We start from the raw sequence: 144,179 nt of genomic DNA, 5'->3' as shown, positions 1-144,179 counted from the left end.
CAAGTTTCGCAAGACGCCGCCGCGCCGCGCCCGTCAAACCACTACGGCCGAGCACTTACGCCACCATGTTTCAATACTGCCAAGGCACATATAATTTATATATCGGTGGCTATAAATTTATCATTAAATAATACAAACTTTCTGGAATGGCTATTTTAATACAGAATATTAGATGAATTCGTCTAGGTATAGTCCAAACTCTTTTAGGCTATACTTTAGCTGAGGCATGGTCTAAACCAGTGCTCCGCAACCTTTTCTCACCCATGGCACACTAAAGGTATTACCAGAATTCCGCGGCACACCACAGGAAAAACAATTTATACATTAAAATATGGACCCCACATGCTGAAGCGGGCCCCCTACCTATCGCTAAGGTTAAATACAGTGTGATAAAAGTACGTAGTGTTTTTAAAATAGTGTTCGAGGTAAAATTAATGATATTCATTGTATGTTTAACTATTTTTTGTATTTATTAATACAAACACTCCCCAATAGGATACTTAATATTAGTATCAGTGCAGTAATATAGCGCCACAGGCGACTTTTTTTAACCATTAGAGAAAATTTGTAATTTTTGTTTATCTCACTTATCTGGTTGATCTGCCACGCCCCCTCTGAGCCTGGCCCCCCAGACTAGAGCTCTGACGAAAGAGAAACCCGAAGTTCTTATCACCCGTCAAGTATGACTGCTTATCATTTTTAATTATAGCTTGAGTTGAAAAAAGTTGCTCACATAGGTATATGTCTTATAAAATGGGAGCTGAACTGCGATTGCCTTGTCGGAAATCCGAGGATATTCTTTATTAACCGAAATCCAGAAAATACCCAATGGAACATCGGCGAAATTCATTTTAGCGTCACGTCGTTCCTCAATTCAACAAAATTCCTCACGAATATAATTATAGTGCTTCTATAGAATTTCCGACATTGGTTGCAAAAGGGTTTCGAATCCAGTCGTATTGATTGTATGAAAGTAATGATGAAATTTATTTTGCAGCAAAGTTATAAGTTTTTGGGCCGGACCCAAAATTCATTGCTTGTTTTCAATGGTTGTGAATTTATTTAATATCCCTATGGTAGTGAAGCATATCAATATATTTTCATTCTGTCCTTGCATTTTTTTTAATAATTTTATTCAGGTGCTCAAATATATTACCAGCCATGCACGCAAATTTGGCCATTAAGTAAGTATTGTATAATATACAAAATTATTTGCATTTTTGCACAATGCACAATGCGCCGCGGCACACCTAGCATCGTCTCGCGGCACACCGGTTGCGGAGCACTGGTCTAAACCGATCGTGACTACGCAACGCACAGATGTGCACACGACACGTGACGAACAAAACATAATTTGTCATAAAAATTCAACATGCGTCCATTTAATGTTATGTTTATTGTTATTTAAGTAATAATAATAATATATTCATTGACATGTTTTGTTTTTCAAGTAAATAGGTAACGTTTTTTAGTCATCTTCACACGATTTAAGAATTAATTCCTCCGACGCCATCACAAAACAAATTGACGTGAGAACAGGTCGACTATCGCTCTCCGACTGGCAACGCATGCAAAATTACGTCACACCTATTGCTGAAAATTATTTGCCGTTTCACTGAAGTATGCTCTTAACCACAATTTACTACATTTTTAGCTAATTTACAATGTATTTATACTGGAATAAATTATTTAAGTAAAATGCATTTTATTATGATGGAAAGAAATAACACAGGTACCTATATTATGTACAAGTTTGTTTATAGTAACTATGCAACATTAAAAATATCGTGACTCGCTTTATTTTCTGACATAATGCATTTGTAAAAACTACTTATATATTAAAACGTTTTTATTAAGTCGTATTCTTGTTTGTCCGGTGGTTTTTTATCCAGTAAAAATCTTGCAATCGATTTTTAACTAACTTCCCGGCTAGCTAGACATTTGAAACTTTTAGAATAATATATCAGGACACGATGCCAATACATTCTTTTAATACCTTTAGCCATCTTTAAGCAAAATTTAATTCATTTTCAGTTAATTCTGTTTTGTATGGTAAGTTATTTAAAAAAAAATCGTAAAAAGTAAAAGAATATTATTGGTTGCTAAGGGGGTGGTCCTAGCAACTAAATTATTAATATATACGTACGTTCCTATGGAAATCAAAATGAAATGTCAAAATGACATTTCAGTATTCTATATTTGTTTATTTTTTATTTACTTCTTATTGAGCATATCGAGCATAATAATTCATCAGAAAATTTAAAAACGTTGTAGATATATAAAAGTTATTTTTATCTTGTAATTATTTTTCATTTAATTTGTTAGGAATTTAAACATTCACATATTATATACTTTGGATTTTTTACACAATTAGGTAACGTAAAAAAGATAATAGTAATATAGCTACTATATTATTTATTCGACTATCATGTATCATTCTGAGAAATACTAAAATGAAAATATTTCATGATATAAAATATGCGAGTAAATAAATGTTGATTCTTTTTTAATCTGTTTGTTTTAATGGAAACTTTTATGTTCCCTGCTGTGCCGAAAAGATATAATAATAAGATAATGTTTGTATTTTTCTATTATTTCGATTAATGATAGCATAATAAAAGAAATTCTTTCGTCGTTAACTCATTACAGGGCTGAAAAGCTAACATCATTTACTTAAGGGAACATCTAAATGATGGATGTTGCCTTCAGACATCTTACATTACGAATAATTGATGCTCTTTTTGAATGAGCGAATTTTCTTTTTTCTTCTTTATGACTTTCATTTTTTTCTCTCTATCCTCGCTACGTTTTTTGACCGATCTGATCTCATCAAGTTTTTCAATTTCAAATCCGTGACGAAAATTCAATTTTTCACTGAACCTTATATCAAGTAAGTCATAGAAATATAAAAGCTCTCTGGCCAATCTTTGTTAAACTTTTGGCTTCTTTTAAAGGCATATAAACAAAAAAGCTTTTAACCTTTATATTTACGTTAGTTAATATTATCAATTCAACATTTTATTTTCAACGCATTATTTTAATTAGCTTTACTAACCAGTGTACATTTTTTCTACTTTTTATAATAAGTTTCATACTAGTTTTTACACTAGAAATAATTGTTAGCCATTTTATCCACATATCAGACTACATATCAGCAAATCTTTATTTAAATACACATTCAAATGTAAATTGTGAGTTTATACATTACTATTATCACACACAATCACTACGAGATATTAATATTAAAACTAAAATACAATATTTCATTAAAAAAAACATAGTGGGAAGTATTTTATAATAATTAATCTCGTATCATTAGTCAAATATATATGTGAAACGTTTGCAATTTAAATATTTATGGGGCAGTTGTTTCATTTGAAAAAAAAATACTTTGTTTATATTTTGACTATTTTGAATTCTGAGGTATCTTTGTTTATGGTGTATTTTATATATTTACTAAATCCGTGTCCAGAAGTAAGGTTTAGCTGGTAATTCTTATTACCTAAAAACTAATGAATAAAATTATTATTGAAAATTCACATAAAAAGTATTCAAGTAGGTTCAACGGTCACATTGATATATTACAAGATGATGAAATTGTTGCTTTGACTCAACATTTAACGTAAAATATTTTCTAATTTAGGCAGTTTAAAGCTTTTCTATGCCCCACACTCGTATCGAATGTTTTATAAATGTTCGCACCCCCTACCCTATAATCATATATTCTAAACTACTAATAAATCTTTTTTTTTAAATTTTGAAATACATACAGTACTGCGGGTGAATAAATTGCAGAAAATTATTTTTTATACGCTAATTAATGATTCCTTGATTTAAAAAAACAATAGTCAAAAATAACGCATTTGGATAAGCATAGCTCAATTGGTTAAAGCATATTGGCGCGATACCAGCAGATATACGGGTTAAAATCCCGTCAGGCGTCGTATTTTTTACAAATGTAATTTTTTCTAGTAGGTAAATATTTGAGGTGTTTTCAAGTTATGTATCTTCAATTTATAGAATGTTACATTTTCAAATCGTGCGAATTATTCGTTTAATAAAAGTGGTTTATTTAAAAAGTATATTAAAACTTGTTCTCATGACAACATGTAGACGTGTCACACTCTTTGAAGCAGTGTCGTCCCTAGACAAAATGCCGCCCCTAGGCAGCGTCAAAATGCCACCCCATTATACAGTATTTTTTATTATCCTTTCATGACTTCAATATCTAAGATATACAATATTATTAACTATAAGTACCACAAAATTTAATTTAAATGTCATCTCTACTTCAAATATTCCGAGTCCACTGTTTCAAATACATTTAAAAATACACCTGACAACTTTCAAAACTCGCGAATGACTGGCAAAAATTATGGATAAATTAATTAGGTACCTAAGTATGCACCTACCTATAATTCAAATATAATTCGTAAATCTGCACGTGTCATTGCTGGCCATCAAGGAGTGATGTCTAAAGACAACGGAAGTAAACTAGACATCCCGAACCCGACGAAAAAAATACATTCCTGTTAAACCGTTTATGCTGATTAATAGGTACATTTTGTTTACTGCCAGTGAACTGAATTTTTTAATGGAAAGATATTTCCGATATTATTAAGTTTAGGTACCTATTCCTATATATATATATATATAGTTATTGATTCTCCTCGATTTGCCGCCCTTTGAGTAACTGCCGCCCCCAAACAAAGCTCAATTTGCCTACCCCCACGGGACGTCATTGCTTTGAAATCCCACTACACCCAGATTGGGAATTCCAGCTCTAATCGATGTTGAGGCTGCCAGGGTAGGTACAAAGTAGTTATTTAGGAACAAAGAAAAGCGATTTTGGTAGGTTAACACATTCTAAAATGATGAGTTAATAATGCAACACGTATTTTAATATGCACTGGGATAGTATGTGCACCATTTTAGTATGCTAATAAGTAATTCACGATACGTCTTTCTGCCACATGCGCCCTTATATACGTGATATGCTGGCGTAACGCGCCTCTGCTGACTTATTCACATCTCCGATGATAATAATTGCCTTGATAAATCAACTCAACCGGTTATATTGTTGGTTGGGCACTATATTTACATATATATTACAAACTTTTCTTTCAACGGCAAAATTAGCGATTTTTTTAAATAGATAAAACTTATAATATCCACATAATATAATAAAGGATATAAAGAGAATATCAGATAAATATAATATACGGAGAATTTAATAATACTTTTCGGATTGGAGGTATTTCCTAGATGTTATTGAAAATATTTTTCTTTAGAGACGGAGCTTAAATATATGAAAAGAATCTGAAAATACTACTGATAATTAAATTACCTGCTGGTCATTTAGCATTATAGATTCATTTATATGAAACACATTTATGTAAAAGTCTCAGCTCTGAATTACACTGTAATAAAAGCGCCTTGAATATTAATATCACAAGCGTAAAAGAGTTTAATACTCTCTTTTCTGTCGTTCCCTCAAGTCTGAGGATTTTAACCACTCTGAAATGCAGTAATCTTTAGGGTGATTAAAACTCTCCACCCTCACGGTCCTCTACTTCTCTCAGGGAAGATTGAAGGCTACCCCCAGTAAGTTCTTTCACTTGATCACCAAAATACGCCGATGCTCTTCCTTTTCTTCGTCTTCCCCGAACGTTAGCCGAAACCACCAGTCTCTCCAGAGTATCTGTTTCACGCCGAATAATGTGTATAAACAACTGTATAATGTGTCTCAGATATATTTTCGAGAGCATTTCTATTATCTGGAGTCTCTGCTTAATTGACTGGTCTTCGAACGGATTGGACTCTCCGAGAAATATGAATTTTTCAGCGCCTACATCACATTTTAAGACATTGATTGCTTTTTACCTACAATGAGTCATTATTTAGAAAATTTAGATGAACAATCACAAAAACATGAAAACAATAGAAACGATGTACACACATATATTATTTTAATGAAAAATAAAACGCAATACGTATATAATAATAATACCACTTAGTTTAATAATAATCAGGTCTGGTTTCATCCGCTTCAAAGGGGTATCATCAATTTGTTAGTTATTCAGGAAGAAAATGATTATCAAATTAACTGGTCTTAGTTCTATTATAATAGATTTTTGGGTTACCACCGCGGTTTCTTTTTCTTTTCTCGACGTTTCGGGCTCGTAGCAGTGGCCATTCTCAAAAGATATTGTATTGAATAATTATACCGTAAGGTGTATAAATGCAAACATTATCTACTTATTATTTTTGATTTTAATTAATACAATACATTTACACCAATAATTGATAGTTAATACCATAAAATATTCACATATTATTACTTAAAAGAACATGTGTCACAAACATTCTGGCTTTATCTAAGTATAAATGTTTTTATTCAACCTTAAATAAAAATGGCTATATTTTCTGAAACGTCAAAAATTTAGAAAGGTTCTGTAATTCACAAAGGTGGTACAAAGTCATGCATGAATAATTAATTTAAATTCGGATTCTAATAGGTGGTGTTCGTTTTCTGTTTCAACTTCCCGTTGTTATTTTTTCCGAGAAACATTTAAATTTCTCAAAATTCTCATTGAAGATTTTCCGAAATTTCTGAAAATGATTTTCTAGAGATTCTATGATCATTTCTCGAGAGTTCTCGAGACCTGATGTCTAAATTATAACCTCTACACGTGTCGTTGGCGCTATTCCTACAATGACTTCTCCGTGGCATTTTTTAACATATTTGATATTTTTTAATATATTTTTGATAGTTTTCCACGATGGCCGTACGGCTTAAGCATCGGCCTATAGCGTCATGAGAACCAGGTTCAAATCCTGGGTCTGGCAAGTACACATATTATCTTTCAATTTGTGTATGAGTCAGAGTATGGACATAACAGGTTCAGCAATTAGCGGACATCCATTTCTCGTAAAAACAAAATCTCTTAATATAAACCTCCACTACATGGAGGCTCATTTATTATGATTCTATTAGGATCGGACATGGTCGAAAGACGAAAAAAAATAAAGCTAATTTATTAAAACTCACTCTGTATGTTATTCCTATAATGCTCGTTTTGGCTTAATTAATTCAAGACACATTGATAAAATACATGAAATATATTTAATTAAATGTATAACAATATTTGAATACTTACTACATTTGTTCCATTCGTACGTATACCGTGGTCGAACTACAAAAATATGAACTTTAAAAATAAAATAAAAGTCACAAAAACCGAAGCATTTTTCTTATTTGTTATTTTTAGGTAAGTATATATTTCATATTTTTAAGGGATGTGAAAATACTTTTCCTTTTGAGAACCGCAGTGAAACATATTTGACGGAAAGGTCCAAAATATAATCAGATGAGTGGACAGTTGCCATTTTGTGGGGTAGAAAAGATTTCACGTTCATATGAAGCTTGATCGCAGCATTTGCCAGATGGGATTTTCAACATTTGCTATTCAAAAAAAAAAACACTTACATAAGTTTGAAGATGATATAACTTCAGCGTATTTTTTTAATTAAATATTTTTTCAATATGGCTAGTAGTGGTCGAATGACAGAATTTCTGTTTCTAAAGTCATGGATTGTGAGCTCTAATCTCGCATGTTGCCAATGCAACTGTTGTTTTTTCAATGTGTGTTTGGATTAAGATTATAGTCTCAATATATTAAGCGAAAGACTAATGCTCACTTCTTAAAAAAAACTACTATTAAACGTCTTCGGAAAACTTTCAAGTTTCACACCATTGTAGATTCGATTATTAAAAATATACCTACATATAAAAATATTTGACACTACATATTGCATATTATGTATAAGGCACACTGTAAGTCTTGATAATATGTTTAGGTACTGTCATTTCCCTCCATTTTCGAAAGTGAAAACACGCTGTCACTTTGTTTCTTCGTATTGATTTTCGTCTGGATTCAGGACTTGGAGGTGGATAAATAACACACCGAAATCGTGGTGGAAACGGCGAGGTTTATTAACGTTAAAATCTACCAATAGTAACATTTTTATACAAATTCTTTTCAATTTAATTTCGGCGGATAGCGAGGATAATACTGCTTACTGCGTTGCTGTCAAAAATGCTTCTGTCGCGCTAAAACAAACGGCCGCTTACGAACCGGTACAAATGCGGCGTTGCCCTTCGTATTTTTTTATCGGCATTCAAACAATGTTGCCGGTCAGATATTTAACATTATTTAATTATTTTCGCAATCAACCCTTACTATTTGTTGGTTTGGTACCGATTAGGGCCTCTCCAGATTCACAGAGACATCCCCAAATGAGGGCCATTTAGGAATATAACAGTACCTACATATTAACATGAAGATAGACAATGTCATAAAAAAATAATGGCAAGTTATTGAATATTAGTTTATTATTTCGACACATTTGGACAAACCAAAAGTATTGACCTGATTTTGCGCTGGTATACCTCTGCTCTATTCAAGCTTTAAACGTTATTATAAAATGAAAATATTATTCCACCACCTCTTTTATCGCCCGTTGTAGGCAGCGAATATAATAATATTATGTGCTGGTAAAATAGTGTTTCAATAGTACGGTTGATAATAATGGTAGTAAATCTGAAATTGAAAAACAATGTTCCCTCATAGTTGTCTTGTAAGTATTTTTTTAATAACAAAATATATTACTTGCATCGTATTAACTAACAATTCTTAATGAAAAGACATTGTATTATTTAAAAAAAAACACAATATGTGGTACTTTGTTAATTGGCTTGACAATCCGATGTGGATCTTGGCCGCCTCACGAAGAGGTTTCGTAACTTATTTTTGTTTTACGATAAGTGAATGTTAGACATTTACTAAACCTGTTAAGTACATGCTGTAAATCCAAACACACATTGAAAACATAACACGTAATTTTGACTCTCCCAAGATTCAAGTCCTACGGACGATGTAAGTAGTTATTCCGTAATATAATATTGATCGGGACTAGCTTTACACGCTATAATGGAACAATTTCAACATAATAATATTATAATGTACAATCGTACAGTTCTGTTGTGTTTGAGCATAACCTGTTATCTGCAAACTGTTGAATTTACAGGAGAGAAATTTTAAACTTTGAATTGCCCACATAAATCTCTGTTAATTTTTTGTTTAACATTGAGAAAACATTTAAAAATAAATAACTGAAGAAGAATATGACCACAATTAGATTGTCAATTATTTCACTAATTAGTAAAATAATGTCACTTATCAGTGATCAAACTATGATAAGGTCTTTGATCATGTTTTGACCAATCTAAATACTGTATTTGTTCAGATATCATCATGTTATTACTAAATGGAATAATATACTATAGTTACCCAATTTTTACTCTTAACATAAAATTACCAAAAAATCAGTTATCAGGTTATGGCCAAATACACCGAGTTTATTTATGCCAACTAATTTAAAGACAAAGTTACTTACTTATTGGTGATATGAACAATAACTAATCGTCAGCATTATTAAATAATTTAGAATATTATATTTTATTTTAATTAATAACAAATGCTGTTAGAGTAATTAACATAATTTAAGTTATAGTAATAGTTAAACACATTATAAAAATACTATTTTCTTTGAAACCAATCGTCGTATTACTGTATTACGACTATTAAATGATACGTTATTTGATTGGTAATACATAATATATATTTTATAAGTAAATGTTGTCTTAACTCTATCTAACACGATGTATTATGTATATAAACATATAAGTATATTTATATATATATTATAGTGTGTGCTTGTAAAACCCTTTGTTTATCACATAAGACTAATACCATTTATTCCACATTTAGATCCATTAAATTTTCACATAGACCCTTTGCAAAATAATAAAAAGAACAGACAAAGACGAGACTTTTTAGACGCATCGCATACATTTTTGAGACACGCACTAAAACGTGGAGCTAATGGATCGTTAGATGGGGTTTTGCCAGCGCATTGGTCCGACTATAGACATCTTAACAGGGTCGGATTCAATTTACCAGGTGAGGGGGCTGCCATTATCTGTACAGATATAGTGTATATTTTTTTTGCTGGATGAATTTGGTAAATTAATAGATTGGTACTAAGAAAATACAGGGAATTTTATTGTTTTAGAATACATAATATATATATGTATTGGTTGAGCCAATTGTGGTAGCCGTCATTCCTTATTTTCCCACCTACCTCATATCCTTATTTATTATTGTCGCAAGACCAGGGCGACCAGCAGTTATGGGTCATGAGATGGCCGTGAATGCGAATAACATTCAGTTAGCTCGAGTGACATCAATAATGCCGGCTTGTTATAGCTTAGAAATCGCTAACCACAAAGTGACTCAAAATGTAAACGGTTTGAGCAAACGTCACATTTATCATCCACCTTGAACTTGTCATCATCATTTATTACCAAAAACACAAGTGAAACCATGGTAGTGACATTCTGAACCGTCCGTTTACTAGTGCGTGAGTGCAAGAACACCGAACCGGCTCCAACACGCGCCAGCCCTCTCAACATAAAAGGTCAGTGTCTGGCATCCTATGTAAACCCCCCATTGATCCCTAATCCACCGGCATCTTCAAATTACAGTCCACTGCTAAAAGCGCGACCACATTATAATTCGTATCTAGACATTTCGCCACATGGACAAACTGACAAGATTTATCAAAAAAATATTACCTACTACAGTAGACATTAAAATAAATTTATTATCCCTATAAAAGTAGAAATCAGTAATTGTATATTGGCCAATAAATATTTTCACCCACAATTAACGTTTAATAATACGAATTGTAATAACTCATTACACATTTAAATGAGTCACACTAGTGTGCCTAGTTTTTTTTATAAGTAAACGTCAAACTCTCTGCGCGGTGTTGTTCATATTTTTTTCCGGCAGGTTCGACACTATCGTTCTACTGTGCATGCGCAAACGTCTTGTGGAATGCAATTATCGCATGAAAATTCAGAAGCCGCTAAACTTGTTTGATCGAAAAAAAGATCTATGGTATATTTGCGTGGTGAAGGAAGACGCCTTATTTCGTGGTTAAAGTATCTTGGAAATTGGTTCGAGTGCAGCTCGATCGAAAATTAAAAGATAATGAGTGAAAAGTTGTATTTTTTGTGGCCTACTTTATTAGGGCCTGTGGGTCTATTCTATGCTTATCGACCGCTAAAGTGATAAAGTGAAAAATATTATCAAACTTAGGGTAGGTTTGTATCAAAATATTAGCACTTATTGTAACAATTACACGAAGCCGGTTTTTATTGTTGCAATAAGTGCTATATTTTAACAGCACCTATCTTGCTGCTGTTAAAATATCGCACTTATTGCAACAATAAAAACCGGCTTCGTGTAATTGTTACAATAAGTGCTAATATTTTGATACAAACCTACCCAAGTTTGATACTATTTATCAATTTAGTGTTCGATAAGTATAGAATAGACCCACTGGTATAATAAATATGCGATCAAAGCAATTAAGTATTAATTTTTATGAACAGTTTTTTTGTTGTTCACGATTTTTTAAAAATACTGTTTAATCTAACTTTTAATAAACATAGAGCTTTCTGCAAAGAGTAATTATATTTAAAGCTAATATATTTAAATAATAAGTTGTAAAATAATAATTTATATTGATATAATACTAGTGTGTTATTACCTAATATTATATAGTTAATAGTTAATATATAGTTATATAGTTAATAGGTAATATTATATAGTTGCCTATGAAAAGTACCGAATTTAAGTTTTCGCACGTTTTTTACACGTGGAAGACGATAACATTTTTTAGAAACGGTTTTTGGTTTACATAATAAATTATGAGATAGAATTGTTAATTTTATACATTCTAGTAATAATCATAATGCTACAACCAACACATGCTACAACAAATCGTAATTTTGGGCTAGATTTTAGTCAATATCATTCAAAATTGATTACTGAAAGTAATGATTTTTAGAATGAGATATGACTCTGAAAACTGATATTCGCTAACATTTAGACCAGTATTTTTCAAACTGTGTGCCGGGTGAGGTTTTTGGTATACCATGAAAGAAAAAGTCATACTACAGCGATGGTTCTCAAAGGAAAAATCGCCTGCACGTTTTATAATATGTTTGCGATTAGGATTTTTTAAATCTTTAATCTCTCGCAGTTTAATTGCTTTTCAAGCGTAGATGATTGATCCTTCAAACAATTTGAAAAACAAAATATCAAAATACAGAAAACCTTTCTGAATTTTTCTTTACTTGATCATAAAAATACCATCAATACGTTTGTAATGGCGGTACATACTTAACAATAAAAGTGTAAGAAAATTTAATATACCTATCTACTGGAAAAACAATCCACAACAGTGCACAAAGTCTCATTTTCTGGGCAAGAGTTGTCAGCATTTAAGATATCGGTTTACAGTCATTATTCTCGATTGGCTACAATAGCCATTGAATCTCTGTTACTATTTCGATCATCGAACCTTTGCGAATTATGTACTTATCTCAACGCCCATGGAAACGAATTTAAAAAAAATGGTAACGTTACGTTTTTATATAATTCTTTCTCAAAATCAATTGCGTATTTCTCAATAAAAAAAATCATTATTTATATTACCTACAGTACAATATTTTTTTATTATTATCTATAATAATTATATTATAAGTGAACACACATAATTTGAAAACACCTCAAATATATACCCACTAGAAAAAATTACATTTGAAAAAAATACGATGCTCGACGAGATATGAACCCGTATATCCACTGGGTATCGCGCCAATATGCTTTAACCAATTAATCTACGAGCTTAATACCTAATTGCAATAATTTAAACTAGTAGGTCTTACATGAAATGCTTATCAAATTGCGTTATTATTGAGTATCGGTTTTTGCGTTTTAAATCAAAGAATATTAATTACTTTAATTACTAACCGACATCCGACTCTTGTCTAATATTTAGTTATAGGTACGTTAACTTGCTAAGAATTTTTAATAAACCATTTCTTTTATTCAACGAATAATTCACAAGCTTGGGTATAAGTGGGTATAATATATCTGAGGTGTTTTCAAGTTATGTATGTAAAATATATGGAATGTTACATTTTCAAATCTTGTGAATTATTCGTTGAATAAAAGAAATGGTTTATATTATAAGTATTTTTTTATTAATATTAATAAAGTATTATTTATTTTCTGGAGGTTTTTTTTATTTAAATAAATTTCCATTCCCCAAAATGCCGTCAGATAAAAGAGTTTGGCAGATACTGACTCCGACCAAGAAAAGTAGATGTAGCTATACCCAATAATTGAACAAATCTCGACGTATGTTGATTATCATCATGAAAGACAATCAAAAATGAATTAAGTACAACTATATTTGATACTTTCACAGATGTTTATAATGTTAATATATATGTCACCATAATAAATATGATTTTAGTCTTTTCTCACCGACAATTTAAGCTCTCCATTCTAAAGAGATAACATATTGAAATGTACATTAAAATAGGATCAGCTTATATCATTTGGTGTACTTCCTTTTTAATTTTTACTATATCTATATGTAAAAATAAATAAAATTTGAATTTGAATTCAAAATAAATAACATGGTGGTCGTAGAATTAACAAAAAACTGTGTTTTAAACCATGGTATTATTGTAATTCCCGTAATAGACACGCTAAGATTGGCGTTCATATTTATAATAAACATTAAGAATTTATAAAACAATGCCTACCTATACTCATCCTCACGCAGGTGGAATAGGTTAACATCCGAAGTGATTTGGTTGAACAGAGTTATTGCCCTACCAATTGGAATTACCAATGGCAGTTTAGTTCCACACCTTGGGAGTACGAACAACTGATGCTCCCGATTTCTAAAATGGTTATCAGGGACACACAGGTCAATACTACCAAGAATCGCAGAGTTCTCATTTTCAACCCGGTAAATTTGAAAAAAAATACGTGGCCAAATATAAATAATATCGTCGAGCTACAGTATGTCAGCATACCTAAAAGAATGCCAGTTCGATAAGGCCACGGATAGTTTCCATACAACTTCAAGTAAAGGAGTCTTTTGAACTCACTCCACCATGACGTCGTATTTCAACTGTTGCGGGACCCAAACAATCGACCCACTCTCAAGTCGACTTCTAACTAAAGAGTTATAGAGAATTTTGAATACCGTAGTATTCCTGTTTCGGGTTATAAACTCATCTTTGAAACAACGTGTTCAGTCTATACGAGTCTTCGCACCCTCAATACATTGACAAGAATAATAATAATGTTTTTATTACTCGTTGATATTGTGTTTTCTTATATTCATGTTTATGCGCCACGTTCACGGATTTGAATTCAGAGTGAAACCGTAGTTAGGTATGTATATTTTTAATAGCCACTATTTATTACATTTCAGCCAGTTTAAAGGTAATTTTACTAACTTTATGATCTAAACAAAGTTATTAAACGTGAATCCTTTTTGTGGAGCTTTCTTCTTTCAGGCTAATAAGATATGAAAAGCACTTTGTACATGAATAAATTATTAAGTTAATAAATATTCACAAGCTGCCCGTCTTATGCTAATTTCCAACAATGTTAATGAAAAATCGTGTTATACGAATGCTGAATTTTTATTCTCTTTTTAACAAAATTTAATGAAAAACAGTGAGCTGAAAAGACGCAATTTAAAATATATTATGCATACATAGGTACTTATCTACACTTTACATCTGATTTAAAAGTTAAAAATATTATCGATATTGTTTTTTTAATTAAATTTCTAACGGTTGGAGTATTTATACTTCATTATGTTAGAGTAATTATATCGGAAAATTACGATATCGTAACTAAAAAAAGATTGGTAATGTATCTCTTAGCTAGAAAGATGATTTCTTATAAGGATGTCTGTGTGTGTGTGAAGATTTATCGTAGAACTAAGCTTTGTGCAAAAGGGTAGGTACCCAAATAGTTTTTTTAAGTCTTCCATTACACAAATAGTATGTTAACGTTTTAATTAATTAATAGTACCAGTGATTAAATGTATAAACCCTCAGAATAAAAAAGAATTAACAATTTATTAGGGTGGTAAAGTAATAAATAACGCGGAAAGACCAGAAAAAAAATAGTAAGCGATGTGATATCAGTTACGAAGGATGGAGGGAGGCTATTAAATTTATGACATACATAGTGCACATCAGACTTTGCCAGTCAAACAAACGTATTTGTTTTTATTGAACTAAGACTACAATATGTGAATAGTGTTTGTTAGTTTTCAAAATTCAATTAAACACTGCCTAATCCAAGCCATGGTAGATAATAGCCAAAACGCCATTAAACTATACATAATTTTAGATATTTTTTTATCAATTATGGTTCGATATAATGAATTTTAAAAAAAAACTAATCTACACTATCTGTATGTATTCTTAATTCAACGAAAACAAATAAGTAGCTTTCACTGAAAAATATGCACTATTTTTGGCGGATCGACCAAAGTAAACCTAAACTATTATAGTACTGTTTAGGTAGGTTTTAGTTTAATTTAAAAAAAACTAACCAGCACCATCTGCAAATTGTATTCTTAGTTCAATCAAAACAAATAAGTACGACTGACAAAGTTTAGTGTATACTATTTATGTCGAATCTTAACAGCCTACATCCATCCCTTAAATTAGTATCAAACTAAGTGTGTTTGTTCGGGTTTGACCGTAAATGAAGTACCTCATATCAATTACTTACCACTTCACCATTTCATATCGAAATTATATAGAGTTTTCTACCATTTACCATTAAGTGCCATAAGTATTAGTGTAAAATTACGCAGATTCTAGCATATGCGTTAGCTTAAAAGAACAATGCTTTAAATACACAAATACAGGTCTGCAATAATAAACATTAAAAATTTGTTTGTTGAGTTTATTTTTCAAAACATCGACTGTTTGATTACGAAAGAATGACAGTTTATAAACATCGTTTTTGATGTTTCTATTAACAAGTCAATAATCAGCTTGGATCAATCCTCTGTTCGATTAATATTTCTATAAGCTGATTCCATTCCTATCGGAAATGGGCATTATGGTGTCACGTACTTACACTTTAACTCAGCGGTCTCTAGGTCTGCCTTTAGGCCATTTTTAGTTTATTATGTATCATTAAATAAATACATTTTTGTCCGGCAATTTTCTCTTTTTCAACTTGTATGTTCTGTTTATTTATATTAACGATTTTTAGTATAGCGAATACCCTTGTGTATTCCGTAATGCTTCTATAAAATTATCAATAAGTCTTCAACATTGGCATAATAAATCTCACGGTATCGTGGCGGGTTACAATATAAATATTTTATAGAAACTTCAATAAAGGTGTACAGAATACTTCATCATCAAACAAGTGTACACCGTAAGTAGGAACAACAGCCGCGAAACGAAAGTTTGTTACATAAATTTATTTATTTGCTCGTTTTCTTGTTAGCGCGTCATAAAGGATTATTTCTTATATATGTCTTGCTGGTATCATTAAATAAGACATTGTAATAAAAGCGGCTCAAAAGCTTCCTTCGGATACAGAACGAAGAAAACAAGCATTTCGAAAGCAGTACAATACTTACTTACCGTGGCTTACAACAGTTGCGTATCATCATATTATTTATAAAGAAAGGTTAATAATAGTGCGTTTAATGTTAGTTACTGTATTTTACATGCATTTTGAAATGATTATATTTGGGGTAGAAAATGCATGTAGAAGGTTGTAGATATATACTGAGGAGTCTCGTAGATGGTCAATCAAACAAACGATACCATCATCTAGGATTCAAACATAGTTGTGGGTTTCAGGTACGGTGGATGGGGAAATCGATATTTGGTGGTTGCTCCGATGGATGGAGGTGCGAGTTTTATTGGCAGCGTAAGCAGTCGGTACAAGAATATGTTACAATAGTTATGTTACAATACTTATGATTCTGTTCTGAGGTCCGAATCTCGATAGAATGAGATGTTGTACGGATCGATACAGAAACTAAGATACTAACAGACCGGGAACTTATATTCGAGTGACATATCCAATGAATTATGATCCGCTATTTATTGAAGTACTCACAATCAAAATAATATTTAGGAAAAAATTATTATAATTAAGTCAGCTACTATATGGAGTTTGCTTCATCGGATATAGCTGACTATGTAGAAAATGGATATCGCGGAAATAATAATTGCAGCAAGCTATTAAACTGAGTTTACCATAATTGGACACTAGTAGAAATGGATATTTATTATCGCTGATCAATATGCTGATATGGATTGAGTTGTTTATTCCCATATATAGTTATAAACATTTTATTCTCTGACATTCAGGGTTTTAAAACAATGGTATTATTGTTACCCGGAACGCCTCCAATAATCTCTGTCGCTTATTAGATTTCTTGCATCTTCCCAGAGCCATGTTAGCTTTCCATCGTTTCGCAGTATTCCTACACTATGTGGATGGTATTTAGAAGACTTCCGGGATGACTGAATCAGGTTGGTTTGGAAAAATGTAGAAAATTTTTAGTTATACTAGGTTTCACCTTTCAAGAAGAAGGTTTCATCATGTTTATACATAACCATACCTCAAGAGTATTTAAAACAGCAACTGCGTTACCTTTTTGGATTTGTATGTATGGGGATAAACAACTCAATCCGTGTCAGCATATTGAACGGCGATATTAAATATATTCATTTCCCGTAGTATTCAATTATTGTAAACTCAGTAAATAGCTTACTGCAGATAATTTCCGCGATATCCGTTTTTCACATAGTCAGTATATCCGATGACGCAAACTCCAGATGGTAGCTGACTCAATTATATTAATAATTATTTCCTAAATATTATTTTCAACATATTAATTTGATTGTGAGTACGTTAATAAATAGTGGGTCATAATTCATTGGACATGTCACTCGAATATAAGTTCCCGGTCTGTTAGTACCTCAGTCTCTGAATCATTCCGTACAACATCTCATTCTACCGAGATCGGATCTCGGCACAGTTTAAGTATTAAAACATAACTCGTGTAAGATACTCTTGTACCAACGGTTTACGCTGCAAATAAAACTCGCTCCTCCATCCATCGGAGCAATCACCAAATCTTAACTTCTCAACTCTCTTCCTGTCAACTTCTTCATCCACCACACCATGACTTATACAGTGATGACTCCCAAATATGCTTATTCGCTATCTCATATGTTCAGTTGATTGAAACTCACCTGTTTTATCAGATTTAACAATCACTAGAATTTGAATTAAAATAATATTAAAGACGCTCAACCGATAGTATTAATTGTATTGTTTGATACACTTTGTATTTTATATAGATATAAGTTACGTAACGTAGCGTTGGAGTAGACCCTTTTTTGAGTTGCGCCGCTCCGGGACCTAATACTTGCTCCAGCTCCGCTCCAGGGTCTGTTTCGCTCCGGGTTAAAAGTTTTAATAGGTGTTATATGTATACAAATGCTAAAATTTTAAAATAAGTAGTTTTGAAATAAAGTTTATTATTCATACTTTTCATTATTAATTCTATTAAACAAGATTCCGACAGCAAATCGTTTTTCATTATCTGCCTCTTCTGTCAAAAAAGTGAGGTTATTTATCATTCGGCAGTGTTGCCGTATTTCAAATAATTCCAGTGTTGCAAAGTGTCAAATATCATATTTTCATCGGATTATAGGACGAAAATTTAATAATAAAAAAACATCCGTAGGAGTGGTGCACTACAAATTTTTGGTGCTCCAGCTCCGCTTCTGCTCCGGGTAAAACCCCATTGCTCCACTGCACCGTGCTCCTGCTTTGAGCTCCACTCCAACGCTCTGGTTACGAATGTAAAATTGTAAAAATAATATTAAGGTGTGTTGAATTAATTTGCAGCAATGACTTTGCGGTAACGATTTCCCCAAAATTTAACATAATAATATTACCATCTTATTCTGAAATTCTATCACATAGAGCTAAGATCTTCTTACTTCTAAAGAAGCACGAAACATGCGAGAAGGAGAGAACATTAGATTTTTAATAAAAACAAAAATGTTGTGAACATGCTTCATGCTTGGAAAAAATTATACTAGAGCCGTGTTATGATGTCATCTCCTTTCACAAACTTATGTACAGCCTGCAGAAATTTCTCGGAGAATATTCTATGTCGGGAATATTATCCTAAAATATTGTAATAATAAAAACCAGGAGAAGATCCGAGTCACATCTTTTTAAAAATGTGTAAACATACATAATATTTGCAGTTCTAATAATACGATCTTTTATATTATCACGCATACTTCAATGAAAATTAGTTGTGTTTATTACTTAATATTCTCTATAATAGATTTATAAAATTATGTTAATTCAATAATAATGCTTAATCGCTTCAACTATCAACATATAATACGGACTTCTCGACTATGATAGTATATTATCATACTTAAGGATCGGTTAGTAGCAATTATCTCAAACAAACTGCTATTTATATTCAATATTATATGAATCCTAATATGGTTATTTGTCTTATCTTGTTCTCTGAATACTTGGTTATTTCGGTTTCTATAGTAACATCTATCAATATAAAATATAACTAACTATTTCAATCGAACTTATCATATAACATTTTAGTTATAATGATCAGCCGATATCCAACCATTCAATCACGCAGTTCACAAATAACTTTGTTTGGTTGATAATTGCGTAAATAGAAAAACTGTAATTTAATACATTTTATTGATTATTCACATTATTTTTAATAACACGTTTTTTTATTATCTAAAAACGTTAAAAAAAGACATAAAAAATAAACTTACCATTAAAAAAAATCTCAATAAAATATTATTTTATTGAAAATTCCAATTTATTAGTACATCGTATTTCACGAAGATTTTTATCATAAAAATTAAATTTTGGTGATAGTTTCGCGGATTTTTTAAATAAGAAAACCCTAAATTTGGTAAATGTGCCGCAGCTGCCGTCAAGAAATTTTAAAACTTTCTTTTTAGACCAAACCAAACCTAACCTAACTTAACTTAACATAACCTTACCTAATCTTATCTACCCCAACCTAATATAATCTTATTTTGTGATAATGATGCATCAAATGTATGAAAATTTCAAATTTTAAATTCACAATTATTGGATTGAAAAGGCTATGTGCCGACAAAAAAAGGTATTTATTATAATTGTCTACATGGAATAAACTGTTTTCGTAAAAAAAAAACCATAAAAGCTCATGACGGCATCTGCGGCACAATTACCCTAAATTTATATAGGAAATAAAAATGTGAGCAACTTCTTTTATTTATATCGATTAATGCTTTTTAAATGAGAATAATCGGTTTAATGTATTAAATGACAATATTTTTATTCATTCGCAGAGCCCATTACTATGGCTGTCTATAGTTAGACCGTGACACTTAACTGTAACTAGAACACACTTGTAATGAAATTTTGTAAAATGTTTGTAAAAAAGATTATTGTTGCATATTGATTTAAATGGTAATAATTTGAAAGACCAATCGACTTAGTGATAACGGCCTAAGTCTATTGGCATCCAACAGGGGGGCAAATTGCACTACTTTGAAAAACTCTAATTTAGATCACTCCATAGTTATTTATTCTACAAAGTTTAGCAAGTGTAAGTTGAAAGTTAGAAAAATAATGACTTACTTAGATGAAAAAAAAGTATTGTGTAAAATTTTCAAAACAATAATATGTCTTTGTCAGCTGCTCATTGTAAAGGTTACTTTCGATCAATTAACCGCTTTTTGTACAAAATGATTTAACGCACGCGTTTTGTGTTTAGTAGCAACAGAAAAAAAGTCTACCAAAGCGATACTTACTGCCAATTATTTATCCGTATTTATAATGTTTGTTGTTCCCATTTTCATTCTTTTTCTTCACATTTGAGATAAATTGCCAATTTTCCGAACAATTTATATGCACATACATCCAGCGCAGACGCAAAAAATACGCGAACCGAAAAAAAACGAACGCTGTGCGCGCCCCAAAAAAAGGCGGTTGGTCGTATTTATATTTTCTCCATGAAAAAACATTTGGCGAAAAACAAGCTATGAAATTTCAGATGAACGCCTCGGTGGCTCGCAGAAACCTGTTTATGTAAAATTCAATAGATTATGATTTATGGGGGAACCATTCGAAGATGTTCCGACCATTTTTACTGCAATTTGAATGTTTTAAAGGAAATATAAAATCGAGGAGGATTTTTTCAAATAAAAAAAAAACAAACAATCTATGGCATACATCGTAAAGGGGTGTAAAATGGCAGATAAAGTATCCTGCAATAAATTGAATTGCTATATGTACCTACATACATCTGTATAATGTTTATGATTCAAATATGCATTGAAAATCTTTTATATTCTTGCTTTGTGATATTTAAGCTTTTATGACAAATACACTGTTTGTTATTGGAGAACATTCTATCAAATATGTAGGTATATAGTGATGTCATTCTAGGTTTTTAAAAATGACTCGCAGTATAATTAAAATATATTTTTTAGAAAGATAGTAGTTTTTCATTCATATTTGAGAGGTTATTTTATACTCCATCATAAATAAAATATGAAAAGTTTGTATCAAAATATTGTCTGATTACTTATACCGTAATAATAAAAAAAACTTCTGATATATTTTATATTTTGATTCATTTCAAAGTTAAATCTATAATAATGATACAATTATTATTGCAGTATTATGACAATATAATAAATTTGACATAGAATCGGTCAAGTTCCTTTCATTCTTAGCATTTCCGGAAACATAAACTTTGGATGTATTTTTTTTTCACACATTTGCTTGCAATAATTGTAATTACAAAATTATAAAAATATGACTTTCAAAATCTATGCTTGCTCTCAAAAATGAAAGAAGAGCTATTAATAATGTTATTTGTGTTGACGCAATTGTGTATAAAAAATTAAATGACTGCGCTGGATCATCAACGTATAAAGATTACTGGGTTTGTTTACAGTAAAAGATTTAAAGATGTTCGGCCAAAATAATATGAATGAAATGGTTAAATAATATGAAGGAGGTGAAGAGCCTTCTCGTTTAGAGTCAAGAATAGTGATTGAAATATGTACGCAATGCTTTATCTATAAAATGGAAGGCTTCCAAAATGAAGTTCTGTAAAGATCAAACTTTCAACACACATCTTGCTTTAGAATGTGACAGCTTTATTCGATGGAATCATTACATCATATTAGAAACTGGGTTGCAAAACACTGGTAAATTTTAACAAACGGATCGTTCGAACTGTCTGAATAATACCATTGGGTATGCAATATTGTCAGTTCAATTTGATTTTTTCACGTCGAATAAAAAAAATATTTAATGGGAGATTTAATGAGAATTTTTATTGACATTTTTTATGTCATAATATACTCGTAGGTTAGGCGGTTTCCGATCAATATTCCTGCAAGTTGAAATCATGACAATCAAAATATTGTAGGTATGTATTAGGCTTGTTTTTGGCTAGTTTATGTTATATTTAGTGTCTTATCCCCGCAATATTTCACGTATATGTCGCTTGTTATACGGTTAATTCAAGAACTCCATACACAAAGTTTCGCACCAAAACTTAGCTGGACTTTTCTATAGATGTCATTATCAAAATGTTTATTATTTTGATTAAAAATAAATAATTTAACGACGTGTTTTGTGAGATTGTTAAATCACATGCCACGGAACACAAATTGAGACTTTCGTATCAACGAAATCAAAAAAATTGTTGCTTAAAATGTATATCAAATAAAAATGATGAATGTATCCTATAGGCAGATTATTCAATTTCTATAAAACAAAAAAAGTAATTTTTTGTAGAATTTTTGTAATTACCTTATATTATTATCTATATTTAACGCATAACATAAACTATATGAAAATGAGTAAGAGAGAGCGAGGCAGGGATAGTAGGTATTAAAAATACACGTTTAAACACAAATTCGAAATTTAAAAAATCGGAGGAATCATTTACATTTACATTTAATTGGGTCGTGAGAAAAAACCAAATGATACTCTCACATTAGTTTGATATAATATTATGGTTATAGTGCGGTAATAGCATATCGAATGATTATAACAGGTATGGGCATACACGATGTCAATGAAAGCCATATTCTGGATTTTCAAATATATAAAGAGCCACACCATAGTCACATTTAGAAAGGAAAACTCGCAAAAATACAAGTATAATGGGGAAAGAAAATACCTATATTTTTATCAAGAGATATTAGGAGCTGCACTTAACCCAACGAAGACCCGCATTTTCCCACTTCTGGTTTAGATTATCCGTAAATTATTGTGTTATCCAAATCTAATTTAAAGGTAATTATTATAGGTATAGGGTTCTGTCACTTACCGTAACCTTTGACAATATACACGATCAATCAAAAAATAAAAACGTTATGGATGAGGAAGAACCATCAGCTAAGTGTCGTCGCTTGGCACATGAACGAGTTTATTGCTAGTGTGCTCGGAAAAGTTAGGGAACTCTACAAAGATTCCGCCAGGCTAATGCAGCAGCTCACAGACAAATAATTGAATCTTAAACACAAGAGCAAAGACAGTAAGACAGAACATATAAGTAAACGTATGAGAAAAAAAGAGACAGGGAAAAGACGTATGAGAATGTTGACAAGTGGCACTGCCACCTGGTAATATTTGTTAGTAAATATTTTAAAAGTACTAATAAAATATTTAACAATATTCTAAAATAAGATATTTATATAATTATATTATAAAGTAAATTATTTTCGATTTTTTTACACTCCTCATTAATTATAAGTCTAAACCAGGGGAGGGCAAACTGCGGCCCGCCGGGTATTTTTTTGCGGCCCGCCATCATTAATTGACTTCTGATTACGAATAACTTTTTTTATATTTTTTTAAAAAATATTGACAATAGATTAAAATTTGAAGAATTTGTTGTTTCGTTAATGTATTATCTCAGTACGTCTTCCTTGCGTCTGGTCTCACACTATGTAACCACTATTTTCTATGTTGAACATCGTGACACATTTAAATACTTTTAATTCTGCGTTGCAAGGAAAAAAATTATATGCCCACGATATGGTGAAGAGTTTGAATGGATTTCAATTAAAACTCAAGTTGTTCCTTCGACAAATATCGAATAAGAACGTGGACTACTTTCCAACTTTGAAGTTGCTGAATATACCAGAATATAAATTTGATGAATATGGTAAAATTATTAAAGCTCTGAATGACGATTTTTTACAAAGATTTGGTGACTTCCGAAAAACTGAGACAAGTTTAGCAACAGTACGCGATCCATTTTCAATAGATATTGATAGTGTACTGACAGAGCTACAACTTGAGATTATTTGTCTGCAGTGTGACACTGATTTAAGAGAATTGCATCGTCGTGAAGATATATCCAAATTTTACAATGCCCTTAATTCAGACAAATTCAAACAACTTAAAGATTACGTAAGAAAAATGTTCGTTGTTTTTGGATCAACCTATATATGTGAACAAACATTTTCGATCATGATCCTCAATAAAAATTCTTTACGATCAAATATCTCTGATACCCATTTACAAGCAGTTTTTAAAATATCAACCACAAAATTAACACCTGAATTTGAAAAAATGTACAACACTTTCATTCTTCTCATTAATTTTTTTGTAATGTTTATTTTTCGTGATAATAAATAGTGTATATCTAAAAATGGTATTTTACTTGCGGCCCGCCGCTCATTTTGAATTCTTGAATTTGGCCCTCCATCCAAAAAGTTTGCCCGCTCCTGGTCTAAACTATTTGAATTCTTCTTCTTTTTTTGACCATGTCTGATCGTAATAACATCATCATATGGTCATTGTATTAACATATATTCTTATTTATAGGAGAAAATGATGTTAGTTACTTGCTCAACCTATTAAGTCCATAGTCTATACGCCAAACAAAAATTAAAAAAACAATATGACATGTATTTTGCCAGATCCAGGATTCGAACCTGGAACCCACGACATTATAAACCGATGCGTAAGCCACTCGACCATCGTTATAACTATTTGATAGTTTTTAAAAATATATCGTATGCTTATTCGTTGCTGCTTCACTATGATAATTAAATTACTAAAAAACAGTATGTATGTACATTAAAAAAGTCACACATTACAAACCAAGTATAATTTATGTTTATGGATGGTCTCATATGCTACTGACATGTCAGTTTTAATATTGCAATTCTGTATATACGTGGATTTTTAGTAATATGAATAAAAATTTTGAACAGTAAAAAGAAAAATGGTAAGTAATTTACTATTTTGCGATAAGTATGTCGATACTTTCTCATTTTACATTACAATGATTACATACTTTCAAGTTCTTATCGGGAAAATTTATTATGTAGACATGACAGGCCATTAAAGCGTTGAAAATAATTAAAAATAAAAAGTATTGTTCCGTAGAAAGTGTTTCTGCGTAAATAGTGTTTTAACAGCCATTTGGCACGCGAAAATAAAAAAAATCAAGTGTTTAAAATAAAATTGTACTATTTTAGATGTAAACGTCAACTTTTTGTGGACAATAAATTAAGTAGGTACACTACACTTTTTTTGGTAAGTCACATAGCGATATATTGTTTTAAGGCTATCTACTACACATGGAGAGCTGAACATACAACTAGACCAAGTAAAGAAAGTAAGATATTAAGCTTTGAACGTTTTTATCTACCATCAATTAATTAATATATTTTTTTGAAAAGTTTCTGACTAAGCATAATAAAATAAACACTAATCAATGCAGTATTGCGTTTTCCAAAATATTACGATTTTCAAGATAATAAAGTTTAAAAAAACATGTTTTATGTGTAAGAATACATATAGACCAAGTCACATATTATTAAGTATATTATTTTGAAAAATCTTTTTATTTTAAGATCTACTCATGGAAAGTTTTTATTTCAAAAGAAATTAATAACTTTCAAAGTATAAAATAAAAGAAAAAATTGTTTGCGGGTCATTGTCGTACTACTTTATTCAAATATATAGAAAATAAATTATTACATAATATCAATATTTTTGAAGAAGTATTTAAAAAGTCACAGGACCGAGAGAGTTGGAAGAAGCTTGGGGAGGCCTTCATCCAGCAGAGGATTGACCCCGGCTAATGATGATGATTTAAAAAGTAGCTATAAACTTTAGTTAAAAAAAAAGCCAATATAGCTCATCGTCTACTTGTATTTACAATAAATATTAACAAATGTGCGTGGTTTAAGTGTATTCTCATGATAACTTGAGTAATATTTGGACATAGTCGATTTTTTTCGAAATACCTCTCAATATGCACATTTTGGTATATAGCTCAATTTCATACAAAAGTGAACTTGGTCTACTTGTATTTTTAGCCCTCCATTATCTAAAGATACGTAATCCCACGCTGACGCAAATGTATTACATGTTATTATCATGTCAAATTAAATAATAATTTTCGGTACAATCTAAACGATGGCCGAGCGGCTTACGCATCGGCTAATAGTGTTGTGGATCCCAGGTTCAAATCTTGTGTCTGGCAACTACACAATATATTGTTTTTCAATTTGTGTTTGGAGTCAGAGTATGGATCTGCTAGATTGAACAAATAGCTAATTCTCGTAAAAACAAAAATCTGTTGATACAAAACCTCCACTCTTTGGAGGGCCATGCGATCATATTTGGATTTGACATAGTCTAATTAATAATAATAATAATAATAAGTATAATCATATCGTAGTTTTTATCGTTGTTTTGGTATTAGGATGAATATTGATTTGAATATTTTTTTTCTGGTCAACATAAAGTTGTCAATTATTTTCACCTTTATTTATAATCAATCCCAATATATAAAAAAAAATGACGCAAAGTTAGTATTTTGCCTATAAGCTGCAAGAAATTATTCCTACCCAACGTCATCGTAAATTAGATAGTCCGAAAAAATGGCAATAAATTTAATACTAAACGTATAATGTCATAGATATTATGTAGTACATACCTATATTATTATAACGATATTTTTCAATGTAATATTTAAAATTTTTATTTCTAAATGGTGGCGTTTATAAAACCTTGTGTACATATTTATTAATAAAAGAAAATTCGGAAAACTATTTAACTACTCTTCATAGAAATATCTCTGTCTTCATATTCTTTAAAAATACTTCAATCTAGAGCAGTGATGGCGAAACTATGGCACGCGAGATGATTTTGCATGGCACGAGTACATTCTATTTGGTAGAGAAAAAAAAATAGAAAAATATAGAAAAAAAGAAATCTTAATGTTTTCAGGTAACCAGAAAAAAATTGATAATAAATGTCAATGTCAGTGTAGCCAACAAATTGTGTTATCATATTATGAGATTATATTTCTAATTGGTTACAATAATTATCAGACCCAGCTAAGTTCACCGTAGTAACACCTGGTCAGTGAAGAAAAGTGCATTCATTTTATTTTATTTAATATGGCTAGTGGAAATAAAAAAAAACAAAAATTATCAATCAAGCAGCAGACTTTCAAAGTTGGTGGATTGAGGAGTATTGTAGCAGGATTATCGTAGTTGTATGCAAATTAAGAACGAACAAAAATAATTATTTATTGATCGGGAAATTAAAAATGAAAATATTTAATCAACAAACCTAATGAAATTTTTCGGCAATCATTCAAATATGTTGTCTTATTCAAAATATTCAAACAGCTGCTTGTTATTTTGCTACAGACATAATCGTTAAAATGCTAAGCCGTGCAGTGTTGGGAAATATGTGAAAAAAGCGTGGTTAAAATGGTATCTTTGAAAAATTTGAAAATAAGGGAAAAAATATTCAATGAATAAAATATATGCATAAGGCTAGAAACACGGTGAAAGATAGAATCTCAAGAACTCTCTTGGTTGTAATTTTACATTTTTTTTATAGAATTTTTAAAAACTATTCCCTATGAAAAACTGCTCGGCACGTCAGACAGCCGAAAATTTGGAAAATTTTGACATGCCCATGTAAAAAGGTTCGCTAACCCTGATCTAGAGCAATCTTTGCTTCAGACATTATTAATTTACTCGTTTACTTGATCTGTTTGACATACGCCTTCGCAATTTCCTCTCTTCGATGCCATTAAAAATCAGTTTTATCTCCAGGCCACTCGGATCTTTTTTCACTATGTGACAAAAAAAACAAAGTACTCCTGCAGTTGCTTGAGTGACGCTATTTGATCTCAAACTCTTCAAGTATAGATTTACGTAACCGTTCATAGAATAGGTATGGATCATACCCCGCTAGCATCACGACTCTAAAGCGCGATCAAATTGAGGTGCATGTCGCCTACATGTCGCCTACTGTCGCGGTGACAAATTTAGTCTATGGTTTCGTCATTTTGCAGAATATTTTGAACGATCACGATCTCTGTAAATTCGCTAAATAATGACACTGATGAAGAGTGCCAACTCTAATATATTAGTATTTTTAATTAACATTAATTATTTCTGTTTTTTTCAATTAATTTTAACAGTTTCTATGTTTGCGTACGTTAAAATTAGGTACTTGCGACATGAGATCCATAGATAATATTTTGAACAGAACCCAACCTGACCATAAATAATAGACAACATTCTTATAGAAAATACATAGTGCCAACCGCTAAAAACAAAAAAAACGTGATTTTCACATGACAGTCGAAAAGTGTAGGCATGCAGAAGATGATAAAAACGACGTTCATTGAGTCATGCAGGTATCGATGCAGTACAGTTCACCGTGAGGTGACCTCATTGTTGTTCTGGTGATTTCGGCAGATTTTGCTAACTGATAATGTTCGTTTAAAGGTTCAAAATGTGCTACGGGATGGGAGCATCAGTCTGATAATATTTTAAACACCAAAAAATGGCATTACACACCTTTTTCCCGTAGCGGCAGCTTACTGTGACGTCACGTGATAGTAGGCGACATACACCTCAATTTCATCAGAACCTAACGCGTCGATTTTCTCTTCTAAAAGTCCAGGTTGAGTGAAACGACTCATGGTATGATTCGACATTGCAGTTATTCCTCTAATTTTATTTTCGCAACTACCAGAGCCATCAAATATTTAAACCTAAGTGATATATGAAAAATCTCTCAATCATTCCAAATGGTTTAGTCTACCAGTGAAGATAATCTTGTCAGTTCGATCGATAAGCATTAACTTCATTTTAGATTCGTTAATGCTAAGACCCAATTTGGCGCTTTTTCTTTTTCAAACCGCTCAAGGAGATCGCACATATTATCAATTTCGCTAGTTGCTGTTAGCGTAGTATCATTCGCATACCGGATGTTAGAGATTTTATTGCCTCCAATCATGAAGCCTCTTTTCCGGTTATCTACGCAAATATACCCTCCTTTTAATATAATCATATTTTCTTTTATTTATCATGGTTTATACATTAAAAAAATGGTCAAACAATACTGCAATATTTACGTTTTACTAAAGCTTACCATTAAAATGAATACAAATTATTGAGCATACATAATTTTGAAAACACTCATGAGAAAATAATATATAGTCAATAGAAAAAATCTTTTTTGAAAAAAAGTAAGACATTCGCCAGGATCGAACCTGCGTCTCTTGAAATTCGCGCCCTATGCATTACTACTATGCTACGATTGCCATGCTCAATTGCGACAAACTTTAACTATTGGCCTTTAATACCTGCTCATAAGCGCTCTCAAAAAATTTAGTTACAGTAGGCGATCGATTTTTGTATTCTAAATTAAAATATTTATTACTTTTAATTAATAACCGACGTCACGGATCACAATATTTTCTGCTTTAACTTACTTGAACTTGACAACAATTTTAAGAAAAAATTTCTTTGCTGAATAAAAAAAAACAAAATATATAATAAATTATTCATATAACACACTACCCATTGAAATAAGGGCAATGATTTAAGTTACCCCATCTCCACCCGTCGTGTATGTGCAGTCATGATTATTTGTGCTCGGCTGCCTTCCATTACGCAATAAATGTGTCTGAATGAAAATATTTTAGTACCACACTTCCTTATCCCGAGACAAAACTGCACATGATGTATATGACGAACATGCACTTCGGTGCTTTAAACAAATTAAGAAAATAATAAAAATATATCTTGACTTGCTCTGCCGTCATTTAGTGGCACAAAGTATTCCCTGTATCCATGTACTGAAACTCTGACGAAATAGAAAATTCAGGAGTTAAAAGTGATGAATCTAAAAAGGGATCGGCATTATTTTATTCTCAAACACAGCAAACTTTTCAAATGTCTTAGAGTTGACCTTGGTGGCGTGGAGAATTTTTGGTCCCGTGTATAGACGAACCCTGGACAACAACTCCGCTCTGTTGGATCCCATCAGTGGGGAGTCCCAGAGAACTTGTTCAGCCTCTTGATGGTCGTTACCGCATGCTCATTCCGACCCATGTTTTATAAAACGTAAGCCGTGAAAGCTTGGCTACGAAGTCATTTAGGACTGTCAGGAACTGGTTTACCCAATATGTTGGTCTTAATCGTCTCATCTGAAGCTTGGAGGACACATCTGGAAAAAATAAATGTTTGATGCCCTTTAGTGATGTCCGACCACCTCAACTGCCATTTATCAAGTGCTATCTTGTAGTGTAGTGTGCTGACAGTATGCTGTGATAAAAAAGGCGACACTTTCATGAATACAATAGTCAATATTGTTGCTCCTTTCTAGGTTATCTCAAAAACATGAATTCCATATCCGGTAAGTTTCAAAAAGAGCGATGAAAAAATTAGTTTGAGATTTCTCTATTCTGTATTTATACATGGTCAAGTTTAGTTCAAGGTAGAATCTTTACGCTTCACTTGATACAGAGGTTTTTGTGAAAAATGGTTATTTTATATTAAGTTTATATGATAAATAGTTAATAATACTGTTTCATAATATTTCGTCTACATATTCATCACTTGACAGATTATATTTTGGAAAATTTATAAGGTAGAAAAACCCCACAGAGGCCTTGTTCAGATTATCTTTTGAAACATGAAAATTTTCCTTTTATATTCTGTGAAAAAATGTTTCGTAAAAATATGCGAGAAATTTTGATATCTTGTAGTAAAATAATTAATAATATTACGGTGTCTTACGTGATTTTACTTGAATCAAGATTCATAACAATACAATTTGACATAATAATTATCTGAAAACTTATGTTTACGTACAAATACTGCATTATATAAAATAACAATCAGAAAATATTAGTACAATATAATTTAAAATAATATTTAAAATTTTCTCTCACTTATAAATTAATACTTGAATACAGTATTGGTGACGGATTTGACACTTGCGACTTTTTAAAATTGATGGGTTGGTTTATTTCGAAGCAGAGTAAAAATCCTATGAGTTCTTAATCATAATTATTATAGCAACTAAGAATGCATTTCTCATAGAAAAAAAGTTATACACGCTATATGAAAGGGTTTATCTCAAGGAAGTCAGCCATCCCCTTGTAAAATCTCAAAGCTCCTCCTAATTATAAACAGACCCATAATTTATTTTTTAATTACAATAGAAGATTTTTGTTCATCTTAAACAATTTTTCGTGAAGAAAAAAAGTAGATACCTACTCAAAATAATAAAATATATTATTAATACTACAAATACTACAAAACTTAAATTCATTAGAACTAAAACATATATCGTCACCTTACTATTAAAACCCGTTAATTCTGTTTGAGAAGAATGTTGAGGGGAACGAAAAAACGTAATAAAAACAATATTTCAAATATATCGCTAATCGATAAATCTACACTGGTTGTGAAATACGAGGTTTTAATTCCATGTTTGAAACCAGGAGACCTACGAGTTTTTAAAATTTGTCAATAAATGGACAGCATACTAGTTTAGAGAACCAATGTTTTGATATGATGTAAAATGTTGTTTTGTTTAAATTTTGTCGAAAAAACGTAATTTCTCCGTAATATCGGACGTACGAGGTTTTAATAGTTATAATTTAATATATAAAAATCAATATTTGTTTGTTTGTTCGTATTTTATGCGCTGCCATACCGTTCATCCGATTGCGATAAAACTTTGTGAACTTATTGCTTGCTCTTGCGCAAAGAGTATAGGTTATATCTTATATATAAAAATGAATGTCTGTCTGTCTGTTTGTCTGTCCTGTATGCGTTCATATACCATTCATCCGATTGCGATGAAATTTTGGTCAGTTGTTGTTCGCACACCCGCGAAGGTTTCTAAATTAGTATTATATAAAATACAAAGTTTTTTGTTTGTTTGTTCCATCTAATTTTGATTTTTTTTACTACATATTAATAACATTAATAACGTTTTCATATTTTGGATTCGATTTTAATTTAGTGTTCTTTTGTTTGACCTTTACTCATATTAGAATTATTTTCATGTTGCCATATTGTATTACACAGATATTTTAATATTAAAAAAATAATTACCTCTTATTATTTTTTAAATATCTAAGATAAATATAACCACGAAGCGACCCTGTGCGAAGCCGGTTACTTCAGCTAGTTCAAAATAAAATCAAACTAAAAAAATGTCTAAATTGGACACCCTCTTCAAATTCATATTTTGATCATAATCACGGTGGGCCTGCATGTTGAGCAAATATAATTATTCAGTTATTAAAAAGATGTAATAGAATATAAATAAAATTAGAGCTTTCATGCTTACATACTGTAGTTTAACAATTAGAAGAGATCGGTTATTAAACATTTAAAATTGTGGAATGAAAGATATTATTTTTTAATCTAAAGAAAGGTAAAGATGAGAAATAATTATACTCTCTTAAAGCTACCAGTTCTGCTTCTTTCAATAATTTTATCTTGGCTTTCGAGTTCACTTCAACTAAGATAAACTAAGTTGAACCTTTAATGAATGCTGTAAGAATATGTAGTTACTAAGTAAAGCAGCTAAAAAAGTTTCCCGTACCCACTTGTTTCAAAGCTTCAGTGCAATTCAGTCATTTAAAATAATTAGCGTACCGTTTACTATAGTCTGAATATAGGTACTATTAACTTTCAGGGTGAGTGCTCTAGCCTTTACACTGCCGATTCGTTTATGGTTCATGTGAACTATTTTTAATGACTACGTTTTATCTGAGGTACTTCAAATTTCGCCAGTCAAAAAGCAACTGGATTCATAATCAATTATTAAGGTATATTACATTAATAATTTAATTACAAACGGCATCCGGCGCCGTCCAAGTTTTATATTGACGTTTATATATGCATATATATTGAAGAATTTACACAACCCAAAATAAGTATTTGATTATACAGGTAATAATTATACTTTATTTTAAATTATATTATTTTATTTCTTAGTCAATTAATCTTGCATTCTAGTAGTTACAAAACGGAGTATACATAATTAAATGAGGGTAAGTTTAGGTAGACATTGTTTTATAAATTTTAATGTAGGATTTACTTAGCTGATCGTTGTACTTCCTTTTAATTATATAATATTATTGTATATACTTACATATTTATTTTTTTATTTTGAATACTGGTTATTATTATTACTGTGAACTCATTATTACTATGAACTTATTATTACTATGAATTTATTATTAATATTACTTATTATTATAAACTTAAACCTTTTTAATCTTCACTTAATACGAGGGTGGGTCAATAATTCCTTAGAAAAAAGCATTAAAACAGTTTTTATTTTTGTATTTTTTTTTATTTCTCAACATAATCTTCTTGGAGCTCAATACCCTTGGTAAGACGTTTCTCAATTTTTTTTAAACCGTCAGAAAAATAAGTTTTCGGAAGGTCCTCAAAATAAGCATTTGTCCGATCGATGACTTCTTCATTTGAAAAAAAACGTTGTCCACTTAGCCATTTTTTTAAGTTTGGGAAAAGGAAAAAGTCACTGGGGGCTAAATCTGGCGAATACGGTGGGTGGTCGACCAATTCGAACTTCAATTCTTCAATTTTAGCCATTGATCGTAAACATGTGTGAACACGGGCATTGTCCTGATGAAAGAGGATTTTTTTCCTGTTTAAATGAGGCCGTTTTTCTTCAATTTTGTTTTTTAGCTGGTCCAATAAAGATGCATAATAATCCCCTGTTATTGTTTTTCCTTTTTCCAAATAGTGAACGAAAATAATTTCACGTGCATCCCAAAATACAGTAGCCATAACCTTACCAGCTGATTTTACGGTTTTCGCCTTCTTTGGACATGGTTTGCCTTCGCAATCCACTGCTTTGACTGTTCTTTCGTCTCGGGAGTATAGTGGTGTATCCATGTTTCATCTACAGTCACAAAGCGACGAAAAAATTCATCCGGATTGCGTTGCATAAGCGACAACAGGGCTTTAGAGGCCACCAACCTATTGCGTTTATTGTCGACTGTGAGCAAACGCGGCACCCATCTTGCAGAAATATTTTTCATGCCCAATTTGTCATGTAAAATAGAAATGACGCTACCTTTTGAGATCCCTGTAACCTCAATTATCTCACTCAACTTTAATCTTCGGTCACTTAACACCATATCGTGGATTTTATTGATCATTTCTGGTGTAGTCACCTCTACAGGACGTCCTGAGCGTGGTTCATCCTTTGTTGATGTACGACCACGTTTAAATTCATTTAACCAGTTATAAATAGTTGCAAGTGAAGGAGCAGATATGCCGTGAACTAAATCCAACTCATTTTTTATTTCCTTTGCTGTTAACCCTTTTATATTAAAATGTTTAATAACAGCTCTAAACTCAATTTTCTCCATTTTTGTAAACAAGCAATTTTTTTTTACGAAAATAAAAAACAACAACCCGACCAATCTGATTGAAACTTTGCAGCATACTGAATCGGTAGTGCCGCTGCATAAAAACAAACCGCTTACAGTACTAGTCGCGCCACCTGTCGGCTTTTCTAAGGACTTATTGACCCACCCTCGTATGTTAATGAATAAAATTGAAATTGAATTCAATTGAACACGCATATATAGTATATTGTTGTTGTCTCTCTGTTTCGGATATTTTGAACTATTTTCATGTTCCCACTATAAAGTATTTAATAAAAAAATCCCTATTTAAACTTAATAGTATTTTGTAATAATAGTGTTTATTGAAATTGTAAATATATATAATTAGTTTGTGTTATTTTACGAAAAAGTTTTAATTCTACTGTCTGTGAGTTCAAGGGTACTAGTGCAAAATTTGTATACTTATTTAGGTACGTATTGTACCCTCTTTTGAAAAAAGGAGCTTACAAAATTAAATCCTGTTTTGGTTCCAAGTGAAAAATCAATGTCAAAGATCGCATTTTGTGCTTTGTTATTTTGAATATATTTTTTTACTATAAAATAGTTATTATTGTATTTTATCTCTTTTGATATTGTATTACTTATGTTATTTTTGGTATATAAATATATTATGGATTTTTTAAATACTTCTTTTGTAAATGTTCTTATATGTGTATAAATGTATAATCTGTTTAAGTCTACCAATTTTTAATATATTAAATGTAACATAATATAATACTTAAATCTCATTTTTTTAGAAACCCGGTGTTCACCCGGTACTATTTTCCTAAATCTAAAATGCACCCTTAACCACAATAAGGTTAAGAGCCCCTGCTGAATAACTTATACTTTTTATTTAACATTTATTTATAATTATTGATTATTATTTGACCTACCTAACTATTAGTAGTTTAATATAAACTTTAAATCTTTTGGGTATTATTTGAAATAATTTGTAAAAAGAATCATTTTAATTAGGGATAAGACATAATATATATTATAATAATTGTATTATATTGCTTCTCCCATAACCCATATTTATTTTTATCACTTAAATTTGTAAGTTAATTAACATTTTTATTTTTAAACGAATCATATCAACCTCTTCAGTATAAAAATTGTATTGATAGAATATGTTTTTATGAGGAATAGTAGCTGTCTGATTAATTTATTAGATTCTTACTTTGGACTTAACACACATTGACAGAATAATATGTATTATTTACTAAGTTTCTTATAGACAGACGTTTTACTAACTAAATTACTATAAGGGTAAAAGTAGATTCTTGTTTTTTTTGATAATATAAGAAATATCGTTAAAACTTTTCCCCCTAACCTTATTTTGATACGCAGTTAAATTATCGTCAAATTTATGTGAGAGAAAAAATGATAAAAGATTCAAAAGAAATATTGATTTCCATGTTCCATTAACCTCACGAAAAGTCCTTGGGAGTTTTCCCGTTCATTCTCTATTATTTAGGACCGGGTTAACTCACACGCGAGTTACGACCTACGAGGGTGGTACTTGAGCAGAAACTCGAAAAGAAAATACGACACTAAGTGTTCACTAAGACAGAAATGAGTCGGAAAAGTCGCCTGTCCCCTCCGCCAAAGAAAAGCCAACCTAACATAGTGTCTGAGAAGTGAGATGAATGCGCATTAGCCTGACTGGGAGCGTTCTGCTGATAAGATTGCCTACAACCTACATCCGAGGCGTTATCTTGCATTTAACTTAATAAGCTTTGCAGAAACTACCCCAGTGTGTAGACTTACACGCAGAAAGAGAAAGTGTCAGTTGAGACATTCTGTAAGCTTTTCTCGGAGCGATAAATTGTAATGCAAGTCCTTTTTACAAGTAAAGAGATCAACATTGAAGAAGGTCATATTATCCACTAAGTATTACCTCTAATCTGTTGAATCTAGATTAGTCATTAATATTGTATATAAAAATGCTTGAAATGATAATTAACTCCGTGACAGATCGTCGCTATAGGATTGGTTTCCCGAATATCCGTTTTTGTCGAAATCGACCTTTTAATGCAGAATGTTTTTTTTTATCTAATTGAACTAGAACCATCCCTTTCTTTAAATTACTTTGTGATGGTAACAAATACATCATTCATATGCTGTAAAAATAACAATTTAAATATCTCCATGTATTTAAATATAGGATTATGAAATTCGCTTTTCGTCTCCTGAACATTTGGTCTATTCGGGAAACCAATACTACAGCGACGAGATGTCATAGTATTTTTTCCATCGGACTCTGTTTTTGCGTTTAGGACACCTTAGATCATATGCTAGATATAATTATATGAATCGCAACTCACATATTCCAAAAATCGACTACCAGAGCACTATTTTTTGTGATTAAAAGAAAAATATTCAACTCCCTTGAGTATTAAGTGAGTGAGTCGACGAGACTTCACAATACACCCAGGGCTCGAAATGGAACGGAACGCACCGGAGCGCTGTTCCGGCTCGTAAAATTTGTAAAATTATCGCTCCGTCATGTGGAAAAAATATTTTGACCGTCTGAGCTAGATAGGCCATAGAATAGAAAATTTGACACACTTATTTTTATAAAATACACATACGAATACATAAGAATACAGAAGAATATAACAATACATAAGAATCACAAATTATAATTTCAAAACGTTCGTAACATTATATAAAAATACACGTCAAATAATTATATTTATTTAAACGAAATTGGCATTGAAGAAGACTCATTCCAAAAATCATAATAAACAACCTATATGAAAGAACACCGAGTGAAAATTCACAAGTTTATAAAAATTTGAAATGTATCAGAATCCAAAGCGATTTGGTATTCAATAGAGGTATTGAAACCCAAAAATCTACTACGATAATGAAAGATTAGTTTTGCGAATTGGCAGAACAATCAGCAAGTGGTCCACATTTTTAATAACAGTCAGATACACACATGTCAATTGGTATCAATAATAATGGTAGAGTTCCTATTTACATGTTTCCACTGGCTCTCCGAACCCTGAACATCTCACGAAGAGGTTTCTTTACAGATTTTTTTTTCAGAAGCGTAATAAGATGCAAAGATATTGATTGTATGCCTCTCTTAAACAGCAAGCTTGTATCTTTTCATATAAAAGTTATTTAGAATTATATCAACAGTTAATTTGATATTTTTTCCTTCTTCGTGTATTAAATAATATCGCACTTGTTAGCATGTTTTTTATTTGCTGCAATATCATGGTGTAATGTTAATATTTTTATTTAATACATGGACATTGCGAGATTATATATAAATTATAACATAACGGTATATAATAAATAAAATAATAAATAAAGTAATACAAACAATACGTTTATAACGTTCTTTTTTAATTTTACTTTTATATATTTACATAAAATTAATACTATCGACCGACGGTACTTGATGAAATTTGAATTTAAATTCTAATGGATTTAAGTTTTGTACTCTTCTATGACTTACTAGAGAGACTATATTATGGTGTAATATAATAGTATTGGTATAAAACATTTATATGTTTGTGGATTTATGTACGATGGTACGTTTATTATATACCTAATATATATGTGTATTTGGGTATATATGTGGGCTAATTTTTGGATTCGTTGTATATATATATAATAAAAAAGTAGCATGTAAAAATATTTGTTTAACTAATATAACTTTTTTAAAGCCTGACATTTACCAATTATGGATTATTAATACCAATTGTTATTTATAATACTTTGCCACTGTTTTCACAGTATTGACGATTTCACACCTATTGAATGTATTGTGATTAATTATTTTAGAATGATCTATTATTAGAGTTTTGACGATTTATACGCGTATTAATTGAATTCATAGTGAAAATATATGTTTTTTTTTTACAAATAATACTTTAACTATTCATAATTTATTTGTTATTTATTGTGATTCTTGACTTAATCGGTGGATGATAAAAATTTTACCTACTTTATTGTATTAATTTAATATACACGTTAGAATTAACTGTCTGTATACGTTGTTAGCATGTATTTACCTTTGTTGAGTGCACATAGTGCCAAAAAATGTCGAAAAACGAAACCCGGGTCACTAAAAATTACTCAAATGGAATAGTACAAATTTTTAATCCATTATAATTTACATAAGATTCCTTATCTACATACATTTTGCATACAAAAGTAAATTCTCTCTGTAATAAATTATTTACCAACTTATAAATTCACATTTTTACTTACAGTGATTAATGTAAATAAATTACAAAACGTATATGCTTTATTTATTATTTAAATTAAAGATTAAAGGTTCTTTTTAAAGTGAATGTTTATGTACCCGTATATATGATTTTATTTTGTTACAGAAGTCGAAATGCACAGTGATGTCTCAGGGGTATGGAAGTTAATTGAATGATTAGAACAGATGTTCAACATTATCATCTGTATCATCATCATCAGCCTGGATTAATAGACTTCTAGATGAAGACCTCTCTAAGTTGATTACATTCCACTCGGCACTATATGTTACGTTGGCCAAGCACTTTTTCAGAACATAACTAACTATCTTTAGGACGTTTTTTTTCTTTTTGGTTACTACTTTCCCACTAAATTTATCTTGTGATAATATTTAACCGAGCAACATTGGGATAATTAAATTTAATACACCGTTTACCTTTATTTCTCTTTTTATTCAATTACCTACTTCATTTGTGCACTCATGTCCATCATGCACCTTTCCATACCATGCTGTGATACTATAAAATTATGACAAAACTAAAGTAAATGCCCACCATAAATCATAAAATGCAAATCGAGTTTCCAACCCAACACCAAACTTCTTAATATCTTTCCGTCAATCTGTGACAAGTTAATAAATCTTAATGTCGTTTCATTTTTTCTGTATACTCGATATTATGCTTGTACTTACTGGATTGAAAGCATCTGTCAAACTATTATGAGAGTATCATATCGTTTGGTTTATCAGATTTGCGTGTATTTTTTTTCAAATTCCCACTTCTTCCTACAAATTTACATAATATATTTTCTCTCATGTGTTACAGACAGATAGATAAGTCAAAACAAATAATAACATATCTAGTATACCTAATCATTTTCAGTTATTGTCCAATTCGTTGTTTTAATCATTATTGTCAAACGAATTTTGTATCTCAAAATTCTAATTAGATATTTTAAAAGTCTTAATCAGAAATAATTACAAGATAAATAGAACATTTTATAAACAACGTTTTTAAATTTTTTGTTGAATTATTATGCTCAATATGCTCACACTTGTACTTGTATTTATATGAAGTAAATAAAAAAACAAACAAACAAACAAATATAAAAATACTGAATACTGATATGATATGTCATTTTGATTTCCATAGTAACTCACGTATATATTAATAATTTAGTTGCTAGGACCACCTCCTTAGTAACTAATAATAGTGGATTGGATTACGGATTTCTTCCGAAATAACTTTTCATACAAAACAGAATTAACTGGAAATTAATTCAATTCTACTTAAATATGGCTAAAAGTATTAAAAAATGCATTGGCATCGTGTTCTGATAATATATTTTAAAAGTTTCAAATGTCTAGCTAGTCGAGAAGTTGGTTAAAAATCGATTGCAAGATTTGTACCGGACAAATAAAAATACGAGCTAATAAAAACGTTGTAAAATCTACTTTATTTTGATGTTTTTTTTGATTCGGATGAATCGCTTTAGTGGTTTAGTCTCATTTTTACTCGTATAAAAATAACCGAACACGATTCAATTTTAGTATGTAGTGGATTATTTTTAAAGGCTTACATATTCTTAACATAATATACTTATTTATGATAACAATGTACTTAGTCTGGCGACCTTTGTCCCGTAAACCTGAAAATAATTCGGATATCTAGAATAAACATCTTTGTTTGTTTATTTGAAAAAGATCAAGTGTCAAACTGACAGCAAAGAATAATATCTTTTAACTCGAAGCGTCAGTTAGAGAGCTTATCGGACGCTGTCTATGGGGGCAGAAATAATACATCGAATGGTACGTAATGCCCAATCTCTATGATTGATCTCTAAGGTAATGTCAACATTTTATACGTCGATAGACCAATGACAAAAAGATATATTTTCTTTATAAATAGATCCTTCAAATATTTTTTTCTACGACACAGTGAGTGAAATATTATTACATTATTGCGTTATTTATTTTTTTCATATTAGATATAGTTCAAAAATATTCTATTATTAATTATATTTTATTTACTGTTTATTCTCGTTAGAAAAACATCGTTAAGTATTATAAATAAGCAAAATACATTAGTTTTTCTACGAACTTGTATATTATTTGACAGAGTGAATAACTAATTTTATGACAATAAAATGAAAAATTATAAAAGAATATAATCGCAAAAAGTGATGGCAGTTAGTGTCCTCCCTAACATATTATGTAGATTTGTGTGGGCACATAAGGTTATAAGCGAGCGCAGATAAAAAAAATGATTACATATTGCGTTTATTTAATATAAAATTACTGCATAATAACTTAAATAAATAATGTAAAACACAATTTTTGCACATATTATATGCAATACAACGTTACTTAAAATGAAATTGCTCTTGATACACAAGTCAAGGCCGACTAAAGTAGGAAAAGGCACTGAACAGAAATTTACGATTGTTGTGCTATTTATTAATCATCGTCGAATATAATGCGGACAATGTGGTAGGTAATTTTGTTCAAATTAATAATTAATGTATTACTCTTTTACAAAAATTATCATATTCTACAAACAGTTTACTATATTACAATGAAAAAAACAAGCAACAACTAGTACAATGATCCAAATTTTCAACCTCGTACCTTGGCCAGATTATAGCCGAAACGTATGTACGTCCACGATGGCTGAGTCGTTACGCGTCAGAATTGTCAGGTCAGATATGTTTAGATCCATAGTATGGACCTAATATTTTGAGCAAGTAGCTAACTTGTAAAAACAAAAATATTCGTTCTTTGTGGGGGCGCATAAGGTCTTATGATCGAAGATGGTAAAAAATTTATACAAATGTTTAGTTACAAGTATTTCAATTGGAAATATCCATTAGTATGAAATCAGTCTTTAGTATATTACATATAATAAATACACAATTATTGTGGCATAATTAAAAATAAAAAAATAACTCATGTGAAGTATTTTTTTATATCTAATATACACGTCGTTTCGTTATGAATTAACAGTGAAAATGAATTATGTATATATTTTATTACTTATTTGAAATACTTAACTGCAATGTAAACTCAAGTGACAGTCAGTATGTGTAAATGTAAATGAATGACAGAAATAAATTAAAAATATGTATCCGACCTAGTTCAGCAAACAACAAATGTTAACTAGTTTAGATATGTTTTTTGTTGGTTTACCTGCCAGTTCTTTGTAAAATGTAAGTAGAAATGCTATTATACTTTATTTTAATGTATGACAAATACTTAATATATTATATGACAAATTATTTAATTATACTATATCAGTAAAAATGAAATACAGTATATAGGTATAGTTAATACTTAGTTAATTTACAATTATTTATTAATGATAACATAACATAATGAAGACGTATGTCTCCGGTTATATTCACCTAACGAAATCAAACAATGTAAAAAAAGGCAGACAAGAATTGGTGATGTGGTATAGGTCGTTATATTAATGAAATGGCACTGGTAGTAACTTGACAAGTGGACAACTACAGACCCGAATACACATGGGGCACTATACGCTCATACTGCCGTCATGAAGTCGTCAAATTGGGGGATGCTCGTGATAAGTTAAAAATTAGGAACCGATAAAAATGAAAGAAGCTAGGGAAGGTCTTCAGCCAGCACTAAATTAACCCCGGTTGATTATGCTGACGATTGTATTGTTAGATTGTTTATATTAATATTACCAATAAATTCAAAGAACATCGGCCACAAACGATAATATATTTTAATACCTACTACGATATTATTAACAATTGATTGTTTACTTTATGGCTACTGCATTATTAAAGAAATTATTGAATATTGTTAAGAAGAATATACTCCAATCAGTTATATATCATTATTTTTAGTCAGAAAAAGTGATCATACCACAAATTTATTAATTAATTAATAAGGTATTTTTTATCCAGCCAATAATTCACAGGATTTAAGAATTCAACATTCTTTAATGAACATATTTTTTTCTAATATCTACTTATGCTTCTCAGGTTTTTTCCCAATTATGAGCTTATGTACTAATATTATTGTTTATAATGTCGCCATGTAATCTATCCAACTATAGGGATAAACTACTAATCCGTGTCAGCATATTGATTGGCAATATTAAATAATGCACCACAATTATAAATACCTTAATATCCATTTCCCGTAGTGTCCAATTATGGCAAACTCAGTAAATAGCTTACTGTAATTATAATTTCCGTAGTAGTCATTTTTTCACATAGCCAGCCATATCGAAAGACGTAAACTCCATATAGAGTAGCTGACTCAATGATAATAATTATTTCCTAAACATTCTTTTCAAAATATTATTTTGATTATGAGTACGTCAATAAAATAAATAGCGGATCATAATTCATTGGACATGTCACTCGAATATAAGTTCCCGGTATGTTAGTATCTCGGTCTCTGTATCGCTCCGCACTACATCTCACTCTACCGAGACTCGGACCTCGGAACAGTATCATAAGTATTGTAACATAACTACTGTAACATACTCTTGTACCGACTGATTACACTACAAATAAAACTCGCACTTCCATCCATCAGAGCAACCACCAATTCTCGACTTCTTCATCCACAACACTCTGACACCCTTACATCTGTGAAATTGTTCGGTTATAATAAGTTATAACTAAGCGACTTGGTCATATCATGCGGTATCTTCAGAGATATCAATTTCTGCATATTATTATTCAAGCGAAGATCTCTGGTTCAGAATATGAAGAAGAAGAGACTTTGCCAGGTCTTCAGCTGTAAAACACATTATAACCATGACTCGCAATAATTCATCTCCAACAAATGTTAATAATATGACAACAAATAAACAGAAATAAGTTCTTCGTGTTACATAATTTCTACGAATCTCTGAAAATTGTTTCAGTTATTATCTTTCAGTTACACGTCCAAACAGTTTTTAATATTGTTTTTTGTAAAGAGTTTGTGATGGCATTTTCCTGTTTTATAACACTGTCACTGCCTCTTCTTTATTTATTTAGTTTTTCCCTTACGTATTTTTTTGAAACATATATATATCTGAAAAAATACGAAACGAAATTATGTACTCTTCTACTGTTCGGATACACATACCCACAATGGATGGCGTTGAACAAAAAAGAACTATCCCTCAAAAGAACATTATTGAGAGGTCATAAAGTTTTTTTTTCATGACGTTATATTTTTTTTTACTTTTACGTATAACACACGAGCTAACAATGTTATATACTCGTATTATGCAACATGAATAAATATATCTCTGCTACAATTATAATTCTATGATATTATTATTTAATACCTACTGACTATTAAATTTGAATCCCTTTTTTATAAGTAAAAGCAATCTAATAACTAATATTATATGGAAATATAAAAAGCCCATCCATACCGCTTCTTCCAAAAGGATATTTAAAATATTTTAATCTCTAATTTGAAAAATAACATATTAGCAAAAATTTAAAGCTAAAGGGACAACCTGTTATATAATCAATCAAGTTAATTGTATAACAAGCATATTTTTGTAGGCTTCGATTTGATACACCTCGGTTAGCGTAATTATTATAATTAATTCGTATGACTCTTAACGAGGTAGCTTATGGTATAAGACCTCTCATCCGGATAGTGAATTTATTACTTTTTATTACTACTTTTAATTTAGAATACAAAAACCGATCGCCTACCGTAACTCAATTTGGAGAGCGCTTATGAGCAGGTATTAAAAGGCCAATAGTTAAAATGTGTCGCAATAATAATTAAGCACGGCAGTCGTAGCATAGTGGTAATGTACAGCACACGATATCCAAGAGACGCAGGTTTGATTTCTGCCGGGTATCTTACTTTTTTCAAAAAAGATATTTTCTATTGGTTATATTTTCTCATGAGTGTTTTCAGAATTATGTATGTTCAATAATTAGAAAGGTACACTTTTTAATCTTTTTTTCTGACGATTCACAAAATTAGTTGTTTTATAATATTATAATAAATGGTTATTTCTTCTGATTGATTACTTTGAAGGGGGTGCTATATGTGGACTTTCATAATATGTACTTATATATTATAATTACTGAAATGCTTCAACTTATTTTGTAGAATTGGGACTACAATTTTTAAGACAGGTCATCATCATCAGGGGCGCGACAACCCGGTGTGGGTCTTGGTCTCCTCCAACAGCTCCCTCCACCTGTCCTTATCCAGTGCGACCGCTTTCCGATTCGGTATCCCCAGAATACGGCAATCACTGGCAGCTCCATCCAACCAGCGAATCCTTGGCCTGTCTCTTCTTCTACGCCCTATTGGATTACTGGACATCACTCTCTTTGCCGGTTTATTGTCATTCATATGATGCACATGACCTAGCCATCGCAGTTTCTCAATCTTAATTGATTGAATTGCGCTGCAATCTTTGTACAGCCCGTAGAGCTCAGCATTATATCTTCTCCTCCAATTGGTGCCGTCCCTGATCAGTCCATATATACGCGGAGGTTTTTTCTTTTAAAAATGTTCAGGGCTCATTCGTTTCGCAGAGTTAATGTCCAGGTTTCCGATGCGTAAGTTAGCACTGGCTTTACAAGTGTCTTGTAAAGAGTGCTTTTAGTTCGGCGAGATAATATGCGGGACATAAAATGTCTTAACAGGCCAAAGTAGCATTTATTCGCAGACATGATTCTCTTGTTGATTTCTTCTGTAATATCATTATGTCGAGTTACAAGAGAACCAAGGTATATGAAACTGTCGACCGTATCAAACTTGTATGCACCAATATCTAAGTTTAGTGCGCCTTCTCGTGGCGTGACATAGACAGGCATGTATTTAGTTTTTGCCTCGTTTATTTGTAAGCCCATTCTTTTGGCAGAGGCTTCGAGTGCTGTGAATGCCTTTTTCAGCGCCAATTCTGTTATGACAATGATGTCGATATCGTCTTTTAAGACGGGTGAACTGGTAATATTACTTCTCAGCCTTTAGAATTGCTGATTGACAATTAATTTGTTGTAAATTTCACATTGTCATTGCATGCATCCACTTCATAAATTATAAACATGTATAGGTATTTCACTGAGATAAAAACAATTTGATTAGCTATCTAGTGTTGTAGTTCAAAAAGTTAATATGACTTCTAGTTATTGTCAATTTTCTTTATATATACTAGAGTAATATTGCGTCATTATATAGAGCACATAGTGAATATTGTATAAACTATTCTAATCTAAGTGATCTGAAATATACTCAATGGCTGAAATAATGCAATCAAATATCTTATTCTACTTACTATGGTTTTAATAAGTGGTTCTCGTGGTGCAGTGCATAAGGCGTTATCCTCCCATTCAGGAGCTCTGGGTTCGATCCCAGTGAGGACACAATATATTTATGTGAAATTTTCAAAGCCTGGGTGTTTGTGATTGTTCAAAATTACTAACAACCACCTTGTACGAAAAAGCAAGGACATGGTTACTAATAATTACAAAAAAAAGTGGCCACTCTAATTAATATATTCTAATGGGTTGGTTCCTTTTTGCACGAGTCTATACAACATACGCACAAGATTAATATATACGTATATATGTGTGTTTAACCGGTAACGTTGTTGTGTTCATTCCATTAGCCATTGATATTATTTGGCGAGCAGTGAACCTTGGCATAGGATTTTTGATCAGTTAACTCACATTCGACTCACAACTTGATTGATTGTGAAATTTTATTTAGATACATCAGAAAATCATACAATACGTCAACGTGTGAAAATGTCTTCAGAAGCACTCATAAACATATATATACTTTAATGTAATTACTTATTATTCAAAACTAAAAATATATATACGATTTAAGGATATAGTACTCTTTATTTTAAATAGGTACATTTTTGGATAAGTAATAGAAATAATCTTTGACTGAGATGTAGAGATAGCTTAATGGATGAATGATTTAACAAACAACGTTACTGGTGCAGATGCCATTCTTTTGGATATTTTCAATAACACTCTCAGATTCTGTCAATAAATGACTTAGTACCTACTATTTTGTAATTTAAACCAAAGATTACTATAATATTGATACTATCGACCGAAGGTACTTGATGGAATTTGAATTTAAATTATAATGGATTTAAGTGTTATACTATTCCATTTGAGTCATTTTTTGCGACTCGGGTTTCGCCTTTCGGCATCTTCAGGTGCTGTGTATACTCACCAAAAGGCAAACACACACTCCAACGGCACTATTAACTCTAACTTATATAATAAATCAAAACAATAAAGTAGGTAAATACTTATCACCTACCTATTAAGTCAAGGATCCAATAAAAAAATATATATATCGTCTCTGTTCTGGCAGAATACACTAACTGGAGGATACTAGTTTTGAGTAATTTGACTTTGAAGTTGTTAAAATGTTTGAAATGGTCTTGTCAGTTTATTAAGTAATCGTAAAAAGGATGACTTTAAAATAAATAATTTTTTAATAAAGTTTATTTATTAAGAAGGTTTCCAGACCGTCAAGTTTGAAATAAGGAACATTTAGGTATAACTAACTCAATATGTCATTTTTTTGAATGTCGTGTCTTCTGCCAGAACAGTGACGATATATAACAAGTATTTGTAAAAAACCCAATACCTTATCAATTAATACACTCGATAAGGTTATACGATATATATTGATTTATTATATAAGTTAGATTTAATACTATCGTTGCAGTGTATGTTTGCCTTTTGGTGAGTTTACACAGTGCCTGGACATGCCGAAAGGCAAAACCCGGGTCGCAAAAACGACTCAAATGGAATAGTACAAAACTTAAATGCATTAGAATTCAAACATTACTAATTTTCTTTCACTCAAAAATGGTGTCATAATTGTTCCAAATTTTAGTTTGGCGTCGTTGTACTTCCTAAAAAAATAAACTATGGCACACATGTTTCATTTAGAAATTGTACATACACATTTCAGGAACCCGACTTTGTAAATATCATTGCGCCTTCACTAATGAAATGGGATGGTAGGTCATACAGCGTGTGACACCAAGTTGATCGCCAAATAAGAAGCTAGCGGCTAGCCGCACTAGTAATAATCGAATGCGATGGTATCACAAATCGATAGAAGGTAAGAATTCGAGGGCTTTTTAATAAAACTTTTACATAAGTATTCATTGTGACACACAAAAACAACACTATGATATTACGCAATAAATACAAGATAAAAAGAACTTTTTATAGACAACGTTTTTAAATTTTCTGTTGACTCATATAAACTTGACTTGACTAGCTACAACGATCAAAAAATTTTGTACTTGATAGAAATACTGAATAAATATAGAATACTGAAATGTCATTTTGACTTTTCATATTGCTTTCCATAGGAACGCACGTATATATTAATACTTTAGTTGCTAGGACCCCAAACCCCTAGCAACCAATAATAGTGTTTTACTTTATACGGATTTCTTCCGAAATAACTTTTCATAAAAAACAGAATTAACTGAAAATGAATTCAATTCTACTTAAAGATGGCTAAAAGAATTAAAAGAATACATTGGCATCGTGTTCTGATATATTCTAAAAGTTTCAAATGTCTAGCTAGTCGAAAAGTTAGTTAAAAATCGATTGCAAGATTTGTACTGGATAAACAACCACCGGACAAACAAGAATACGACCTAATAAAAACGTTGTAAAAAATATACATTGACCACTTTGTTTCACAAAAAAACATTTAAAAAATCATTTTGATTGTCTCTTTTAGTATTTGAATAATTGAACATTAATGCTAATCAATTTTTATTTTTATACATTTTTTTAAAAAGCAGAGACAAGCAACGTATATAATTTTATAATATACTAGTGAGACTCCGACCCCCTGAACACCACCACCCTCTCCCCGCATACAAAGTCCTTTCCCTCCTTGTGCCACATGCATACAAATGTAATTTTTAAATGTCATTATCTCAGATATAAAAGTATATTGATCAAACTCATGTTTTTTTTTAAAATTTGTATTCCTGAAAACTGTCTACAAGGATTGTATTAGCGAAGGTTTCATATTGATAGCGTTAATACAAAAAACTATATTCGTTTAAACCACATGTGGAGTTTCAGGCCCAAATTCTTATTTTAAGTACCTATAAAAAATAAAATCATAAATTAAAATTTAATTATTTTATTAAAAGTTGTTTGGGTATATAATACATACATATAATATATTTATATAGTTATACTCATGATGTAGTACATACCTACGTATTAGTTAAAAATAAATATGTTAAACTGATACGTGTAAATATCTGATATTCTATTGTGACCATTTAAATAAACCAAAAAACACCGTAACCGAGAAATTGCCAGGTACAATGGTACCACATAAATATACTTCATACATTTTATATGTTGCATAATATATATACCTACTTAAGTACAATTTCGCTGTCTTTGTTGCAGACTTCGAGTCTTGAAAGATCGGATAAACCGATACAACTTTTTGCATTCATTGATATTTTACATGAACAGGTGTTCTTTACAAAATACTATCTTACTTCACTTAAAGTGTACCTATACAATATTAAATTATTCTTAATTATAATTATTTAACATCATTCACTCAATAATGTATGGTTATTTATTGAAAATAATTTACTTAGAAAGCTTCAGAATTATACATAGATCTATATTAGAAAAAAACTTTGACCACGTTGTATTTTCATACACATCTATCACTTGTCGTGCAACTGGTCCAACCGTTAAGCCACCGAGCCAAGTTATAGCGACGTAGATATAACCTTTTAACTACGTCATCTGCAGTCTTTCCAAAATTTTGTCAATAGAGCCTACGATATTTGAAATTTCAACTTTTAATGACCGTATTAATGAACGTCCACGATGACTGAGCGGGTACGTAGCAGGATTATAATATCGTGGGTCGCGGGCTCGAAACCCGCAGGGTGACATATTTTTTATAGTGGTTATATATTTCTCTGACGTATTTTCAAATTAGCTATGTTCAATAAAGAATGTTACTTCTAAGAATATTGTGAATTATTCGTTGAAAAAAATAAATAATGTGTTAAATTATATTATGAACTATGATTGATACTGTAATATAATTGTAAACTCAAATGTGCCTTATCCATATTATGGATTGTGTCAAATAATATGATCATTATCATGAAAGCAACGATATATATTATATAACATATTCTGAAGAGTACCGATATCTTGTGCAAGTCGGTGTTTTTGACAGAAAGTATAGTAGATGATTTTTTGGATCAACCAGACATGTTGGCTGGAATAATTAAATTCGTCGGTAGCATTTCGAAAAAAAGAGGACCAAAAAAAAGCTCCTTAGCTGCGCACGCGTCATCATCCTCCTATGCGCCAGTACTACTCCAGACTCGATGGTCGTCGGACGTCGCACGAGAGCAATCTTTAAAATTACGCCCCCTCCTATATACAAAGCAAACCAAACGCGGGAAATTTGAAAGATATCGAATTCTAAATTTAAAAAGTGAAAAACATTTGAAAATTGAACTGAACAAAGATAATTTAAAATAAAATCATATATATTTAAGAATCTTTCGTAATTGTATATTGATAAAATCAGACAATACAAACTATAATCATTTCCGATTTTATATTGATCGAGAGTGCATTGTTCTACGGTGTGTAAACATGTGATTAAGGGTCATTATATTTTTGTGTTTCTGAGCAAAGGGATGGAATAATAACACTTACGGTTGTTGTGATTTATATGGAATGGTTGTGCGTTTCTTTCTTGTATCAGGGGTGAAACTTCCGTAAATAATGTTTTGATATGTGTGCGATAAGGATTTGTAATGGATTTTATTTGGTCTTTGAATAACACGAAGGGGATGTATGATGCAGAGAAATCGTATTTCACTTGTCAACGATTTTGATTAATTACTCGGAGAGCTATTTATTCCTGCTGCGAGACGTAAGTATATCATAATTACTAATATATCTCAACCACTATGAATGTATGAGTTATTTTTTAAGTATAAATAATTCCTTGTGATATGACGTCTCAAAATACGCTAAGAATTATCGTCTCCAATAAAACATGAACTAAACAACTGTAAAACTGAACATAATTCATAATAAGACTTGTATTTATGATATAATTGTCTTACGTGTAAGTAAATTTTTAAAAAACAATATTCATACAATGAAATAAGCATCGATTTAATTATAAAATTTCTTCATGTACGGATGATACGAGTATTATTATAATAAATTATTTGATAACTTAAAAAAGCTCTAATTTTTATAAAATACTTTTCTTTGCGTAGGCACTATTGTGTTTAAAATGATATATCATATAATTTTATTGAAAATACTTGGGTCAGTAACTTAATTGATTGAGAACCAGGAAAATGAAAGATGTGTTTCAAATCACCGTTGGTGCAATAGCTTTTTCTAGAGTTTTCCTTATATGTAATAAGAGGTTTTTCAATATTATGGATTTTTAATAAAATTATTGCAATATTATTTTAACTCTTCTCTGTATTCAGCGATATATAAAAATAGTTTAATTGATAAAATATAATAATATGTATATGTATTTGAAATAAAAATCTTACGTTATTAAGATATTATGTAATTTAGAAAGCGGGTTGAAGTAATTCATAAATATTTTTATTTTTATTTTCTTGCAGATGATTAATTTTGATGTCAAAAATAGATTAATTATTTAATTATTTATGGTATAATTTTCAGCATTGTTCTAATAATGTATTCACCCCAAGAACATGAACGATACTACACATTCTTTTATATGACGGGCCCCTATCTGATATGCTTTTATCTCTTCTGGAAAATCTCATGAAATTTAAGACCGTCTTCCTTTATTATAGGTACTTCCCAGTTTTAGGGAGGACACGAAAATAGCTGCACATGATTTTTATTTATTAAAAAAGCAAATTTTAAATAAAACATGTAATTAGGTAGTACCCACGTTCTCTTGTATAAATACGAAGTCGTGGGTTGCGGGTTCAAATCCGCTGCCGGTCAAAAAAATTATATTGTTTTTTTTTCAATGTATGTTTATCTAGTGTAAGAATATAATGAGTTGGGCGATTGGCTTACAACTATACTTTGTAAAAATAGTCTCTTAATATAGACTCAGATTAGGTGTGAACAAAGAATCTATTTTGTTGATCTATTGTATTGAATATTGATTTGAGCGCAACTATTAAGTGTTATTGTTACACAGATAAAATGCTTAGAATAATTTGAACAGCCAAGCCGTATCATTTCGGCCTATACTATCATGGATCGCGGGTTTAAATCCCGGATCTGGCAATAAAAATGTATTTGAACCCAGAGTAGTTAACATCCATTTATTATTTTTAAAAAACTGTTAATACAACCTTTCCCCTGTAGAAGCCCATATGATTAGATTACAGACATTAGATTCAACTATGTTCAAAAAATTAAATTAACCAATATATAATATTATTTTAGACAAATTTAATGGACTATCTAATATTAATTATACTCATATCCATTTATATGTTTTATTTTATTGATTTTATTTGAAATGGTGCATGGTAGGTATGTAAAATGTTTAAATTTGTTGTTGGATCGATACAATAACTAGTAAGTTCAAATAGTTCGTTCGAATGTCACCTTTAGCAAAAATTTGGTATTATTTTTTTATATAAGTAATATAATATTTATTTGACCAAGAGCAAGGACTTAATGAGTTGGGTAAATGGCTATCTCGCAAACATTCTATTTATGGAAAATTAACTAAATACTCTGTAGGTGCCCATATATTATGGCGCAAGTGACGTCCCGTGTAGGTAGGCAGGTCATGCATTGCTTCAGAGCGGCAAGCGAAGGAATGGTTACAATCGATACAGCATTACTTTTGAACCCAGTGGCGGTTTTCCACGAATCGGATGATGCGATCGCTTGGGTAGAAAGTACCGAAATCTTATTTTTTTTTATAAAATCTTAAGGGGTGCTCCAAAATTTTAATTACCAAAAACTACCGCTTTTTAAGAGTAGGTTTCGTATAAATGCTCTAATCCTCAGTAGACCATAATACATTTACCTATATATTTTTTTTGTCATGAATTTTGTTGCATTTGTCAATATTTAAGAGTTTAAAGTAATAAAACAGTCATAGATATACAATCATAAATCGCCCAGTGTTTGAATTTAGAAGTAAGCCCATCAATCACAGTATAAAAAATATTGAATGATTTGTCAAATGTTAGCATGTGGCGCCCTCATTCAGAGGACAATTTATACTGGTGAATCTATAGGTATAGTATCCTCCACGTAACTTTGTAATTGTACACAGTGACAAGATTTGTGTGTAATACGCACTCCGTATTAGTGATTAGTAAATGCCATGCGCTTGATTGGCTGATTTAATCAAATAATTGAAAAAAATCTATTCTAAATTGTAAGATGACGTGGAGGCAGCGCTTGAAATGGAAAATTTTACGAACCGGAGCGCTCAATAATTTTATGAAAATATTGACCAACTTAGTCGTCTAATTTTATGTGTATTCAAAATAAGTGTGTTAGATTTTTTGTTATATGGCATATTTAGTTCAGACGGTCAATTTATTTTTTCCACGAGACGGAGCGATAATTTTTGGGATCTTATGAACTGGAACGGCGCTCCGGTGCACTCCGGCCCATTTCGAGTCCTGCGTGGAGGATAGTATAAGCACCTAACAATTTTGCATAAAATTTGAGAATACAAATTAAACTGGACGGCATTTTAAGTCTACCTAAGGGCTGGACTATATGGGATATACTCACTATATGCTTAACTGTAGAATCGTACTTTATTGTACGCTATGATGATATATAAAAAAATATAATATCATGTAGAATAATTGTAGATTTTAGGTATTTAAGTATATTATGGATATGACAATATGGGATAATTAATAAAGTTAAGCTCTTTGATATAAACCCAATTAAATACATTGACGCCATATTACTTTACAATATCAAATTACAACTAAATCAATATTTACAATATTCCGGTACATATTATTATATAGTTCGTTGCCATGGTTACAAATTGTGTTGTCAATTAAAAAGCATTTCATGCTAATTAATTTGTTTGAGCTGGAGGGCCGGGCGAGCGATTGTGGTCAAATTGCGGTAATGCTTGTATGTGACAGAGGGTAGCCCTGAATAACTATTGTATGCGTGGAGCGGTTGCGATTCGTCACCCGATCCGGTGCTCACACCGGTAACTGGGACCCGAAAGCCCCTAAGATGAACATGACAAAGAAAGGGGGAGTTCTATTTGCACTACACCATCTTTTGTTACAAGGGGCGACCGTGGTGTTTCGGTACTTTTTCCCTCGATGTGTGAAAATGTCGTTGTTTTCATAGGATAAATAATACAAACAGTACATATACGGAACGATTCTGTTCGCACATTGTAATAGAAAGATAACACGTAAAATAGAACAGTAAACTTTAAATTTAATTTACATTTGAAGAATATTATATTAAATTTAAAATATTTCTATAGTGTGTAATGTTCTATATACATATTCATAATAATAAATTGATATATTATTGATTTTAATTAACTAATAATTATATACTAAGAGAATTCGGTACTGTTCGGTTATCAGCAATACAGCGGAAAACACATTTTGAAAATAACCGATAAACTGGATTATTTGTTAGGTTAACCTAAACAAACCTAACCTAACCTAACCTCATCTAACCTAACCCAACCTAATTTAACCTAAACTAACCCAAACTAACAAATAATCCAGTATATCGGGTATTTTCAAAATGTGTTTTTTTTGAAAATAGCCGATAAACTGGATTATTTGTTAGGTTAACCTAACCAAACCTAACCTAACCTAACTTAACCTAACCTTACCCAACCTAACTTAACCTAAACTAACCCAAACTAACAAATAATCCAGTTTATCGGCTATTTTCCAAATGCGTTTTCCGCTGTATCCGCTTTAACCGAACAGTACCGTATTTTTTTTTTAGTATTTTTTCCCCATGAAAAACTGCTCAGCGCGTCAGACAGTCGAAAAATAATATTTGGGAAATTTTGGCACGCGTACGTAAAAAGGTTCGCCAACCCTGATCTATATATTATGTAGCGTTAAGGATCAACGCAAAAAAGTGCCTTAACTTTTGCATACGCATCATGATGAAAACTATTATTTGTCACTATTACCACGCGATCATTGCAAGGATAAATTTATATAATAATATCGTAACATTACCTTTTTGACCTAGCGTTACTGCGCACAACGTATTTTACCGTTTGGGTTTTTGTCACATTTTTATGAGATTACCATAGTATAATTTGAAGGGTTGAGTGGGATGGGGGTGAATTTAGCTGATTAGCCGAGATGATCCATAACAATGGTAAATTGTGCAAATTGTGAAATTGGTAAATAAGTATTAAGTAATAACGTTTACAATGACATACTAGAATTTATTAACCACAATATGCAATATCGGTGAAATACCATAATTGAAATTAATTAATTCTTTAGGTATATTTAATTTTACAATTTAAATGGTGTTGTCATTTCTATCATTTCATTTGACTATAATATTTCTCTTTTATTTTTGAAAAGAGAATGCTAGAAGGTTGAATGTTAGAATGGTGTTGAGTAGTAAAATGAATTAACACATCTACAATAATTATTATCATTTAGCGCACTCTAAAAGGTACGTCGTAAGGCTTATAGTACGCGAAGGGATTCACAACAAAGAGGGCGTCATGCGATCGACAACTTGAATTCATGTTTATGTCACATGTATTTATTTATATAACATACAGAATTTCATTTTGTCTATGATGTTTTAAAATATATGTATCGTATGGCTATATCATAATATTATTGTTAAATTTAAGTCACGTTAGTAAAACTTTACTATCCAAGTATGTTCTTTTAATAATTGATTGATTATTTTTACCCACTTCAAAGGCAGTGTTTATCACGTATTGATTAAAGAAAATAGTTTTGATGGTATTTTTCGGAAATTATATTTAATTGCATGTTTAGTAATTCCATTTTTATAGATACTCTGTTTTTATAGAAATGTATTTCATACGGAGTGGAGAATGTGTAAAAAATTAACAAATTTAATTATATAATTAAGTAACCCTTTATACCGAATAATTTAAAAAATAAAAATAATCTAAATAAATAAATTAGATAATTACGTTCAACCTTTATTTAACGTAGGTAAAAGAATTTTAAGTGGAGTCATAACTAGATTATTTAAATGTCAGGTGCTAGCTATTTGAGTACATAATACAATAGTGAATTAACTAGATAATCGATACTAATAAATAATTATTGAATATCATTATTCACTACTAAGGACATATTTTGGTTTAGATTAAAATCTAGGGGGGTAAATATCGTTCAACACAAATAATTTTCGGGTAATACCCGAAAAACTTTGTGTGTTTGAAAAATCATTATAGTATCTATGGAGTGTTTTGACTCGCGTGCCTTTGTGTTAGTAGTTAATCTAGCTATGAATGAAAAATTTACGATGTTATATATATTACCTACTACAACAATGAGTAAAATTAAAACCTATTGTAACACTGCTATAGTAATAAAGTCTATATAATATGTTTTTTAGGGTAATGTGAAACAAAATGTTTAAAAACCACTTAATACCCTGGTACCGTACGATAAATTAAATAATTATTTACAATGTAAATTATAATAACCTTGCATATTCATGTTGTTATACTTTATATAACAAAACTAAATACATATATACAGAGTAAGTTTAGTTGACAAATTTTCGTTAATTTTCCTATCTAGAGACCAAAGCTTCTCGCAAGACATCTTAAGACCTTTACAGATTACAAAATTATTTCAACTGAATAACCAGTAGAAGGCTTGAATATGTCAAAAGGCTTAACTTTGGCCGTTGATAGCAAAAACTTATAAACTAACCTCAATATAACCATATATAATTGTTTAGAGTTTGATTAAAGGTCCGACATGACATAATACTAACCTCACTTCAACAAATTGATACTGATACAAGCTTAACCCATATATTATATGATTAATATATATATTAAGAATAATAATAATTTATATAATACACTATAGTACCATTTATTATACAAACATAAATACTCATATATATATTAATATAATTCATATAAGTTTAGTAACCATGAAAAAGTCTAAAACTTACAAAAAAATCGACGGATTACAGAACACTTTTTGTTTCTGCTCTGTCGTTTAAACCTGGGTTTGGAAACCTTGTCATACTAAAATTGTGGGCCGCGTTAAACTTTTAGTTTTCCTAATGGCCGCTAGGGAGCATAAAAAAATAATTTCAATGTCAAATGTCATTATTTCAATATTTCAAAATACAGAACTAATCAAAGTATAAGATATAATTCAAATATGATTTACTAGAACGAAACCGATTAAAAATATTTAAAAAAAAAAAACAGTCATAATTCGATGCTTATTGTGACTTTTGCACTTATTTTATCTTATCTATAATATATCGAGAAGAAAACTCATCTTTTTTAAAAATACTTTTTCGTAAAATTGATCATCCCCCTCATTTTACAACGTTTTTTTTAGTTCGTATTCTTATTTGTCCGGTGGCTCTTTGTCCGGTACAAATCTTGCAATCAATTTTTAACTAACTTCCCGACTAGTTAGATATTTGAAACTCTTAGAATATATCAGAACACGAGATGCCAATGTATTTTTTAAATACTTTTAGCCATATTTAAGTAAAATGTAATTCATTTTCTGTTAATTCAGTTTTGTATGAAAAGTTATTTCGACACCAATATTGGGTGTGGGGTCTAACACTAAATTGTTAATATGTACGTGCGTTACTATGAAAATCAATCTGACATGTCAAAATGACATTTCAGTATTATTTCTATCAAGTACAATTTTTTTGATCGTTAAAGCTAGTCAAGTCAAGTTTATATGATTCAACAGAAAATTTAAAAACGTTGTATATAAAAAGTTCTTTTTATCTTGTAATAATTTTTCTATTATGCTGCAGATGCAAAATATTCAACTGCAGATTTAATAGTATGCCATTGATGTATTAAAAAGGGTACAAAAACTAAATTGTTTATAATTTTGGACCATTCGACTTTAAAAGGAAAAGGGTCGTAATCACACACCCTACCACACTACACAAATCAAATTTTACAGGATGCACAAAAACGTTTTTGTTATGGTTTTCGGTCAAAGTTAAAATACAACATTGACATATCCTTGAAATGTATGATAATGAATAATCTAGTTTTTATATTCCTAATCTGATATCAATTATTGTGTTAATTAAAAAAAACCAACAAAATTGATGGTTAAGTCGTTTTTTCAACGTCATTTCCTTTTTTTTTTTTAATTGTTAGCTAAATTAAGATAATAAATCGGCATTTGTAGTTTACATCATTTGAACACAACGTGTTTATTTAGTTGTGTACATTGTTATTATGCAATAAAACCTATTTAAAAAAAACAAAGGGTTACGTCCTTTTTCCTTTCTACAGTCGAATATTATATGACCCGAAAGAATGCGTGTATGGGACGCATACGGCTCATAGAGTACCAGTTGCCGACTGCTGTTAAACATAAAGTCTATACGAAAAGTAATAGTATATAAAAAATATTAACCGGGTCATCTAGATTATATGGAAGGACAGCTACCAACCCTGCATTCTTCTACCGTATGTCTAGGCTTTTATAATATAACGCATGTTATGTACCTACATGCCAAACATTATATAAACATAATGTTACAATCAGGTAAACGTATTTGCATCGATTCTCTTAGTATGAAACAAGAAGTAGTGGTCAACATTAATTAAAGAAACAAATGAATTATCCGAGACATTCACATAATGGACACAAAGTATAAAGTTCAGGAAAAGTTTCCTTGTAAAGATGGCAAATAAGCCGTTTCAAGAAATGGTAAGAAAAACCCAATAATACCCAGAAAGAGTCAACAGAGAAACTCTCACCGTATACCTTTCAGCATCTAAAAAGCGGGGAATAGTATAATAGTATTCAAGATGCAAGACAGACTTGGAAAAGTTAACTTAAGTCTTAAGTGAGGATGTCTCATTTTAGTGTGGCGAGGTATAATACGTTACTTATATACTCATACTATTATCAAATTCAGTTAAGATGTCCTCGATGACGGCGTTTGTCAAGGCGATCTCCGCTGCAAATATATTGTAGAGAAGTGATATAATTCCAATCAAGCTAAGCAAGTAATTGAGGGAGTACGAAGTAAATAATGTATTCTTTTTATATAACAATTAATTATGAAGTTTATATTCATAAATAAAAATATATTGTATGCATACAATACGTAATTAACTGTGTAACCATTTAGAATGAGAATACAATATTTTAAATTTACATAACGATATTAAATAATATAAACAATAGACAAACAGCGTTATTAAATATGTCAACATTTTCATGTAGCGCATTGATGAATCGTAAAACAATACAAGTGAAAAAAATTGTAGGAAATGAAAAAAATATTATGACATCGACCCCGGTAATAATTATTATTAAAAACTAATTGAATTTAAAAAAATATATTTTATATTTACTAAGTAAATATTTTTTTAATTTAATAGAAAAGAAAATAACAGAAAATTATCTTCTATTTTCATGAAAGTAAAATTAAATATTAAAGATATGTACCTACTTAATAATTACACACGACTATAAGTTTATTACCACTGTCAAAATAAAATTATTGTCAATACTTGAATAATTGAATAGCATTGTATATATTATTATTATAATTAATTATGAAGGTACCTAATGCTAAAAAATACCTAATAAAAATGTATTGATGCGACAAACAATTAAACCAACAAAAGGTCAATTATGATTACAAAAAAATATTTCTCATGACAAAAAATAAAATGTTACTTTTACGCAGTTTCAATTATTATTGTCAAAAACATTTTGTGGAATGTCTACACTGTTTTCTAAGAAAGAAATCTCTAAATTGTTATTTCAGACCCTATTAGTGAAAAATCACCTCAACAAAAAAAAACAGCGAGTAGCAAAAGGCAAAAAGTACGTGACACGAGTAAACGTGAAGTCAATAGAAAGATATTTCAAATAATACGAAAGAAACATTATTTTTATACTGATGGATCGCAATTTGTAGCATTTGAAAGAATAATAGCCATGACTATCTATTGAAATAAAACTGGCTAACGATATTTATTTAGAAAATCTGATAAAATAATATTTGTGAATATTTGAATGTTTTATATTTGAATCGATTCATCTTTGACTGTCAATTATTTTGACTTAAGCATTATATAAGCACGGGTTTACTTAACCTTACCCGTTCTGTGATGACAAATCGTATTACAATTATTCATAATTATATAATGTTATACAGCGGCGAAGGGTGGAGGTAGGCTGTTAAGATCCGTCATAAATGGTGCCCATTAAACTTTGACAGTCAAACGTATTTTATTAAATTGAACTAAGACTACAATGTGTAGATAGTGTTTGTTAGTTTTTAAAATTAAATGAAAACCTACGTAATCCAAGCCTTAGTGAATAATAGTCAAAATTATTTATTTATTCATAAAATATCTAACATTATGCCATCAAACCATACATAATAGATAGAAAAATATTTTTTATTGATTATGGTTTGGCAGGGCATAATGAATAAAATATAACCAAAACCATCATCTGTAATATTATGTATTCTTAATTCAATGAAAATAAATAAATATGACTTATAAAGTGTGCGCTATTTTTGTCAGATCGCTCATAGGATACATAAACTATTATGGTTTGGTTAACGCAGGGCTTAATTCAATTTTAAAAACTAACTAACACCATCTGCAAATTATATTATGAGTTCAATGAAAACAAATACGTATGAAAGACAAAATTTAGTATACACAATTTATGTCGAATCTTAACAGCCTACATCCACCCCTCGTAACTGATGTTATTTAATGAAATTACAACGTAAAAAACTAGGAAAACCTTCAAAAACTATGAAATTTTTGGGTCTATAATCGTAATTAATATTTGCATCAATTAAAACATTATAATATTTTACAACGCAGATGTGAAAATTATCATTTTTATACACAAAAATATTATTTAAAGAAAGACTAAATGGATGAAAAATTTGCGATATGAGAAAGTAGAATATATTTTTCGAATTATGATTTTTATAATTATTCAAATGTACATTAAATTTAATGATTCGATTTAAAAAAAATTATATAATAAAAATTAAGTAAGTATTATTTTAAACGAATTTGTTGTAAAATTTAGAATAAAGCCATACATTATTAAATTTCATCACATACCAGTGGTTTTAGCATTTTTTGAAATTATTCATTTGTCATTAACACTACAGTTATTATTGGCCACAAGAGTAGATACGTTTAATTTAATATTCATTTAACATTATATATTAAAATGAATTTGATAATTTTTTTATGGAAGTTTGTAATAATTAATTTGCAATCTGTTTTTGCCAATTATTTAAATACAAATTAATATGTACCAATGAAACTAATTTTTAGTAAAATTGAGTTTAACTGGCTCTAGATACAGATATATAGATACATTTTTTTTTTAAATATATTTTACAATATTCTAATCTAAAATACTAATAAATCAACATGTGTTTATTTTTCACTAAACAAATGCTAGAGGTAGTTGTATTTTGTAAGAATATATAGAAGATATCAGAAAACATTGTCAGTTTGGCGAACGATATAATACTTTAGTCTTGATTATACGTTGCTTGGAATCCAAATCGAGATAACCAATTGCAATCCAGCATGGGTTTAACACGACAAAAGGAAATGTATTCATTTGACACTGAGACCGTTTTCTTATCTAGCATTTTCTCTCAACATAACCAGGGCCAATGGGTAAAACATGGAAAGCACATTCGGGGATCAGCATCAACCATTTGGTACATGAACAAAAGGTGCCCTTAGCAAAGTCTTGGGATCTTTTCCTTGTCGATTGGCAATCGACTTTATCTCAGATGTTGAAAAACAAATCGATAAGAAACGGTGTCTGAAAGAAAAGCCTCGTGTCTTTGTTTACCAAAAGAGTATCGGCAGTAAGCAATAAGAAAACTATTTATGCGCTTGCAACCTCTAAACACAGATGGCTTATATTAAGACTTACATAAGTAAAGAAAACACATTTTTTACACAACACATAATATTAATACTAACTATTACTGTATCTAATAAAAATGTAAAATAATATTCGAAATTATCAAGCGTATATTTTTTAGTAACTTCACTACTCTAAGGAAAAAAATACGTTTCTTTGACATAGAATATAAAGTCATGATGTTGCACTTGATAGAACCTGAATATGACATTCTGAACAAATTAAATAACTAATGTTCCTTACTCTTTTTTAACTTAACGATTTGACTAATATAATATGTATAAAGATAATATTTTTATTTATAGCCGTAAATTTTGGAAAATAAGTTAGGATAATCAGCTCCTGATCGGTAAATCATGCATTTATCTCGTGTTTGCTGGGTGATAGATTACACATATTCCCAACCTTTTTTGACTCGAGACCCCATTTTATAGAAGCCAAGTGACTCACGACCCCAATACTATATAAAAAAATCCCTTTTTAATTCCAACCCGGTGTCACAAGAGCTAACAAAGAATAGTTTTTATTTGAAAACTTAAAATTCAAACCGTAAAATCTTAAAATAATATTAGTAAAAATAAATGTTCTGTAGATGCAACTGATGTGTAACACCAATTTTAAAATAAACTGATGCAGTTGGAACCTTGTAAATTAATATCTTCGTCAATTTATCAGCAGATAATATTGAAAATAAAATATGTCGTAATTATGGACAAGAGAAATACTTTCACAACACTAACTCAAAATGTCTTTGTTGGTTGGACTACGATTAGGAGTGCGATTTGGTTCAAATTCAATATTTTTTATGTTTATTTTTTTAGCCAGCAACCTCACTCGGGGTCGCGAGCCGTGCTCTAGTATGAGCTGGGTTTTGTAGTGAAAATGGTAATAAATATATTTAAGCGTAGTACTTCAATATTATTAACTTATTTAGGTGCGCTCTATTTTCTAACAAAACAAAGGGTAATGTTTTATCGAAACCTTTTATAAATATGGACATGCCACATTTTTCAATATTTCTATCCACCAACCGTTCAGATGTCGAGGCCGTTTTACTATGATTTATTTTGAAGTGTCAAGTAAATACATTTTGTTCTATAATATATATTTCATATTATTTTACTGCGGAAAATTTTGTTACTATTTTTTGCACTTATGTACTATTTTTTACACTTAGGTACTATTTTTTAATTGTAGGAATATATAAATTTACATATTTTTTCTAAACTACTAGATTGAGACCTCTTCAAGCTGATTCCATTCTTTTCCATCCTGTGCATTGCTTTGTCATGTAGTTTCCCGGAACAACTTTGTTGTCGGATGGAGCTATCTCAACGTATACCTACGTTTCGGACACTTACCTCTTGGGTACCACCGTATGACTAGATTTAAGGGGGAGAGGCATGCCAGCAGAGAACCTAGCGGAAAAATACGAAGCTTCCACTTTGAGATTTTTTTTTTGATAATTTACAATTTCAACTGTATTAATTAATAAATATGTATCTGAAAACATTAAAACGATTTTTTATTTTTTTCTAAATTTAAAGATAAACTTACAAAAAAAAATGTAATTAAATGTAAATTCGTTGCAGGGTCACATCTTATTATTACATTATATTTTATAGTCATATTTATTATTAAAATTAAGTTTATTAAGTTTTCAATTTTTCGTCGTTTAGTAATAAAAAGGATTATACACATTTATATTTTTATAAAAATCGATGTTTTATAAAATAAATATAAACAAATATTAAAACGATGAATTAGTCAAAAATCTAAACGACGAAAAATTTAAAACTTAATAAACTAAATTTTCATAAAAAATATGACCATACAATATAATGTAATAATAAGATGTGACCCTGCAACAAATTCAAATTTTATTACATTTTCCTACAATTCAAAGTTTATCTTTCAATTGAAAAAAAATATTTTTAATGTTTTCACATATTTATTAATTAATACAGTTGAAATTGTAAATTATCAAAAAAAATCTCAAACTGCAAGCTTTGTATTTTTCCGCTAGGTTCACTGCTGGCGTGACTTCAACCTGTGTGTCCTATCTATTTTAATTTAAAATACTATGCAAATATTTTTACATCTTTTATTATTATTTCTTTTCTGATTTAGTACGCCTAGAATGCACCTTTAAATACCACAATAATTGATGATATATGTTTTAGTACCTACCTCTCCTTTACTAAAGTTTACAACTAGTTCACATTAATAACAACTAGGTTTTACCCAGATTTCACTGATTTTGAGAGTGCCTAAAATCCATCTAAGTTTGAAGGGGTTGAAACCAGAAATGTAATATGAAATTCAGACTTATGTACATACAGAAAGCACTATTCTCGAGAAAGCACTCTTAAAACAAAGCTTAATAAGTTTTTTAATTAAATTTTATACCAGTTCTGCGTACAACAAAACTATTTTGAGTTCTTATTATGTAATAATTTTCTTTTATGCTTGTATACACGACGTAGCTTGGCTTAAAAGATATCGAAGTGAAACAATGGATTTTTTTAATAATACAAAAACAAAAAAATACGATTAAATGTGGCTTTGTTTCTTTTTTTGGTGTGAAATTTTGGACATTTTTATTTTTAGCTACATAAATAGAATTTGATAAATTACATGACAGAAAAAAACAATAGATCGAGACAAATACAAGAACGTCATCCAACTTGGAGTTGATTGATAAATAAAAATATTTTTGTAAAGATATGTTAATTTTATTATTAACTTAAAACAGATAAGATCATCAGAATGGAACTTGTTACAAACGTCTAATTGTTAACTAGTAATCGACTAGGAACTAGTTTGCGTAAAATATTGAAAGAGAAAGTATATATATAAACAGGGTTTCAAACGGGAACTGAATTGGAAATCGGAAAAATCGTTATTATTGTCGGAACGAAAACCAAAACTAAACCGAAAATAATCGGTTTTATTTGGTTCGGTACATGTTCAAACACGCGCGTTAAGATAATCTTAGTCCCCACTCCAGTTGTTGTTCTCATAATTAGTAATACTAAATATCATTTAAAAAATATATGGCTACGGCCATGCAGTGCAACATAACCGTTGGTTTCGGAGTGTGGCGCCGGACTATCATACCATAAAGTACCATAAAATACTCTAAATTATGGTATAAAATAAATTTTTAATACAAATAAAAAAATATAAAAAGTAATGACTCGGAGCTGAAACGAAAACCAGAAAAACCGTTTCCTTTTTCGTATCGAAAACCGGAACCGAACCGATATATACATTTTTTACTTAAATTGGAACGAAAACCGAAACGAAAAAAAATATCGGTTTAATGAAGAAATAGACTGATTTGTATTAATAATTGTTCGATTTCTAGACGCGCGCTAGTATTTGACGAGTGTCTTTTGAGATATCGACAATAAAGACTAGACTAAACATTTATTTAGTTTTCATCGATATAGGTCTAGTAGTTTTTGAGTTATAATCAAACAAACGGACAGACAGACAAACTCATCACTTTTGTATAGCTTAATAAATTTAGAAAATACTTTTTTCTTCTATTAAAAAATATTATTTTAATGGACGAGCACGAATCTTACAAATGTCCTAGTTATGTCTCTCCAGTGAAAGAATAATTATTATTATACAAAATTGTATTTGTTTTTTCATGAATATCATCACTAGGTAGATACAATTTTAATCAGTCGATCGTTGGATCTGATTTTATAAAATTAGCTCATATGAAAAAGTTTGCTGACTACTGAAATATAAAAAGAAATTAAAAAGATTATTTAGAAAAAAATTACCAAAAATAATGAAGATAATACATTATTTGATCGTTTAAAAGTTCAAAAGTAAGTATCTATAGAATTGTGCAACTACAATATTCAAATATATACATAACATTTTAAAAGAAATTGCACCACAGGCGAATTTCTTTACTGTGTATGGTATAATATATTTATAAGATAAATCAACAAAGTATTACTTTTGTATATATTATAATAAATATATTATGTAGTACAATAATAACTTATAGAGTTGGGAACATTAATTTGTACTATGGCGGGAAAATACATAATGCTTAATTAAACATGAAAAATACCTTTAAAAATACTTGTGACAAATTTAATTTGATAAAAATCATTAAATATAAACAAGCGAACTATATTATGCAGAGGTGGTGATCGAGAAATGAATAACACAAGGGGTAGTTTCGTAATAATGTCGATTACTCAAGCATCTCAAGAATTCTGGAGAAACTGAAAATATCTATTATGTATACGGATCTCACTCACAAAATTTTAGGATTTTCCTCCATTAGGACTCCACCATTAGGACACCACAAAATAAATTCTAGGATTTTCTAATTGGTATATTTTGAAATCTGTATAACCTTAAAATATATAGAAAAATATTGTAAAAACCTTAATGTAACCCTAATATATAGAAAAAGCACACTGTTACCAATCTAATGAAATTCCTTTGTTTTATTGAATCAAGGGTAAGGTTATATTACTACGAGTATTTCAGAATAAGTTAAATAATGACTATCATTCGTTTTCAATATTATATTATAATTAAGATATTTTAATTACAATTATTAGCAAGTGTAAGGATGTCAAACCTATAATTTTGAGTAATTCTAATGCCACCTATAAATCTTTTTAAATTACAAAAAATATAGTATTAATTTCTTGAAAAATTAAAACCTCAAATAGCATAGTTATTATAAATTAATCACAAGAAAAACAATTATTGGTCCAGAGCACAGTTAATTGAAAATAATTCATTTATAAATTAACAATGTTTATTTAATAAATAATATATAATATTTAAGATTGTAGCATTCTTTGTTAAACATGCATAGTATATAAAAGCATTAGATTTGTTTTAGAAAAATATTTGTACTACCTATATGAAACTTGAATCTACATCCATGCAATTCGTATGTTATGATTGACTGATTATACTATTGTTGCAATCATAAATCCGGTATCCAAGTATTTTTCGATACCGAAAAACCGGTTTTAAAAATCAGAAAATACCGATATATTCGGTATTGACAGTGGAAACAAAATGTATTAATTGACATAAAAGGCTAAATAGGATTTTTTTTTTGGATTACGCGATGTCTGGTTTACTTCCATGGCCATTAATCGTCCTTGGTGACCAGCAAAGACACATGCTATAAAATATTAATATTTTAAAGAGATTTTACATAATATATTCTATTTATTTGTAGATACTTCTGTTTTTTCCAATTATTTTACAAATACCTGTATTAATACCCGTATTCAATAGAAAATACCAAAGTACCGGTATTGATATTTTCATTCAGTTTTGCAATCGCTTATCATTAAATTAATAATGCTCAGTTGAATATTATAAAGCAGTGGCGGCGAACCTATGGCCACCACCAGAGGCACGCGAGATGATTTTGCACGGCACGCGTTTGAAGAGAAAAAAATACCTATAATAATAATAAAATGACAGATCGCGTTGTATAAAAAATAGCAGGCAAATACTCTTCAAGACTAAGCATTACGTTTAATGTAACTATATAATTGCAAACATTGGTCCTTAAGATTTATTCGTCACAAATAACCAAACCTAATCTTACCTAACGTCATCAGGTGGCGGGGGATGCCGTTACACAAACCTCTCATTTTGATCGATTTACAATGCTTGAGACCACTGTAATGACAGAATGTCTCATTTGATTGGAGCAATTCTAGTGTCAATTTGTGCGTAAAGAAGCAAACTAATTTATAAATTTAAAAAATTCATTTCTACCGACAAAAAATGACTGCACCAAATAAGACACAAACTTGGTTAAGCTAGTAGTAGTAGTAGTAGTGAAGTGAAGACAGTTTCAAAATTAGTGGACCAAAATGTATGGCGTAATCTAAAAAAAATATAAAGCTATATTATATACTATGTTCTGTGAGCGGTATCTAGAAACTCATCATTCTTAATAGGAAATAAATAATAGAAAAACTATTCTTCCAAATGAAAAACGGTATAATGGTACTGTTCGGTTAAAGCGGATACAGCGGAAAACGCATTTTGAAAATAGCCGATAAACTGGATTATTTGTTAGGTTAACCTAACCAAACCTAACCTAACCTAACCTAACCCAACCTAACCTAATCTAAACTAACCCAAACTAACAAATAATCCAGTTTATCGGCTATTTTCAAAATGCGTTTTCCGCTGTATCCGCTTTAACCGAACAGTACCTGAAAAACTGCTCGGCATGTCAGACAGTCGAAAAATAATATTTGAGAAATTTTGGCACGCGTACGTAAAAAGGTTCGCCAACCCTGTTATAAAAAGTGTTTCTAAGGTGTTTCAAATTATGTAAATTTATTTATGTTTGTTTTTAAAATCACTCAAATGCCTAATTATTATTTTATCAAAATCATCAAAAGAAAGTTATACCTACTTATAGGTAAATCATTTCTAAAAAATGATAATTTTATTGAACAATCTATGTTTATTTTTATTATACATGATGTTTATTTGAATTCTAAAGCACTCAAATTAAACCCGACTCCGTAAAGGTACTCTCACGTTTATAAGGATATAATTATTATTCGCATGGCATGTTTTATGCAGTTCACATCGAGACTGCGAAATAGTCATGTCGCAATACTCATTACTGTAATGGCGTTTTTATCAACCGAAAAAAGACCCGTCACACCGCAGACAATAAAAGACAAGCTCCGATAAATCACGTCTGCAAAAAGAGCACCAGGGTTTATCCTGGAGGTCTTTGTACATTTGCTGGGAAAATGTCGTCGCCGGGGGAGGGGGGAAGAAAATAGTACGAGCGGACGTGAGACTGCAAAAGGGGGATGAGGGGGATAATGCACTCTACCAGGGATGCAATAGAGTCTATCCGCAACTCACATTTTTTTTCTACCCTTTACATAATATACGATAATTCGATGAGTTATGTTATTTGTAATTGAAATTAGAATTTTAATAAGTAATTCAATTTTATTTAATTCCTGGTAGATTAATAGTAAGTCTCGCTAGCCGGAAAACTCAGATTTTTCAATATAGCAGTGAATCATCTTGAAAAGGATTTCAGTCAGCAGTGAATTGATTCAGACTAATAACAATGAATTGAGATATATCTTTTAAATATTTTCACGTTAATTTGATATTAATTTTTAACTTATTTGTCACTTGTGCGAGGAAAGTTTAATTTTTTGGATATGTTATTCTTGCAGTAAAAATATACTTACATTTATTTTTTTCGATGTAGCGCAACCCAATGGATTGGTCAAATACTAAAAACTATTTCTCGTAACAAGTTTTTTTAAATTTTGCTTCCATTCTGTGAAACCCATTACTTGAAGCGAAATATACAATTCATTTTAAAATCATGAATCATTATGAAAGTCAACAAAATATAGTCTCACAACTGTTATAATATTATCCTTATCACTGTACGATTGCAAAATGTATGGTTTTATTTTCTGATAAAGATGCATTGTATATAGAGTTAGATAAAATCTGTACCTCAGAGGCAGACGGATTCAACTCCATTTTTGGGGAAATGAGTTTTTTTAAGAATCGTCATGCTAAAGGCTTTATCTATTAGTGGCAGAGAGATAAAAGTCCTAGTCCAAGATATGCATATCATAAAGATGCAAATGCCATACCTACCTTAGAAGCAGAAGGATGCAAAGCCAATAATCCACTAAGCTAAAATTCTCTCAAACCGTCAAACGCAATATGTACTAGACGAGAACCAGCAAAGAGAATGAGCTTTAGAGGAGGATACAGCACTATTGACCATATTATCCAAGTCATCAAAGAAATCAGACGGTAACAGGAATACAAGCTGCCACTATCCATGGGTTGCATAGACTATGAGAAAGCGTTTGATTACATAAAGAAATTTTCAATACTCGATGCACTCAGAAATCAAGGATTCCCCGGGCGCTATATAAATATTTTCAATAATATATACAGTAGCACAACAACATCTCCATAAACCATCGCGTATTTCCTATCAGCAAAGGAGTGCGACAAGGTGATACAATCTCACCTAAACTATTTACAGCTACATTTGAAGACTTAGACGATATTAGAAGCTAACTTGACTGGAATGACATGGGTCCCCATAAATGGAGAATACGTGAGTCATCTACGCTTTACCGATAACAATAAATAGTAATTTGCGAGACTCAGAAGGCCTCCAAAGCAGAATGCAGTAACTCGCTGGAGTAAGCAATAAAGTAGGCTTGAAAATAAATGTATCAAAGAATAAAGTCATGTTCAACTGCTTTTCGGGCCAAAAATAGATCCTCATCAATGGCATTCAGCTTGAACAGGTGAAAAACTACATCTATCTGGCACAATAAGTGTCTATAGATGGATGTATATTTGATGAAATTGTTCGCAGAGTAAAGCTAGGCTGGAGTGCTTTTGGCCGCCTGAATAATTTATTCGAAAATGCCTAAAGTGCAAAGTGTTCAACCAGTGTAAACTTCCCGTAACCACATGCGTGTGAAACATTGAACCTAAGTAAAAGAGAGATTGAGAAACTTAGAGTAGCACACCGTGGTATGGAAATGTGCATGCTGGACATAACGCAAAAGGACAAAAAAAGGAATGAGTGGATAAGGGAACAGACAAGGATTAATGATGTGATAGAGTTTGCTAAAAACCTCAAATAAGAAATGGGCTGGAACATGGCTTGAAGAAAGGACAATCGTTGGACAAATATAGTCATCCAGTGGTATCCAAGAGATAAAAAAACATCCGCAAGGTAGACCTAGAGGCCGCTGGATCGATGAAATGATAAAGTTCTGCGGAAAAACTTGGCAACGCAACGCACAGGAACGAGAGAAGTGCAATCAGCTTGGAGATTAGCAAAGCCTTCATCCAGCAGTGAATAGATTCAGGCTGGTAATGATGACGATGACATAATAAAATTTTAAAAAAAAAATGTGTTTTGCTTTGTTATATTTATACCTATAAATTTTTTTAACTTATAAATTGTTTTATTTAGGCTAGGTAAATAAGATACAAATCCACATTAACAAAATATCTTTAGAGGCAGAAGGATGCAAATCCACACTACTTTTACGTAGAATAAAAAAAATAATGATCATTCTATGTATATTTTCTTAGTAGTTATGAGTATTCGTTTAAAATAAAAAATAATTTTTGGCTCTCCTGAACAATTGGGTATTTGGATTTGCATCCGTCTGCCTCTGAGGTACAGAATGATATTAATAAACCTACAAAATATGTTATGTATGGAATATTTATAGAAAGTAATAAACGACATTAAAATTAATTTGTGACAGGTTGACAAAAAGGTATATAGAATTATAGTAGTGGCGGATAGAAAACAAGATTGTATTATGGAAGATATATCAATTTCTTTAAGATTACGTTAAATTTAAAAGCGATTTTGAGAGTGCACAAATTGCAAAGAAAATGTTAAAAAATCAAGAAAGTGGCGTTTATAAGAAATCAGTGTATCATTTAGGTCATTTAGGAGATTAAGGAGACATTCATGCTTAAATACTCTATAATAAAAACTATTTTTTAATTTATATACTTCTTCGAGAAAAGCATGTTATTTTCTTCATCTTTTTCTACGTTATAAATACCTGTATCGTAGGCCCTCGTGATTTGGCGTTGACGGTAATATTATAATAGTGAATTAATAATAATTTTAATAAAACGCTGCACTAAAATACCCATCTATCTATGAATGGATAAGTTTTCAGTGTAGTTTTCCATAACATCAAATATACGATATAAAAATAAATATAACCAAGTTTTTAAAAAGCCCAAATATAAATTTATGTTTCTAAGTTTACAAATATCTCTTTCTTAGAATCGATTATAAATGCTACAAATCTATTATATCAAAATATTAGTCGACATGGTGAAGTGTTTATGATGCGTTGATCATTTTTTTAGTTTTGATAAATAATTTCCCCTGGATTATGAGGTCATAATTGGATAATTTTAACGTTTTGTTTCCTTTAAACATTTATACAAAGGAACCTAATTAGCTTTTACAAAATTACTAGATAATATTCAATCAATATTTTCCACTTTTTTTTCAAATTCAAGTAAAAGATTTTATAGGTAGGTAAAAAGCATGACGTGTTTGGTCCAGCCCTGTACCAGAATTCGCACCAAGGAGGGAGATTGGCGTGTCATAATAAATAAGAGTGACTCAGTGCGGAGGGTTCGTCTGTCCTCAGTTACCCATTTGGAGATGAGACGATACAGTATGCATGAAAATTTGGCCACATTTTGCGGCTATTCGCCCTCCAGAAAAATATGCGATGGGGGAAAATCGCTGTGGGAGAAGATGAACGACTTGTAATTTTTTCCTTGCGATTTTATATCGCGGTTGTGAATATTTCGGGTGGGATATCAAATGATAATATACGATACCCAGCTGTGCTGATAATTTGAATAAGTTCAGTTTTATCGGTGGATGCAATTGAATAAGGGATGATATAGAATCTTTTTTTCGTAATAAATTTCACACTGTTAGGGCAGTACACATTTTTGCTGAAGATGCGCTTTTCTTGAGATTCATAGGTTGCTTTGCATATAATAATTATTATTATATTATATAATTGGTTATTGGGTTAAAATAAATTAATTTAATTTTAAATATAATAAATAATAAATCGAACAGGGTTATCTAATATCGGAAAGCGGAATTCCATAATTTCTAACCTCAGTATTTATGCAAATAAAAAATAATAAAATAAAAACGAAATACCTATAATAAGTATATCAAAATTATATCGTAACGTCTTCAATACTACAACTAGATAACTTGATTGGTAATAACTCTTTTTGAGGTATCTATTGAAAATTATTCTACATTTTTCTTCTCTACAAAATGATAAAACTAGGTAAGTCAGAAGTCAATGGGAACTGTATTAATTTTGTGTTTGAAAATATTATAATACTTTAAAACCATAAATGCAACAAATAAATAAAATAATATATCTATCTAAATTATTTTTTCTTTTAATTGTTCCCAAATAGTAGACAAGTACAATTTTCCATTTTTATTTAAAATAATACTTGTAGACTAGTTTAATGTTAATCAATTAAAGTTTAAATTTCATTTTCTCAACAATGGCCAAATCAGAGTTATCTAGTTGTAGTATTGAGGTGACAATAATATGAGAATTCACATACATTTAAAATGACCAAGACCCATTTCATAGCGTTTATAATGCTGTTCTAATTGAACGATATACATGTTCTGATCGTCATAAAATTTTGTGGATTATGTACTTATATTATATTTTATTTTACTATATAATAATATTATATACTTTCCGAAAATATTTGGCAGTTCCATAGCATTAATGTAAAATTAATTAATTAATAAACAAATACGAACAAACAATAATATTAAAATGAAGTGAAATTGATTTTTTTTAAATATGGGAAATACATGATATTTAAGGATATATAAATAAAATTAAAATAAACGTTACGTCACTTAATCAATATGAGTTTTTTTATTTGATAACGAAATCACATGATGTTTAATTTTCTTAATTTATTAATTCCAACGTAGAATAACTGACATCAACTATATGTTATTAAAATTATCTAATTATAAAACTGGTGACCTTTCATTCGATGAAATTTGAAATACATTAGATATTTCAGATATTATTGGAACTGACATTTAAGTACATAGTATATTTTTTTTTTTTTGTAAGACAACTATTTTTGCTGGGTCGTTCACGTTGACAACTTACTGTTTTGAGCTATAAACCCATATTCAGAATAGTCAGAATGTGTAGGTATTTGTAATAATTTGCTTTAATCGATAGCTCAAAAGATAAGGGCTATTACGGACAATAAAAAATGTCAGTTTGAACCCCACTCAGTTTATCTAACTATTTTTTAAAGATTGTTTTTAATATGTATGTTTCTCAGGTTTTTTTCAAATTACGAATTATAATATAACTTCCTGTAAATTCTGATATATATTTGAATAATATCAGATCTGTCAGTTACGTCATGGTACTTCCTTAGAATATTATATGTGGGTGGTTTTATTATATTATATTATATAATATTCGTTGTGGTTATTCAGCATACTTAACCAAGATTGATTACAAGTATTCCTATTTATAGTCATACAATATTATAATATGAAGCTTATTTAACTTCTGAATCAATACTCTCATTCCTTTTGAAAATCGATAGACCCTCGTTGGTATATTTAATATTAGAGCGCAAACCAATAATCTTGTTTATTGAAGTAAAGAATAAAAGTCTCCTACGATATAATATGTTCATATTGAATCCTCGAAGGGAAGTTTTTTTTGATCGGCTTTATTGAATTTTTCCATTCTGACAGCCACAGACGTCCGTTACAGGAATCTTGAATGGTTTCATTTGACAAGGGTGCCACGAGAATCTGAGACGTGTCAACTCAATTGACATGTGCAGAAACTGAAAAAATATCTATGACTTTTATGACTGGTTGTAAAATCAACTGTCGAATTGGTATCATTTATTTATCAAGCAACGCGGTGCTAAAAAAACCTAATGGTGCGCGTATATTTCTTCGCGCTCTGCGATCAAAATGATATTAAAATAGTAAGTATCAAAATAATTTTACTGGTGACGCATGACACGCGATTTATTATGAAAAAAAACTTTATAGGTATTATGTACATACTTTATACATACTTTGTACATACAATCTGGATCAATCCATCGCTTAATCAAGGACTCTAAGCTAATTGCATTTTTGTCGCATGCGTTTTGACTCAGTTTTTGCGATTCAGCATCTTCTTTGACTTAATTTAACGCAAGTCAATAACACCTGACCGAAGCATAGCTGTCAGGTATGGTACAGGTATATTTATTTTATTTTCAATGATACTATCCAATTCGAAAATTGAATTGAGGGCATTGAAAAGACAATTGCCAGACTGCATAACACTTTTTCCCACCACGGATTAAAAATCGACATGAATAAAACCGAAATTTTATTCAATAACAGATATCTGCCAGTGGTAATGCTAATTGGGTTGGTGATAACTATGTTCAATGAAATTGCTTCGGGTGTTGATATATTCCACTTGCGTGAGTGTGAGTTTAGGTGGACACTATTTTATAAATTCTTAAAATAGGATCTCCTTAGCACACTCAGTGTATCTACTTCTTTGAACTTATATATTATGTATAATTATATTTTTACGGCTGTTGTATGTTTATATTATGTTCTCTTTTTATATTTTCATTTTTATCCCTTTTACTACTTTTCGTTTTCTTTCTTCTTTATAATAATGTTTCGTGTCATATTGTGAACGTCTTAAACTTATAATTTGTAATGTCCACAATATGTAAAAATAAATAAATTGAATTGAATTGAATCCTAATCCAGAATTTCACCTTTGAGAAAAATTGAGAGTTTTGAAAGCTTTCAGCATATATTAGCAAAGAGAGCTTTTTGTACAACTATGAATAGCTGAAGCAACATTTAACTCAGTGCGAGATATATGGAACTCAGTTAAAACCAAATTCCACATATTGGACACTTGAATTTTGGCGGTGCTATTTTAGGGTAGAAAATCTTAACATTTTACGAAGGCTCAGAGCAATTATTATAATATACTGAGTTTTGAGAATATAGTGTATTCTTTTTCCGGCTAATACTAAGTGTGCGGTAGAATAACTTTAGAAATAACTAAAAATTAAGAAAGTGGACCATACAGCCTGTCATCTAACCGAGGGTGAAAAAGCAACGTTGGATCTGGCTTGGTCACATGCAATGGATTGCTCCAAAAGAATTTCAACGTAACTTGTCTGTTTTTCAACCCAATTTGATTCTGGCGACCTCAAAGATTGCTAAATACTATCGGCGTAAGAAATTCTGGCACAACCTATCTAGGTAAAAGAAGGACTGGCAAGGAACATTGTTTCTTGGGGACGCCGTGAGGTATATATATGCTCCAACTGTGGTATAGACAATATGGAATGAGTTAAAAAGAAGTAGCGTTGCGTTGCGTTGCTATAAGGATACTTGCGCAGAACACGGGTAACTATTTTGTTAATTCTGCGGCATCTACGTGTATTTTACGAACCTTTTATTTACCAATCACTAAATGATTCTTTAAATTATGTTTATCCCTATTAATTAACATTTTTTTTTTGACTAACTCTTTTACATCGCATTTTTTTTTGGTTCACTTATCTAATAAACCTTACCCAGTATCAATCTCTCTATATAACGCTGTTCTATTAGTTTCTAAACCTTTCTTTTATTAAGGGCACAGATTTTTGCACGCATATATATAAAAATATGTATTATACACGGGTTGAACACTTCGTGTTTTAAATACAATAGGACCCTACTTTTGGAAGCATTATTCAGATAATGCAGAAACTCGCTGATGTATGTAAGTAGCAAAGTAGACTTAAAAATAAACGTAGCGAAGATGAAAGCCATGTTTAAATGTCGAAAAAAGGTTTTTATCAGTAGCACTCAGTTTTTTTTTTGAATTATTAATAACCATATCCTTGCTTTTTTGTACAAGGTGGTTGTTAGTAATTTTGAACAATCACAAACACCCAGGCTTTGAGAAAAACACATAAATGTTTTTGTTATGACCGGGAATCGAACCCAGAACTCTCGAATGGAAGGCCAGCGCCTTACCCACTGCACCACGAGAGCCGCCGACTACTGCAGCACTCAGTTTGAAGACGTTAATAACTACCACATTTGGGACAATAGGTACAGCAGCGTAGCTATCTCATCGCAATTCATCGGGGCCCATCCGGGCAAAGTGACTTAAATCTCATGCCGATAGTTATTAATAAATTATCTATTAATTTTATGCCATTTAATATATAATACACCCACGGTGGCCGCGCGGCTTAAGCGTTGGACTATCACGCCGTAGGTCCCAGGTTCGAATCCTGGGTCTGGCAAGTATACATATTGTTTTTTTATTTGTGTGTGAGTCAGGGTATGGAACTAATAGGTTGAGCAAGTGGCTGACATCTATTTCTCGTAAAAAATAAAATCTGTTAATACAAACCTCTACTCTGTGGAAGCCCATTATGATCTTATTAGGATCGGACATGGTCTTAATAGTAATAAATAATATTATAAAAATAAAGATTATACATAGTGCGGAAATTTTAAAAACAAAATTGAAGAAAAGCCAAAACACGCTCTTATTCATTAATTTTTGATACAAAAAAATACATAGACGAAACGCACGATTAGACTTAAAAAATGTGAACCATGCCAACATTCAATGTAATACCATGAGATTATCGGATGCATCTGTTAAATACTTTATACCTTAACTATGAAATATTCCCACTTTACTTGCACAGTATAAAATCGACAACGTTTTTGTGACAAACATTAAAATATTAATGAGGATATTCTTACAAAATAGAGCAGAGCTAATTATTATATTAAAAATCTTCTCCCGATATATTTAATTCAGTTCTTATTAAATTATTAATGATAATAAAAATAAATTCATCAACGAACCGACGCCATTAGAGTTAATCAAGTAAAGCTGGGTCATTTAGCTGATTACAAATATAACGTAAATATGGTTAAATATTTCACAGCTAAAACTCGTCAATATCGACCATCATGCTTTCGACTAAGTATCAATTAGTTACATCCCCTAAGTAGATATTTTGGAACAGATACTATGCATATATAATAATACGCGTTTTTCAACAGATTTTCTACAGCATAAAGTCAACGCATGCCCCTAATATCTACGATTTGAGAGATTTATTTTTAATCCAACGTCATTTTCATAATATAATAGATTACAAAGAAAGTTTGACAAAAATCCATGTTTTATTGACAAATTTATGATGCAAGGGGGGACATGCTCGTCGAAGGTCAAAATTGAGTTTTCATTGTATTTTCAAACCATGATCCTGGACACTCCTTAAACGTTGTAGATAATCTATTTATATAATTTTAAAGCCTTATTATCCTTTATAGTTATTTTAAACATTTGATGACTGCATCAAGTATTTTTGTTACATAAAATAGTATTCTTTTAAACCTCTCGCTCTAATGTTTTAGAATAAAGTCATATTTCGGTACATAACTGTGCAGTGGTGTTAAAATTTTTTACGTTTATTAATTTTTAAACGCATTTATAAAACCATCAGTATAATTTATTACGAGATAATTTTTGTAAAATATTCACGATAAAAAATTATATTGATAATCTCTGTGATCCCAAATTTTACAAGAATTAGGCATTTTATTATTCAAAAAATCGGCAAGATTAACACATTTGACGATGATTCTAAAGATACTTATTATAAGCTATGTCTTTGACCATTTAAGTGTGATAAACATCTTATGAATAATGATTGCTTTATAATAATTATTGACCTAAGAATAAGGTAGTGTTTTTATGAAATACGCCATTTCTTTTGTCATTCCCCAGTGGTTAAGCTACAACATGCGGCCGTAGCCATAAATTGACAAACTTTACACCACTGCACAGTTATGTACCGAAATATGACTATATTCTAAAACATTAGAGCGAGAGGTTTAAAAGAATACTATTTTATGTAACAAAAATACTTTATGCAGTCATCAAATGCTTAAAATAACTATAAAGGATAATAAGGCTTCAAAATTATATAACTAGATTATCTAAAACGTTTAAGGAGTGTCCAGGATCATGGTTTGAAAATACAATAAAAACTCAATTTTGACCTACAACGAGCACGTGTGCCGTTAAACAAAAGAAGCATAATTCAGGTATTTAATATTTAAATCAATTGATTTATTGAATGATGTATATTGTATAGGATATTTTTTTTTCTTTATTTGGAAGCAATTGAGCTCTTCTCTGAATGGAAGGCTATTCTGCTTTACAATGGTTTACAAAAGTATACATACATTTTTTTAACTACAGTCATAAATAGTTACATTATTAATAATACAGAATTACATTTTTGTTACACTATACACTAGACATTTACGTTAAATTTTGTATAGGATATATATTTAAATTTTTAAATATGACAAAAAATACTTTCGCAGAAATTAAATCAGTCTTACTTTACTGAATAAAAATGTTAACGATAATTGTTAAAATGGCACAAAACTCATCAAAGTGTTAATAATTTGAGGAAGGTTGAAAAATATTGCTTGTGATTTTATTGAAGACAATATTAGTCACCTCTTTCGTAATTTTAAAAAAGATAAAATAATATTGATATAATTATTTATGGTGATTTATATTATTAATTTAATTATTGAAATGGAATCGGCAATCAATTATTATTCTATATTCTTTATAATATGGAAGAAAGTTAATGTTATTATTTAATGTTTATTTGCCAATAAACAAATATAAATTATTAATAATCCTTTTTCACAAGTGCAAAGATGTGAATATAAAAAATAAGGAATCCTGTCACCATTTATTATATAGAATTCAGTAATATTATTACGTTAATATAAGCTACAAAAAAGCCATTTTAACTAGATTTGAAAAAATATATTCAATTAAGTATGTATTAGAAATAATTATACATAAAAATAGTTGGATAGCTAATAGAAATTTGATGGCATCAAAACCAATTTTATCGATTTCTTTTTCAAAAAGTAAAATTTTAGAGCTATAACTTTTAAACATAACTATAGACTAAATGGTTGCATATTGAATTGATGGTAATATGAGATCTTTTTACAATGTTTGCAATACCGAATGAATATGTCAATATCGGTATTTCGGTATTTCTTATTAAACACCGGTATTCGTCAAAACATCTTATGGAAAAAGAAATACCTATCAATAAAATATAACTATTTAAAACACTATTTTATAGCAACCCAAAGTACCTACCTACATTTATTATGTTGACTTTTGTAAATATGTATAGATCATAATATTTTAGAACTGGTAATTTTTACAAATACCTACTTTAAGTCCGGGTACAAAAATATCTCTCTGAGATTCAACGTTTGTTAGATAAATAGTTAGATTAGTTGGATCAATAGTTATAGAATAATTAGAAATATTTGCCACGAGTGTTTTATTTTTTCGAAATATTATGTTAATTCATCGCGACTTTGACAGTATATTTGAGGCGTTTTATTTTAATGTCATATAACTTTTGTTGGTTTCGGTAATATGTTTGCGTTTTGGCAGCATAAAACGTATACAATAAATTTAATAATATACAATATAATTAGTGGTAAGTAATGAAAAAATAACATTAAATTCGTATACAATATTAAAAAATAATAATAAATAATATATAAAATAAATAATAAATAAAATTAAAAACATATACTTACGTGTATGCTTTATTAATACCAAAAATACCGGTATTATATATATTTTTGAAACCGATATTTCGGTATCCATAAAACAATAAATACCGGTTTTGAAATACCGGTATTGCAATCTCTAATTATTATTAATCAAACATAAATACGTCCATCGCTATTGATGAAGATTGATTCTTTGATCATAGTAGTAGTGTTGACTTGATAATATAATATTATTAAAAACTTATTGACGATGTTGATATAGTACCAACATCCTTGTATTAAATTAGTGAAAATATTCAAAGAAGTGAAAAGTAAAATTCTTTAGATTCAACAATAGCTAGCGTTACTCGTACATACATTGGGACAAAAATAACATAAAATACAAAACTTGTTTTCAACATCGGGCGAATAAAAGTATTATTTCGCTAAAAAGTATATTTTATTTTGTAAGTACAAAATTTAAAATTCCTACAGTAATAAGTTTGACACCATTTTGGAGGAGAGCTTTCGCTGGCAGCTTTCATAAAGCCTTTTGTTCACAATCTTGCCTTTTTAAACAAATGCTTTTATTTTGACACAATCACTTTTATTTTAAAAGTAATAAAAGCATTGTCATGAAAATCCGCAAAAATAAGCGTGGGAACTTATGAATTGTCACGTATTTGGAATGATTTTTTAAAATTCACACTTTATACTTGCTTGAAAAATGAAAAATGATTTATCCAACAGTTCATAAATTTAAATATAGACCACAAATGTTATTAATATTTGCAACAAATATAGACTTTCAATATACCACCATACGTTGTTTACCCATTTTAAATTCATATGCCTAAAGCAATTAACATTTCATTCAATGTTTTATTAGTTTTCTGACTTTATTTTATGTGGTACTTACAGTAATTCTTCGTAAAAGAGGTTTAAATAACAAAATATAAACGAAATGACTCCTTTCTTTGAATATGTATCAAATCAAATCAAATTTATTTATTTTACATATAATAAACATAACAAATTACAAATTAAAAGAGTTCACGACATGGCATAAAATAAGTGTTTTTTAACAATTTATATAATAAAAATACAGAGATATGTGACTTAATTACATGGAGTAATAAAATAATAAATAAAATAAGATATAAAACAACAAAAGAAATAAAATAAAGCAAAAAAAAAAGAAGATGAAAGCACATAGAGTGAACTATCGATAGACCCTATCTTAAAAACTTATAAACCAACGTCCACCTAAATTCACCCTCACGTAAGTGGAATATATCAATATCCGAAGCGATTACATTAAACATGGTTATTGCCCTCCCAATTGGCATCACTAATGGCAGGTTAGTTCTGTACCTTGGGAGAACAAACAACGGATGCCCTCGATTCAGATGCAGATCAGAGACACAAGCCAACACCACCAAGAATGGCAGAGTTCACATTTACGCCGCGTAAAAGTCGGAAAAAATATGTAGCTAAATAAAGATCTCTTTTAAATTTTAAGCTACAGTATGTAAGCATACCTAAGAGAATGTCAGTCGGATAGAGTCACGGATAATATCCATACAGCCGAAAGTAAAGGAGTCTCAAAAATTTCTTTTGGACTCTCTCCATCATAAGGCCGTACTTCAACTGATGCAGGGCTTAAACGATAGACCCACTCTCAAGTCTGCTTCTAACTAAGGAGTTATAGAAAAATTTTAGTACCGTAACATCCGAAAAGACCCGGGAAGTACGCAAGACAAAGCCTAACATTTTTAGCGCCTTTTTGCAAATGGTATCTATATGACCACTAAACGTCAGATTAGTGTCAAACGTAATGCCAAGATCCCTTACAGATGATATTCGCGAGAGAATTCTGCCATGCATCGAATACTGTAAAAACAATACTCGTGTGGATTTAGTAAACGATATAACATTGCGTTTATCAATATTTAAGTCCAGTTTATTACGCCTGCCCCAATCTAATATATTATCTATATCAAGTTGGAGTTGGCGACAATCCTCCAAGGTGGCAACTTCCATCAAGTCATCAACAAACAACAAAAACATACCATTTTTTATTAACATATCAGTTATAAACATACTATGTCATTTTTTTAAATCGTGAACAACAACGGCCCTAAGTTTGAGCCTTGAGGGATACCAGAAAATGTGTAAAAGGTCTTTGACTGATAAATGCCATACGATAATAATATTATGAATATTTAAAAAATACTACGTTTAAACGGTAAAAGCAGCTTTAAAAGATTATGTTTATTCATTTAAATATCCGATGAGAAGAAATTGAATGAATGTGACGTAACTATAATAACACTGCGTATTATCACAATATGATGGTCTATCACAGGGATGGCAAACCTAATTTTTTTAATTAATATATAATAATTATAATTAATGACATCTAGTTAAGATGCCTCAAAGGTTAATTTGTATTGGATTATAATTTTAATTATATTTTAATAAAACTTGACGTATATGTTTCGTAATTTGGGTAATATATGTATCTATAAAATCGCAACTTTTGATGTGATCCCCCTTAAGTGTAAAATATAAACTTACTTATACTCTATACTTCACTTTAATAACAGGGGGTTTTGTGTTTTTACTACTATGTTATATTCACATAGTCAAACCCTACAGAAAAAAAAACATTTGGGAATCACTGTAGTATTACCTGAAATCATTTAATATTCATAACACGGTGATAAACCCCAAAAACAACACTAATATTATTACTTACGGCGAAAGCTTACGATCTCATTCGTTTATCTGATTACTGAGGAGTAAAAGTCATATCACCTCAGGACTTGTATCATATCAACCAGCGGTGTCTCAAGGGGACCAGGGAGGACTGCAGTGTTCTCCTCGTATCGCAACGTCACGCCACTACGTGACTATATTATTAAACCTTTACCGAAAAAATAAAATAGCTTTCATCTTATTTATATGGCAGACACAAAAAGTAAAATGTAAAATAAGCAGCCACTGTTTCGGCTTTTGCGAATTCTTCTTTGGCCCATAAAGCAATTTGAAATTTACAGAGATATATACATACAATATGGTTTTATGGTTTGTGTATTCATAAAACCATCGAATCTATTTCGTTGTTTTATTGAAATCGTTGCTATGATATTTTATTCAAATCTTTTTCAAAAATATCTAGATTTATATTATTTTATATTTAATTTGAAGGGTTTTCTTCTAATTTATTAAAATATGGATGCAGAAAAGTCTTTAGTTATTTTAACATAAATAAGTATTGGGAACGGTAAATTTTTATGAAAATGAATAAGTACTTACTTTTTTATTGACAATTTATTTAACTTTAGTAGATATATGTGTAGCTACATTTCAAAAGCAGCCAAGTCCACCTTTAGGTATTTTTTACTTTTTTGTGAATTGCTGAAGAACTACTGCTTTCTAACATTTCTGCATTATCAAAATGTGGAATTTATTTATTTAAAATATTCTATACTCGAAATAATATAAACTTTCACCCTTGTGACTGTGTATTTGAGAAAACAAAAAGCTGTTTTTCTCCTATTCATTTATTATGGATTTTGAAATCTAGCGACACATATATCCTATGACATAATGCATTTTACCAGGACGTAGCGTATAAAATTTTATAAATTTTGACATTTAAAACAGAAAACCATCAAAACTGACTTAATGTGTTCTATCAGTATATCACTGTACTTTTGATATATTATTATTTTTATATTACGAGGGTGGGTCAATAATTCCTTAGAAAAAAAGCATTAAAACAGTTTTTTTTTTTGTATTTTTTTTTTATTTCTCAACATAATCTTCTTGGAGCTCAATACACTTGGTAAGACGTTTCTCAATTTTTTTTAAACCGTCAGAAAAATAAGTTTTCGGAAGGTCCTCAAAATAAGCATTTGTCCGATCGATGACTTCTTCATTTGAAAAAAAACGTTGTCCACTTAGCCATTTTTTTAAGTTTGGGAAAAGGAAAAAGTCACTGGGGGCTAAATCTGGCGAATACGGTGGGTGGTCGACCAATTCGAACTTCAATTCTTCAATTTTAGCCATTGATCGTAAACATGTGTGAACACGGGCATTGTCCTGATGAAAGAGGATTTTTTTCCTGTTTAAATGAGGCCGTTTTTCTTCAATTTTGTTTTTTAGCTGGTCCAATAAAGATGCATAATAATCCCCTGTTATTGTTTTTCCTTTTTCCAAATAGTCAACGAAAATAATTTCACGTGCATCCCAAAATACAGTAGCCATAACCTTACCAGCTGATTTTACGGTTTTCGCCTTCTTTGGACATGGTTTGCCTTCGCAATCCACTGCTTTGACTGTTCTTTCGTCTCGGGAGTATAGTGGTGTATCCATGTTTCATCTACAGTCACAAAGCGACGAACAAATTCATCCGGATTGCGTTGCATGAGCGACAACAGGGCTTTAGAGGCCACCACCCTATTGCGTTTATTGTCGACTGTGAGCAAACGCGGCACCCATCTTGCAGAAATATTTTTCATGCCCAATTTGTCATGTAAAATAGAAATGACGCTACCTTTTGAGATCCCTGTAACCTCAATTATCTTACTCAACTTTAATCTTCGGTCACTTAACACCATATCGTGGATTTTATTGATCATTTCTGGTGTAGTCACCTCTACAGGACGTCCTGAGCGTGGTTCATCATTTGTTGATGTACGACCACGTTTAAATTCATTTTACCAGTTATAAATAGTTGCAAGTGAAGGAGCAGATATGCCGTGAACTAAATCCAACTCATTTTTTATTTCCTTTGCTGTTAACCCTTTTATATTAAAATGTTTAATAACAGCTCTAAACTCAATTTTCTCCATTTTCCATTTTTCCATTTTCCACAAGCAAATTTTTTTTTTTAAATGTACGAGAAACACACAACAACCCGACCAATCTGATTGAAACTTCGCAGCATACTGAATCGGTAGTGCCGCTGCATGAAAACAAACCGCTTACAGTACTAGTCGCGCCACCTGTCGGCTTTTCTAAGGACTTATTGACCCACCCTCGTATTATATCTTAGTATTTTTTTTTTAGTTATTTATGAATGTTAAATATTAATATTTAAATTTTCATTTTAGTGTAACTTAAAAACATTAAGTATAATATTATTTTTTCAGTTAACTATTCAGACATAAGATATCCTAAGCTGAAAAAAAATATGAAATATTCCCATTGCAGTTAAGATATTGTATCTATACAATTCAAACACTTAAAGTTGTATGTATGCTTTTTTTACCAAAATAATTAATATATATAATGGTAGATCTATTTTATACTAGGTAATTTTTAGTAGCAGCCCGCAACCAAATTTCTATAATAAAACATTTTTTGCGTAACAGTTGAATTTCTGCACACAATTTTAATATTGTGGCAAGCGGAAAATATATTATACATGTTAAAAAATAATACATCAAAATTATTACGTACTTTATTAGTGACCGTTGATTGAAATATTATGGAACATTGTGTGACAATCACTCTGTAAGTGTAATCTAGTTATAAGTGGGATAATTTTGGGTTCCGTGTCAATATTCTCCGATAGACCATACACCCGAATTATTATTTGAGGCGAGAACTAATTCAATAGCAGTTGAAAAGTTTCAAAGCAACAATATAAACTTCACCAATCTGATAATACGACTAACTATTTCAACTTCGTTCATAATGGGTGGATCCGAATATTACGCCTGGCATACAGAATGAAAAAGTTAACACAAGATTTCATTAAAACGGCAAAAGGAACTAAAAGTTGAGTAATTAATACTTACAAACGTTTGTGAAAATTCTCAATTCGTAAAAAGTTATCATGTAGAGCAGTATTTCTCAAACTGGGGGTCGCGGACCCCCATGGGGCCGTGAAGCTCCTGCCAGGGAGCCGCGGAATAGTTCAGTATTTGAAAAAAAAATCTTAAAAACGTGATCAATGGACGAAAATATTTTTCAAACTATAATTAAGACCAAAGTACAATTGGATAAAAATACCACTTGCAAAAGCAGCATTGGTAATTATAATTCCTTTTGCGACAAAATGCCTATGTAAAATAGCATTTTTATCATTACTGGTAAATACAAAATAAACACAGGTCGTGTCTTTCAACGGAGACTTTGAAGCAAACCCTGCGATTTAGCATTTCAAACATTGTAAAGGATATTGATTTTTTATGTAAAAATATGCAATCATACCCCTCATTAAACTATTTTTGTAGCTGTAGCTGTAATAAATTTGAAGTTATTTTTTTCGTTTTTTTAAATGAAGTTTTCTATTATTTTTAATGAAAATGTATCTATAATAATAATTAATGGTAAATAAACTACTGTTGGTCAATAAAGACTAAACTTTTTAGGGAGCAGGGGGAGCCTTGAATTTTTATTTCTGATTTAGGGGGCCGTGATATGAAAAAGTTTGAGAAGCACTGATGTAAAGCACACTAGGGAGTGCAACCTAAGATGGATTTTTCAATACTGGCATTACGTGATACGAGGGTGGGTCAATAATTCCTTAGAAAAAAGCATTAAAACAGTTTTTTTTTTTTTTTTTTTTTCTCAACATAATCTCCTTGGAGCTCAATACACTTGGTTAGACGTTTCTCAATTTTTTTTAAACCGTCAGAAAAATAAGTTTTCGGAAGGTCCTCAAAATAAGCATTTGTCCGATCGATGACTTCTTCATTTGAAAAAAAACGTTGTCCACTTAGCCATTTTTTTAGGTTTGGGAAAAGGAAAAAGTCACTGGGGGCTAAATCTGGCGAATACGGTGGGTGGTCGACCAATTCGAACTTCAATTCTTCAATTTTAGCCATTGATCGTAAACATGTGTGAACACGGGCATTGTCCTGATGAAAGAGGATTTTTTTCCTGTTTAAATGAGGCCGTTTTTCTTCAATTTTGTTTTTTAGCTGGTCCAATAAAGATGCATAATAATTCCCTGTTATTGTTTTTCCTTTTTCCAAATAGTCAACGAAAATAATTCCACGTGCATCCCAAAATACAGTAGCCATAACCTTACCAGCTGATTTTACGGTTTTCGCCTTCTTTGGACATGGTTCGCCTTTCGCAATCCACTGCTTTGACTGTTCTTTCGTCTCGGGAGTATAGTGGTGTATCCATGTTTCATCTACAATCACAAAGCGACGAAAAAATTCATCCGGATTGCGTTGCATGAGCGACAACAGGGCTTTAGAGGCCACCACCCTATTGCGTTTATTGTCGACTGTGAGCAAACGCGGCACCCATCTTGCAGAAATTTTTTTCATGCCCAATTTGTCATGTAAAATAGAAATGACGGCACCTTTTGAGATCCCTGTAACCTCAATTATCTCACTCAACTTTAATCTTCGGTCACTTAACACCATATCGTGGATTTTATTGATCATTTCTGGTGTAGTCACCTCTACAGGACGTCCTGAGCGTGGTTCATCCTTTGTTGATGTACGACCACGTTTAAATTCATTTAACCAGTTATAAATAGTTGCAAGTGAAGGAGCAGATGTGCCGTGAACTAAATCCAACTCATTTTTTATTTCCTTTGCTGTTAACCCTTTTATATTAAAATGTTTAATAACAGCTCTAAACTCAATTTTCTCCATTTTTTGTAAACAAGCAAATTTTTTTTTAAATGTACGAGAAACACACAACAACCCGACCAATCTGATTGAAACTTCGCAGCATACTGAATCGGTAGTGCCGCTGCATGAAAACAAACCGCTTACAGTACTAGTCGCGCCACCTGTCGGCTTTTCTAAGGACTTATTGACCCACCCTCGTATTGTTTTTTTCAATTCTCTGTAGCGGCATTATACGTGGAAAATTTGTTTCAATTGTGTGCTTACATTACATATTATTACGAATTTGGTTTTATCGGATGAAATCATATTTTTATTCAGTTTTACATTACTCTCCCTGTTATAAAAATGGCAGTTTTATATTTAAACGTTTTTAACGTTACTTAAAATAGGGATTTTAGAAATATTAAAAAATCTAGTACCTATGCATCCAAATACAGGGCTCGAAATGAACGGAGCACATCGATCTCAAACACTATCGCTTCTTCTCGTGAAACATTTTTTTTAACTATCTGAGCTAGATAGGCCATATAACAAGAAATCTAACTTTATATAAAATTAAATAACTAGACTAGATGGCCCCGTGGCATAAGCATTGGCCTATAATCTCATTTCCCATTTTTGAATCCTGGGTTTGGCAAATACATATATTGTTTCTCAATTTGTGTTTGAAGTCATAGTATGAACCTAATAGGTTGAGCAAGTGGCTAACATCAATTACTCGTAAAAAAAATCTGTTAATACAAACCTCCACCATGTGGAGACCCATTATGATCCTATTAGGATCGGACATGGAAAGAAAAAAATAACCATGTTAATATTTTCATAAAATAGTCAAGCACTCCGGTTCGTAAAATCTTCCGTTTTGAGCGCTGCCCAAATATATTTATGTAATATAATTAAAAATAAGTTATATTTTAGCATTGCTGTAATATTTATTTATTAACTGCAAAGTTATATATTGTTTTTAATAATAATTAGATTAGCAATGTTTTATAAATTAATTATAGTATATAAAATAAACTTGATTGTATATATTATTATACACATTCTATATGATTATAAAAATGATTTCTTCAGGCTTAATATTTATATAATTTTAAAATCATTACTTTTAACTTTTTGTCTCCTGATTTCTTAGTATAAATATTTAATTATTTTAATTCAATGAATCTATTTTGATTAAGGCGAATACTTCACCTACCGGATAGTGGCACCTAGCAGAAAGATACTTAGCTTGAAACTTAAGACATTTTTTTTTTGATAATTTACATTTTAATGTATTTAAAAGCATTACATAGATTTAGATAAACTTACTTACAATTACAAAATCGTTATAAAATGTGAATTCCATCTTATTATTACATAATATTTTTTGGTCAAATTGTGTGTTTTTAAAATTTTGTTTAATAAGTTTTCTCTAACCTACACAAAATATTTTTGACTAATTAATAATTTAAATATGTATAACTACTTGAACTATTTTTTATTTATATAAAATATAATTTAGATATCGACACCTCCTACGTATAGTATTGTAACTTCATAATCGCAACTTTACAGGAGAGCGGTTTAAAGATACAAAAGCTTGGTGTAAGTCGACCTTTTGAATGTTTTGCACCAAATTTGGGATGTCTATTGTTAATTATAAATAGATTTGTTTTGCATTTAAGGATATCTAATATTTTTTGCGGTTTATCAGAAAATGCTGTTACAACATTATACTGCGGAAAAGAATTTGTTCGAAATATTATATCAAGCACATACAATAGTTTACGGTGGAACCTCTTACATGCATTTAGTTGTATGTGATACTTATAATTTACGTCGTCCTAGTTTTGTTGAAATATATTGTACATACTAAAAACATTTCGTTACCTAGGATTTTTTGCGTATTTTAAATCATAATTCGGTAATAACAATAATTAAAAATTATGGTATGGGTCGTCAGACAGGTAGGTTGGAAAAAATACTCTCTAAATAAAATTACTTAATAAAACATAAAATAAATTTAAGTCTTTCATGACGTGATAAAAATTAAACATTCAGACAAAAATAGAGAAGAAACAATTTCAATCAAAAATCCAATTCAAGGAAGTATGTAAATATTGAAATAAAATTAAAAGCAAAAAATAAAAATTACAATCACTTCAAACCAACGTTCTTACGAATTCTTGGTAAATTAATATATCAATAATATCAAAGTAAAATCAGACAAGGGAATAACAATGGGTGATTAGATGGAAGGGTGCACTTCAGGTTAAAATATACGTGAAACTGAAAAAAAATCATTATGCAACTATATTTTTAGTTTGGAATTAATTTTCAATTATATGATGTGACAAAAGAACCATGCAAAATTTAAAACATACAACCAAAAAGAAATTGTTTACACTGGCATATTATTAATTATTAAGCTGATTTTATTTTCATCCTATGAGAACACAATTTGGTATAGGTTTTCGTATTCACAAATAATAAAATCAATCTTCCTCAGAATCTGCTGGTGGAATTTCAGTGGTAGGTATTGACATGTATGAAATTACTGAAAAACTCGATATAACTCCAGGAATGATTTCACTGTTGCACATATTCAGTAAATCATCTGTCTTAGCTTTTGGAATTGGCAATATTTGTGATTAAAGAAAATGAAGTTTCTCGTTGCGTGGGCTAGGTGTTACTTTTCACGACCATGGTCGAGTAGACAGTGCTAGACAAGTCGCACTTGTAATTAATCTTAAACGGATCATTGTGATTTTGTGATTTATAGTAATTTGCATTAGTCCATAATATATGATATTTTAATAGAGCTCTGAAATCAAACATGTCTACGTGATTGATCTCTACCACATCCTTGGGTTTTCTCTCTTGTTTTGCCCATCTAACTAGACAGTACCGTTCTGGAGGTGCAAAAATTTGTTTGTTTTTGAACATCTTTCAATCAGGGCTTGAGCGCAGTCCTCTTCATTTTGCGTATGTCCCCATTCCAAAAATGTGTACTTTACATTAACATTATATTTATGGACCGCATACAGTCATGTTAAAGTCATAATTAATGCGATTTCTGTTTGTTAGACCAAAACCTGAAGTCTTTTGCTCATTGGGCACAATATTTGGTTACAAAATTAAGTAAGCAACTTGAGTCCTCATTTGCACCTCGTTTGCCTTCAGCCTTCTGCTACATGTATAATGTAGCAACCATTTGTGTGAATTGAAAAACAGTGAAATTGAAAACCGATAATTTACGTTTATAATAAAATATACTCAAATTCCCGTGAAGGGCATTCTGCCATTTGATGATTGAACATCATGTTTATCAAATAATTTGAACTGACGATCAAGGTTCTTGCCATAAACTGTGAGTTGCTCAGTGGATGCTACTCTTACTTGTAAGTTTTTGAAAATGTGACATTGGTCACACTGGTCCTTTTTAGGGACATAGTTACACAACACAATTCAAAATTTTCATTGATTATGAATAATTGATACTGCCTTTCTGTTTGAGTTTTATGTGTGTATATAGTGGGTTCATACCATTCATTATATAGTTTAAACAGAGGGATAAAATCCAGGTCGCCATCCAAGTAAAATTTGCTTGATCGCTGTCGAACATAATATGATTCGTCCGGTTGGATGGACTTAACATGGTCGGAAACACTGATTTTCATATCATAAGTTAATACATTATAATGTTTGTGTCGACATCGTTGATCAGGTATTGAAACGCAAGTTTCATTATCCGACTTGTCCAAAGCTGTGCATACGAATTGGTTACAAATAGAGAATGTAGCTAGAAACTTTTTTTGCAGACTTTTACCAATTCTATGATATTTTCATTTCGTCAGATGACATTTAATGGTAAAACTTCGCCACGACTGAGTTTCGGTAAAAATTCTGCATTGCTTTTCATTTATCGCTAATTTAGCTACATATTTTCACTTTATTTCGATCACCCAAAACCTTAACCATTAAAAATGGGGGGTTTTTTTAAGGATTATAAATCTCATGCCTTATGGTAACAGTACCTCTTCAGGTGATTTTTCACAATAATAGCTCTATATAATTTATCCAATTACTTTTACTATTAATCTTTTCGAGAGAATGTAGTCTGTTTGTATCAGCAACGCTGGCACTAGTCTCATCATCGTCACAAATAATGTCTAAAACTTCCATTATCATATTTTAATTAGCACCTGGAGGTAGTGGTGACTCTGTAAAAAGCAAAACAACTAAATAAACATGAATTTATAAAAGTTATCACACGTATACTATTGCAACTAAAATTGTATGTCGCCGTATAATATGATAAGTACTACATACAATTTATTTTACTAAAATAAGCACGACGTAAATTACCATAAGTGATAGATACAATATTTTTTTTCAGTTTTTTCCGACGTAAAATATGGTAAATATTACATACAATAATAGTTACAAGCAAAGAAACGACGAAGACAATGGTAAGTATTACTTACGATACTTTTTGTTGTCGTACGAGAAAAAAATTAAAAATATTAATTTACCTTGAATTCTAAAGTCACAGTTTCCCTGGGTAGAATTTATTTCGTCCATTGTTGTTTTACTATTTTTATCCGTTTCTATAATATTATACGCTGTACTATTAATTGTCCCATCTGGCCTAATCACACATTTTTGTGAACGCATAGATTTTCTATCAATTTTTGTATTCTTGACACTAAAGTGCTGTAGAGGCGGGCATATTGCGCAATTTTCATTGGCATTGTCTAGATTTCTTCATTATGGTATTTAATATTTACTAAATCATACAAAAATACAATATAACCAAAAGTTCACACTGGTAGCGGTGTGTCACCTCCCGTCCGAAGTGAAGTATCGTAATTAGCAGTAACAATACACCCGCGCGGCAAGATCTCCGTGTGTTTCCCGCGTATAGTATTGCTAAATACTTTACCATACTTCACGTCGGAAAAAAATCAAGATATTTGAGATACAATAATGTACGATGCTTGAAAATCGCACTTATAATACAAATTTTGAAATTCTGTAAATGGCATCATATCTAATACATACTATGGATACGAAAAATGAAAAAAAGTGAAAAACGTCATTTTGTTAGTTACAATAGTATACGTAGGAGGTGTCGATATCATGGTCAAAATGTTGACGTTCAATTTGAATTATAAGCTATAAAAAAATGTTTAAAATTGCAAGGTTCGTATTTTTCCGCTAGGCGCCTGTGGTAGGCGGAGTATTCGCCTTAAGATTTAACGTTTTAGTAAATTGATGAAAAATTCAAAAATTGTAATTATTGGTGGCACAATTTAGATTAAAATTACGCAGTGATACGAATGATTCATTAATGATAAAATTCTTATATTTTAAAAAGATGGTATGTGCTTTCTTATTTTTAACAAATACTATAATAATTATATGTATTAGTTTTTTGTATTCATTCCAATTAAAGTTTTCTTAATAATTTCAGCATCTACGTCATTAATTTAATTATTTATGATAGTAAGTTATGCACATACACATACATACACATATATATATATACGTAATTAACAACTGACGGAAAAACAGACGTCACAATTCTATGCATTGGAAAAGTTAACTGTTTCGAAGAAAATAGAAACTCACGATTGGATGTGAATCAAACGTGTTTTCTCAGAAAGAATTTCTGACGGACGATAGTTGGGGGTGAGTCACTGTGATGCTCATTTCGGTTTCCCCTCGGCCGCTTAAAGTTTCCCTTAATGTACCAAAGTTTCATTTGATCTGTTGTTTGTAGGGTGACCGGCTACAAATCTTTGGAACTGAAATGATAGAACAGATTGAATAACTTTAGATCAACTATTTGTTGTAATTTACAGATGTAATTGTATGATTTGACAATGGACATTTCCATTTAATTCAACATTTCTTGTTTATACAATATAGTACAATAATATTTCCCAAGTCCTTAAAATAGCCATTTACGTATTTGCTAAATAATTAATAATACCATCATTATAGTATCTGTCTTGTTTTACTTTACTTTTCCGTTTTTATTTTAACTTTTCTTGAGTTATTCTACGGTTTATGTACAAACTTGGTTGCATTATTTTACTTCCATAATTGTTTTTGTATTTCAAGTTAAGTATAATTTTTTAAACCTTTCATTTGTCTATGAAGGTCTTTTAACCATAAAAATTGTAAAATATATTTTTTTAAAACAGCACATCAATAAAGTTTCAGCATTATTGATATATCAAAGTTGAGTTTATATAATATCGTCAGTAATATAACCGCAATATAGTGCTCCGTCTATTTATCTTGATTATACTCGTAGTACAACATTTTAAAAGGCGCACATGTTAGGCCTATTTATATTTTTTTTATTTAATCAGAATAATAGTATTTTTATCGTATTCGACGTACAAAATTAGTATTTTCTTATGCCAAGAAAGTTAAATAAAATATCAGCTATTAATACAAGCCTACATAAGTTCCATTATGACATACGGCTTGCACTTAAAAAAATATACTTTCCTTATTCGATGGAACAATTTTTCGACCCATTCGATAAAACGGCATTTGATGAACGTTGCGCAACTAAAAAAGAGCTTGCATTAAGGGGGAACATGCTCAGCGTAGGTCAAAATAGAGCTTTTGTTCTATTTTTAAAGCATGATTCTGGACATACCTTAACTCATTCGCTGCTGACTTTACAATGAGATTTTAATTAGCACTTTTAAAATGCACGTTAATTACATCGATCGGCCGCCTGGTCATTACGCGCATGTGCGTCTTCAGCGTCCAAAGTATTAAACGTTGTAGATAATCTATTTATATAATTTTCAAGCCTTATTATCCTTCATATTTATTTTCAACATTTGATGACTGCATAAAGTATTTTTATTACATAAAATAGTATTCTTTTAAACCTCTCGCTCTAATGTTTTAGAATATAGTTATATTTCAGTACATAAATGTGCAGTGGTGTTAAGATTTTTAACATTTATTAATTTTTAAACGCATTTACAAAACCATCAGTATACTTTATATTGACATTATTATAGTGAAATATTTACGATAAAAAAATATATTGATAATCTCTGTGATCCCAAATTTGACAAGAATTAGGCATTTTATTATTCAAAAAATGGGCAAGATTAACACATTTGAAGATAATTCTAAAGATCCTCATTATAAGCTATGTCTTTGACCATTTAAGTGTGATAAACATCCTACGAATAATGGTTGCTTTATAATAATTATTGACCTAAGAAGAATGTAGTGTTTTTTTGAAATACGCCATTTCTTTTGGCATTCCCCAGTGGTTAAGCTACAACATACGACCGTAGCCATAAATTGACAAACTATTATTGAAGTAGGGAGTAAAATGATGTTAACGCACGTATTCGAACATGTACCTAACCGATTTTTTTTAAACGGTACATGTTCGAACACGCGCGTTAACATCATTTTACTCCCTACTTCAATTATAGTATGTCAAGGATCATGCTTTTAAAATAGAAAAAAAGCTTCATTTTGACCCACGCTGAGCACGTCCGCCCTTAAGAATAGTCTATTAATCATTAAGCTAGAATATTTGAAAAGTATCTAAGAAACAAAAGCAGCCAATATTAATCACAATAAATTGGAAGAAGAAAAATTGGAATAGCATCCCTGTGAGAATTTAGAGACCGTCGTACTGGGTATTAAAAACTCCTGAAAGCAGCCAATATTCATATGAAGTAATTGTTAATGATAATCAGAGGTTACATGCAGAGACATTTTATTTTTAATATCTATACAAACGAAAGTAAAAATCACGAAAATGATAAAAGTTTAACTAGTGAATATTCTTTTATCAATTAATTATGGTATTTTAAAAGAATATTACCTTGAGTCACCCTAGCGTAGAGGCAAGGTGAGGTAAGATGAAAGCGAAATTGAATAACACAATTCCCCCGGAAAAGTTTTAGTGGCATTCGTAACTTTGTATGGGGGAGATGATGCCCATTGCATTCATCGCAAAGTTATGGCAACGCCATGTCCTGCTTGGATATACATTATTTATCGTGCAAAGCTTAGAAATATTTAAACAAAAATATTTTCTGATTTTTTTTTAACCATAGTGTTTTAATTTGTGTTAATATGATTAATCGTAATACAAATATTATGTTATGCAATGTGATAACATTGTTATATGCCAACTGTAAAATAAGTGCAGAAGTAACCAACTCCAAAGTTAAATTGATACTTTTGAGTATCAAATAAGGGTAGGTTATGGAATTTTTTGAAAATGTCTTAACTGACAAAACTGTCGAAACTGTCAATACAATCAACAAGTCTATTGAAAAAATAGGTTAAAAATGGAAATTTTATATAAGTACATTATGTAATAAAACATGTCAATACAAAATATTGTCAGAATGATATTATGCCAAAGAGTAAAACCTGTATCACACAAAATGATTCAAATATAAATGTACACAAGTCAAATCAATTAAAATTGAAATATGTAATTTAAACTATTTTATACGCATATAATAACAAAACCACGTAATATTCTGTAAATAGGGTCTGGTTTTCAAATGATACATTATAACAACCCCAGGAACAATAATTATTAATATCAATAATTGTTTCTATGTATTCTAATTTTAGTACATATTTAAAGCGGTATATATTTTGCCAAAAAAATACAAAATTTAATAATGTAATATTATTTATTGAACATATTATATAATTTGAAAATGGCATATATAAAAAATCCTAAAATATATATTTGAATCGAATAGGACCCACATCCATCTCAATCCAAGTGACCAGATCAAATTTTCAAATGGTATGTTTTTGAAGTTATTCCAAATTTATATAAATTATGTATCTTATCTATACACATACATTTCATACATAGAATCTAATCTAACATGAAGAATAAAATGTTTATGAAAATTATTCATACACTTTCTTTTTACGCGTAAATAGGTTGTATAAAGTGATGTAAAAACCGTTACTATTTAATTATAATATGGCAATCATACCTATGTAATCTTGAAAGTTTCTTAATCATAGGTTTTAAACTTAATAACAAAACAAAATCTATCTTGACTTGTAGCTTTCTACCGAGATATGGATTAAGTTTCGAATAACGGAAAGAAAACATTAAATGTGTATCCACGTAAGCCAGTCCAACTTCTGTAACATAATTTAATTTTGGTGAAAATGTCAATAACATTTCACATTATTTTTCTGAGGAAGAATTTAATGTTTTGTATATTTGGTGAAAATAGAAATAAATTAAAAATCCATACAATCGTCCGAATATTTTGTTATTAGGATTCGGTGAATTCTGGTTCGATATAATTTTACTCATTGTTTTGAAGTCATTAAATTATATGGTTTATCTTGTGTGTTTTAGATACATAGTAGAAAATATATCTGTTTGCAAGAGGTAAACTACTATAAAGACTACAACTAAAAAAACTACTTTAAAACAAAATTACATACTATTCTACTAAGTCCATCGACAACTTTCTAGGAGAAATATTTACCTAGGTAGTGATTTTTCGCGTATTAAAAATTTGGTAATTTTTGGTGATATAGTTTAAGTTAAGTAATGTGTACTAAAGTTTTTTCCTAAGACATATTTTTTGTTTCATGTTTTTTTCTAGTAAAGTACCTATTTAGTTTTTTTAATGCTCAAAACGATTTTTTTAAAGTTTACCTCTAAATATATTTTATTATTTTTTTATTAGTTTTTTTATTAGATAGTAAGTATAGAGGACGATCAAATTTTAGTTCAAGTTACATTTTTAATGTAACTTGAACATGGTTATAACATTCACCAAAATTTGACGTACCGTAGTGTATATACCTCTCGCATACAAATATATCAATTTAATATTCTATAAAATGTGTCAAAAAGAGTATTTATTGTCAAATTACGCTTATATTAAAAAACTTAAAATATAAATATTTAGGATATGTATATGCATTATTCTGTTGATACTTAATGTGTATGTGTACATATTATAAATATGATATTTTGATTATTGATATCATATTCTGTTGTATAATATGTTTATATGTTTTCTTCGACCATACTTAAGATACAATGCAATACTTTGTACTCCGTTTTACGTTTTTTTTATATGAATTGGTTGTTGATTTTATTTTAAAACCATCTGGAATTTCAGAATGATATTTTTTATTTTTTTATTTTTATTTTTATTAAAATAAAATAGTACTTAAGTACATGGCTTTAACTTGAGGTCCAACGACTTACATATACCTCACAATATAACAATTAATGAAAATTTCAATGTCAACATATTATAGTTTCGTGTATGTCGTTGAGTATATGTACCAGTGTATATCTACACATATAGACGTTTTTTTAATCCACCGATAACTGTATTTCGGATTTATGTCACGTGTATTTATTTGATTAAAATATAATTTTCAAATTTACAATTAAAAATACAATTTTACATTGTTGATAATATGTAGCATTAAGAAGAGGTTTAAAAGAGTTTATAACATCATAAGATTAGTAGACACAACTCTACGTGCTTATGATATCTCAAAAAATGATTATAACTATTGAAATATTGTAATTTATTCTCATGCAGTTGGCGGCGACAAAAAGTCACCAATTTTATCAAACCTAACTATTTCTATGTTATTTAACTATTATGATATTTGACTTTGTTGCCTGCTATAATGTTTTTTAAAAAAGTATATATATTTTCACTAGTCGCAGGAATAAAATCCAATTAGGACGTAGCCCAATCCTTACACAGGCGTAGCTTGCCCAACCATCGGTCAATGTCGAACGCGTTCAATTTACCAGAAAAAGCAAATTGTAGGGTCCGTGGGTGGTGGTGGTCGGGACGTCGTTACCTTCCCGTAATTTCTATGTACCCTATGACGTCTGTTGATTTACGGGGATGATTTATGCGAACGGAAGGGCGCCGCAAATATTATATTAAATATATCTAAGGCCTGCCCAAAATATAGTTGTTGAATAAAAGATAATTTATAAAAGCGTGATCTATGGTATCTAGTTTCCGATCATGTTTTCAGTAGTCTTACATAGAATGTGATATTGTTTTATTCTATGATCTTTTTTCTGTCTTTTAACTACGTTTGTTTTGTATTGAAAATTTTATTATTAAATTTTATGTTACTTACACAGTGGAGTAGTGAATTTATTATTAAGTTTTTTTCAGTTTTGCTAGAAAATGATACATTTGTTTTTATAGAAAACGATATTGTAAAATATTTAAAAATGTGTGTTGGTTTAATGGTAATAAATTAATGAATATTGGCGATAAAATTATATAAAATTTTCAAAAATATAATCGAAAGTATTAATTTACAAAAATGAAAAAAATATACTTATTGAAATATCAAGCTTTAAATATTTTTTCCATTAATTCGGCATTGTTCCAATATTTTACATAATATTATCTTTGTGTGAAAATATATTATTATATGTTAATTAATAAACCAATTCAACTATTTGAAGTATAATATTATAGTGATGTAGGTAAATATAAATAGTATGCTTTAAAAGCTCTGATGAAAACAATAAAAAAACTTAAATACATATTAATGTTATATTACTATATTATAAAGTTTAGATTTTTATATACTATCGTCTATACATATTTAGCATTTAAAAATACTTCTAAATACATTAAAGTTAACAACTTTACTGTTATATGTTCGAAAAAAATTTGATCAGTAACTTACAAGCCAGTATTAGAGAACAATAAGATAGTAATATATAATTTTGAGAGTTACGGCAAAAATAAATAATCGATTTATTTTTTTCTTGTTTAAAGCAGGAAAGTTGAGAAGCTCTTTAGTAGCCCAAACAATACGCAAACCAGGTAACACACAAATACTATTGATATATTTGTGAAACTTTACGAGTGTGCTGAATTTTAGTTTTTTAATTTGCATAACGGACTTAAATATTTCCTTTACTAGTCTTAATTATTATTAGATATATCAAGATATCTCCCAAAGCAAAGATAATTATTATATTTATATCGACTATAGATAGAGCATGTATTACACAATGTAACATACATCACCAGAATATTTTATAATGAATATAAACCTGATTTAGAACAATCTTGGTTTTATAATAAAGTTTATTGCTAGTTTTATGCATAGTAAGTTATTTATGTTCATAGGCCGAAACACAATCAACATAAATAACTTAATTATGTAAGAATTCATTAAAAAAAACTTTGTTTTAAAACCATCACAATGGAGTTCTACTAAGTTAAAGTCAATGAAATTATGGAAGTGAGATGGTGTAGGGAACCGGAGGGTAGGTTGGTTTGACTCCCAAATGAATAACTCAGAATTTGGTGCGTGAATGAAATGAACCCTGGTTTTATTATCACCTTCCAAATAAATATTGATTTAATTATTACAGGTAAGTTTACAGATTATAATTTAGATGCGTGAAATCACGAGTATGCGTTCTGATGATTACGAGTTTGACCGGGCGAAGCGCAACGATAACCTTACAGTTGATTCTTTGATAACTGAATGACGATGTTGCTTTCTTCTACTGAGTGTTTTATACTGATTCGATACAATAGAAAATGCTGGTATCCGCTACTTGAATATTTTTGATAATCATGTTTATGAGGTTTATTGTACAATGTATGATTCGTTTAAAAAATTACAAACAATTGATTTTAATTTGAACTATTATGCAGTTTCAATAATTGAGCAAGATTGATTTTCATACAAACAACTTTTGTGCATATCATGGTAAACTTACGTAGCATTATTTCTTAATTTGTGATATCATTGATTAATTGAATTATTATATTATTTTGCTAAGTTAGCTTTCTGTTGAAATTTGATTGACTCACATAAATCGCTTGTTTTGCAATTTTAACAATATTATGTTGCAATATACATTGTAGTTATACATTTATGGTTTCTTGCCAAGTCATGCTGGATGGTAGGGTATTACATCCTACAAAATTAAGATTTATTTATCATTATAGTTTCAAAAAATCTGCAGTATTTTACCGGGAATTTCTTTAATTATAATCAATGTGGTGTGTAAATTAATGAAATATTCAAGAAGATTTACACTTACTAATGTTTGGTTTTCTTTGTTCCAGGTGAATCAAATGACCCAGAAGACATTTTTAAACTAAAACCAATGTTCAGTGAATTTAAAATAGAGTGCAAAAGACAGTGCAAAATTTTTGAGGACTCTTAATGACGCGTTTTTTTACTGTGATGGTGTTATAAATAAAAAAAGTCAAAAACAAAAGTGAAAAATCAACGAGATGGCCTATCCAAACCTCCAGCTGAGTACGATCGTAACTGCCTATACAGTTATCATCCTTTGTGGTAAGTCTGCCCTTAATTATATTATGAAAAAATAAACTTTTCCGGCTAATTGCATTGTTTTCGCATGACAAAGTTTTCCTGGCCTCAAATTAGGACCGGTTCCGCAGTATGGTCTACTTCACATCACGCTTTATTTAATTTAATATTATGAAAAATATATAATTTGATAATGATTAATTATTATCAAACTTATCCAATCGGCTTATCTTAATGTTATAATATAAAAATATATTAATACGTTGGTTGGAATTAATTATCGCTGAATTTATAATAATATAAGATTTTAAATAAGAAATTAAAATTTTACTTATTCTACTATATCTACATTTGAAATCAATTGACAATCATAAAGAATTTGTTTATACATAATATTTAAGTAAGCAACATTCTTTATAGAGTACCTTCATATTTAAAAAAATATTTTTAAATCTTGTGTATTATCTATTGATTAAAAATATGTCTAAGTAAAAAAAAATACAATCGGATTTTGTATTGTAAATAAAAATGTATTAAAAAAGTAACGCAATTTAGAAAGCGCTTCAGGGAATATTGTAAAAACCACTAGTCAACCTCTTCACAGTTATATACATGTATAGTTTAATGCTCAGAACATATAGGCGTGAATCCTTGGGGGGCGCAGGTTCGAATCCTAAAAATATTTTTTCTAGTAGTTTTATTATTCTCAAAATTGTTTTCAAACTATGTATGTTCATTATTAAATTTTATGATTTAGATGTTCAATTGGTTGTAAATATGGAATAATAGTATTTGAAAAATATTTGCAATTACATATATAATTTGAAAACATTTGATATATTATATGCATAGTAGTAAAAATCTTTTTTTTAAACATTCACTGAATTTGTAACCACATGATAAAAAATATAGTAATATAGATTGAGGCTTATTTAATTATTTATAGGGCCATCGCTGTGTAGTTTTTTCTTTTAATCTTTTCTATATATTTAAAAACATATATAATCTCTAAGAGAAGCGTTTGATTTCATATACCCAATACCTACAATAATTTTACATGGCATATTTTAATAATGGTATCTGCAATGAGACCAAAATGTCTTTGAAAGAAGAATATTCGATGACAGCTCAAAAAGAAAATACAAAAACGATTACAAAAAGCTCAAATTATACCTATATCATAAATATATATTCTAAAAGTATCAATAACATTATATATTTTACTTGAAATAACACATAAAGTCAAAGAAATTTATTGAACCTGCTATAATGAGTTCTTTCAAAAACTGGTAGAAAGAATATTTTCAAATAATGAAATCAATAACCAACGAATATATCTTAACGTTGGTGAAATCTATCCGTCCGTTGCTATATGGAAAATTTCAATTTGTATTACATAATGTCAAAAAATTTGTAAGTGATTTACGATTTAATTTTGAATAAACAATATTAGACGTAGTATAATAACTTTATATTTTAATCATCGACATTATCAATGTTATTTTATATGGACATTACTAAAACGTGTTCATTATATAAATATTCTTTAAAAAACGTACCTATAAATATTATTAATCCCCTAGAGTCAGCGACCACCAAGAAGTCATATTACAATATGTGGCCAAGCGGGGTTTGAATCCCGGGTCTAGCAAAAAATCATAAGTTGTTTTTAAATCTGTGTTTGTACCCAGAGTATAGTCTTAATGATTTTAAAAAGTGGTAGACATAAATGTAAAAGCAAAAAAAATCTTTAATTAAACCTCTTCGTGAGGCAATCCAGATCCATACATAATTTTGAAAACACTTCTGAGAAAATATATTACCAATAGCAAAAATCTTTTTGAAAAAAGTAAGACACCCTGCAGGAATCAAACCTGCATCTCTCGGGTATTGCGCCCACGTGTTGGTTAGTAATAAAAGTAGTATCTACTGTGATTTAAAATTCAAAAGCCGATTGTCAATACTAGCTAAATTTGGCTCACTTCAGTGAGTATTAAAAGCAATTAGTTAAAATTTGTCACAATTAAGTATGACTCCTTTAGCATAGTGGTTATATGTGCGTGAGCGCGATACCCGAGAGATGCAGGTTCGATTCCTGCGGGGTGGGGTGTCTTACTTACTTTTTTCAAAAAGTTTTTTCAAAAAGTGTTTTCAAAATTATGTATGTTCAATTAATATAATGTATTATATGATATTTCAGGTACTTAGTTGTACTTATAGGTTAAACTAAAAAAATATAGAAATTGTCAGTTGTCATTTCAGCTTAAAAGTGTGAAATATCATTTTGGAGATGTCGATAATTGTCATTTATCACAAGTGTTTAAGGACGTTATAATATTAAAATAAAATAAAACATAATTTTCCATGCAATTAAATGAAGTTTGAATTATTTAGATTTAATTCTTAGCGATTAAGTTTTTGCATATAGAGTATTTTAATATTATTACGTACCTAATAAGAAAATATAAATTTAAAATTATATAAACACATACAATATTAAATTTATGTGTACGATTTACTATTAATTAATTTACATGATATCTATGTATACAGTGATTGAATATTTTTATCAATATATAATTTAATAAAACTATACTGTTATTGGATAAATACATTATTTACATACCATTATAAAGAATCCAGACGGCAAGATTTATTGAAAGAGAGAAAACATTAATTTGTGTGGATTTGTATTAAAAAAACCAAAGTATTGCTTTTAAAAAAATATTACTTATGTGGTACAAGATAGATATTCTAAATTTTTTTCAACCATTATTTACGAGTAACTTCAAAATACTTCCAATATATTTCCTAAATTGAGCGTAGCAGAAAATGGCACACTAAATGATATAAAAACTATAATATATATGCTAAATTCTATTTTCTGAATTTATTGGCTATGCCTGTGACACAATGTCTATCTGGTCGAAAAATATTCAAAATTCATTCGAAGAGAAAACAAAATATTTTTGAATGTTTTGTGAGAGCCATTTTTTTACTCTCAGAATAATATATTGTAGATATACTATTCTCTTATATAAAAAACGAGTACAAAAAGTTTTATAAAGCTGGCAAATATAAATCTTGTTTTTTTTGAGCGGGTTGTTTCAAGTCACCATGTACGAGTAGTTTTTGTTATAACTTCGGTATATCATAACATGAAAAATGTATCTGTGTTATTCTCAAGTATTCCATCATTTTTTCACTGGTTGGAATCATTCTGTGACACATCTATACGTTTCCAGCATCCGAATAGCTGTATATATTTCATTTTTTCTCGCAATCTTTTTGTATGGATCCTGAGGGATTTAGCGCAGGGGACTGATCTGTACTTCTGTGTTCATGTCTTATAAATGTATATCTTTTCAATTTCATTTCAGTTTCATCATCTTATTCCTTCTGAGACGAAAGGGTTATATGTGTAACGTTTGTATCTAAACCTTGTTTTACTTTTTAAACAATGACATCAAAAGTTACAACAGAAACAAACGTTTTTAATATACTTAATAAAGACAACCAACGCATCTGTAAAACAAAATTTATATGAAAAATACTTATTACAATTATATTTATTTCAGTATTAGGAAAAATAATACATAATATATAATTGAAATTATGTAAAAATTACTGAACATATTTTAGTGTTTGATAATTTGAATGAAAAACCTGGGTCTCAATACTTACTTGTTCACAAAAAAACTAAATACTAAGTAAGTTAGTATTGTGAAAATATTATTATTAGATTGGGAATATTGTTTCACCAAGCCACGCTTTCTAATTATGATAAATGGTGAAAGATAGAGTCTATTGATTATAATATCAATTTATTGATAGAACTTAAGATTTAAAAAAACAAACTTCTACTATAAAATAGATAAACCAGTATAAGTTGTCAACTTAGTGACGGCGCGACATGCCAAAATTTGACACATCATGCAGTACTTTTTATATTGCGATTGTATATTTATCTGCATATTGAGTTTTCATATATTATATATTTTACCATATTAGATCGTAAAATCATAATAAGGGCCTCCACAGGCTGTATTAACAGATTTTTTTACGATACATATAACATGTTAGTCACTTGTTCAATCTGTTCCGTCCAGAGTATGGGTCCAAGTAAACATTGAAAAACAACATGTGAATTTGTCAGACCCGAGATTCAAACCAAGAATACATGACATTATAAGTCTGATGCGTAACTGATCGGCCATCTTTATACTTATTATTATGAAAGAGAAGTGAAAAAAATACACTTGTAAATGGTTAATTTAGCAGGAAGTCTTAAAATTACAATTAAAATGATGGTACACACACAGGTTTACAAAATTATCAATCTTCAGAGTTTAATATACGTTATATTATATTTTTTTAAACAGAGTTCTACTTGGAAAATGTTAACTCAATTTATTCATTTTATGGGTGCACGTAATTTTCTATTTTGGGTTAATTTGTAACAACTACTAACCTTTTTTACACAATTGATTATAATTATTCAGATTTAGATAAACAATCGCGTAATGCTATGAATATGAATAACAATATATAAGAAACTACTTAACTAAAGCAAGATACCAACTATAGTTTTCGATTCCCTCATTTATTTAAAAAAAAAAAAAAAAAAAAACAATGATTCGAATAATGAAGTTTACTCACGTTTCTGTAATGTTTTTTTATTAGATACTTACTGAAAAGTGAACGTATTTCAAAAGAAATATATGTTTTAATTGTAGTCATATAAATATGTAATCTCTGGAATTAATTTAAAATATATGAAAAATTTTATCAGTGGACTGATTTTGAGAAACTTCATTTAATTGGTTGAAATTAGCGTTTAAATAATAATAAAAAATAATAATGATATTATTTCTTAATAATATTGTTTGAATTCTGAAGGGTTGAATTGTAAATAAAGTTCAAAGGTATTAGAATTAACTTCTAACGGATAATTGTTATTATAATTATTGGAGTTTGTATTATTCAAAAGGCTTTATCTAATACAATTATTCTGTTTTTGAATCTAAATGGCAAATTCAATTTATGTACTTAATGTTTTCTTTTGAGCGGATTAACTTTTTAAATTAAATCTGTGATTTTTTTCGGTATAAATTATACAAATTCAAATTAAAATTTTTCCCTGAGAGAAAAGTTTAGTAGATCGATTTCCAAAATCATTTTTATTTTTATGATTGGAAAAGTTTAGACAAGTTCGATGAAGTGAATTTAAATAAAAAAAACAGTTAAAAAATCTACCTAGATTTGCTTTTATTTATGCTAATTTTGTAAGAAATTTTTGAAATAAAAGACCGATATTTTGAAGTCAATGTAAAATGCATAAAATTTATTTTTTTAGTTTGATTGCTTTTGAATAAGTCATTTTACCGAAAAAAACAGGATAATATAAATGTTTTAATAACATAGTATGAAGAAAATTTAATTAAATTATTGCAACATATACCTAATGGTCTTTGTTTATTGTTCTAAAATGTTATGGGAAGGTATGGGCTACAGTGATATTTATCTTCATTTTTATGTTTTAACATTATTATTTGTTAAGAATTTTCTTCTTTAAGTCATATTTTTGTAGTTAGTTCTTTTCTAGTAAGATCTTATTAGTTCATTATTAATAAAATTCAGCTTTTTCCACTAGTAAAATTAGCTTATAGTATAAACGGTAGCATATATTACTACTTATTTATAAACAACTTTGTGATTTTATAATAAATTGAATATGTGTTTGGTTATCATTATTATTGTAATTGTTGATTTTATTATCACAAAATGATACAAATCATATTATGACAGCTGTTTTTGTGAACATCTCAGAATGAAAGTTTGATTAAAGAAATAATTATCAGTTAAAAAAACGTGACTAGGTTTATTGTTTATGAACAATTAATTAAAGATGTCTGCCAAACTGTGCGTTGCGGTACATTAATGTCGCAAGGGGTTCTAGGTGTGCCCCAAAAATATAACCAAAAGTGCAAAAGACGAAGAAGAAGAGAAAATATACGGGTGTCTCATCGACCTTTTCAAAAGATACAACGGTACACACATGATATTAACAATGAAAGAAAATTTAAAACACATGAGAAACGATCCTGTTCACGAAGCCCATTTTCTGAGCTAAATATGTCAGCATTTATGATTTCCGGTTGGAGTCTTCGATTAACTACTATAATCATTAAATCTCTGTTACTGTTTGGATTGTCGTATCTTTGCGAATTAACTTTCTTAGCACTCGTGGAAATGAAAGAGAAAAAAAACGATTACAGATGAGGAGTTACGTGTTTGTTTATCCAATTTAAGGCCGTGTTCTGATGTTATTCTTTCTCAAAATTAATCGCATAATTCGGGTCTAGGACGATTTGGCACCGGACAACTGGACGCCACGGAATTCGAAAATAAATAGACGTTAGGTACTTATAGGTACTTTAGAAAAATATATTCAATATTATTTAAATGATTATATTATGATTTAATAGTTGGTGAGAATGTAAATATGCAGACGTAAACAATGATTTAATCGTGCATATGTTTAGGTTCCAACGAAAAAAGAGTTTTTTATTTTATATAAAGCCTTAGGCATGGTAATTCTCAATCCGCGATAAAGAATACATTATGTTAAGAGTAAAATGAATTCAAACTACTAATGACGTATTACATGACATTGTTAGATATTATATATACTACGTGAATTAGTTAGTATTTTTTATTATAATTTACAAAATTTAAAATATTTATGTTTTGTCCATGTTTGTCCAAGCAAAATCTGAGAAATACATACTATTTAATATCAGGCATATATAAATAAATCCTATTAAGAAATAGTAATTTAAATGTAGAATAACGTGTCGTGACATGTTTCACAATTGAGAACAAAAATAATTGAGATTTACATTTAAAAATAGTAGGGAGGGTTGGAGGAAGACAGACTATAGACAGTCTGATGTACTTAATTAAGAATAACTATGGTAGTGCTAGTTGTTGATTACTTTCTAATGCAATGCGGTAACTTGTTCGCAGTAAATAAAGTTTGTAATGTTCGAATTAATTTCGACTTGCACTCAAAGTATGACAATTACTAGCAATACGATAGAAATTTACAATTTAGTGAGTTTTGGATTGGAGTAATAATAATTATTGGGTAAGGAGTGCCCTCTAAAATGTGTAACCATGGACGTTTACATGGTTACACATTTAAGACATGGTTACACGTTCCAGAAACCTCATAATAAACTATAATGATAGGATTATATTATTATTTAAAATTTGAAATTGTGGCTTTAAATTCTTCTTGTCCTAGGCATGGGCATGAAACCGACTTTTGGCGGGGAAATATTTTTAATTGGGTTATATTTTAAATAATTATAATTATCTATACCAATTCTTATATAAAAAAAAAACTATTATCATTATAATATATAATACGAGTATATTAAAATCGTATGAGGTATTTTTCGATATTAACATAATATGTTTATAATATATACTTAACCATTCCAAATTTAAAACGCATTATTCTAATATTCACTAATCCACCCATTTTTTACAAGATTTAAAAAAAAAGATAAAAGAATATCGCTTTTTATGTCACCTGCATACTATACACTTATTTTATACAATATTTAAAAAAATATAACAAATGAATAGCCTATTTACTATCACTAGCATACAAACTGCATGTTTTTATTTCAAAGATTTTGTGACATAGCAAATAAAAAAAACATGAAAATAACAAAAGATATATTATATATGTTTGTTAAAATAATCTAGGTAAGTACAAAATAAATGATTTCTTTTATCCAACGACTAATAATTCACAAGAATTAGAAAACACCTCAGACATATCTACTAGAAAACATATTTTTAATATGTCGCCTGATGAGATTTGAACTTGTAACCACTGACTTTGTGTCAAAGCGCATTACGAATAACTACGGGCATCCTATTTAATTACGAAGAAATTAATTAGTAGTTTTTAAATAAAATGTTTATCAAATTACGTTCATTTTGGCTACCATTTTTTTTATTTTAAACGAAGTATCAATTAAGTGCCCTATTCACTAACCGACGCTATGAAACTATCTAGTATATACTATCAGTTTAGTTATTAATTAATATTCAGATGTTATTCAAGAGTCTTGTCAAACGAAATGGATAAATAAATTGTTGAATATTTTTTTTTTTTATTAAGTGGCTATTTTGTTCTTTAATTCATTTAAAAGTTAAGATATTATTCATTGAAAAATGGCCTCAATATTTTCTTCTTTACGAAAATGGTGGCATTATAAATTGTAGTCGGAGTAAGTCCACCAAAGTAGTGGTATCACATATCTTCTATACCAGAATTCTTTATTAAATAAATTTAAAAACAATAACTTAAAAAGTATATGATTGCACTCGAAAAAAAAACATTACGATCAGTCATCACAAAAATGACAATAAAAAGTACCTTTAGTTTAGATTTAGTAGGTATACCAAAAATGATTATTTAAAACATTATAACGATTGAATACATTCTGACATTTGTGCAATTGCGTCGGTTGCGATTCATATTGTGATTATTGGACAACCCCAGTTTCGCATACGTTTTACACTTTAATAACTTTTAGCATTTACAAATGATTTTGACATTTTCGTAATGCAATTGGGACCAGTCATTGGTATGCAGCGAATGAGGTTTTACATCGATATTGTGCAGCCAAATTCATGGCAGTCAAAACTTTATACGATCATCTCTATAAAATGGCAGTAACAAAATTTCATACGCTTGAATACAAATGATTTATAAGACTATATATAATTATACTTAATTACACGTATAATAAACGTATAAATAACTAATAAACTATACGTAATTATTTCTTTTGGTATTTTTTTTCGACCATGTCCGATTCTAATAGGATCATATGGGCCTCCACAGAGTAGAGGTTTGTATTAACAGATTTTGTTTTTACGAGAAATGGATGCCAGCCACTTGCTCAACCTATTAGGTCCATACCCTGACTCACACACAAGTTGAAAAACAATATGTGTACTTGCCAGACCCAGGATTCGAACCTGGGACCCACGGCATGATAGTCCAACGCTTATGCCGCGCGGCCACCGTGGGCGTAATCTTTTGGTATGCATATGTTTAAATTATTATTTTTTTATAATCAACAGGTAGCAGCTCATGTTTGAAGATAGTCGGAGTGGAAGTTCCAGCCTTGGCTGATCTTCGCCAACCTGTAATTCTTGGCTGCTCCTATGACACTGGACAAGACGCATTATTCTCTGTCAAGTGGTACAAAGATGATCATGAGTTTTACAGATATATGCCTACACACAAGGTATGTACATACTATTTACACCTAATTTATTAAAATTGCATTTATTCTTATATGTACAACTAGTCGCTGACCCTAATGGTTGTGTATTTTATACTTTATAATACTTTTTCATTTATATTTAAATATTTTGTTTTGAGTGGATCTTAATTTGTAATTAGTAGGTAGCCTAGCGATCAAGATATTGCATCTAATCACGGACGCATTGAAAACTGATTAGAAACTATATATATAGTCAGGTTGAGGTGTATAATTGCGAGTTTCAATCATTGTAACGTTGATGATGTGGTAAGCTGTTTGAAGTTAACAAAGATTTTCGATTGCATATTTTGCCATACTCACCATTTTTTCCAATATGAAATTATAATTATTTCCTACAAATAGTTGACCGTATTGCATTTTAAGTATAAGCAATAACTACCACTATGATTAAAACGCATAAATTTGTGCCGTAAAAGAGCCTCGATTATTCAAAAAATCTCTCGTAAACCTTTGAGAAAACTTTCAATTCCATCATAAAAATAATCATAAAATATTGATCAACGTTTATTTTTTAAATTATGTATTTATCTTATAATTAAAAAAGAACATTAATTTCTTTTATAGTGTTAACTGTCAATTCATGGTAGAACTGTATTGTATTATTTGATTAATTATTTGGTAATTAAATAAAACACAATTTTTTTAGTACTTATTCCACTTGTACAAAAATTTAATTAAAAAGTGGAATAAGTACTAAAAAAAATTGTGTTTTATTACAAATAATTAATCAAATAGAACATTAATTTTTTGTCTTGTGGTTGTGTTTAGATGCGTACTAATTAATTGATTAATTGAACATTTGAAAGGTCAATTTGGAGTTAATTATATTTAACTACGTGATTTATAATTTCATCATTAGATATTACTAGTACTACATAACATCTAAAGGTGGAAAACAGATAAATATATTATAATAAATAATCCATAATTTATATTCTATCAAAACAATGCAGATGATAATTCATTATTTTCAAACCGCAGAAATTCATTTAAACTAAAATCCAGTGCTCGAAATGGAAAATTTTACGAACTGGAGCGCTCGATAAGTTTCCAAAAATATCAACATATTTATCTTATTTTATGTATATTTAATAAAAAATAAATGTGTTTGAGTGTGTGTGTGTATGTGTGTGATAAGAGCGTTAATCTCTGGGATTTAACGAATCGGAACTGCACTCCGGTCCATTTCGAGCCTTGCTAAAATGATTATTATTGAAAGTAATTTTATCACAAATACTTCATTATAGATGTATTTCCTTAGCCAAGCATTCTGACGTTCCCATTACCCGGAGCTAGACTGGAGTCAGCTCTAGGACCGGCAGATAAATCCTGCAGCAGAAACCACTGCCGCATCACGCTCAACCATCTGTCGCCGGTGGCTTCAGGAGCGTATACCTGCGAGGTCTCCACAGAGGCGCCAACGTTTAGAACGGCCATCGAGACGAGAAATATGACAGTCATGGGTGCGATATTTGACTTTAGCTAAAAATATTGAAAACTTTTCATTTCGTTTTATTTTTTTCTGTATAATATAATATTATGATAAGAGATGGGTCAAAGAATTTTAAAGAGATTTGGCCAGGATTTTTAGAGAGCGTTTAATATTAAATTTAGAAAAATAATTAACGGGTTATAAAATAAAGTATTTAGTAGATGAAAATCTGACCCTCAACTCTGTTACTACCAATTTGTAATGTTCATGATCTATTAAAATTAAAAAAATAAACTATAAGTAATTACTTCAATGAATAAATTGAAAATCTAAAGATCATAATAGAGAAACGCTTTTGACTTAATTGTATAAAATTACATATTTGTCATGTTTGATGTGTCTGTCAACCCATAATCTACCTCTCTCTCTCTAATGTGCCTCCACGTCTTTGTTGCGCGATCGCATAAATATAATACCCACATTGAGTTCTCTCATGCGCGCTGCACTTGATTGCTTAGTCACGTAAATGCATTTTGCTCACATGCATTAATTTTCAAATCAACCCTTGCTTTAGAGCTATGTATATTGTAATAATAATATTCTTTTTGGCACTACAACAGGCCATAACGCCAATAACAGTGGTGTAGTGTAACAATAGTGAAGGTAGTAATAGAAGTGAAACAATCAAAAACACCCAGGTTTTGAGAAAATCAGATGAATATATTGTGACTTCATCGGAAATTGAACCTGGAGCATCCAGATAAAGGGTCAGCGTTTTACGGACTAGGCTCTAGATTGCTTATGATATAAAAATAGTATTATTTAGCGCATCGACAAGAATGTTGATATGTGGCACTGTCACCTGATAATTCTTTTTATTGTAAGAAATGCAATGTGGATCTTGGATTTGTTTCAATAAATAATTGATGGTTTAGTAGGTACTAATTATTATTATATATAATTATTAAACAATGTTTCACTGTAAGCGTAAGGTAATGAACCTGGGTAAAAATAGTGTTTACAACAACAATTTTTTTATGAGACCATAAAATATCGTAAAAAAGACATTTAGTTGAAGATTTTAAATGACCCTCTTAAACCAAGCCATTCATAAATAGTTAAGGAGAATACGAGCCGGTTCTTTAAAAGAATCTCACCTCATCACTAAAGTTCTGGCGGTGTTTGGGGAAATATTTCTTTCTCGAGAGGCTCATTACGCGAAAGTTTGGACGTTTGTTTTGAATATCGTCTGCGAAGAGCCTCCTAGATGCTTTTGTTTATTGTAAAATCTTCGCCATAAGACGGGATCATGTATAAATTTGAATAAATTTCGACGGTTCGGCGCGCATTCTAATAAAACGAAACGACTGATATGTGAGATGTAATCTTCACTCTGTTATTTCAAATTGTACTAGTTACTTTGTGTCACTCAATAAATTTTAATTGTCTCAAAGCTTTTATGGAGTCTAGACCTTGAGGAGGATTTGCTATTTTGATGTGGTTACAAATTTAATTCAAATTTTGTTCATTAACAAAGAAGTCATGGCACAGTAAACATTTTACGATGTAACTATTTAATTAAAAGCCAAAAATAATTTTATAGTATAATAGTCTGCATTTAAAAAATGTGTATTTATTAAAAAAAACTAAATTACCTATTATCAAAGATTAACGTAAAGAATATTTTGCAGTGTTGCCAAATTGCCAAAAAAATATTTTAAAAAATGACGATTTTACTTAATAAATAAGATAATAGTGGCCTTCGGAGCATGATGTTAACTTCATTCAATGCAATTCAATTTATTTTTTAACATATTGTAGACATTACAAATTATAAGTTTAAGACGTTCACAAACATGACATGAAACGTTATTATAAAGAAGAAAAGAAAGTAATAAAAAGGTAATAAAAGCGATAAAAATTTAAATAAACAATCAGTAAAAATACAATTATACACCTATAGAAGTTCAAAGAAGTAAACTGAGTTTGCCAAGGAGACCCTATTTTAAGAATTTATAAAATAGCGTCTGACTAAACTCACCCTCACGCAAGTGGAATAAATCAACACCAGAAACAATTTGGTTGAACTTAATTAGTATAAGTTTCTCAATTGGCATTACCAGTGGCAGGTTGGTTCTGCATCTTGGGAGAATAATAATCTCACAAATATCTTCTAAAAAATTACGCAAAAATATGATCTTTAATTTAATATTAAATATCAGTAGATTTAGTAATTTCAGTAATTATTATGTAACACTAGGCCACTGCTGTGACAGCTCAAAATGTATGACGTTAAAAAGTGTATCAAGAAAATTATTGATTGTAGAGTGTAGACCAAGGGTAGTCAACCTTGTTATACCTACCGCCCACTTATGTATCTCTGTTAGTAGTAAAATTTTCTAACCGCCGACCGGTTCCACAGTAGTTGTGATTTATAAAGTAGGGAAGTAACTTTACTTTATAACATTTATAAAGCAGAGTTACAGTAAGTTAAAGCATATAATAATAATTATTTACCAAATACTTTATGTCAGACTTTCGCTAAGGGTGGCAGAATAAATCTTTATAATACAACTTACTGTAGTTAAATATATATTTTTATTTATACATAGAAGCATGAAGTCTGATGAAATTACATTTGATTAATTAAACTATTAAAGAGATTCCTGAAGCTGATGCTGCGAAACTAAATAGTGGATAACTGGCTTAATTTTTTTGAGGAACAAACGAAGGTCTATTTTTTCCGTAATATTCAGGCGGTTTGAAATTTAAATTATCACGGGTAATTTTATGAAAACATAATGACAACGTTTTTAAAATCCCAACCGCCCACCATGAAAGCTGGAACGCCCACCAGTGGGCGGTAGGAACCATGTTGACTACCCTTGGTGTAGACTATGAAAAATATGAAACACTATTTATAATAATCGCCACCCAGATTACAAAAATAGAAATTAAACACTAGTAACACAGATATACAAGCCAAGATAAATTTGTTGACAATTTATTTATGTTAACTTTTTTTTTAAATATATTACGTAGAATAATATAATTTATAAAGCCTAATAAAAGCATATTTATCAGTAATATACCTCAATATTTTTTTATAAAATTATATTATTGTTTATTTAGCATTACCATTGGAGGAACCAAGAATAGAAGGTCTAAGATCAGCGTACACAATAGGAGAAGTCCTGGACATCACTTGCAGATCAGCTCCGTCTGCACCACCAGCGCATCTTACGTTGTTTGTCAACAACGAGGAGGTATTTTTGAAAATTTTCATTATTTCATAATATACTAGATTTATTTTTATAAAAGCCGGATATAATATTCTGTTTACGGCATTTAAAAAAAATCGATAAAATTGACTGAATTCTGTGGGTAGTAGGTACCGATTTAAAATACCCACTAGTATAAAAAGCGGTTTTGGGGGTATTGTAATAATAATTGTAGAATATTTATATAATCATAAATAAACACTTATATATATTTATATTATGGTTTTACTTTTCACTGTTTGAATTTCGTCGAAGTAAATAAACTTATTATTAAAAGCTCCAAATATACTTTGTTTTGCATTTTCACACAATATATTATTAGTTAATTGCATTACCTAATAATTTTTATTACAAAGCTATAAAATAATATATATATTCAATACTGATCGACATTGGTTTCGCTGGCTTATATTATCTAACGTATTTACTTTTTGAAAGTGAATTTAATAATCGGACCATTAAATGCTATGTGGACTAAATAGTGGTTATTTGTTTTATTTTCTTGTAAATAATAGTAAATCGTAATAAATAGATAGTATAAAAAAATCTTATTATGCTTTCCCAAAACATACTGCTTGTTGCTAGGGAGATCCTAGCAACCAAATTGTTTATTATATACACGCGTTCCTCACTAATGTTTATACAATGCTTTCTGAAGCGCCTTCTAAATTGCATTAATTATTATTGGCCTTTGTCTCGGTTTCATTTAAATAATATTCTTTTTTTTTTTTACATATTTTATAATTTTCTGTATTTATATATTGAAATATAACTAATTTAGTAAGTATTTTTATACTCCCTATTTTCTCTTAAGTACGTCACTATTATTAAAACTAAAAGTTCAATGTAAAAGTCTAAAAACGTTGCCGTTCCCTAAAATTTAAGTAATAGATTTTAGTATTAGATGTTTATGCTTATAACGCTTATAGTAGATATTAAAATCTGCATAATAAACTTTCAAATTAAATTATAACTTAGTTGCTCACTATTACTTTTACCCTATTCACAAGGTTGGTCAAAAACAAGTGACACGTGCCGAAGAACCCGTAGAAGACGAACTGGCTTCCAGTTCGGCTCGGCTGAAGATGGTCCTGTCCAGAGGTCACTTCAAGGGCGGAGGAGTTGGTTCTCTCTTGAGGGTTAGATGTTCTGCTGCCCTTGCTGCAGTAGAGGAGGCGGCTCGATCGGCTGATGCTACGGCCGCCCTGGCAGCTTCGCAACCATTGCACAACCAGAAACTGGAATGGCCCAGTGCTGCAGGTAACCATGTCATAATCATTCAAAATATAATAGTATTTTGAAAGAAAAACCAAGTCTAAAACAAAAAAAATGAAAGTTAGATTTTTGGTACTAAGAGAGATCTTTCCTCGTTCGATCGATAGGGTTTAATCATGATTCCACAGTCAAAAAAAAAATTAGTATTGTCACAATATGACAACTCAATATGAATATAAATTAAATGAAGATAAAGATATGCTAATTTTTTTTAATTACGTATTATACAAAAATCTCTTTGGGACGTTCAACAAAACTTACTAAAATATATTTCGATGATAAACTTAACCATAAATAATTACTTAATAATAGTATGGGAGCTTTTATTGAACGCATATTTTATAATCTCATTTCAATTATTGTAAATTTATTTTTTATTAAATAAATAAATATCTATTTATTTATTTTAAAAATTTTATAATATATTATATAGGGACGTATAGCTTAATTAAAATACTTTAAAATGTAAATAATCAATACATTATATTACATTGTAAGCTTAATACTACATAGTTGATAGAAACTATATCAATTATTCAGTACCTACATAACATTTAATAATTAATTATAAACTAATTTATTGTGAAAAAGAGGCAAGAATTGTTTAATGTCAAATATAGTGTATCTTAATTTGTTATTCAGTAATTAATATGACAAATCTAAAGTTATATTAATTTAATTTAATCTGGTTTGTACATGATATTATATTTATATGCGGAATTCGACACATTCGATTACGTTGAATAAACTGATTTAATATTCCTTCGTGAAAGTATTATGTTTCCAATTCTATTAAAAGAAAGTGTAATCATAAATTTTAAATAATACCGTTTATTCAATTCGAATTTCACAAATCAATAATAAATAATTATTGTTATTCAATTTTTTGAATCATTCATTGATATTTTATTCCTACGTTGGTGCAAAATATTAATTTACCTTGTACTTAGAATGAAGGGAGTTTGCGTGGGCGATCAGATTCGGGGAGTATTAAAGCTTCGTAGAGTTTTCGCCTACAGTTCGTTGTCTAGATGCGTTGGTGGGGTAAATGTATAGATTACGTTTTAAGTTATTATGAAAGAACCTTTTCAAATACAATATTGTGAGTAAAAACTTTAAATATTTTCAAAATGTAAATGCAATAAATTAAGACTAAGGGATGAAAAGTTTTAACAGAAAACCTTCAGAGTTTTATATTATTAGAGATGTAAGATTTTATAGTGAAAGTAAAATTTTATCAATAGAAGAGGGTGATTTCTAATTGAAATATATTATCTTTTAATTATGACGTTGACGTAATAAGACGTTTACTTCTTCGTTGGAACCTCATAGGTGAGGATCATAACCCGGGTGAATTGACTGTCTGACAGCCTTCTCCACGACATGACTCTACTCCTCTCTGCATTAAGCGGCATATATTATGTCCTGTTTTCAAAAAAAAAATTGTAGTATTTTTGGTTTGATCCGGTCATCTGGAATGAGCTGTTTCTCGTTTTCTCCGGCTTTTAAACTATTAGACTTGAGACCGATTGTGGTGTGAGGCAAAACGGTTTGGTGGGTAAATATTATGGTTTTTATACTACTTGAGGAACTAGAAATTTTCACGCATATATTTTCCATCATTATTTTTACTTAGCATAATATACAACTCGAAGAAATTGGCACCCATGTGGTAGAATTTTTCATAAACGATATTCAATTAAACTTTATATGATTAATAATATGAACAAAGGTGTTTTATATTCGTATACTTACTGATTTAAACGTTGTGTAATGTCTTATGACATAGTATAAGACTAAAGGCTGGTTCGGACTGGTCAAATGATTTAGTCGAGTGGCGATTGATTAAGTGATTTAGTAAGTGAAAAGTGACCGAACACATTACATTAGTAAGCGACGTGTCAAAATGAACAGAGCACAACATAACAAAGCAAAAATGAACTATTTTTCTATTCAGCGGATAATTCACAAGATTTAAGAATATAACATTCATTGGATTGAATTTTTTATAATTAAAAAAAAATAAGTTAATAACTTCATATATTTGAATAATTTGAGGAAAAAATTCTACAACAACTAATGAACTTGTCTCGTGGCTTATTTTGTATTTAGTGAGAGGTGGTGGGGGTCGCTACTCAGCCGAAAAATAGAATAAAATGGATCGACTTGACTAAATGAATGAAATTTTACTAAATTACTCGACTAAATTTAACTGTTCATACGTGTTTAGTTACTAAATTACTCGCCACTCGACTAAATTACTCGACCAGTCCGAACCAGCCTTAAGTAATAAACAAATTATTTTATTATGAAAGTAGTGCTTTTTTAACAATATATTTTTCTATTTACAGGTAAATGCCTATCATCTGGAAATACCCTTTTCCTCACGAGTGTATTTGCGATATTAAGAAAGATCTTTTGAAAAAACCAACAGTGAAAATATATTGTTTTAATTTAATTCCTATCAATTTTGTAATAAATAATATAATAATATGCTAGTCGCAATAAAAATATGTTTTCAAATGTGTGCAAATAAAGCATGAATATGGACTTTGTAAAAAGTGATACTATAGGTACAAATATAAGGCTATATCATTTATAATATAATGTTAAGAAAAACGCAACCTTTTTGACACAATATATAATTTTAATATAATATGTAAATGTTGATTAAAATGTCATAAATAATGACGTGATATAATTATCATTGGGATTATTATATCTGATTTTAATTAACATTATAATCATGCACTTCACAAAATATATTGCGTTTATTATTTAAGGAATATGAAACCAAAGTCAAGTAGATAATCTCTTACAAGTTTTATTGCATTGAATTAAAATTTTGAATATTAATTACAACTTTTTGTACAACAAATTTTTGTTTATAATTTCAGTACTTTTCTATGATGTTGGTTTTTATAAAATATCTCACAATAATGTTTATTGAGCCAACTGACTTTGTCACTAGTATTCTCAATTAACAGTGGAAATTATTGTAATTTGAAAATTGTATGTAATGTTATGTAATTCGAAATATTTTTATTTTAACACATTATTTTATAATTTTGAGTAGGAATATGAATAAAAATGAGATTATTATTTTATATCTATCAAACTTGCTTAACTAAAACTTTATTGAATTATATTTTATAACAACGTAAACGTGCAAAAAATGAAGCAATCGTTAATTTTTTTTTAAGTTTTTTTAAAAACAAAAATGCTAATTTCAAAAATGTGATACCTAATAATATCGAAATATTTGTTTTGTAAAAAAGATATACATATTATTACGAAGTCAGTTATAGTAAAATAACTACCATTTAATATATATTAAATATGCCACAAAAACCTCCTAGAATAATATAATTGCACTGAAAAACTACAGTTCTTATAGTATATGAATATTATATTATATCGGTTAAGTGTCCAGTAGGATGAATTATTGTCATAAATTGAGGTAAATTCTAAATAAGGCAAAATTAATAAATTAAATATATGTTTATTGTTTTTAATGAATTCTATTAAATTATTAATCCACACTGAGTCTTTGTTTAATACACAATTTATATGCAATATGCGATTAAATTTTGTAAACTTAATAAATATATTTAGTATTATAATATTATGTTTATTTTTTTTTTAAATAAAAAAATGCTGTACAAATAATAAAGCCGTAATATTAAAAAAAATAATATGTTTAAATAATGCATATTTTTATATAAAAAAAACTCTTTGATGCTTGTTTTAAATCGATCTTATAATAAATTTATGTAATTGTATGTATGTATATGACTTTGGCTCGAAATAAATAAGAGAAAAAATGTTGTGTTTTTAATCAAGTTACTAGATTGATTTCCCAATGACAGTAGCGGAGTGAAGCAGTAGTGTATTTAGTAATAAAAGAGAAACAATCACAAATACCTAGGCTTTAATAAAATCATATAAATGTATTGTATTGGACTATCACGCCGTGGGTCTCAGGTTCGAATCTTGGGTCTGGCAAGTATACATATTGTTTTTCAATTTGTGTGTGAGTCAGGGTATGGATCTAATGGGTTGAGCAAGTGATTTATAACACTAACATGTTTTTTTCGTAATAAAACAATATTTTCCATAAATTTTATCACCAGCATCATCAAAAGAATGACTAAACAGGCAATTTCTGTACCTGTCCTACTTAAACTGCTGAACAATATTCTCTTCTGCAGTTTATAATAATTATAGTGTACAACACTTAACCAGCAGTCTCCACAAGATTAATACTGAGTTGAACACAAAAATATCTTTGACTTATCTGAATATTAGACATCAAAAAATTACATGATAGATTTGAAATTTTACAAAAAATTAAGAGAAGGTATAATTTATCTTTTTGCTAATTTGATCTTAACAATTATTCAATATAAAGCTCTGGCTAGAAGCTCATAATTTACCACAAGCTTACTTGCGCAAACCGGTTTATATCGAGAAGCCCATGTATTTGAATGGGAAAACTGTACCTCACGCAAACCGAAAAGTGTTCATTATTTTTTGCACAAACTATACCGCGCAGGCAAGTTGCTAACGTGTAGCCGGCGCATAAAGATATATTAATCTGAAAATGGTAAGTAAACTTTATTCTATACATTTTGAAATTTTTATTTTCTTCTTCTCAGTCGCTCTTTGGGTGTTGAATGTGGATGCCACACTACGCAGAACTGGTGAAATAGCTGTTCTTAGTCATAATAACATTCTGTACTTCCACTTTATTCAGCCAGTGGACGGTTTTCCATAAGCAATTAAGTAAAACATACAGGTTGAGACTCTCTTAAGACATCCGTATGTAGTACGTGGTCAAATCAAGTCCAACTTCTCATTTTTACTTCATATATATATTATGACGAATGTTTATAGTTTTAGAATTTTTATCTTCTCTTTATTAGAAAATTCATTTTACTATATTCGCCGATAGCTTATTTTTATATCATCGTAATTCCATGTATATATTAAAAATAGTTTTTGGTGACTTGAGATTGAAAAAAATATTAGAAAAATGATTTTTACTTGTTTGTATTTCATTTTATTATTATATTGGCTTTTCATGAATGATGAACTGGTGGTAAACAGCATTAACCTTATTTTTAATACTGTCAAAAGAACATCGATATGATATTTATCCAACTCACCCTTTTTATGCAAAAATAAAGAAAAACGCTTCGCATAATGTGAAATTTTTCTCATCTTACGAGACGTTCTTAAAGTATAAATAAAAACGTAATAACCTAAATGTTTCACCCACTAAGCACACATTTAGCGAGCAAAAGAAAATGACTGAGCGAGCTTCTTATTCTTTTTTTATCCGGAGGGAAGTGGTAAATTTTCCATCACGCGCGCATCATACGTGCCTCATCTCGCAGTGAAAATCTTTCACAAACAAACTGCTACCGTTGTTTCCACTTGTATTACGTGCTTATCAAGGTTTCCGGGAATTTCCCGCTCATATGAGGAGTTAATTTAATATCGAGAGGTTTCCCGCCAAGGGCGTGCCGAGCGAGCGACGCGTGCGACGGAAGAACCGTACGCGCCGGAAGTAGGTACAACGGCAGGGTTGCAGGCGGTAATTGGGCGCAGATGCGACCCGACACCATCCTTTACTGTGCATAACGTTGTATATACAGGAATTATGCAATCATGATTATTTATCAACAAACATAATATAACCATTCGTGTCTGCATTGTTTTGTCTGAATTCCTGTACTGGATAAACGCATGTGAAAGTATCGACAGAACTATATATTCCGAGTAAAACTATACTGTATTTTTAGATTAGAAAGATAGATAGATTAGAAAGTTAAAGCTTACATTTGGGCATTTTGAGATAATCAAATAAACTACATATTTTGTTGAGAAGAAATTCTTTATAATTAAAAGACCTCTCCTGAATTCCTTAATCACTTTTTTTATTCTTCTACCAATTTTCCATGTGAATTTTTCTCTGTGAAGTCTTTTTGCATCTGCAGGGTTAACAAAAACTCTCGTGTCATCTTCCATTTTGACAAATGCATGCTAACATAACGGATCAAAAACAAGTGACTTAATGTTGCTAGATCAAGAAAATAAAGAGCCAATGTGATGTAGATCATTATTATTGCATTGTCAGTATAAAACACTGCCAAAATGTAACATACGAGTAGATCTTTATTGAGGGGGAGGCTTCAGTTATTATTTTTACGATCAGACTTACTCTGAAGAAATCAACTACCTCGATAAATACGAAACACCATCCCACTTATATCCCAACTAAAAAAAACATGAAATATTTCAAGAACAAAAGACATATTTAAAAAAAAATTATGACTGAGATCGGTCATCGCTTGACTGATAAAACAAGCGAGTGTTATTTAACTGAGTACTTGAGAGTCAACGAATAGCTATATAAATCTAAAAAGCTAATGCAGTCGCTATTTTGGCTACTTTTGAAGTATCCAGGATATTTTATATACTAAGGCAGTGGTTGGCAAACTTTTTAGTCAACAGACCCAAATATCAACAGTACAACGATTGAGATTTCTTTTGAGAGCCAAATTTCTTAAACTGAAATTATATTATGTAGGTACACTGTTGATTAACTTAATAAACTTTAGTGAAGTCTTAATTAAACTATAGGTACACTGAATTAAACTTGACATCATACCTAATAATGATCTTATTTATTGATAAAAATTAAATTGTAAGTATGGTATCCATAAAATTAAATCATGACAATGACTGACAAACACTCTATGTGAATAATGACCTTGCATCTCCTTGGAAAGTTTTGTCAGTTTTGTATGTTGTTTTTAATTTTAAGCACGATTACAGTTCTCATCAATAAAACGATTTCTCAATTTACTCTTGATATCCTCTCTCATAAATCTCTTTACTAACCACAAAATTTGCAATATTAAACATTTTCATTCACATTCAACAATTAAATACAGCACTTGATTTTTCTTGACTCTTCTAAAATTCCTAAACTGCTTTCTTCTTGCATCAGCGACAGGATATTTAGTGCTAAATGACGTGACAGGGCGTGTTTACTTAGTTGTAAAGTGTCTCTCCAAATTTGACTTCGCGTTATGCGCCAATTTTTCCCGACAAATAATAGAGATTGGTAGGCCATTTAAGTTTTGAATAAATGCAAAAGCCTCGGTCCATTCAACTTTTAAATTCATGGTTATCGTCTTGACGTTTTTCTTTGTTTCTTCTTTGTAGCCATGTCAAATAGGGCAGAGGGCATTTTTGGCAGAGCCGCACTCAAGGGGCCAAAGAGCCACATGTGGATCGCGAGCCGCGGTTTTCCGATCACTATACTAGGGGAAAACTAGGATATCAATAACTTTTCTCATTGTTATTTACTTTTAGTCTTTAATAATAATTAGTATTACTGTTTACCTTTTTGTTAATTTCACATATAATTCTTTGTGTAATATATGATTTTAATAAATTTATATCCCACATAATTATTTTATTAAATATCAATGTTTATATACAATTGTCTTACCATGCACGTAACGTATTAATGGAGTTGTAGCAATGTGAAGTGTAGTTCCATACTAAGTAAGTTGAGATTCGGGTGGAGCAACTTATCATAGTCGATATACGTATCAGTACCTCGTACCCGTCTGAAACTTTTTATTTTAAACGAAAAATAATACTACTTCATAAATAACTTTGATAAACAGATGTTTTACGTGTGGTTTTTTCTTGTATAGTAGTACTTATTATGGCAGTTACCGTTGATTTTTATTTGGTTGGATTAATATCTTTATCAACGACTGCGGTAACTTACATTTGAACATTTTAATACATATGTACATTGTTTGCCGCCCTTTAAATTTAGCTACTCTCGTGCAATGCACATTTTGCACATATACATAGGGTGAGCCTGGACATAGTGCTTCATGTAGATTTAAAAATAGTTAATTATAAGAAGAATACTGTATAAAAAAGAATCAAAAGTACTTATTTAAAAATAAATCCAAGCAAATTACCATTTTCAATCACACTTGAAACAGAGCTCCAACAAAGTGGGTATAAATTCCAATAATAAATCAATATATTGTCAATATAAATAACCACATTTTCCTAGATAATTGCTGGCCACTCGTCAGACAGATCACATATTTGCTCCTGATCAAAGACATACTGAAATAAAACGACATCTATTTTTGAAGTGACACTTCTTTTCTGGTAGAGAGTGAAATGGAGTGCGCATCCGTATGAAGTTAGCTGCAAATCAAACAGCTGTATACAAACGCAAGTTTGATAGTAGAATTGCTCTGTTGCCTAGGAAACGAATTTATTATTGTCGGCCATTTACAATTTCTTATGTAAACAAACGATTAAACGTCAGTGATAGTTGTTACTTTAAAAATAAAAACAACGAGAAATAATTATATAATTTAGTAATATATGTTAAAGTGTGTAGAAATAAACCAAAGGCGCTTTAATAAGCGGCCCTTTTTCTTGAGTGTGTAATTTAACAAGATAATTAAGAGCTAGTTGAAGAATCTAGGTTATCACAAGTTTTGTTTTTGTTTTGTTACACCAAAGAAGTATAACTTCTAACGTGCGTACATAAGTACACGCACCGATTTTTTTTTCTCTGCGTAAGATAGCACGACTTTAAAGGCAGAAACTCTTTACCGCAAGCGTCAAATTACGTTTATTGATATTCTAAAGTAAATAAACATAATTTACTATTTTTCGATTAAAGTCTAAGCTAATTTAACGGTTGATAATGATTCCAAAAAATAATAATTTCATTTCATTATATGGAATATCTACTCTTGTTGTGATGCTTTTCCTAAATCTGTATAATATTTATAACATTATTATATTAATTCAATAAACGTATTGTATATTTATATAATTATATTCTTATTATATAAAAAAACATATAAAATATGTTTACTAATAAATTAATATTTTTATTACACAAGCAGTGACAGCCCTGAACGTGATTTTTCTCATTCTTTCAGATCATCTACAATATGCCTACGTTGCAAAAGTTATAAGTATACATATCTGAGAGAATGTTCCAATAAAACCTTGTTTATTACAGAAAATTGTGTTTATTCAATAAAAATAGGCTTACACTTTGCGGAAAATCGATGAACCATCAAAAACTTTAGAGCCTTTGTAAGCTCGTAAAAAGTTAAATACTTATTGGTATTTTTTTCTCGACGTAAATACATTTTGATAGAAACTATTACCTGTTATTATAGAAGGTATATAATAACGAAATAGGTAATTATTATTGCCAATAAAGTATTTAACGGTATGGGACTTCTTCAGTATGATGAAGTAGCTTAGATGTTAATATATGTATATATCTATATATATAAAACAAAGTCGGGTTAGTTACACCATTTATAACTCGAGAACGGCTGGACAGATTATTATAATCTTTGTTTTGTTGGATTCGTCTCCGCCCGGAATAGCAGAATAACTATTAAAATATCGGATAAATCACGGAAAAAATAAATTATGAAGAAAATTCATTTTGTCATACATTTTGACATTTTAAAAAATGAACCTCGCGCATTCTAAAATAAAAGAAAATCACAAAAAATTTAAATCCATATACAACGCCGTCTCTGATACATGACAGAAACAATAAACAAGAAACAAACAAACAAAAGAAAGTATGATAGTCGAAATTTACTGTCAATGGTGTAGTGTGCCCAACATTTTGTGCTTCATGTCAACAGCTCAATTTGCTTGAAAACGATGAAAACGATACTCATTGGGATATGACAATCGCTGAAGCAATTGTATTTACATCTCTAAATCAGATACGCACATTATTTGCTATCATTATGTCGACATGCTTCCCATCGAATCCACCTGTACTGTAGAACAAGTACAAGGATGACATGTCAGAAGACATTTTACATCGAATTCGTGTTAGTTTAGGGAATCCCGATCTCAATGTGAATGAGGAGATACATAACCAGGCTTTGCTTTTAAAGATCGAATACATGTGTTACCTTATATGCGGCAGTTTGTTAGTCAAGTTACGAATGCCAACGCCACATCGTGGAATGAACGACGCTTTCAATTGAGATGCATTGAACTAATCAGTTTGAACGAATGTACCACTGTTGAACCCCCAACAGAAAGAAGTGTACGATACATTAATGAAGGCAATTAATGATGGAAATGGTGGCTTATTTTTCCTCGACGCGCCCGGTGGAACTGGAAAGACATTCCTCATGTCATTGATTTTGGCGTGCGAGATCCGAAAATGCTGTAGCAGTTGCTTCTTATGGGATAGCGGCCACGTTGTAAGAAGGATGCCGAATGCCTCATTCAAAGTTGAAATTGCCCTTAAACCTGCCAACGACTGAAAAACTGACATGCAACATTGCGAAACACTCAGTAATGGCCAAAGTTTTGTTAGCAAGTAAAATCATCACCTGAGATGAATACACAATGGCGCACAAACGCGCATTGAAAGCACTCAATCGAACTATAAAAGATCTGCGCAATGACTCAAGAAGTTTTGGAGGCGCAGTGATTCTACTATCTGGCGATTTCCGCCAAGCACTACCAGTCATTCCAAGATCGACCGCTGCCGATGAAATAAATGCTTGCCTCAAATCATCGACTCTGTGGTGCCATGTGAAGAAACTTTAGCTGACGACAAACGTGCAAGTTGTATTGCTAAACGATCCATCTGCCGAAGATTTCTCCAAGTAATTTCTGACTATCGGTAACGGCCGTGTTCCTGTTGATGAATCGAACGGATTGATTTCGTTTCCGCTGAATTTTTGCAATTTCGTCTCAACTAAGGACGAACTCATCAACAAAGTGTCACCGAACATCATTGCTAATCACAAAAATCACAATTGGTTAAGTGAACGAGTAGTCTTGCCGCAAAGAACAAAGATGTGGATCACTTAAACTTCACAATTCAAAATGAAATCGTTGGTCCACTGCATTCCTTCAAATCTATCGACTGTGTAACAAACGAAGACGAAGCAACCAACTATCCAACTGAATTTTTAAACTCATTGGATCTGCCTGGCTTGCCACCGCACAATTAACAACTGAAGGTTGGCTCTGTAGTCATCATACTTTGAAACCTGAACCAACCAAAACTATGTAACGGAACGCGTTTGGTGGTGAGAAAACTCATAGGCAATTTGATTCACGCGACGATAATCAAAGGAATGTTCAAAGGTGAGGTAGTTCTCATTCCGAGAATTTCGATGACCCCAACCGATATGCCATTAAACGAATTCAATTTCCAATTCGTCTTGCATTCGGCATGACGGTCAACAAATTGCAAGGCCAATCCTTGAGTGTTTATGGCCTAAATCTATAAAATGAATGTTTCTCTCACGGTCAATTGTACGTAGCATGTTCATATGTCGGCAAACCATCTGCTTTGTTCATTTTCGCACCTGACAACAAAACAAAAAATGTCATATATCACAAGGTACTTCAATGAAGGGAATCTACCCGAGTGCAACCCATCGAGCAAATAGTTTAACAGAAAGTAGTGCAACAATGCTACGCGAATTATTTCGATTCGCGTCAATAAAACAAATGACTTGCTGCCACGTGAATTTCATTATTTTTTTTTCTTTTTGAGAATTGGATGTCAGCCACTTGCTCAACGTATTAGGACAATATTATGACTCATGCACAAATTGAAAAACAATATGTGAACTTGCCAGACCCAGGATTCGAACCTGGGATCCTCGACACTATACACTGGCGCTTAATCCACGCGGTCTTCGTGGGTGTACAGTGTGTATAGTTCAATGTAATTAAAATACTTATCATTTTGAATTGGTTTTTGCACATTTATTGAACTTATTCATTTTGAGTATTCATTTTAACTTAATAAAAAACTGAATTTAATTCAGCTAATAAGTTAACACAAGATTATTGATTCTGAGGCGGTACGAAGTTCGCCGGGTCAGCTAGTATATATATATATTCTGAAACTATTTCAGATTATAAGAGAAGTATGATGGTTATATTATTATGATTGTAAACACCTATATTCTATAATATGAAAATTATAATTAATAAATAAATAGTTTTGTACTATTTCATTAGAGTAATTTTTTTTCGACGCAGAGGCACTCAACAAAGGTAAATGCACACTGACAACGAATACGGTTAATTATTGTTTATATAGTAACTTACTACAATAGAAGAATGTAAACACCTTATTAACTACTAAGTAAAGGATCAAGTGTTTGGAAAATTCCGTAGTGAATATATTATAACTCACTATTAATAAAGTTAGTAATTAATTAGATTATAACTCGTAATCAATATTGAACTAGGTAATGTGTAGGGAATTTTAATAAAACTAGCTAATGAGAAATTTTCACTAAATAATATAGGTACCAACCAAATAAAAAAAAAAATAAACAATGTTAAAGTATAATCCATTATTGGTAAACTGAATGCATCAACCGCATCATCATAATATGAGGCTTTAAGAATGTATATCAGTTAATAACGACTAGATACACATTTTACAAGTTTTTTTCTCTGTACTATACATATCACTATATAGCAAGTGTACCACTCAGCATTAAATGAGTGTTGTCAATACAAAACAAGAGAGCGATATTATTTGTCAGCATTTCCTCAATCATAACTAGAGCAGTAGTCTGTTATGAATGGTAAATGCGACAATATCTCTTGTAATATCGATCGTCCAGTTCATCAGTCAGACATCTCCAAATAACTAGTTTTGAGATAATGGCAAAAGCAATATTCTAATGGTCACCAAAAAATCAAATATTATTGATTTATGTCCGAATTGTATACATTTTATTTATATGTGTTAAAAGATTTACTTTATTTAAAGTACTTTTAGAGACATTTAAAATTATTCTTTTAATGAACCAGACAATATCAATATTTTGTTTAATTCTTTAGAAGTTTATCAGCATTAGCATTTTTTTGGTGGCATTTTGGAGATATCTGAGTATTGAAACAGGTAGAGTATAAAATTTTACACAAAACTGCATATTTAACTGAAATTAATTTTTTTTGGAGTTGCCTAACAAATTAACTGGACGATCGATAAGTACTTTTCGACCATGTCCAATCCTAATATGATCATATGGGCCTCCACATGATCATAGGTTTGTATTAACAGATTTTGTTTTTTACGAGAAATGGATGTCAGCCACTTGCTCAACCTATTAAGTCCATACCCTGACTCACACACAAATTGAAAAACAATATGTGTACTTGCCAGACCCAGGATTCAAACCTGAGACCCACGGCGTGATAGTCCAACGCTCAAGCCGCGCGACCACCATGGTTAAGTATATGGATAAGTACTGCATTTGTATAAATTGGAATGACAATGCAAGAATCCTCACTCAGCACATCGAGTCCATCACAAGACGCACTACTATTGTCACGAGTTCTTCACTCGACATAGTTAACAACGACTCTACTCAAATCAAGTCTCTCAGTGCATTAATATAATCAATCTCTTGATCACAACGATCTCACCAGTTCACTCACATCATCACACGTTATCGTTCTTATTATTGTATTCAGTATATTCTCGGATCAATAAATAAACTCTCCACATCATTCACTGCTAATATAATATATATAATTACAGTTTCGTATATAAACTCTCAGATTGGACTAATCAATGGACTATTAGGGAAGAAAAATTATTAGTTCGCGCGATGAATTATTGGCTAAACTTCTCTCTCTAAATCCAATGATCATGTTTTGAACTCACATCTGGACTAAATTTACAATATTTCCTTTTAACTCATCAATATAAAACATATTATATATTCAATGTTTAACAAAATCAGTATACTAAGAAAGTAAAAAGAGATTAAAGAAGCAGCTAAGATACACAGATAATAAATATAATCGACGATACATTATGTATAACATTCCCCAGCTCAAGGAGAGATCAAAGATATACGTAGCATACCCCGCATGTTGTAGCCTAATAATCTCCGTGATTGGCACAAGTGCACCCATACCGAATTTTCACAGACGTTGAAGTGAACATTACCCTAATAGTGGTTTATCTAATATATTATGGGAACACAGAAAATTTAATAGGGTCATATGAGAGAGTATATAATTTCATTGAATTTATTTATCTTAAAGAAAATGATTTACAATATTTTCTCGATCAACGCTGATAGTGATAAAAATATTATGTTCAAAATTATAAAATCGATAACACTTACACGTAGAAAAATATTTTTTGTAACACTCAAATAAGCTAATTTGACGAAAAAGGTTGGAACATATTGCCGTATTTCGATCAATAAAACATAATAATACGAACAACTGACATTAAGAATCTGTCACGAACACTTCGAATTCGTTAAATTATATACTTGCTACGTAAATAGAAATAAATGTTTTATTATTCAAATTTCCATTACGTAATATGACTTGGATTAATACTAAATCACATTTGAGGACGTTTGCTTAAAATCGATATTGAATACATACCTAACTTATATAAAATCAAAATGTGAACAATATATAATTCATTATGTAAGTAGGTATGTAGGTATAATTTATAAAATATCTTTTTCACTTGCTATTCGCTAAAAGACACTGAACAACTATTCATCAGGATCTTTATCCCGGATGGCAAACAGTTTTAAGGTTTTTGCCATAAAACATAAAAATGTAAATATATCAATTTTGATAGATTTGTGTTTTTTTTAATTAAGATCATCTGTAAGAATGTCAATGTATCCGGCGCACAGAAATATCAAAGAATTTAATTTTGAACCTTAAAAAAATAATCCAAATTTTAAATATAGAATTCGAAACAAAATACATGTTTTGGTAGTGCCAATAAGAGACTCTCATTAGTGCATTAGAATCGAATCATACTACGTATTAACACGTCTTCTTCTAGCTGGATTCTGTGTGAAGATGCTCATGGGAGATATACAATATGGTCTACGTCATAAGTGGTGTGAGCCAACGTGACATTGTGATTTTGGGTTGTTTACACGATGGTCATTTACTGCATTTGTTATTATACAATATTTATTTATTAGTATTAATGATACTTGATAAAAAAACTGGATTTGGCGGGTTATGCCGTTTTTACGCTCGCTTTTATCACACCGTGCCCTTTTCCGAACTGTCATTATTTTTAAATAAAAATCCAAGCGTCATGTAAAAATATCTCGTCGATTCTGTTATATTTGTTTCTCGGTGCATCCTTACCGAATGAGGATAGGTAAATCTGCATCAAAGCCGCATGCAAGATCATGGGTTTCTCTCGGTTATTATTTAGTAAAATCTTGTCGTAGGTTGCAAAGCTTATTTTTTTCTAGGTACAATAGACGTAAAGGGAAGCGGCATGCTATTGTATGGAAACAAAATAAATGATTATTTGGTATCAGTGATGTGATCAGGATAAAAAGGCCATGCGTTGTATATATGCGGCATATTATAAAAGGCGGTGAATGAAGGAACGCATAATAAAATATCACAACTTTTGAGAGAAATTGTAGTTTTCCATGTGGCAGACGATGCGGTCGCTTCATTAGAAAGTATTGACATCTAAGTTTAAAAATAATCGAATAGTAAAAATGCTGACAACATAACTATAGTAGTTTGTTTTGTAATACCCATTGTAATACATAGTTTTGTAATGGTGGATTATTAAAAAAATCACAAGGGTACCTCCAGCAAATCAGTCAGCGCCACAAACCTCCACGTACCTAAAACCACGTGACCGATAAAATAAAATTCTTTAATTTTCAGTAGACGATGTGCATTTCAATTTGATTTTTGGTGGATACTTAATGAATTTACAGACAATTTGAAACTAAACATGAAAAGGGACGATATTCTAAATCTCTTTAAGGGTAGTACTTTGCCAAGGGACGTCTTTTCGATATAGTTCTGATTATATTTAGGTTTCTGATAGGGAATTCTGGCATTCATTTCAGGTTGTAGATTTGATATCACCAGGATTCAGTTTACTGAAAAAATTTGTGTACCGCGCGTAAAAAAGTTTAACTTAAAAAAACATATATGTACAACAAGCATGATAATAATTATTTGTTCATATTCACATTGTATTATTTTTAAAATAAACTTTGTTATCATAATATTATATTCTTCAATTACTTAATTATTTTCAGAATTTATCAATGAAGCTAGAAGTTAATCCAGCAAATATAAATAATGATTGCACCAAGAATTTTACCATTTACTTCGAGTAGAATAGCACAGCGGATCTAAACGTATGTATTCCAATTGGCAATTAAAAGTAATGCGAACTGTACTGTGATAAAATACGCAACTTAAACCCGTATGGACCGTTTGTTAATGAACCTTCTGATTGTTAACGATCATGTCCAGAATAAACATTTGTAAAGGACTGACAATTTGGCGAACCTATAACTCTTGAGATATATATTGTTATATGGTATTTAAATATTTATTTGAAAATATATTATATGCATTACAAATCATAGATTCAAAATATGACGCTGATAATATTAAAAGATCACATTATCATTATTAAGTGATAATAAAAACACAAAGTAAATATTCGACCATGTCCGATCCTAATAATATTATATGGGCCTCAACAGAGAAAAGGTTTACTTTGGACGCTGAAGTCGCACCTGGCGCGTAATCAAAAGGCGGCCGATCGATGTAATTAACGTTAATTTTAAAGGTGGTAATTAAAAAATCGTTTTCAAATCGCTTTCGTTCGTTTTCGTTAAAAAATTCGATACGGGATTTCTTTATTATCAATAAATATGAACTCATTTAGAGTTAACAACGCGACTGGCGCAAGGCATTTAACACAATTAAGCCAACGTCGAGCGCAATTTTTCAACATCAGGGAAGTTTGTGTCTCAAAAGCGTACACGATTATCAGATGAAGCCATTGACAGTCTGTGTTTTTTCAATTCTATTTTAATAATGAGTAATGTTTTGAATTATTTTTGTTTGTCTTCTTACTTAAATAAAAAAATCATATTTTTTTGGAATTTGTCTGTTTTTCACTGATTTTAGGATTTTTACAGTTTTTTTTTTAATTTCCTCGATATCTCAAGAATTTTCGAGAACTCTTATCTGGAAATCCCGAATCTCGAGAATTCAAAATTTCATCATTTCGGGAAATCCCGAATCTCGAGATTGAGATTTTCTCCGGAAATACCCAACACTACCTATTAGGTCCATACTCTGACTCATACTCAAAAACAATATGTGTATTTGCCAGACCCAGGATTCAAACCCAGAACTCACGACGTTATAACCATCGTGGGTGACTAAGTAAATACTAATCTTAGAAAAAAACTAAAATAAACATTAAATATACTTATACTTATTTCACATCTATAAAGAACACATTGATAGTCTAATAATAATCATTCTCCAGGAGAGATCATGGGTTGGTAACAGGAAGGTATTTGACAAAAATTCACACAAACTTAAATTATCTGTACATCATTGGAAATCTTCCCACGTTTGATTGTAGTATAACAAGGGATTGCAACACCGAATGAAAATATTAGTACCGGTTTTTTCAGTATTTCTTATTGAATACCGGTATTCGTTACAAATAAGTACGTATCGGTAAATATAGCTATTAAAATTTCTTTAAAAACACCATTTTATGGAAAAAAAAAACCTACCTGCCTACATTTATTATGGTGACATTTAAAAATATGAATATGTATTAATCACAACATTGTAGAATTGGCGATTTTTACAAATCGATTGAATAGGTATATTGATAATTTCAACTAAATCCGCCAAAAGGCTAGTTCATTATGTATAAAAAAGCGCGGCTGCAGGAAAAGCTTCTTCAATTCAACACTTGTACAATCATCAATAATATTATTATAGAATAATATTGAACATGTCATGGATGTTTTTTTATTACGAAATAATATCAGTATGTTAATTTATCGAGACAATTTTATAAAAAATGGGTACCTATATTTAATTAAATTGTTTTTATTGTTATTTCACCTATGTTGGATTCAGTCAATATTTTGCATTTTATTAACACATAACTTATACGCTCAATTGTATAGGAAATACAATACTAAATAATGAAGAAATTTACGTTAAAGTCGTCGTCAAAAACGTAAACGAGTGTGGTTTCTTAATACCGAAAATTTCGGTATTTTGGATTTTAAAAACCAGTATTTCGGTATTGATAAATACTGGAATACCGGTTTTAAAATACCGGTATTTCAATCCCTAAGTATAATAACTAATTAAGAAGGAAACGCATCTCATATGCTAATTTAGTTTTTCAATTAATTAATAATATACTTAATGTGAAGTTATTATTATTTTTTGCAATAAAAAAAATAACAGAAAGAACTTTGGTCATCGTCTGCATTGGATAAGTGACAATAACGTCAACACAAATATAAACCCCTCCTAACCAACCTGCCCCGCACCACACTCGGTCTTAATCAAGCGTTTAACGAAGCCCTATATTTGTTGCGAAGTATCAGTAGTTTTTTACGCCTGGTAATGTCTCAGGAGCAGATACCCAAGACTAAGGCCGTCACGCTCTCAAGTGAGCTTTGACAATTACGGCAATGTGTGTTTGGCTTAAAGTAAGAACCTAATGTGAATCAACAAGACGTATTCATTTAAAAAAAATCTGGAGCCTCATTTGTTCCGCTAAGAAGTGAAAATGGTAGTTTACATATTAGTTTTCTGAAATGTGTTTCGATCAAAGACATAGAATTAATAAGTTAAACGTATAACTAACAATAGTACCTCTTTGGGAAACCTCTTCATGGGATGGTCAAGATCTACATCGGATTATATGATCATTACTTGTATTTTAAATATAGTATTAATTATTACCTTCACTCACACAGCATCGATTCTGCAAGAGTGAACGGTAGATACAGGCTACACATGGCTAGATATATATAATATAGCATTGGACCGATGAAAATGAGCGACTTTGAGTTTGTGCTCAGAAGTTGAAGCTTGATAGTGTATATGGAAATTATTTTAGTGCACAACAATTTCATCATTCGGTACAACTTGCTATAAAAATTATATTATTTGTTTATTGAACATGCATAACCATTCTGATTATACCTATAACATTTTATATTATTATACTATATCTATTCAATTAAACGTGATTATATTATCCACATAAAAATTACCCCAGTGCGATTGCTGATACGTCCGCAAGTAGAGTGAAATAAAAATATGTTCTCTGTTTGTAAAAGGAAGAAGGAGAATGACGATAGTGATTAAAAAAATAAAATAACAAAAAATAGTAGAATAATCTTAATTTATCATAATATATAATTTATGATGTACGAGTATATACGTAAATGAAAAGTCAAGCAAACGCCTCTGAGTTACTAAATTACTTATAAAAATACAGGATTGTCTATACATAGTTGTCCAAAACTCAACCTTCATTTGGCTTTCCTGAAAAGTAGTGATTTTAGGATTATCTCTTTTTATCTTCACACATAGTTATTAATCGTTACTCAACAAAGAATTTATTTAAATATATTTAAAAAAATATATAAGTATATTAAAATTTTTAAATATAAGAATAAGACACCTAGAAGACTAATCGATAAGACATAATATTATTACGATGTTTTGTAATTCAATCAAAAACAAAAAAAATCATTTTAATTAGGTCATTTTTTTATTCCTTGAAAAGTTGACAAACTTTTAAAAGCCATTTTGATGGGTACAAAAGGACAATCATAAAATCTTTTGTACGTACAAACGAATTTTGCCTTAAATTTATTCTCGACATAAATTGAAACCCGCCATTACAATCACATCCAGTTTACGATTTGTTTTGATTAATTTTATCAGCGCTCTCTCAATTTCCATTTGCCATTCAAACACTGCCATGCGGCAAGACACGTTACAGAGATGTCGTATATTGTTTACTTATGTTTTATTAAATTCTTAGCCGACAACCTCATCAATGCTACCACAATATACTATAAATAAATGCTGTACTATAATAAGTGGTATAGTGCAGCCAGAGCGCATTGGATCAACGACTAGAGACTTTTTTATTAATAAAAAAAAACCACTGCAACGAAAATATTATTTGTTTATTTATTTATCTATCGATAAAATGTAGATAGTCATGATAGTCAGTATTACACTATTTTTGGTATCCAATGATCGAATGTGATTTTGTCAAAGTGGGAACCTGTGTAATTATAATTTAAAAAAAATAGTGACTCATTATTTTAGTTAACACTATTGATAATTAACTGACTTCTAATAATATATATGGCCAGCTCAGTAATACAAGGTTTTAAGAATCAATTTTTGACAAAACAAAAATAACAATGATGCAGTTTAGAACACTGCTCTATTGTCAATATAGTTTTTTTTTTTTTTTAAATCGACCTTGTAGTACTTTACAAAAATTAACGTTTCTACCACTAAAAAAATAGACGTGTACAAACATTTGTTTAAAACTCACATTGCTATTAAATAAAATGTAGTTTGTACAGTCCTCATCGTACAAATTTGTGCGCTTTAATGAAACAAATCTTTCATAAGACCATGCGCCGCTACTTCTGATGAAATTAGTAAAAAAAATCCCTTAAACATGTTGACATCTAATGTTTTATCAGTACATTTGTACATGTTTTCAGCAGAATACAAGAATCTTTAATAACAAAAAAAAACAAATTTACTTATTAAAATGTTATACAACTTTTTAGCAGTTTTTAAACATTTTTATTTGTTTACAGACATAGGTATATTGGTCTGGATTAGGTATAATAGGAAATGGGCAACAATTCATCATCAAACGATGTACATCCATACAGTTGGAGGGCAAAAACGCACTGAAGACAACGTACTCCAGACTCTTGACGTTTTCAATTGACGACACAGAGCAGATCAGATGAGGCGGTGAAGAAGGTTTGTTGTGTAAGTTATAATTATGATGATGTATCATACGTTAAAATAATCAAAGAATAAGTACTTTTAATGGGTTGGATAAATGGCTAACGATCATCCCTCGTACAAAAAACACTGTCATAATAACCTCTACCAGAATAAATAAACGTTTATCTAGTTTAGTTTATCTAGTTAACTACGTATAGTTTCAAAAATGTTAATAATATAAAAAAAACCTTTAATATTAAATAAAAAACCTAGCATACAATTTAAATATAATTATTATAAAATTACCGTATTTTTGTGATTATTTTTGGTAAATCATTAAATGTCATTTCTATTATAACTATAAATGTATATTCAGAAAGAAAGTATCACAAATATCTTATAATTTATGTATGCTATTTATTATGAATATGTTGATAAGATTATGTCATTTTAACACATACTACAGTAAAACTTTTTTATGAATACTTTCCATAAAAATACTTAGGTGAATCTTGAATTTTAGGAGTTTACCTTTTTAAGAAAATCACGCACTCCCTAACGTCAAATACAAGTCTTTCGCCTGATGATAGAGACGCATACCTGAAGATAATGACCCCAAGTTCCTTAAGATAAGGCACATATGGTGACCCCGCAGTGAAGGAGTTCCAAGCCAAAGCAAGCACTCATAGGGGACTCGTCTTTTGTTCTTCTTATTTATGAGTCCTGGGATTTTGCCAGCGGGTTATGTTGGAACTGAAACAGACCGTTTTAAGATACGCGTTGTCAGGAAATCCGTACAGCTGGGAGCTAGAAAAAAGAATTGCTATGATTCTTCGGCTTTAAGACATTTTCAAAGATCTTGGCCGTATTACGTATTAACACAAATATTTATATATAGTGAAAAGTTTTATATAAAAAAAAAATATTTTATTAATATTATTGTCATAATAATGAAAAGATAACAATTCGTTTTTTTTAATGTAAAAGTAATACGTACTAAGTATATAGGTAAGTTATTTGTTTATATTTGAGTAGTCTAGAATCAATATGAGTTCTTCAAAAATAGAGTTTTTAAAAAATCGTTAGATACCACTCGATTTTTTAAAACTAAAAGAACTACTGTTTATATTTATTAAATAAAGATCCCAAAGCATCCTACTTTAGATTGCAAAATCTTCTATGATAATAATGAGAAATGCTGTTAATTGGTTGGTGAGGAAACGTTAGTGCCAAAACAGAATTCACTCAATATTGAACTTTGAAAAAGATTTTTACATGATTTCCAAAATTCACTTGGCATATTTAACTAAAATATTACAAAATTTCAAAATGTCTGTTTTAATTCAAGGCTACTCAAGTACATCTTTAATTATAAAGAAAACGTATCTTTGGTATAGCAAATAAACATATACCTATGCCTATTTGGATAATACAGATTGTATTTATAATCAATTTCTAATTTCAATGGCTTTTTCTTATTATTTTTTGTCTTTAATTTAATTCATATAAATGATTTGATATTTAAATAAACCCAAACATAATATCAAAATAAGTCTGATATGCATAGAATAGTATAGAATATAAATAGTAATTTACCAACCAACATCGTGAATGATCGGATCCAGCCCAAACTAATAATAATATTATTAGTTTGGGTTGGATTATGTATATGGCACTGGAAGATGCTGAAATAAATCTGCATATAAGATTGAGAAGATCAAGTTAAGAACAATTAATATACTTATGTATATGATCTCATAACTCATTATCAGGCCATATATATATAAGAACTACTGTAACATGTTTTTCGAAAGTGGCTAAGATACACTGTGTTGCGGTGCATATGATCGTATCCGAAAATTTGTACGTAAACAGTTCACCGCAGGACACTTATTCGTGCGCCGCAGTACGTGAAACATGAGTTCGTGTTACATTTAATCAAATGACGAGTTCTTCGTTGAACTTTTAACCGTAGAGTATATTTTTACGTATGCTACAACATGTGGCAAATTTTATGAGATGTCTTTACTAGGTTAGGTTAGGTTAGCGTTAATCTAATTGGAACAGTACTGTTTGCAAACTATCGCCGCATTTTGTAAGCTACGTACAAATGTATTCCACGGTGAAATGTTCAACGAAGATCTCGTCATTTGATAAAATGTTATACGAACTCATGTTTCACGTACTGCGGCGTACGAATAAGTGTCCCACGATGACCTGCATACGCACAACTTACATGTAACCGCATATGATGAAGATTTTAATAATATATGTTTGTACATACCTAAAGCAATACGAATTAGTATAAGTTTATCAGCAAATATGTATCCTATTACATTATTATGTGTAATATATGTAAGTATTTGCACAGTAGATCAATTTTGTTTACATTTTTTGCTGAATTTGCTGCATTTTTGCTGAATAACGAAATAGCGTCACAGCCAGATAGACGAACAACTAAAAAGCACCCCTAGATTGGCTTTAATCATTAACTAGTCAATCTGCATTCCATGTCTACTTTTATATTATGTACTAGCTGAAGTACCCGGCTTCGCACAGTGTTGCTTCGTGGTTATATTTATTTTATATATTTAAAAAATAATAAGAAGTAATTATTTTTTTAATATAAAAATATCTGTGTAATACAATATGGCAACATGAAAATAGTTCTAATAGGAGTAAAGGTCAAACAAAAAACCACTAAATTAAAATCGAATCCAAAATGTGCAAACGTTGTTAATGTTATTAATATGTAGTAAAAAAAATCAAAATTGGATGGAAAAAACTTTGTTTTTTTATATAATACTAATTTAAAAACCTTCGCAGGTGTGCGCACAACAACTGACAAAAGTTTCATCGCAATCGGATGAACGGTATAGGAACGCATACGAATAGAAGACGAAGACGATTTTCTAATTCAGAAATCCTCGTGGGCATGCGCACGACAACTCACCGAAGCTTCATTGCAATCAAATGAATGGTATAAGAACACATACGAATAGAAGAAGAAGAAAATGGTTATACTAATTCAGAAACCTTTGCGGGCGTACGCACAACAACTGATGAATAGTATAAGAACACATACGAATAGAAGAAAAAGAAGAAGAATGGTTGTATCAATTCAGAACCCTTTGCGAGCGTGAGCACAATACTTGATTAAAATTTCATTGTAATCGGATGAATGGTATAGGCACGCATACGAATAGAAGAAGGAGAAGATGGTTGTACTAATTCAGAAACCTTTGCGGGCGTGCGCACAACAACTGGTCGAAATTTCATCGCGATCGGATGAATGGTATAAGAACGCATAGGAATAGAATAAGATAGAATATAGAAGAAAAAGAAGAAGTAAATAGTTGTATCAATTCAGAAACTCACAACACTTGATCAAAATTTCATTGCAATCGGATGAATGGTATAGGAACGCATACGACTAGAAGAAGAAGAAGATGGTTGTACCAATTCAGACACATTTGCAGGCGTGCGCACAACAACTGGTCAAAATTTCATCGCAATCGGATGAATGGTATAAGAATGCATACGAATAGAAGAAGATAGAATAGAAGAAAAAGAAAATAGTTGTATCAATTCAGAAACCTTTGCGGGCGTAAGCATAAAATTTGATCAAAATTTCATTGCAATCGGATGAATGGTATAGGAACGCATACGATTAGAAGAAGATAGAATAGAAGAAGAAGATGGTTGTACGAATTCAGAAACCTTCGCGGGTATTGGCATAACCACTGACGAAAGTTTCATCGCACTCGGATGAATGGTACAGGGACCATACGAATAAAAGAAGATAGAATGATGAAGAAGAAAAAGGAGTAGAAGAAGATGGTTGTACTAATTTAGAAACCTTTGCGAGTGTTACCAAAACAACTGACGAAGGTTTCATCGCAATCGGATGAATGGTATAGTAACCATACGAATAAAAGAATATATAATGAAGAAGAAGAAGAAGACGATGGTTTTTCTAATTTAGAAACCTTTGCGGGTGTACGTACAATAACTGACGAAAGTTTCGTCGCAATCGGATGAATTGTATAGGAACCATACGAATAAAAGAAAATAGAATGAAGAAGAAGATGATGATTTTTCTAATTCAGAAACCTTTGCGAGTGTGCGTATAACCACTTACCAAAATTTCATTGCAATCGGATGAATGGTATAGGAACGCATACGGGACAGACAGACAGGCAGATAGACAGACAGACAAACAGACATTCATTATATATATCAGATATAGCCTATACTCTTCGCGCAAGTGCATGCAATATGTTGACAAAGTTTTATCGCAATCGGATGAACGGTATGGTAGCGCATAAAATACGAACAAACAAACAAACAAACAAACGAATATTGATTTTTATATATTAGATTTCATTATGAATTATTCATCACGATTTTTTTTAAACACGGTAGAACCAACAATCTTTCGGTCACAGTCAAACACACTACTAACAGTACCATGGCAGAAACGATATTTTTAGGAACAATAAGCAACTGCTTTACCAAATTTTTCAATGTATTACTTTATTTAAGTAATTAAAATCAATTCAAAATAAATAATCGAATAAGATATTATCGTTTCATTATTTTTACAGTTAAGTTTTAGCTTTAAAGTTTTAAATTCTTTTACCACAATAAATTTAATAACTTTGAGTACTTCCAAAATAACATAGCGTATGACAAAAAGAATAAATGTGTTTATCAAATTTAGTTATTCAATAATAAAATAAGTTTAAAATAGCGTTTTCAATAATCTCATTCTGATTTATGAGATGACTCTGTTCTTTCAAGTTGCAGAAATAACCTTCTATTGGTGGTACCAATTGGAAGAGCAATAGCTGTGCTCACCCAAATTACTTCGGGTGCTAATAAATTACTTCTAGCCTTAGTTTAGTTGGACGTTGTTTTATACATTCTTCTACTTTAAAATGTTTGTATTTAATCTATATACTCCTTTTAAAGGTATCTACTGTTTCTATTTTTTGTTTTTTTTAATACTACTTTAATACTATTATACTTTTTGGTTGAGCTTTTTAAGTGGACTGTAATTATTTTGTGGGAAGATGAGGAGGTCGGATCTAGGGGTGGGGGTGATGGAACAGAATGCCAGACACAGACCTTTGTGATGATGTATAATGATGGCTCCGTGGTCTGGTTTCAACTTTCGCTCGCGCGGTATTGTTGTTTTGGGTCACCCGGTTCGTACACTCATGCACTCTGTGACACAGTTTTATGGATTATATGTGAGTGTGTATAAATGATGATGATAGATTCTGAATGAGTCTGTATGTATTGAGTCAATTACTTAAGTGACGAAAAGCTATTAGAAGCCCGCTCACGCCCGTTATCGAGATCCAACTGAATGTTCTTTGTAACACCGTTACTCATGATCCGTAATTGCTTATTGACTGTCTGGTGACAATTACACTGGAAAACTTAACTCACGTAAATTCACAAAATTTCAGCATAAATTATAATTTATAAAGTTCACCATATATAATGTAAATAAATAAATAAATTTAAATATCAATTTGACATTATATATCGTAGAACTCAAATACGTTTGTATCAAAATCATTAAAATCTTTCGTTCGCTTTATAACATTTTTTTCCTTAAATTTCCACCATTGGGTTATGGGCGTGATAAAAGATTGACAACCACTACAAATATACATTATTTTTATGAAACAAAAACGATACATTCAACAACGTTACAACAGCTGCGAACTAAGTTTTGCTGTGAAATAATTGTAAATTTCAAACAATGAACACAAATAGAGAGATAGAATAAAAGCTTCACTAACAGAGGTAAACTACGTTACACCTTAACCTAAGTAAACATTTTGAAAACAAAAAAAAAGTAAAATACATAATAATATGATGACTACAAATAACTCTCATTACATGATGTGTTTATTTACATAGTAAAAACCAAACAGTAACAATTACCGAAAATTATAATTTACGTGAAAAAATAATCATTACATAGCTTGGAAAAGCCTCGTAAACAGATAAGAGATATTTTAGAAAAATTAATGGATGAAGCAGGATTTCTTAATTCGAATACAGGTATATCGTTTGCCAGGAAAGTGGTTTTATTAAGAGGATACAAGAATGAATAAAAAGTATGATTTTATTTTAAGTAAAATTATTAATAATATATTTGGGTGTACATATTGTATAACCTTCAGAGATTATTTTATAACCCATAGTTAACATTATATTAAAATATACATAATTTAAAAACATCTCATCCATACACGCTCAATAAAAAATCATTTTGTTGAAAAAAATACGACACCGACGGGACTTGATCCTGTATTTGCTGGATTCACGCCAGTATGCTTTTCCAATTAAGCTACGGGCATTTTAGTAAATATGTGTATATGTATGATATGTATATGTATGATATGTATAT

General features: G+C 30.2%; 1 protein-coding gene across 1 annotated transcript; it reads left to right on the top strand.

Annotated features, from left to right (window-relative positions):
• The first annotated feature begins 50,405 nt into the window (after positions 1 to 50,405).
• LOC147065678 (uncharacterized) lies at positions 50,406 to 119,419 on the top strand. The gene is made up of 7 exons (XM_085957101.1): positions 50,406 to 50,980; positions 101,267 to 101,501; positions 110,649 to 110,815; positions 112,116 to 112,317; positions 115,419 to 115,552; positions 116,578 to 116,827; positions 119,194 to 119,419. The coding sequence occupies exons 2-7, from the start codon at positions 101,438 to 101,440 to the stop codon at positions 119,262 to 119,264; spliced, it is 888 nt and encodes a 295-aa protein (XP_085813227.1). The 5' UTR covers positions 50,406 to 50,980; positions 101,267 to 101,437; the 3' UTR covers positions 119,265 to 119,419.
• Positions 119,420 to 144,179: the final 24,760 nt, after the last annotated feature.

The sequence above is a fragment of the Rhyacophila brunnea genome, unplaced genomic scaffold (assembly GCF_057557595.1).
Source record: "Rhyacophila brunnea isolate RB1 unplaced genomic scaffold, BYU_Rbru_1.0 scaffold_6, whole genome shotgun sequence".
Classification (NCBI taxonomy): Eukaryota; Metazoa; Arthropoda; class Insecta; order Trichoptera; family Rhyacophilidae; genus Rhyacophila; species Rhyacophila brunnea.
This window is presented reverse-complemented; position numbering and strand designations above follow the sequence as displayed.

What these genes read in the sequence shown, in the direction of transcription:
- LOC147065678 (XM_085957101.1), top strand. Translation starts at nt 101,438, where the DNA reads ATGGCCTATCCAAACCTCCAGCTGAGTACGATCGTAACTGCCTATACA. An exon ending in GAGAAATATGACAGTCATGG is followed by an intron (nt 112,318 to 115,418) that starts GTGCGATATTTG and finishes TTGTTTATTTAG; the next exon opens with CATTACCATTGGAGGAACCA. An exon ending in TGTTTGTCAACAACGAGGAG is followed by an intron (nt 115,553 to 116,577) that starts GTATTTTTGAAA and finishes CCTATTCACAAG; the next exon opens with GTTGGTCAAAAACAAGTGAC.